The 124,895-nt window shown below is 39.8% G+C and overlaps 1 protein-coding gene across 1 annotated transcript; it reads left to right on the forward strand.

Annotated features, from left to right (window-relative positions):
* Window positions 1-3,655: 3,655 nt before the first annotated feature.
* Window positions 3,656-113,479, forward strand: Enah (ENAH actin regulator). Its single transcript, XM_027418801.2, is given in 16 exon segments — window positions 3,656-3,970; window positions 59,445-59,610; window positions 65,531-65,708; window positions 82,103-82,159; window positions 86,771-86,855; window positions 92,143-92,426; window positions 93,491-94,312; window positions 96,156-96,242; window positions 96,245-96,438; window positions 97,260-97,405; window positions 97,556-97,613; window positions 98,406-98,454; window positions 101,707-101,773; window positions 107,480-107,558; window positions 110,055-110,112; window positions 110,543-113,479. Coding segments are annotated over 16 exon segments (2,523 nt in total). The 5' UTR covers window positions 3,656-3,815; the 3' UTR covers window positions 110,581-113,479.
* The last annotated feature ends 11,416 nt before the right edge of the window (window positions 113,480-124,895 follow it).

Below are 124,895 nucleotides of genomic sequence, written 5' to 3' on the forward strand. Positions count from 1 at the left end.
CTCATTTACTCTTTCATTCAGCTTTCAAATATCCAGGTCCCTACATGATGGGTCAGGGTTGTTTGATGGGCAACCGTTATAGAGTTCAAATCATTCCCAAAGACTTGAATGATTCAGTCAAGCCGACTCCAATGTTTAAGTACGGTGTAGGGTTATGAGAAGACAATCTGCTTGACTTCTTTCCTTGGTGAACTCTTATGCACACCACAGGAAGTAAGTGTGATGTGGGAGGAGAGACAATGGGCCAAGAGCTGGAAATCCTGCCTTTGAGTGATGTTCTACCTATCGCAAAGGTACTTGGTGCCGACAACGGACAAGTTTCTTAACCTCTCTGGCTCAAATGGTCCTCTTACAAGTGAGTGAGCAGCTTAAGATTCCCCTCATCTCTAGAATTCTTTTATTCTATACAGTAACGCAATCCACGAAGTTTCCCCTGTGACCAGAATTAGTCTGTTTCTAGCTCGTTTCCTTTTTGCCCTCTTTCAATGTTAGACCAAATATGAACAAGAAGTATTATTTTGTCAGAGCTAACAAACTGCCCTTCCACAAAATGACCTTTGGGGGTCAGGTCAGCCAACAAAAGATCTAAATCCAAAGGCAATGGTCAGACCAACTATGAGCTGGCAGGCTGCCATTCCAAAGGATGGAAATGGGTGTAGGCAGCCAACATTCTTGGCTGGTGCATTTTTAATAAACACAGAAAACAAGAATAGCATTTTCCTCTCGGATCACTTAATTTGGTACCCATGCCACTGGGACATGGACAGGATAAAGATGAGGTACAATTTATTTAGAACAGGATGGATTTACTTTTACAAATGAGAAGCCGGTTATGACATCATTTGTGAGGAATTTTTATTGGTGTTTCTTGTCTCTGACAAGAAATAGTTTGAGTCATTGCAGCGGTATCTCCACCTCTTTGGCTGTGTTGACTTCCATCTGAAACATGCTCTGTTGCCTTTCCTGTACTGGTTTGAATGGTCTAAGGAAAGCTGGTGTGACTTATGGTTGTTATGTGTCCTACTTTTTTCCCCAAGATGATTCAATATACATTACTACTCTTTTTTAAAATCAAGAATAAAGGCTTCCACAGCACATGTTCTTTAACTTGTTGAATACTTGAGGTGCAAGTACTTTAAACAACAGTGATTTATACAAAGATGGCTCACCTTACATTCATTTTCTTTCTTTCCTTTTTTTTTTTTTTTCCCTGAGGCAGGGTTTCTCTGGGGCTTTGAAGCCTGTCCTGAAACTAGCTCTTGTAGACCTGGCTGGCCTTGAACTGACAAGAGTTCTGCCTGCCTCTGCCTCCGGAGTGCTGGGATTAAGGGCGTGAGCCACCAAACCTGGCTTGCGCCTCACATTTGAGATGTTTTCCAATCATGGAATCATGGTTATTGCACTAATAATGCATGGGATTGCTTCATATGTATATTTCTCTGTCTCTTCTCGTCATATGGCAACAAGGACATTTGACTGACAAGGCTGTTTTCTGTTCAGTCCTTGGAGATCCTTGAATAAAAAGCTCTGTGATGGCAAGCTGTAATTAGCTGTGTGGGTGGAAATTAGTGTTCTTCAAGCACACCATGTTTAGGGCAGAGGCACCGTGCTTTTTACTACCCGAGGCCACCCTGGTCCTGTGCCACAGCGCTAGGTCACTGCTTCTTGTAGGCTTCCTTCCAAAAAGCACGTTGTCTTTGTTGAGCTCTGAAACCAGGAGGCTTTTCATAGTTAAAAACAGGTTATACTGTCCTGCAGACAAGTCAGGCATTGACCAAGGGATGACTATAATATGTTCACTTCTCATTTGAAAGTGCACATATTCCCAGCATTCATAAGTATCTTCTGAATCGTAGCCCGTTTCATAAGGAACATCAAACTTTTGAATGGATTCCTGCAGCACTGGTAGGTCCTCCATTTTGGATGCAATAGGAAATCCCGTAGCAGGAAAAAACCTTTCTCTCCTAGTGCAGTCATCTTGAATACCTCACACACAAGCGGGCTATGTGTCCAGTTTAAATTTTTATTACATCATCGGATTTTTTTTTTATATTCCCCCACCCCCTTCTACAAATCCGGGCTTCCCAGACGCCCCCCTGCCCCTGCATCTGACTGTAACACAGTATTTTCCATCCACCTTTTCAAGGAGGTGAGCTCCAGACTAGGTGAAAGACAGAGCATTTAAAATTATCCTCGGTTCCCATCCCTCCCCGCCCCCGGCCGGGATTCCCTTTCGGCTGGTGACGACAGAAAGGGTTCCCGCGGCTGCACAGGCTTCTGCGTGCTTCGGGCTACCGCGTTTCCCGACACCGACACCACGCGTTAGCTCCGCGCGTTAGCTGCGCGCCTGTGTGTGTGTGTGTGTCTGTGTGTGTGTCTGTGTGTGTGTGTCGTCTGTGTATGAGCTTGTCTGTATGTGTGTGTGTCCGTGTGAGTGTATGTGTGTGAGCGTGTGTGTGTCTCTGTGTGTGTGCGTGTATGGGGTGTGTCTGTGTGTGTGTGTCTGTCTGTCCGTGTGTGAGTGTGTATGTGTGCGTGTATGGGGTGTCTGTCCGTGTGTGAGTGTGTGTGTCCGCGGCCACCCGCGTACCGTGCGCCTCGGCCGGGTCCCCGGGTCCCCACGCTCGGGGGGTCCTCGGTCGGGAGCTCGGGGACGCCGATGACCACGTCTTGCGTGTTCGGGACTCCCTTACACCCCGCCCCTCACCGGGAGGGGGAGTCGCGCCGCAGCGGGGGCGCGCAGGGGACGACGACGACGACGACGATCGCGGGATGCCTGCCCGCGCGCCCGAGTCCCCTCCGCGATCGCAGGCGCCTGGCTAGTCACGCCTCCCCGCGCCCCGCTCCGCTCCGCTCAGCTCCGCTCCGCTCGGCTCCTCAGCCTCCGGGCCGCGGGAGGAGAGCGAGGTCAAGGGCGGCGCGGGCGCCGGGGGCGCGGAGCGGGGTGGGCGGCCACAAAGCGCCTCAGTCGCCTCAGCCCTCCCGCAGCCCCTCGCGCGCGCGGCCCCTCGCCCGGGGGCGGCGGCGGGCGGGAGGAGGGAGGGGAGGGAGCGGGCGGCGCGGGAGCGGCGGGGGCGGCGGGAGGAGGGCGGCGCCTGCGTGCTCCTCCCCGCCCCGCCCCCGGCGCCCGCGGCGAGCCCGGCTCTCCTCCCGCGGCTGCAGCAGCTGCCGGTTGCTCGCTCACGGCCTCGGCGGCGCGGCGGCGGCGGCGGACAGCGCGCTCGGAGCGGCCTGTGGAGCGGACGGACGAGCGGACGACGGACGGGCGGGCGGGCGCGCGGCCCCGGCGGCTCCCGTCTGAGGCGAAGGACGAGGCTCGGCGGGGAGGAGGCGGCGGCCGCCGGGGACCCACTCGGCGGGCGCCTCGGCCCCCTCGCCCCCTCCTCAGCCCCGCGGTCGCTCGCGCTCGGCGGGCCGGCGCCTCGCCTCTGCGCGCGGAGATGGTGTAGCCCGGACGCCGAAGCCGGAGCCGCCTCTGCTCGCGCGTCCCCGCGGCGTCCGCCTCCCCGCCCGAGGAGAGACCCTTCTCCGCTCGGCGTCTCCCGCGCCGGGGAAGCCTCGGCGCCGCCGGCACCATGAGGTGAGGGGCGCGCGGGCCGCCAGCCATTGTGCCGCGGCGCCGCCACCGCTCTGCGCGGACCCGCCTGCCCCCGGCCCCCGGGCGGCCCGCGGCTCTCCCGGCTCTTCCCCGCTCCCTTTTGTCCCTTCGGGCTTCGCCTCCCCCCGCCCGGCCCGCCCCGCCCGGGCGCTCGCTCGCCCGCCCGGGCTCCGGGGCTCCGGGCTCTGGGGGAGGGGGTCCTGCGGTGTTGGCTCGGATGCTGCCCTCTCACCCAGGATTTCCCTTCCCCGATGCAACGAGCCTGCTCCCGCCGTCCCTCCCTCCCTCCCTCCCTCCCCCAGCCTCGGCTGGCGAAGCCCAGGAGATGGGGAGGGGCTCGGGAGTCGTAGCGTGCTTGTTGCCGAGAGACAGGTATTTTCCGTGTGGATGTAAAAATTCCCTGCACTTTCAGTACAAAGCTCTAGTGTTTAATTAAAAAAAAAGGGGGGGTGAGTGGGTGGGGGAGGAAAGTTTGAAGGGTCCGAGATCTCTGCGGGGAATAAAGTGCCTCCTCCGGTCGGGGTGAGCCGAGGAGCGGAGAAAGGTGAATTTCCCGGTGGTGGGGGAAGGGAGAGAATTTACTAGGTTTCCACTGGCGGGGGACAGTGAAAGGCTGGGATAAGTTGTTTGAGGTCTGTGAGCCCGGGCGGGGGAGGGTTTTGTTTGGAAAGCCCTTCTCTCCCGTTCTGTAGCAAGCAGCAGGCTGTGTTGCATTGCAGCAGTAGCAGCCGCTTTTCCCTTCCCTCTGTAATCAATACAACAATTATTATCTTTTTTCAGCCCCAAAGGAAAGACTTGGATGTACCGTCGTGAAATGCTTTTTGATTGATACGATGGAACATATGGTGTGATATTTTCCGTTTTTTTTTTTTTGTTTCTCCAGTTGTGTAGGAGAATAAACCATGATGTGGTGTGTCATCCATTGGAGGACCGGACACCCCCACCCCCCCAGCCTTTCCTAAGCTTGTTTTGTGTCCATTACCTCCTGGTTTTGGATTGGTGCAAGACTTAGTGAGAAACGGGACCTGGTAGACTGAAGGCTGATCCATTTTGCGTTATCATCCTTAAAGGCCTTCCTTTTAGGTTAAACAATTGTGGGTGAAGTAAATGACTCCATTTCTTTCTCCCGAGACAGTCTTTCAGTTCGTTTGGATTAGAATCTCCTTTGTGTTAAAGATTAATGGCCAACCGTTGCCAAGACCTTTATAATGTAAGGGCCATGAGATTTGAATGATAAAATTACAAATTACTTCTCTTTGGCATGAAAATGTAATGTCACTGGAATTTTTCCCCCTCATTTTAAGTAAGTTCCGTTTTAAACTTTAGTTTTTATGTACCCCTCCCCCCAAATCGGGGTTGAACACAGTTCCGTCTCACTTTTTCCGTGTGTTGAGTTCACTTAAGACTACTATGAATTTTTCCGATTCCAGTGGCAGATCTTTCTTTATGCTAATCTTAGATTTTTGATTAATGCTTACTGATCCTTTTCATCAGTGACTTCACACAAGCTATTTCAAATGTTTAAAAAGTGATTATGGCCTACAAACCAGAAACCAAGATTTATCTTTATAAAATGCAGGGTGAGAAACTAAAGTTATATTTTTTTGCGTTTTTCTCAAGCTATTAGTGGCCTTGAAAATTCAGGAACTGTTAACAAAATACATGACTGCTCTGTCATGTTATGTATTGTTGATGGCTAATTCAATGACTTAATGCTATAGAAGTCTTATAGAACAAGTTAGTAATTTTTTCAGACTTGATATAATTTTCTTAGCACTAAAACTACAAAGTAGGGTATTTTAACATTCGATCAAAGTTATCTGAAAGATTATGAACAAAATAAGGTGAAGTTTGAAGTATTTGGTAAAACTTAAATACCATACATTGTCTGCCTCAGGTAGATTATATCTGGACTTACAAGTTCTAGTTTCCAATAAAATGTAACATTTTTAAGCTTGTTTTCTTGCTGTACAGAGGTAGAGAAATCACACTGCTGTATTTCCAGTAGCATAAACAGGGAACATCCTCCCAGGTCTAAGGATTTTGAGCTGTCCACAGTAAGTCTTTGTAGGCTGATTTTGCATAATTTAAGAGCAGCAAAGAGGATCAGCTAGTTTTTCACTTTGAAAGGCTTTGGGTTGTTTGGTAGGTGGTGTGTACAGCTTGAGCCTGAGGAGTTACTTGGTTAGTTCTGAGGGTAGGATGACTTGGTGGAGTGTAAGGCTTGGGCATGAATAGCTATTTAGATAGCTCTGAGGGTAGGATGGCTTGTTGTAAGGTAAAGATTCCACTGCTGAAAGCAGCTATGGGAATATTTTGGTGCTTAAGAAAGGACTTTTGCACTGGGGATTGGTGGCTCATGCCTTTAATCCCAGCACTGTGGAGGCAGAGGCAGACAGATCTCTGTGAGTTCAAGGCCAGCCTGGTCTATAGATCGAGTTCCAGGACAGCCTCCAAAACTACATAGAGAAACCCTGTCTTGAACCCCCCTCCCCCCCAAAAAAGAAAGGACTTTTGCTTGTGTTTGTTTAATCTCAGATGCTGTAGGAACTAAATGTTAACCTTTTAGTGGATTCTTTAAAAGTTAGATGAAGGATAGTTTTTGTGTTCAAAGACCATCCAGAAATAGGAATATTGAGTAGGCATTTCTATTTAAGTTGGGCACAACTCTGAAGAAAATAAGTATCTTACCATATTGAGTATTTGTGGTAAGATCGCTCAGATATTTTAATTTTAGGAGCAGCATGTTATTGTCACATAGTGTAATCTTATACAGAAGGGAGCTAAATACTTTACATTCCTGAAAGTCGTAAGTCACACTCCACATTTAAATGCTGTATATAGATTTGTTAAATTTTGATTAGAGGTGGACAGTAAAAAAAAAAAATAGTTTAGTATTTACACAGGACAGTGGAAAGAGTTGAGGGGAAAAAAAGCCACAAACCCCCAGATACCAGCTGGCACTTGTAATAGCCTGAGTTTTTGGTTCTGTTCTTTGATTTGTGTAATGTTTCAAAAGTATAAGATTCTTTGTGATTGAGAAGTGCATGTTTGGGATTTATCTTGTAAACACTGGTTGAACACTCAAAATTTTACCTTTTACTCTTTTTTTTTTTTGCAGAAAGAAGAACTTGTTAGAGTTAAAATACTTATTAGTTCTTTATAGTCTGATCTCTAGGAAGAGTTTCAGAAAATTTTGGATTGACATTTTTGTGTCATATTGTATGGTCCGGGCTACTGGAACACTAGATACTCAGACCTTCTCATGTAAAAAACCGTGATGGGGTTGTGAGGATTTGACCAAAGCTACTTACTGAGTGACCTTGAGCCAAACATATACTTTAACTGACACACATACGCATTGTTACATATCACTCATACAAATCAGTGGTATATATCAGTATATATGTATATATAGTTGCATGTAGTTTATTTGTTGGCTTTTTGAGACAGGGTGTCAGGTATTCTCTGCTGGCCTCAGACTCAAATGTATGACTGAGGGATGATGACCTTAATTCTTTCTGATTTTCCCACCTCTACCACCAGAATGCTTCTGAAGACATTCACAGCTTTATGCTGTGCCGGGAATTGCTATGCAGAGCTTGCTACAAGCTAGACAAGCATTCTGCCCACTGAATACATCTGTACCCCCAGTATGTAGAGAGGTAGTTCTTTACTGATTTGTGAGGATCAGACAACAGAAAGAACAGATTTTTCTTTCTTACTTTGTGAGGCTCCTTTGTTTTGAGGTTAAAATCTTACTTCTTTTAGACTAGTTGCACAAAAGTTTGCTTCACCATTGACCTTATTTAAGGATGTCAAGTAGGTTACATTTTGCTAATGTGGTCCAGTAGGTATCAACTAAAATGCAGATAAGGGCATTGATACATTTCTGGGATTGGTGAGGAAGAATGCCATGTATTCCTTAGCAGTATTTGCTTGAGATATGGGTTCCGGAGGGTGACTACTGGACTGCTATTTATCAAACTGTTTCATGCTCAGTTGTATGGTTAGGTGAGGAAACTTTTTTCCAGCTTTCTTCATGTGTGTGTTTTGGTCTTTGAAACTTTTTATGGGTTGTGTTACCTTAATTCACAGTAATGGTAAATTTACTACACATTTGAGAGGAGTACAGTCAAGGAACAGAAAATTCAGGTTGTCTGTACTTTCTTGTTAAATGAGTCTGTTGAGGGTTGTAGTTTCAAGTTCTATGTCCATGGAAGAATGAAAATAGCAGTCTCCCCTGCCATGGGTCTCCATTTATGCCTGCAGCTGTTGACTCTTCCACAGATACTTATTTCAGAAGTAGGAGCCACCTCTTCAGGTTTTTTGAATGTCAATATAGGTATTAAGTGAATAAAGCTTGAATATGAGTGAAGATAAGTAGATAAAATTTACTTAACTTTATATAGTATTTAGGGTTTTGGGTATCTTAATTAATCCATTTGGAATAAGCAAAATAATTAGGCAGGCACCATTTGGCCCTTAAAGAGGAAATTCCATTGTTTTAATATTTTATCCTACATACAACTTTACATCAGTGATTATTGTATAACTTTCAAAATGCCAAGTCTTTATTGTGAGAGTAAGGAAGTGTTGAAAAAGGAGTGTCAGTTTTATGTGGTTGTGGGTTAGTAAATAGATACTTAAGCCCTCCTTTCTCCCCCTTCTATACCTTCTTTGAAATTAATGGGTAGAACTGGGGGGAGTAAAACTTAAAGATGATCTGAGTTGAGGACCATAGGAGATGTTTCTCCAAATACAAGTTTGAGAACTTTGCTTTATGGAAGAACACAAAGAGCCAAGGGTCTTCCCTGTGATAGATACCATCTGAGAAGTAGTCTGTAAATTGCCGTTTTTTTTTTTTTTTTTTTTTTCTTCTTCTTTGGTACTAAAGGATCTAATACTCTACTCCCAAGTCATACCACCAGCCCAAAGTTTCTGGATTTTCATATCAGTGTTACTAGTAAAATACTTGGCAAATACTGTCTATATCCGAATGTGTTTGACTTTGACTGGTATTCCTTTAGAATCTTCCATTCTAACAGTAATAGTCACAGTTTTGGAGTGCCTTGTAACATTCTAGAACTGTACTGGGTACAACTCCAGTAGGATGTGGTATAGTATTTGCAGATATAAGTACTAATATTACTTAAACAAAAACCGGCATCACGACTACAAGATGGATGTAGAATTTGTTTCTTACTCATTACCAAAGCTCAGAAGTAGCCAGAGCCTCAGATTCAGGTTTGTCTTCCCCCAGAGCCCTTTGGACCATATTTCTGCCAACAGATAGAAGAGTCGTCTGTTTTTTAGTGTCTGATCAGAGATTTAAGCAGATTGATTTAGCTTGTGTCCACAGCACTATTTGCCGGTCTCCTTTTCAGGGTTTGGTAGTTGATGATAATACATGACATTAGACTATTTTCTCAAAGCTGGACAGTGGAAGTTTAGGGCCAGTGGGGTGTGTTGGGGGCTCTTTTTTGTCCCTTGGTGGGGTGGGAGTGGGGTTAGGAGGTAGGCTAGAGATTTTTCTTTCTTAAAGAGCCATCAGTCTCACTGGCTTCAGCTCACTTAGTTGTACTTACCTCCTAAAGGCTCTACCTCCAAATGTAGTTACATGCTGGCTTAGGACATCATCGGTATAAACTGGGAAGACACCATTCAGTCTGTATAGCACAGCATACTTGCATGTTGGTGGGGGAAAAGGTGATGTGTGTGTAACGTTTGTACTAATCATAGATAATTAACTGGAAATAATTTTTTAAAGAAAAGTACGTATAGGGAGCTAATATAACTAAGTCATTTAGCTTTTTAGGAATGTGTTTGTATTGGGAAGTTTCCATATTAGAATTTGCATCCTTTTGATATGAAACTGTGTGTCTAAGTGTTAAGTAAGTGGTGTGGTGAGAAATGGCATGGTGCAGAGTAAAGAATACTGACTCTGGAGTAAGTGGTGTGGTGTGAGAAATGGCATGGTGCAGAGTAAAGAATACTGACTCTGGAGTAAGTGGTGTGGTGTGAGATGGCATGGTGCAGAGTAAAGAATACTGACTCTGGAGTCAATGGTGTGGTGTGAGATGGCATGTTGCAGAGTAAAGAATACTGACTCTGGAGTAAACGGTGTGGTGTGAGATGGCATGGTGTGGAGTAAAGAATACTGACTCTGGAGTCAGCTCTGGATTCACAGTCTAGTTTTGACATTTAATAACTGATTTTTAAGACGTTTGAACTTTTTATTTAGATTTGAATTTCTTCTGTAAAATTGAAATAATTTCTGCTTTTCAGAGTTGTTGGGAAGATTAAATAAGACTCTGGCATAACACTTGGCACACGAAAATGGGCTTGATAAGAAGACTAAATCCTTCCTCTAGGAAAATCTAACATCTTTTATGTTAAGAATTTGAAAAGGGCCCAGGATGGTGACGCACGCCTTTGATCCCAGTACTCAGGAGGCAGAGGCAGACTGATCTCTCTGAGTTCAAGGCCACCCTAATCTACAGAGTTCCAGGACAGCTAGGGCTACAAAGAGAAACCCTGTCTCAAAAACAAAAATGGAGTATTGATACATTTCACCATGTGGATGGAGACATGTTAAGAGAAGGAAGCTAGATCCGAAAGACCACATACTCCATGATTCTGTTAATGTATTAGTGGTTGCCCGGAGTGAGGGAGGAATGGGAAGTTTGCTGTATGTTATGAGTCTGGTTGTGCCAACCCCACCCCTGGATTTTTGAGACAGGGTTTCATGTTTGCTGTCCTGGAATTCAGAGATCTGCCTGCCTCTGCCTCTGCCTCTGCCTCCTAGGACTAAAGGTGTGCACCACCACCGACCACCTAGCCCAGTGCCTTCTTTTTGACACAGTGAGAATGTTAAATCAGTACAACCTTGTGTATATATTAAAAGGTGAATTTTGTAGTGTCTTGAGTTACAGGTCAATGTCTACCCCCAGGCCTTAGATTGTTTGTGTTTATTTTTTTACTAGAATAGACAGTACCAAAAAATAATCTCATCTGTTTCTTATTTTTACCCCTGACACTTTTATTCCTTTGAATTAATATTGGCGTCTTCATGTTTACTTAAGAGAGACTGGAGAAATAACACTGGGTTGTCTTTTCTGGGGAGCCAGCTATGCGAATGCTTAGATTGAAACCTTGACAGTGATACCTTTCAGAAGCCTGGGCAAGTTATAGAGTATATATTACTGCTAAATTAATAGTAGTTAGTTCCCTGGTTACAGATAAAAGTGACAGGCTGTCCAGATGGCTCAGCAGGTCTAAAGGTGCCTGCCACCCAGCCTGATGACCTTCGTCTGCTCCTGTGACCCTCATGGAAAGAACACTTCTGCAGGTTATGCTCTGACTTCATTTTGTGCCTGTGGCACACACCCCACCCCAAAAATAAATTAAAAAAAAATTTAAGTCCTAAAAAAAAACGAATCAATGACTAAAATCCACCCAAAAATGTGATAAAGCACATCTATAGGCTCTTTAGAGAAATGTTTAGTCTGAGTGGTGTTTTCCTTGAGTCTGTTTACAGTAATCTCAGATACCAATGAGAGTTTTGTCTTTGGGGAACAAGATAGCCGTGGTGACATTTTTAAACAAACTGAGTACTTTTCCAGTGGAAAAGGCCTGCTGGAATACCTGATCTTGGTAATAATGATGGCATGAATTCAAAATGACTGCCCTCTACTGTTCTTTAGAAGCTCTCTATTTTCTGTACTTTTTGGTATCTCTGTCATATTGTCAATTTGACAGGGGAGAGGCTTTAGAAAAAGAACTCCAGAACATAAATAAAATGAATAGTCTTAGGTCAACTCTCAAGGGAGTCCAAATTGCTCTATTTACGGTTCAGTGAAGGGCTGGCTCTTCCTGTTAAGGCTGTGTAGTTACTCTGTATTGGTTAGGTGTTAGTTTTGATCTCTAATCCTGAGAGGTCATCATTCCCCCCCCCCCATATTTTCACCTTATGTCAGGTTATTATAAGCAAAACTGTAACTATTTAACTTTTTTTGTTTTGTTTTTCAAGATAGGTTTTCCCTGTGTATCCCTGGTTTTCCTGGAACTCGTCTATAAACCAGGCTAGTCTCAAACTTGGAGATCTGCCTGCCTGTGTCTCCTGAATGAGGGGATCAAAGGTGTGCACCACCACACCCGGCTTCAGCTTTTTAAGATTTATGCATCTACGCATCTTAATATTAATTTAATATAGTTCTTTATAATCTAGTTACTTGTATTTTAGAAAGTGAACAAATTACTATCCAAATAAATAATGATTTAAAGTATAAAGATGTTAAACACTCAGATTCAAACTAAATAGAATTGTGTATTTATGTGTGATCTACTTGTGTCTGCACAGTTTGTATTCACATGTGGAGGTCAGAGGTCAGCTTCTGGTGTCTTCCGTTATTCTAATTTTTTTTGTTTGTTTGTTTTTTGTTTTTTGAGATGGGACCTCACACTGAACCAGGAATTCATCTATTTGACTAGGCTGACTGGCTAATGAGCTTCAGGAATACACTTGTTTCTTTTCCCAGCAATGCAGTTAGCTGACTGTTAAGTGGGTACTGGGAATCCAAATTCAGGTCTTTATACTTCAATAGCAGGCTTTTAAAAACCTGATCATTCATTCTTTTTAGGTTTTTTAGGACAGGGTTTCTCTTTGTAGCTTTGACTGTCCTGGAACTCACTCTGTAGACCATGCTGGTATCCGACTCAGAGAGACCTGTCTGCTTCTGCCTCCCAAGTGCTGGGATTAAAGATGTGTGTACCACCTCCTCCCTTGAATTACCAGGTTTTGAAACACATTATATAATTAGTAAGTTAGTTAGAGTTTCAGTTTCCTCATATCTGGCCAGTTCATCATAATTAGTCTTCTTAATCTTTGTCAGTCTGGTAGGCAAACGTGTTATCTTAGTGTGTGTGTATGTATATACACTAGTAGGATAGAATATCTCTTCATGTGCTTAGGTTAGGTATCTGTCTTTGAGTATCTGTTCATGTGCTATTTCCTGGACAGGATTAGTTTTTCCCACGATTCATATATTTTTAAGGATACCAGTCTTTTATAGTGCATGTCTAATGTACCTATTAACTATTATTTTTTAACAAGCCACCTCGAAATCTAGTATTAAGTGTATTTGTTTGCTGAGTAGTAAGTCTGGTCTTACTAAATCTGCTGTATTATTTTTCATTCACTTAGCTGGTCTTCTAGTTTCATCTCTGTTGCTGTATTAAATATTCTGCCCAAAAACAGTTTGTGGGAGGAGTGTGTTATTTCAGTTTATAGGTTACAGTTCCATCATTGAGGGAACTCAGGCAGGAGCTTGAAGCAAAAACCACAGAGAAATGCTGCTTCTTGTCTCACTTGCCTAGGGAATGACACCACCCTTGGTGGGCTGGGCTGTCTGCCATCAGTTAACAGTCCAGATAATCTTCCACAGGCCTCTCAGGTGATTAGGCTGTGTCAAATTGGCATCTCTGAGACAGGAAAACAATATCCTTAATTCCAGTGTGCATACATATCCAGCCTCTCCTTGCATCCTATTTGTTTTTATTTTCTAGGCCAAAGTAAGTCATGTTTTCAAGCCTAGAGTATAAATATGGATGGAGACTACATACAGATCATGAGGTATTACTAAAATCTGCTATGGGTGTCTTCTGAATTTGTCTCCTTTTACTTTTGCTTGGTTTCAGAAATTTTGAAGTTCCTTGTCAAATTTCATGTGTAGTTCATCTTTATAGTTTCTCTCTTTGTTTTTTTCATGCTTTCTGTAACCTAAAAGTAGATTCAGAGTTGCCTATAATTCTGTTGCTTTTATAGTTTCATTGGTATTTAATTTAAACATCAGGAATTAATTTTGGAGTAAGTAAAAGTTTCCTAACTATGAACTATGCAATCAGTCAATAGCGCTTATTGAATAACCCATCCTTCTGTAGACTTGAAATATTATATTCATTGTAGATTGAATTTCCATAAGTATTTGATTTTGTTTCTGGACTCACTGGCACCTAACTCCGTGCCATTTTGTTTTTGTTCTATAGTGGCAGTGACCCAGGCATGTGTCAAGTACTCTGCCATGGTCTACTTCTCACTATTGAGCCATTCCAACTTCACAGTACCTTTTTAAAAATTGTTTATTTTTGTCTTATGTACATCAGTGTTTTGCCTGCAGGTATGTTTGTATGAGGGTATCAGATTCCCTGGAACAAAGTTATAGACAGTTGGGAACTGCCATGTGGATGCTGGTAATTGAACCTGGGTCCTCTGGAAGAGCATCCAGTGCTCTTTACTGCTGAGCCAACACTCCAGCCCCCTTCACAATACCTTTTAATCAGCGAAAGGAAGATGTTCTTTAGTTTTCAAATTTTGATTTGCTTTTCTTTTTTCTGTTTTCAAATTGACTTTAGAATAATTTTGTCAAAACTAGTAAAAATGAAATAACTCCTTGATTCCCAAACCTGTTCTGATTTTAATTAGAATCACATGAAACTGATGGATTAATGTGGTTGGAGAGCATAGTGACCCTTTATAATTTCACCCCCCATTTAGATTTTCTGTCATCTTTAGAAAGTACAGCGACATACTTTCTTTTAAGGTTCACATAGCATATAAAGAGGTTTTTTTGTTTTGTTTTGTTTTGTTTTTTGTTTTTTGTTTTTGAGAGAGGCCCTTGCTGTAAAGTGCAAGGCTAGTATGGAACTTACAGCCAGGCTGGCCTCAAACGTCTTCCTACCGAAGCTTCCCCAGGCTGGGATTGCAGGAGTGTGTCTTCAGGCCAGATGACTTTTTATGTGTTTTTTGGAGACCGTCTAACAGCCTAGGCTGATGAAGCTCAAGTTGGCCTAGAAATTGGGATCTTTCTCTCTTAGCCTTCAGGCTTCTGGGACTATCAGCATGTGTCTTTGTTTAATTTTATATAATTTTTTGTATTTACATTTTAAAGCATAAATCTTGTGTTTAGAAAAAAATTTCCTTTGCTAATTAATTCCATTGTTAGCATTTATAGTCTCTCTCTTTTTTTTAAAGAGTTTAAAAAAAAATGTAGTATCAAAATGTTAATGGAGTACTAACGACCTGAAAACTTACTGTGTGAATTCAGTTGATATTGCTTGGGCAGCTGAAAGCTAGGGACTGTTAACCCCATTTTTGTGGGTGAGGAAATAGAGACAGAGACAGCTAAGTTTTTCTCAAGGTCACCTAAACAGTTCTCAGTGGAACTTATGTTTTTTTTTCTGCCGAGAGTCTTGGTTTTTACTAGTAAGCTCTTGGGTTTGTCTGTAATTGTTAACTTTCACTGATTGGCACTTTTATGTTTGGTGAATAATTTTTATCTTGCTATTTCATGTATAAGGGCTGTATAATTTCTTCAAATAATTGGTATAAGAACAAGGCCATGTAGAATGAATTAGCCTAGAACATTTCATAGATAACAGTACATTGCAGAGATGGGGAGAAATGGCTTCATTTGCACTTAATCTTGAAAAATGAAACAAAATTATGAAAACTTTGAAATTATGGTTGCAACTATGTTACATTGTTAGAATGCAAGAATAATGAAGCAAGTGTTGGTTGTTTTAATATTTTTCATAATTTTCTGACAAAATTGCAAAGTATCAACAAACCAAAATTTTCATGCTGTGGTGAACTTTTTTAATACGATAAACTCATTTTTGCTAAGATACTTAAGATACTTGCTTTACTAAGGATTTTATTTTGTATTTTGTTTTTTAGATCATAGTCAGATCTTTGTTAGTTGTTTCCAGTTGTGAAGCAAGTATGTCATGTAACCTTAAGTGCTTTTTAAACATTAAGAGATTGTTCTGTGACATGCTTGAGAGGCCAAGAAAGGAAGATGTTAAGTTCAAGGCCCTGGTTCTATAGTGGGTTCCAAGTTAGCCTTGTCTGTTCAAAAGAAAACTAAAGCCTAAACAAGCAAATAAAAAAGAGAAAGAAAAAAAATTATTTCATATAATTGGAAGTCTAGAGGTAGAGTGCCCTCACTTAGCACACAATGGCGTGCTCCCTGACTACTGAGGACCCAGGCCTCTTGTCATTTGTGGTGTCCACTTTATCTTTACCATGCTGTGTAGGTCATGGGATCTCCGTGCTGCAAATTCAGCTGGGTAAGTCTTGGAGAAAGTGGAACTATTCTTGGTTCCCATTCAAACCCCTTAAGGCAGTGATTCTCAACCTGTGGCTTAAGGGATTCCACATATCAGATAGTTACATTACGATTCACAATAGTAGTGAAATTATAGTTATGAAGTAGTGAAATAAATAATAATTTATGTTTGGGGGTCATCACAACATGAGGAACTGTATGAAAGAGTCACAACATTAGGAAGGCTGAGAACTTTAAGATATAATAAAGTTCACTGCTGAAATGACAGGAGAACATACAGCTGAAGCTGTCAGCTATGCTGGGATGTAGAATGAACTCTTAAGTCCCTCATCCTCTTCTCAGTCACTATACTTAGTTTCATTTTTGTCAGGAGCTTTGCATTAATAAGAAATAGTTTTCATTGACTTCATAAAGGATTGTGCTTTTGAAAGGTTTGCACTTTTCCTCTGTAGATGGTTTGCATTGTGTGGCTTGGAGTAGAAATAACTGTGATGGAGAGACTGACTGTGCAGGGGTGAGGTGGTGGAGCCTCTGCAGAGGCTGTGCCCCCTGGGAAGGTATATTTAAAGGTAGCAAGTTTGTTTTTATGAACGCTTAGTTCTTCTTTGAGGATCTCCTTTTCCTTTCTGGCAAACTCTGGGAGTCTACTAAACATCCTTTTAAGACCCTTTTATCTGTTTTGTCCCCTCTTACATTTTCATAGATGCGTTGTTCTGAATCATTTATTGAATTGGTCTATTATTCCTATCTTGTCTGTCATCTCTACAGTAGTCATATCTTTCTGATTCAGATTTTATTAGCTCAGCTTCATCCTTTGCAGACCTCCGTATCTTCTGTGTTTCTTAGAATTAAAAACTAACTTTTTGTTATCATGGCCTAAGTCCTACTTGATTGCTTCCACTCTGTGATTCCAGAGTTAGTAGAGTAGTCCAGTAAGGTAAATCCCAAAATGACGTACAAAGACAGCTTGGAAATTACTCATTCCCTTGTACTTGGCTTCTGTTTTCAAGAGCTGTAAAGAAAAATCCTTTATACTGAGGGTAGGGACTGTCTTACATATTTATGGTTGATTTCCTTCTAAGAAGTACCAGTCACACATGCTATTTAAACTTCCTATAGTATTTATATCTCTTAATTATAGTAAATTGTTAGTGTTACTGTGTTTTCATTTAAAAGTTTTGAGTTTTGGAGCTGGATTGAACCCAGTACCTTGCTTAGCATGTCCTTGGTATTTTTAATTGTCGAATCATAGTTATATTACATATTTAGAGTACAGTAGGATGTTTGATACATATTGTATATGATGTGGAATGATTAAATAAAACCAGTTAGCTTTCACCTTGCTTGATGTGATTTTGTGATGGTATATTTGAAGTTGACTGTTGTGAAATGTATGGTCTTATTGACTTAGGGTCAGCCTGCCGTGCAGTAGGTCTCATGCCACCGCTATTTTGTATTGCCTCAGTAAAGTGCATTTTGTTCTGCTTTAAGGGAATTGCCTTTAAATGCCATCTTTTAACATTGTATGTTCTAAAGATGGAATTTTTCCATCTTGGGGACAGGTATTCAAGTTTAATAGAATTGTGTCTGGGAAGGACAGCAAGATGGCTCAGTAGGTAAAGGTGGTTGCTGCAAATCTGATGATCTGGGTTCAATCCCCAGAGCATATGGGATAAAAGAGAAGAACTACAAGTTACCCTCTGACCTTTCTATATAAGAGTGTCTGGTGGGCACTCACACACAAACAAGCTTTAAAAAATTAAAGAACATTGTCTTTGAGACCTTGCCTATCCCAAATCTCAATTTCTTTCCTCCTTAAATTAGGATTAATAATTAATTGCCATATTTTTGAGACTTAACCATATTAAGTTTAGAAGATTTCTGTATTTAGAATTTGTGTGTGTGTGTGTGTGTGTGTGTGTGCGCGCGCGCGCGCGCGCGCGCGCGCGCGCATGGGGGGGGAGGGGGAAGGAAAGGGAGGGGTGGAGGGAGAATCTGAATTGTATAAAGCAGAACAGTAGACTGGGAACACAAGAGTTGGTGTTGCTCAGTAATAAAATACATGTTTCACATGTGCAAAACCTGGGTTCAACCCCAGCACCTGAGGGTGTTAGAAAAAGCAGTAAGTTGATTTTAAATCTTGAGTCTGAAATTTGTGGATAGGCCTAGTATGCTAGGAAGTCAGATAGGATTCCTGTGTTCTTTGGGTTTTCTAGCTTCTGGTCTTTGCTCGGATTCCTTGCTTGTAGATAAATACCTTTACTTTCTGCTTCTCTGGTCATGTAATTTTGCCTCTATTAACGTGATGCCCCCATTGTTTGAGGCAGGGCCTCACTATATATATGCATCCCAAGTACTTTAGCTTCTCAAGTACTAGTGTTACAAGTGTGTGATACCATTTTCCTTTTCTAAGAATTCCAGCCATATAGGATTAAGGGCCTAACCTTGTGTCCCTTCTGTAGTGACCCTGCTGATAAACAAGGTCTTATTCTGAGACACTTCCTAAGTCCTAGCCTGAGTTTCCCATTTGGATACATATCACAGCGTTTATCTCATTCATTGCTCACTTTGGTTAGACAAGTTGTTTCATGACAGATATAGAAGGAAATTTGTGTATATGTCTTTAAAAAATACACACAAAGAGTCAGGATAAAGCTACTAGCTCTAATAAATGCAGAGTTGGAGGGTCTGAGATCACACAAAGTTTTCTTTCTATATACCAGCAATAAAACATTGAAAAAGAGAAATTAAGAAAATTATTTTCATTTGCACAAGCATCAAAAGGAATGAAATGCCAAGGAGTAAATTTAATCAAGGAGTTAAAATTTGTATCCTAAAACTGAGAATTTTCTGGAAGAAACAAAAGATTTACATAAATAAAAATACTGGTACCACAAATGATAGATATGAATACTGCCATCCTGTCAAAATCCCAGTGACATTCTTTGTAATCCAAAATTGATAGTGGAATTTCAAGGGACCCAAAATAACCCTAAAAAGCCAAATTAGAAGATCTATATATCCAGTTCCAAAACTTACCTAAATGGGCTGGTGGGATGGCTCCACTGGTCAGTACATTTGCTTCCAACATTGATGACCTGAGTTCAATCCCCAGGACTCACATGGAAGAAGAGAAATTGACTGCCTTTTGTATATTTTAATTTTCACAATGTACCCTCTGCACACACACATAAAACTAGTATTTTTTAAAAATCTTACTAAAATATTATAGTGATCAAGATATTCCACTGGCATAAAGATAGACCTATAGACCAGTGAATAGAAGAGAATCCAAAAATAAACTCTCAGGTACACAGTTCAGTCTATTTCCATCAAGAGTGAAAAGCTTGCTGGGTCTGTTGACTTAGACCTGTAATTCTAACACTAGGGAGGATGAGACAGGAGGAGGTTTGTTGCTAGTTTGAGGCCAGCTTGAGCTACAGAATGAGACCATCTTACTTTAAACATTTCCCCCAAAACAAAGCAACCAAAGGAACAAACAGCACAAGAAAGGCAGGAAGAGTGATAAGATTATTTAGTGGGGAAAGATTATCTTCTTTTTAACAAGTGATACTGAGAAATTATTCCCAGGTCTTCTGAATGAGATTAAGTGTTTTTCCTATGGTTTTAGCACCTACACACACACACACACACACACACACACACACACACACACACACACACACACACACACGACACACACAGAGAGAGAGAGAGAGAGAGAGAGAGAGAGAGAGAGAGAGAGACAGAGACAGAGACAGACAGAGGGACAGAGAGACATCTAGGCTAATGAGACCTGAAACTAGAAGCAAACAAAAATTACTAAATGACAGAAATGTTTTAGTTTGTTAGGAGTTACCTGAAAGGGGGAAAAAATGCTTCGGAATTTTAGTATTAATGAAATTAAAAAATAAAGCTCTTCAAAAGATTGTGTTTTGGCCGGGTGTTGGTGGCGCACACCTTTAATCCCAGCACTCGGGAGGCAGAGTCAGGCAGATCTCTGTGAGTTCGAGACCAGCCTGGTCTACAAGCTCTAGTTCCAGGACAGCCTCCAAAAGCCACAGAGAAACCTTGTCTCAAAAAAAAAAAAGTGTTTCATTGTTTAGTGCAAATATTTAACATTTAAAAATGAAACTTATTTTGGAGTAGGACCTGGGTATGTATGCCCTGCTGCCTTCTAACAGGCTCTGTCACCAAGCTAGCCTTGAGTCTGTGCTGCTTCTGATTCAGCCTCCTAACTGTTGAGACTACAGTCATGCACTACCACTCTTCCCAAAATAACACCTTTTTTTGTTTGTGTTTGAATTCATGGGGGTGGGGGGGCTAGGGATGAATGTCAGTCATCTTCCATGATCTCTTTCCACCTTACATATTGAGACAGGCTCTCATTGGAACCTAGCACTCACCGATTGGTTTCCTGGCTAGCCAGCTTGCTCCACAAATCCTGTATCTTCCTCCCAAGCCTTTGGATTACAGGTGGGTAGTTACAATGCCATCCAGCATTTGCGTGTGTTTGCACTCAGGATCTCAATTAAGTTCCCAAACTTTCTTAGCAAGTACTTTTTCATATTGAGCCATCCCTTCAGCCCCTGAAAGATTAATTTTTTTTATTCTACAAACCTGTTACGAAATTTCCTTACTTATCTACAGACCTGATAGTTGAATATTGAGCACATGCCTGTTATGGGCTTCACTTTTGGGATAATATTTACCCACATTGGTATAACCCAAGTGGGCTAAACAATTGTATGTGACAATCTTTAACATTCCTTACCTAGGTGAAGTAAGCATTTGATAAGTAATTGCTGCTGATGTGCACTGAAAGGCAGGCAACCTCACAGATGTTCTTACTGTCCTACGGTGGGGAAACTGAGGCTTAGATGGTGAGGTGACTGGCTGAAGTCATACCCTTGGTAAATGGCAGCTGAGCTTCAAATCAGAGTCCTTTCTGTTAAACATATGGCCTCTTATTAAATTATACCTTTCAGTGCTGTTTACTTCTCAGATTTGATTTTGTATCCTTAAAGTTCTACTTGAATGCAAGGTGGAGCTTGTGAAGGAAGTGGTCGGGATGATGGCAGGTTGGACCAGACTGTGTAAAGTTTTAAGGGCTGGGTCGTAAAGAAAAAGAAATGTGCCATGTACTTCCTGTAAGTTATTCCTTCTAATTCCTTGCATCATTACGTAGTATATAGTCCTTGTGTTGAAGTACATGGTTAGTGGTAGAACCTTGCTTGAAACCCAGCTTTGTCTTATTTCCAAGCTTTCATATTTTTTTCTTGAAATCGCTTGAACTTTTCTGCTATATTAATAAATGACTTGAAACTTAGAGCTGGGTGGGGGGCTAATATACAGAATCATTTTGGAGACTCTTTGAAACTGTACTGAGCTTTGTCTATATTCTATATAACAGTCCTCATTTGTGATACACATCAGTATATGTAAATTTTTTGTGATGTGTAGATCCATTTAAAAGCTAGTAAATTCAGAGTGCTAAATTATTTTCTCAGTCAACACATTGTTATAAGTGGATTAACTGTTACATGAATTTAAAGGGTTTCTTGTCATTTAAAGTATTGGAAAACACTTTTAAACTTTTTTCCCCCTATGTTAAATCTGATACCAGAGCATTTAAAATTCCCAAAATATCCGGGTATTGGTGGCGTATGCCTTTAATCCCAGCACTTGGGAGGCAGAGGTAGTCGGATCTCTGTGAGTTCGAGGCCAGCTTGGTCTACAGAGCAAGTTCCAGGACAGGCTCCAAAGCTACAGAGAAACCCTTTCTTGAAAACCAACAAACAAACAAAAAACAATTCTCAAAATAGAGATACTACATAACAGTGAAGGTATTTAAAGATAAGGTAGGAATAACTGCAATTTTTAATTTTTGTTCCTTCGTAGAGTTTTATCTGAAAAAGTTTTGTGTAATGATACCAGTTTACCTATATGCACAGTCAGTGGAGATAGTTTAGATTCCAAGATTTAAAATGTTTCTAGTTCTTTCCAGTAACTTACAATCTTTAAAGCATCTGAAGGCGTCTGTGCACACACGAGCACTATTACCTGTTACACTAAAAACTAAATGGGCCTGGAGATGGCTTAGCAATTAGTGTGCTTATTGCTTTTGCAGAGGAGAGCTGGTAACCCAGTACTCCAAGGCAGTTGACAACCTTCTGTAGCTCCAGTTCCAGAGAATCTGACCCCCTCATTTAGCCTCAGTGGGCACTGTGCCACACTTGGAGCTTGGATATACATGCAAGCAAAAATACCCATGTACACACACACACAAAAAAAACAACAACCAAAAACAAAACAGTAAGACCAGAACTACCTTATAAATGTTTTCAAATGAAGTATGGCCCCAAAATGAGCTTTTGTAGTTTTCTGCTAAATAAGGGAAACAATGAGAGTGAAGGTATAATAATACTTGGAAGTTTAAGTAATTTAGAATTTGGATTTACCATTTTGCAGTTTTAGAAGTGTAAGTTATTTATATAATTAGATGTATGTTGTAGCATATGCAAATATACACATATATATGCATATATATATATATATATATATTTATTTTGGATACTTTGTTACCTTGGTGGAGTTAATTCTGGTTTGGCAAATCAAGAAAGGGAGTCTTGTGCTGTTTTCAGATTGCAGAATCTTGTTGCTATGCAACAGGCATTGTCGGTCAGCATTGGGTGTAGTAAATTGGTATTCTCTGTCCCTTTTCACCACACGCTCACTTTGTAAGTGGTGTGGGGCTATTTTGTAGGTTTTTATTTTAAAATGGACATTTAAAGATTTTTGTTGCTATTCATAATTGGTTCTATTTAAGGTTTGTGGCGTTTCTCTGCATGTAGAAGACACTAAAATGCTTGAGCTATGAGAGTTGATAGATCTGTTTCCAAGTTGTTTCAGGTTACAACAGTGTATTTTGGTTTTGTTGCTGAAAAGATAGCACCAACTTCCCGAGTGTATTTTTTGCTTGAGAATTCAAGTTAAATATTTTGAACATCAAAATTTTATGATAGTACAACATGTTTTGAAATTTACTTTTGGAAAGTAAGAAAAGTTGCTTAAAATGCTTTTAATTACAAATGACTTTTAAAACAGGAATCTTGAACTTTTATACAGTTTCATATGGAATATATTGATTTATTTTCCAGCAGGAGAAATAAAAATACTATGACAAGTGGGTGATGGATAACAGTGATAACAGGGTTTTCCCTATAGCTCTGGCTGTCCTAGAACTCACTCAGTAGACCAGGCTGGCCTCGAACTCACAGAGATCTGCCTGCCTCTGCCTCCCAGGTTCTGGGATTAAAGGCATGGGCCGCCGCCACCACCACTACCCATCCCATTATTAGTCTTTTAAAATAATGCACATATAACAATAATATAACGTTTGTACTCTATAGTACACACTTTTGTTCCAGATTATAAGACCGAGGCATAGAGTAATATAAAATTAGCAGTTGGTAGAGCCAGGCTTCCAGCACCAGCAGTCGGGCTCTTGAGTATGTTCAACTGCTGTGTAACGTTGCCCTCTTTTGGAATTACTTTATGCTATGTCTGGTAAGAGCAATGATATGTATTTTTAATTGCTTTCTGTAGCTTTTTCAAGTCAAGTTAATATTTACTGCACTTTGCTATTTACTTTGTAAATCACTGACATATTTAGTTGAATTTTTTTTTTTTACATAGTTTTACAATTTTAGGTGTTTTCTTTGAAAGGGTCTCATAATCTAGACCAACCTAAAACACTCTGTAGCCCAGACTGTCTTTGACCTCAGTCCTCCTGTCTCAACTTTACAGGTGTTACGAATTCTAATACAATGCTGTCCAGCTTATAGCCAGTTGTCAATTGGTCATCTACTTTGTCTGGTATTTTCTGAATTCTGGCTCTGAATTCTATTCTAGATAATAGAGCATTCGGCCTGGGTAAAAGGAGAAAAACATTACTAAGGCAGTGCTTAAAAGATGAAAACGGACTTTTGTAGATTGTGCTTTCCTCCTGCTTTGTTTTATGTGGACACTATATTTCTAGTTCCCTCCCCTTCCCGGTGAGACAAGGTTCCTTTGTGTAGCACAGTCTGCCCTTGAGCTTGCAGTTGTTATGCAGCAGCCTCTTGACTGCTGGGATTACAGGCTTGAGCCACCAGGCCCTGCTTCTGTCTCTATACCCTTTTCCCTCTTTGAGTCCCACCCTGCTTTTATCTGCTAGATTTTTCTACTTTAAAACTTGATTTTCTGGATTTATACATCTTCTTGTGTTGCTCAGCCAGATTTACTCCGTAATTTGCTCTTCATCTCTCTTTGCAGTTGCACCATATTTTAAAAACAACTTTTTGTTTGTTTTCAGTCACGGTTTCTCTGTGTAGCCCTAGCTGTCCTGGAACTCAGAGACCTGCTTAAAGACAGCTCTTACATTGTGATTTATGTCCAGGTGATTATGCTGCATGCATTTAGCTTTGTTTACTTGGTGTGTTTTCCATTTTTAATGTTTTTAAGAAACTCAGAATTTTATTACATGAATATTTCACTGTAATTTACCTATTTCCCACTAAGTGGCTATTTATATAGTTTAAAGTGATTTTGTAAAAGGGATAATGCTCTTTTGAACCCAAAGGTTTTTTTTCCTAATTGTAGACTATGTCCTTAAGATAGAATTCCAGAAATAGTAGTAGATCCCTGAAGAAATAGAAACAGTTTTAAAAGGTCTTGAATCATAGTGCCAAAATGCTTTCTAAAAGTGGTGTGCCAGTTTTTGTGCCAGCCGGCAAATACACAGCGTGTCCACAGCTTCACAACCGGCAGCTGCAGAGAATGTTTGGATGTTGACCTTTAACAGAAGAACGTCCCCCATCAGGTTCTGCTGAGCTTTTATCCTAAATTATGCTTAGGTTCTGACTATGGTTGTGGTCAGGTTCCTGAGAAGGAAGTCCTAGTTTACCATTCTCAGCTCTTTAAAGTGTTCATTCAGGTTTTATTATGATGCAGACCTTGCTTTGTTGAGACATCATCTCTTGAACGCACGAATTGACTTTCTGGTATTGAACCTCAAGCATTTTGGTAAGTTGAGTGATGGGGACAGATTGGTATGGTTTCACATGACATTTACCTTGAAAAGTGGGTAACTCTGGCTCTCCCTCCAACATCTGAAATTGATTCAGGTGCTCCCGTTAGGATGGATAGAACATTTACCCATGAATGGAAGGGTTCAAGGGAAAACATTCCTACCAAAATTTGGTCATATAGTGACCTAAGTTTTCACTGCCTTTAGCCCAGATCACTTTGACTTAAGTGATTTTTAACCTTTTTTGTTGTTGTTGTTCTCTCCTTACCTTATTTAGCTGGTGTCTTGGTCTTCCTCCCCCATACTCTCTCTCCTTAGTGATATTCGGCTCCTAGTCTTCACAGTTTTTGTGCTGCTGACTGAAGTTCAGAATTGCTTTTGTTTTGGTTGACACGGGGTCTCACTCCATTGCGTACACTGCCATGAAACTCATAATGTAGCCTCAGTATGTCTCACTGAAGCAGTCCGTTTCCGCCTCTCAAGTGTTGGGATTACAGGCATGAGCCACCACTAGCAATTCAGTTTTGCCATATCTTTATAGAGCATTATATGCATTCATTTGGCTACTGCTGTGTTTTTGTTCTTAGGAAGTTTTTTGAAAAAGAGAAGAAATAGTGGTGACATATCAGAATGTATCATCAGTAATTTCATTCCTTCCCAAAGTAACAATCCTTCAGCATGTGTGATCTCACTGCTGTGATGAAATACCTTAGACTTGGTAACTAACAGGAACTTGTCACAATTAAAGAGGCCGAGAAATCCAAGACCAAGGAACTAGCAGGTTCATGGTCTGGTAAGAATTTCTGGGTTCTAATGTTGTGAAAGACATTCATCTTGGTCCCTCTAGCTCTTTTAAGGAACATTTGTCCTGTTTATGAGGATGAAGGCTTCATGGTCTAATCACTTTGCAAAGGTCCAACCTTTTAACACTAGCGCTTTGGCAATTTGGTAACAGAATTTTTGGAGGATATGTTCAGCCTCATTGGAACTGGAATGTCAGTAAGATTTGTTGCCAGGTGGTGGTGGAGTAAGGCTTTAATCCTGTCACTTGGGAGGCAGAGGCAGGTGGATCTCTGAGTTTGAGGCCATCCTGGTCTTCAGAGTGAGTTCCAAGACAGACAGGAATACACAGAGAAACCCTATATGGAAAAATAAAATAGTAAAAAAAATTTGATACCAACCAAAAGATAATAGTTTATAGGATGTGTGTGTGTGTGTGAGAGAGAGAGAGAGAGAGAGACAGAGAGAGAGAGACAGAGAGACAGAGAGAGAGAGAGAGAGAGAGATCATGTTTGAGCAGTTCTAGAATGAAAACAGCAGTCAATGTTGGTTGAACAGGAGTTACTCTAGCTTGTAATATTGTCTGGGCTTATTTTGATGATCCTCCTGTCTCAGCCTTCCAGGTGCTGAAATCATACTCGTGTACCACCATGCTCAGTTTCCCTCCACAGTCCATTTGTGTAGTTGTAAATTGAGAGCCAACAATGTTTCCTGCAGTCTCCAGGGAGAAAAATCTTTGAAGGGACTGATGAAGCTTGCTCAAACCGTTGTCCCTTCTGTGGGATTAGGACACTGTGGAATGGGGAAAGGAGCTGCTGCTGAGTTTTATTTAGGTTGGAGAGGGAATGTTGGTAATTTAGCAAAGCTATCTATGAAGCTACAGGAACCAGGTGGTCCTGGTTGGTGTTTTTTGTTTTGTTCTGTAACTTGATACAAGCTAGTTACCTGGGAAGAACCTCATTTGAGAAAATGATAATAGATTGCCTGTAGGCAAGTCTGTAATTTCTTGATTAATGATGGTGTGGGTACCTCCCCACCCCCCAGGGCTAGGGAGGGGTAGGTCACTTCTGGGCAGGTGGTCCCAAGTTGTGTAAAAGTAGACCTGAGCAAGATAGTCTGCAGCACTCCTCCTTTGCGTCTTCTTCAGTCTCTTCCTCCAGGTTCCTGCTGGAAGTTTGCGCCTTGAATTTCCTCAGTGATAGAATGACCTGAGAGTTATAATTAAGTAAACTAAAAGAAACCCTTTTCTCTTCTGGCTGCTATGTTCATGGAGGTTTTTGTTTTTGTTTTCTGAGACAGGGCTTCTCTGTGTAGCCCTGCTGGCCCGGGGCTCAGAGATCTGTCTCCTCTGTTATCTCACCCTCCAGCATTGGAATTAAAGGCATGAGCCACCATCATGGTGTTTTATCACAAGAATAGAAACCATAACTAAGACGAAGGTGAAATTCTGTGATGGAGGAATTTAAGATTGCTATTTTAGTGATTTGTTAGATTGGCCAGGTGCTTTTGCGAAATGCTGATTGCAATATTCCTTTTCTTTGATAGAGTAAGACTGGGTATGTGTCGTGTGTGCAGTTATTTTTGTTGTTCTTTAGGGAACAGGATTGTGCCGTATACCCTAGGTTGGCCTGAAGTTAAACATAGACCAGGTTGGCCTCCACACGGTGATTCTTCTGCCCCAGCTAATGGGCATTCATCACCATGTCTGTATCCTAAGATAGATTTATTTGTTTATTTGTTTGTTATTTTTTGAGGCAGGGTTTCTTTGTGTAACCCTCGCTGTCCTGGAACTCACTCTGTAGACCAGACTGGCTTTGAACTCCCAGAGATCCACCTCTGGATCCCTGCCTCCAGAGTGCTGAAATTAAAGGCGTGTTCCATTGACACCCAGCAAGAAAAATTTTTTCTTTTCCTTTTTTAAAAAATTTTTATGTGCATTGGTGTTTTGCCTGCAGGTATGTCCATGTGAGAGTGTAAGAACTTGGAGTTACAGTTGTGAGCTGCATGTAGGTGCTGGGATTTGAACCCAGGTCCTCTGGAAGAGCAGTCAGTGCCCTTAACTGCTGAGTCATCTTTCCAGCACCCAAGGAAAAAAAATTACTTTTAAATGGAACATTTGTAAGAGAATATCTTTCAAGATCTCTGTTCCTTTGTTTACTTATTTGGAATTCTGTATAATGAATACAGTTTTAGGTATTTGAAGAAAACTAGAGTTTGAGATAAGAATTAATTTAAGAAAATTCATTTCCTGCTTTTTGTATTTATCATATGGTAAGTGATTATTTGTGCCTTGGTTTTTAAAATTAAATGTTTGTTCTTTAAGACAACTAAGGATATCATAACTCTTGGAATGAAAGACCATCACCTTTTTCTAGGTCTGGAGAGGTGGTTCAGAGGTTAAGAGCACAGGTTGGTTGCTCTTCCAGAGGACCTGGGTTCAATTTTGAGCACCCACATGGCACCTCACAACTCCAGTCCCAGGGGATCTAACACACATATGGTGTACAGATCACATGTAGGGAGAAAAGCCATTCACATAAAATAAAAGGCTAAAAAAATCAGTTTCTTGCTTGTGTTTTACTTGTGTTTCAAGAATGGATTTTGTGTAAGAAAGGGATAAAGGACTTGGCAGTGTTCCACATTTATGTCATTGAGTACAGTACTTCACCATCAATTGTCAGGTGAAGGGGGGCCCATTTAATACTCTCTTAGATTAGGTTAGGTAGGCATCTGCTTAGATTTCCTGCTAAATAGAGACCATGTCAGACTAGCCTGGGAAGAATCAACCCATTGACAGCTCAGAAGTGTCAGAATTTTGGACTATTTCTTGGAGACCTTGGTATTGGGTCTTCATCCCCTGTGAGGTTCACATGTTGAGGAAATAGGCCCTCTTTTCATTGTGTAGGGTAGGTCATCCACCCTGACCTCAGTGGAGAATACATTTTATTAAAGGTTTTCAAAGATTGGAAAGGGTCATCTCCACTATTAAGTTGCTTGTGATTTGTTTATTATTCAGACCTCCAGAAAATAAGATAAAGCTGTTGGTAATAAGTAACAGTTTCTCTGTGAAACAAACAAACAAATCGAATGGGAGTCTGCCAGGTGGCATGGAAAAATGATAGACTTGTGTTAGAGACCTGGTTCTGACTGAGTGGTTAAAGTGGTTAAAGTGGTTGTGGTCGTGGTGGTATTCAGAGACTGGATCCTGACTGACACAGTGTGGCGTTTTAGGCATCCTGGCTTTCAGAGTCACTTATTTAGTAGGAGATTAGCTCTCAACTTTCTGTGGATGCTGTTATAATGAAGGTTAAGTCTTAAGCCAGTACTGACAAGGCTATTGGAATTATTGTTCCCTTGAAGTATGTGTTAACACTATTAGGTTAAACTGTGCAAAATTACTGGTTTTGCCAATTGTAAATTTTAAATGGTTCAGTTCAGTACAATTAATTACCTCTTGGATTTCTTTTTTCTTTTAAACTTACACAGTCCTTTCCCTCTTTGTTATGTGTTGGAGTATTTTATCTGCATTTATGTCTGGGGTACCACATGGGTGTGTGGTGTCCACAGAGGCCAAAAGAGGGCATCGATTCCTTGGAACTGGAGCTTCTCACAGTTGTGAGCTGCCATGTGAGTGCTGGAATTGAACACAGATCCTCTAGAAGAGCGGTCAGTGCTCTTAATGACTGAGCCCTCCTCCAACATCTCCCCTCTCTCCCTCTTTTGAGACAAGGTCTTACTATGTGACCCTCGAGGCCTGAACTTACTGGTAGGTAGATCAGGCTAGCCACAAACTCTAGAGGTCAGCCTTCTTCTACCTTCCAAGTGGTGGGATTAGAGACATATGCCCAGCTCTGAACATTTTTGATGTCTGTAATTTCAAAAAAACACAAGGAATACAAAACGGACTCGACAGACAACTCTTTAACATTTTTAAACATTTATTGTGTGTGTGTGTGTGTGTGTGTGTGTGTGTGTGTGTGTGTGTGTGTGTGTGTGATGCAAGAATAGAGGCCATAGGGCAACTTGTTGGAGTTGTTTCTCTCATTCCACTTGTGGGATTCAGAGATTGAATTCATTTCACCCGGCTTGGCATCAACATCTCTTGACTCACTGAACCATTTATCTGGGATTGTCAAGGATTTCAAACAGGAATACTTGAGGTTGAATGTTCTCTTTTTCTTTTATATTGCACCTTTTTGTTCACTTAGCTGCTTTGGCAATAAGGATTCTTAGTCTTGAGATTCTGGTAGGTTTTATCTCTAATTGTCATCTTTCCTTGTACAACCACCACAAAGACTACAGAATAAGTGGAGGAAAGAGGTTAAGACAGAGCATTCTTTTACAAACTGGTCTTCAAACATTTATCAGACATGGAATAGGAATATCAAAATAACTTTGCACATGGTGGTGGCATACATTATGAAGATAGTTTCTGTGTGTGCATACTGAGTTGGATATACAGTGTCTTTATTACTAGCCCTAACAATTTGAGATACACTGTGGGAGATATGGCATAATGTGTGTTGGCTATCTCAGGAGCTTAGGGTGAGTTTGAGGACAGCATTCTGTCACTATGAGCCTGAACCAGTGGTCCTAATAGTCTCTTTTAAAAGTGACTCATGGGGGCTTGAGAGATGGCTCAGCAGTTAAGAAAGAGCACCAACTGCTCTTCCAGAGGGCCTGGGTTATATTCCCAGCACCCTAATGGTAGCTGTCTGTAACTCCAAGACCTGACACCCTCACACAGACATACATGCAGGCAAAACACCAGTGCATATGAAAGGAAAAAAAGTGACTCATGTTCTTCTTATACTTGCCAGGTAGTAAGTGTAGTCTAGCAGAATCCTTAGGGGATTTTAGTTTTTATAGGCATTTATTTAAATTTATTTAAATTTATTTATTTAAATTTATTTATTTATTTAAAAGGAAGTTAAGAGAAAATTTATGGCACAGAAGTAATACTTTTCATTGTTTTATGTTCTACAAGTTGAGTTTTTAGAGAAGCCACTGAGCGTTCCTTAGTATGTAGTACTTAAGAAATACTGTGGCATGAATGGAGAGTCTATACTAAAATCAGTGAAATACTTGTTAGTGAATGATGAAGTAGAAGAGACGGAGGAAAAGAGAGGTGATTATTCTCATTTCTGGGCTGTATTCTCTTGGAAAGAGAGATGAGGAGAGAGGAATCCCAAATTGGCAAGTGGGTGATTAAAAGAAATCCCTGTAGCTGATTTTCCCTCCCTCCCTCCCTCCCTCCCTCCCTCCCTTCCTTCCTCCCTCCCTCCTTCGTGAGATGGTCAGGTCATTCATACAAAGAGTTGCTGTTGGGAAATTATTTGATTTTAGGACCTAGGTCCATGGTTCACTTCTTTTTTTATCCCCAGTTGTTGGAAGAGTTGATTGCTAGTGAGGCTGATTGCTTTCCCCTCAGTTGTCATTCCCCCCAGGGGCGAGTTTGGATGAGAAGAGGCTGCTTTGGCAAGGGCAACAGCTGTTGAACAGTCTGTTTGGGGATTAGGTGCAAGTTGGTGTGTGGTTGAAACCTGCCTCCTGGCTGCTGAAATTATGCTTTTTGCCTTAAGGATAAAGGCTTTGCTGCTCACTCTGGTTACATTCACTTAGCTCTGGCTGGTAATGCTTCTAACTGATGCTTCTCTTTAAAGAGTTGTTGGCAGTTGTTGTGAGCAATTGGAAATGTTACCTGTGCTTTTTCTTAAGTTTTTCTTAGAATTGAACAATTAATGGTAACAATGTTTGAATTTAAAATTAATATTTTTTGGTAATGGTAGAAATATAAGCCTTCTGACTGTCTTGATGAAAGTGTCAAGTAAAACTTACCCAATATGTGTATAGGAATGCAAATTCTAACAACCTTTAGTAGCTTCTAGCCTTAGCTGGATGATTGCTCAGCATCCTCAGTTGGAGTTGCATACCTGAACCATATATGTGACCAGTCGTGGTGATACTATGTTGAGTTTAGAGAAGAGACTAAATCAGTTGCAGCGTATTATCAACTTGGCACTGGGTGGCTAAAAGCCTTTGGTTGTCTAAGAGAATACCATTTGAATGCTCTATATCAGGACTTGGAGTAGATGCTTTTAATGTGGGTGGGTGTATGCTGGATTCTGAGTATCAGATAATATATTCAGATCCTGAGCCAGGGTCATACAATAAGCCCAAACATTTTTAGACTTGGCCTTTGTGGTCTTTTGTGGTGTCTAGGTGCTACATTGTCAGCCCTAAAGAGTGAATCATGTATAAGAAGGTTTGGGCATACAGTTGCCTGTGTTGGTTTAGTTTGAGTGTCATTTTTAGTACAATCAACTCAGTTTTAAAGGTGATGCTACAGTAATCAGTGAACTTGTAAGGTGCTAGACTATAGCTGAACTCAGTTGTCTGGCATAAACTGGGAATCTCCAAACGTAAATTTATAGGTGGGCTCAGTTTTCCAATAACTAGAAATTTACTCACTGTAGATTTGGATTGCACATTTGGAAGCTAGCCCCTCCCAAGATATTTAGGTTAACTTTGAAGTTCTGGTTGATAGTTTTTGATTTTTAAGTTAACTAGCTTATCTTTTCAGAAACAGAATATTTTTTTCTCAACTTTTTCTTTTGGTGCTATAGCTTAAACTCAGGGTCTTGAGCATACTAAGCAAATGCTCCACCACTGAACTACATTATCAGTCCCTCTCTTCAATTTTTATATGCGGTGTAATACATAGCTATAAAAACAGATTAAATGTCCTGAACCTGAAAAGCTTGGGATCGGAGGGTTTCATGTTTTAGAAGTTTTTATAATTTGGAGTATGAAATTCTTCAAACTTGCAAACTTTTGCCAGGCGTTGGTGGTGCACGCCTTTAATCCCAGCACTCGGGAGGCAGAGGCAGGCGGATCTCTGTGAATTCGAGGCCAGCCTGGTCTCCAGAGCGAGTGCCAGAATAGGCTCTGAAGCTACACAGAGAAAACTTGTCTCAAAAAACAAAACAAAAACAAAAATTGCAAACTTTTGAATATCACACACACACACACACACACACACACACACACACACACACACACACACAATTAGGAGTAAATGGAGTTAGACTGCTTTTCTAATGTATTATGCTTGATTTATCTGTAAAAGTAAATTATTTACTTAAGAAAATCTCAACTTTAATATATTCCTATGAGTTTTGAAGTAATTTTTTGTGCAGTAATTGTAACTATTTAAAATTTTTATGCTTAGGGTTTTTGTATGTGCTTGGGGAGCCTATAGGATGGTGAGATGAGGTAGCATTAGTGTTGGGCTTAGTATTTTATGATGTTAAATATTTGAAACAAGTCATTTTAAATTTCGGAAAATAGTCATTGTGATATTGCAATATAATAGGAACTCAGTTTTTGGTTTCTGTTCTTACTGCCTGACATACAGTTCTTAAAACTCTTGGATTGTTGAAATGTTCAGTGTATTTTTGCAAAAGACACGGAGCTGTGGGAGTTACTTTATAGAGGAATCCATTTCTAAGCTGAAAACAGTTTCAATCCGACTTCACCCTTCTGTGAGGAGGGGTTGAAGGTTAAGTTGATTGGGGATGGCCAGTGATTTGATTGGTCATTTTGACATAGTGAAGCCTCCATTAAAAACCCAGACGGCCCAGATTAGAAGGGATTGCCTGGAGAGCTGTGAAAAAGAGCACAAGTGCCCAGAGGGTGAAATGCCTCACCTCTGTGAAACTTTCCCACTCAGGACCCTTCCAGACCTAACTCTATGGACTTCTTTATTTTTGTGTTCACTGTGCCCTTTAAAACACAAATGGGTGTAAGCATAAGTGTTTTCTGAGCTCTTTGAGTCACACCTAACAAATCAAAACCCAGGAGGGGATGGTTCTAATCTACAAGAGTTGTGATCCTCATCTGAGGGGCGCGTAGGGCACCTAGTTGGGGTCTTTTGGAGAATCTAATGTCAGAAGTGGAGCACTCTCCCAGGGTGCTGGGCATTGAACTTAGGGCCTCACACATGCTAAGTGGGTGCTCTTCTTTCCAGAAGGGTTGTCATGAGTGCTGTGGAAGAGTGGGCCAAGCTGTTTCTCCTGTCTAAGATAATGCTATGAGTTATGTGTTACTACTCTCCTTCACTGGGAAGGAAGGAGTGTCATCAGGTTTTGCTCCTGTGAGGACTGAGAACAAGTCCTGTGGCTTGCTCTTAGGGACTCTGTGTGCCAATCCACCTAGTTACATATTTAAAAACAGGATGAAAAAAAAAAAGCCAAGCATGTGCTTACAAACTGAATGCTTACTGACAACACGCTTATTGACAGACTGAAAAACAGAAGGATTTATTAGTTAACTTCACAAGTGTTACTACGGATAAGCACTATTGTGTGGCCTGGGAATGTGGAGGTAAACAATGGAGCTTTTTCTGTTCTTCCATATTTTTGGTTTGTCTGTAATTTACATCATTCGTTGTGTGAATTACTTTCTCGGAGGAACATTTGTATTGGTTGCAGTTTTGTGTACTATAAATGCTGTTAACATTCTAATGTTTGTTTATTTTTCTTGAACATTTGCGTGCAGACCAAGTACAGTGGTGAAGCCATTTGATATGTGTTCTGGGAACCAAGTGTAGGTTCTCTGTAAGACCATTTAACACTCTTCATTGCTGAGCCATCTCTCCAGCCCAGCAGGGTTATTTCTTACTGTTGTGTTCTGTTTTGTTTGCACTGCCTGGTCTGGTATGAGATAAGTAGCTTAGGTTAGCCTTCAGCCTACGGCAGTTCTCTTCCCCACCCTCCTCAGTGCTAGCTCATAGGTGCACATATAACAAAAGGCTGTTTTTTCCTAATTCACTTGAGTACGTAGAGTGGCTTAGTGGAAGCAGCGTGGACGTTGTACTCACATATGTAGTTTTAACATTTCACTAATTGCACTTTGCAGATCTTGACTTCCATTTGTGTAAACTGGAGTTGTAGTACATCATACTTTATAAAAAGTCAGCAATTGAACCAAATATTCCCTTCTTAGTGCGCCTTTTTCTAAAGTGTGTTATGTTTCCTTTTATTCTCAATTAATATCACTGTCCATGGAGGTATATCTCATTTTAAATTCTGATATCCCTTCCCACCAAGAGTGGTTGACCGTCTGGTGGTTGTATAAGATTTAACCTAAAAAAAGTGCTTACCCAGTCCCTTGTTGGAATTTTCTATCATCATAAGGAGTTCTGTTGAGCAGCTTAAATTCTGCATAGTCCACTTTAAGTGAAACCTACAATTGTAGCCTGCTGGGTCCCAGAATGTCTGCATTTCAAAGGCTCTTGATGCTTATGTACCAACAGCTCTGCAGAAAGCTTGTCTTCTTTGTTTCAGCGAGATGAGGTTGCTGTTTTCCTCCCACAGTAGAAAGGATATCTTGTTTTAACTTGCATTCTTTGCTCACCAGTGAGCTTCAGTGTTTGTCATAATCATTACCCCTCCCTAAAATCTTTTGTGAATTGTCCAGTTTTGTTTTCAGAGCTGGGATTGAAACCAAGGAATTGACTTTGTTAGTGTGCTTTGTTTGGAAATTGAAAATTCAGTTGTATTTTCTACCTGTTAAACTAATGGGAATGAGGGTATTTTTTGTGGATTGTTAAGGTTGAAACCATTGTTAAAGACCAAAGGCACTTGGCGAGATTCTTAGCCCCAGATGCTCACATTTAATTCTCCTGTAAGTTTAGTACTTTAACCCAGACAAGCATTGTAACCTATGCTTCAGTTTCTTCATCTGCAAGTAAGAGTAACAATTACTTCATTTGACTGACTGTTGCTGGAATTAAAGGAAACAGTGGTTGCAAAGTTACTATAGCTCAGTACTAAATACTCATTGAAGGTTAACTGTCTGTGCTAAGTCATTAATGGTGGGAGTAGAACTCTTGACTCTTTTGTACCCTGTTTCTTGCCATTCATGATCTTTTCATTGGAAACTTCATCGTGCTATAGAACTTAGTAGTTATTTCAAGACAAGGCACTTATTTCTAGCTAATTGTGATTAGTCTCCAAATGATTTCTTGAATACATCTATTTACTTGCTTTTGATTTTCTGATTGTGTTTAAAATAGTGCAGGCTTTTAATGCCTTGTATTTAAGAGGGGCCTCTCCTGTAAATCAGCTTTGGTCTTCAGTAGAGATTAGTAGCAGCAGCTGCGTTTGCTTTATACTTGTTTGTGGCATTCAGTCGTGTGTCTCCCCCCCCCCCCCCGTGTCTTTATTTTGGCTGATACTATAGCATGGGACAAACTACCAGGGGGCTCACACCTATAGAAAACTGTTTCTTTCCACTAGTAGCCATGACTTCCTACTATAGCTTCTCAACCAGGAGTGGGACCTTGTGAACCTTTTTCTCCCCATGCTTGGTGGAGTATTGAACTAGATTGATTTTATTGTTAGACCCCCGGAAAACTCAGGTATGGGGTCCCAGGCCACGACTGCGATCACCCCAATCACCAGGTGGATTCGAGAGCTTGCTGCAAACTGCACGAGGCTTTATTGTTTTTTAACGATCTAACCCCATGTTAGCTCGAGTCTTTCACCCACCCGCCATGGCAGATGGCTAGCAAAGACAACTCCTAGGGGCTGCCAAGAGATCTTGTAGGAAAGACAGCTCCTAGGGGCTACCGAGAGATCGTGTAGGACAGTGAAAGGGGAGTGTCTAGGGGTACGCACAGGCTCAGGATTGGTGTGGCTCCAGGCTTGGAGGGCTTGCCCTGTGTTGATTGGTCAACTGGTTGTTATGGCCCATAGGCCCTCCCAGGGTGGTTGCTATGCTCTGTGCGTCATTGCTGTGCACTTGTCCGTAAAGCACACCCAGGGTCGTAAAGCATAGCGCCACCAGCTAACTTCTGATTGGTTCCTTGTCAGGAGGCAGGCGTCTGACCTCTAAGTGACCAAGGCAAGGTTATGGCAAGCACGTGTTACTGTTGTGGCTGCCGAAATGGGGAGCTGGTCCCTTCATTATGCAGGTTTTGTATAGGTAAACCACAGCCGTTGAAAGCTATTGAGATATTTCTTAGCTAGGAACTAAAAGAATTACCTATTTTGCCATAGAATTTAAAAGAAAGATAGTTTGAGTTCGCTCTGTTTTAAAATTAGATTATAATATCTTTCCTGCTTCACTGACATAGTTTATAGCCTTTGTGATACAGTGCAACTGAGTGTCTGAATGAACAGGATCACCAGCTTTATGTCTGTTTTAAACTTTACTCTGGAATATGTTTCAAGTACTAGGTTATGGTATTCAAGCCCCCTCACCACACCCCTCTTGAGATATGCATTTAAGAGATTAACAAGTAACTTGATTCCTCTTATTTTCCTGTTGTGTAGATTTCTCTCAAGCCCTGTGAGGAATCTAGCTCTGTAGCTGACATAATCCCTATTGTGTGTAAAATGTTTAACCCTTTACAACCCTTACTTAAAATCTGATTAATGATGAGCAATGTATGTTCATAGCCATTTTGTAATCTTTCCTCTTGGGGCTTAAACAACCTAAATTGAGGCTATTTTAAAATCTTAGCTGTTTACTAATTGAAAATGTGTGTGTGTATGGGGGGGGGAGATTTAGCTGAATAAGAGGCTTTTTTCAGTTCTTTATTTTATAATATGTTCCACTGGTTTAGATCAACATTTATACAAGGTATATTTGTTGATGCAAGTCAGTCAGATGGCTCGTTAAGTGTCTACCATAGTTTCCTACCTTCTTAATTACTTTTTGTACTGTCTTCATTTTACAGCTTTATCTTTGCTTGATCATTATTGCTCAGAAAGTCATTGGCTTTTCCACTTAAAGAAAAAAAAAAAAAACCAAAAAACAAAAATCACCATAGCACATCCTTGTAATCTCTGCATCTGTGGAGGTTTAGGCAAGAGGGTTGCCGTAAGCTTGAGGTCTGCCTGGGCTTCATAGTGAGACCTGGTCTCAGAAAGCAAACAAAGGAAACAAAATCACAGCAAGAAAGAGTGTGGACTTAATGCCTTCAATAGTACTGTGGTGTTTTGATTAGAATGGCCCCTGTAGGTTTATATATTTGAATATGTAGTCACCAGAGAGTGGTACTATTTGAAAGGATTAGAAGGATTAGGAGTTGTGGTCTTGTTGGAGTAGATGTGGCCTTGTTGGAATAAGTGTGTCACTGGGGGGAGGGGGTGAGCTTTGAGATTTCAAAAACCCACTCCAGGCCCAGGTTCTCTGTGTCTGAGTATGGATCAGTGTCTGCCTGCATGCTATCGTGCTCCCCACCATGGTAATGGATGGACTAAACCTCTGAAACTGTAAGCAAAACTCCAGTTAAGTAATTGCTTTCATAAGAGTTGCTTGGTCATGTTATCTCTTCACAGCAACAGAACAGTGACTGAGAAAAAAAAAATTTTAAATAAAAATGTCAAGGAATTCTGGTTTTTAATATGCCACTAAGTTTGCTTTAAGTTTCTGAGTTTAGTAGACAAGGTTATTGTTACTTTATTCATAATGTGTAGTGCCCATTAGAGTACTCAGAAATAGTTTTATATTATATAGTTGAATAAGATGGATCCTTTGAAAACAGCTATGTGGAGAAATATATTGGAGAATGTTTTCACTTTGGTTTTTATTTTAAGCGGTTTTACTGTGTAGCCCAGGACTAACCTCAGATTCCTAATTCTCCTGCCTTAGCCTTTCTAGCTCTGGGATTACAAGGGCACAATACCATGCTTGGAACATTTAAAAAATTTACTGCATTTCTGCTGCCTCTTAATCTTTAGGATCCTGAGTGAACAGGGTTTTTATTTTGATTATTGAAACCAATAGCTCTATGTGTGTTAAATTTGCAAAATTTTATATAGAGTAGTTTTAGTTTTAAATATTTGAATGGTGATTGACATAATTTAAAAATTTTACATTTAGCAAATGATGCTTTATTCATTCATGGGGGTGCGGCATGCATGCCATGGTTCATATGTATAGAGGTCAGAAGACAACTTTTTAGAGTCTTTTTTGTTTTTTTACATTACTGGGTTCTTGAAATAGAAATCATACTACCGAGCTTTCATAGCAAGTGCTTTTACTTGCTAAACCACTGAGCCATCTCACTGGCCCACTAGTGTTTTTTTGTGTAGTTTTCAGTATTCCTGAGTGATGTTCCTTAAGTGTTAACTTTGAACGTAAACATGACTCGAGGTAGCCAGAACATAGTTTCTTGGTTTTTCTAGACCAGTTTCCACTGTGTAGGCCTGGCTGTGCTGAAACTCACTCTGTGGACCAGGCTGGCCTTGAACTCGGAGAGATCTGCCTGCCTCTGCCTCCTGAGTTTTGGGATTAAGGCGTGCGCCACCACATGTGGGCTCCAGAATATACCTTTAATGAACACTTCTCTGTACATTTGAGGCCATGGTAGAATAAACAAACCTAGCTATTTCTTTACATTTCACACTGAAGTCAATACTCATGATAAATTTAAAGGTGAACAGAACTGGGAGAAAGGGAAAAGCCAGGTATATTTGCAGATACACACGTACACATGCACACGCACACACACAGCTTTGATTTAAATTTCAAATGTTACTGTATGTTTTATAGGAACTGAAAATTACCATATCTCAACCCATTTCAGGGTTTAAGAAAATAGTTCACTCTTGTAAAGTTGTACCTTGAAATATAGCAAAGAACTATGTGTGTATTTTTTTTTTAATGTTAGAAGTTTTAAGAACTTGTATATACAATTCTAAATGTTGGATTAATTGCTTATTTCAACTTAGGAAAATAACACTTTAAGTGAGACTCTTATATTTTGGACGGCCAAGAAAATTTCTTTTTTAGATTTATTTTATGTGTGCCATTGTTTTGCGTGAATGTATACTGTACGCACCCTTTGTGTGTCTGAGGTCCAAAGAAGTCAGAAGAGGGCATTGGATCCTCTGTAACTATAGTAATGGATGCTTATGAGTCCTTTGCAAGAGCAGTAAGTGCTCCTAACTGCTGAGTCATCTCTCTAGCCCCACTAATGTATTTTTTAAAAAACTGTTTAGCTGTGTGACAGTTTGTGCATGTACATGTATGTACATGTGTGTATGGGGACTGGAGGTCAACCTCTGCTATCTTATGTTACGCCGACCCCCCCCTTTTTTTTTTTTTTAAGGCAGGATGTTTTTGTTTTTAATTGAACCCAGAACTTACCAGTTTGCTAGATTGGCTGTCCAGCAAGTGCATTCATTAGTCTTTGTTTCTACCCTGCAGGGCAGTGCCACAATTCTGCTGTTTCCAGCTTCTGTGAGTTCTGGGGATGGAATTCGGGTTTTCAGGCTTGTGCAGCAAGCACTCTTATCAATTGAGTCATCTTTCCACCCCTAACTCACCTCCCTTTAAACTATTGGTATTGGTGTCCTTTTCTCCACCAGGTTTTCATTTCTGTTTGTCTTACTCTAGGCTTGGCTGCCCTAGACACCTGCTAAGTAAGAAAAAAGTTTCCCCGTGGAGTTAGGTTTGGGGTTTTTGTTGTTCTGTTCTCTTTCTTTTAATCCACTCTAACTCTATACTATTGTAATTTTGGTATTTTTATCTGGATTATAAAATTATCTTCATAAATCTTTCTGAAGTTTTATGTTTTCTAAGAAGCAGCTTTTGTTTTTCATTAACCCTTTCACTTGTTCTTTGGTCTACATTTCTGTTCTTCATTATTTCTTTCCTTTTTGTTTCTTTGTCTTTCCTTTGTTTCATTTTTATTTTATTTTTTTAAATTTTTGCTTTAACCGTTCCTATTTTGTGATTCTTTGTTTTTATTGAGATGAGGGTACTCTATGTAGCTCTGGAGGTCCTGGAGTTCGCTACGTAGACTGTCCTTGAACTCACAGAGATCTCCCTGCCTGCCTCTGCTTCCCCAAGTGTTGGGTTAAAGGCATGCGCTGCTTCACCTGGCTATTTTGTGATTCATAAAGCTGTGTGATGTTTCTTAACACAGATTACTAAATGTTTCTTAATTTTTATTAGTTTTCCTTTTAAACTAAGAGTAGTATAATTCTAAGGGTTTCGTAACTACATTTTCTTGTTTACAAATTTTGGAATTAAAATTTGCTCTATCATATTTCCCATATCAAAATATAATCTGTAAGGGACCCTAAGGAATTTATGAGGTTTAACATGTGGTTTGATAACACAGATCTTTTGGGTGGGTATGCTAGAAATGTGTTCTAAACTTTTATCTGTGTGTGCATGTGTCTGTCTCCTCCTTTGCTTGTTTTTTTCTTCGAGACAGAACCTCACTATGTATACCTGGCTAGTTTGGAACTCAGAGAGATCCTCCTACTGAGTTCTGAGATTAAAAGTGTTGTTCATATTCTCTCTTTCTCTCTCCTTTTTTAATTTGGAGGAGGAGGTGAGACAGTTTTTCATTCTGCATCCCTAGCTGTCCTTGAAATTACCATGTAGCTTAGGCTAGCTTCAAACTCAGGGTAGTCCTCCTGCCTCAGTCTTCCAAGTGTTGGAATTTCAGGTATGAGCCTCCTTGCCTGGCTAGATCTCTATATTTTTGAGTCTTCAATATTATTGGTCAGGACATGATACTTTTGCTTGATCTATCAATTTTGAGCAGATTATATTAAAGGTGATTGTATTTTCTTTTGACAATTGTGTTAGTCATATATGTGTATATATATGGTTAGGGATAAATTATATATATTTATATATATATATATATGCTCTTTTTAGAGTGACTGTATTTGTGATGAGTAGATTATATTTTCATTTTTATCAGTGTGTGGTGTCTTTGTTATAGTCTTAATTTATTTTTGAAACATTGTACATCGTTAGGAATATTGTAAGATTGCAGAGAAATTGATATCAATTCTTCACAGTCATACATTCATCATTACTCACCCCCACTTTTTTTTCTGTGCTCAAGTTCTCTTGCACTCAGGCTGGTCTCGGACTCTGTGTAGCTGAGGATGACCTTGAACTTGTGATTTTGCTGCCTTCATCTCCTGTGCATTGAGATTATAGGTGTGTGCTACCATGCTCAGGTGATTGAACCCAGTGCTAGGCAAACGCTACCAGCTGAACTGTATATGTCTCCCTGCTTTAGAAAGCAAACATGCTGATTTTCTCTGTGTGCATTGCAACACGAAAAATTAGACCCATGTATAACACCTTTAAGTGTAAACAACATAGATCCTCTTCTACATACCCACATGATAGGTACCTTACTTTGGAAATTCTATAAATATTCATAATTTTTTGTTTTTGGTGCATAATTTGAGTATTGTTTGAATATAGGTAAACTGGGGGGGGGGCATGTTTTGCAGCCAGTCATACATTTACATACATACCTTGTAAGTTTCAGGGACCTTTTTTTTTTTTTAAAGAAATCAGGAGTTTAAAGACCAGAAAGGGCCAAACTCAACATGAGCCCGATTGCTGAGCAAGTGCCAGGTCCAGTTGATAGAAGAGTCAGTATGTGAGTTTGCCCAGCAGACTAATCTTAGCCTGCACTTGGGTGGGTGGGGTATCTGGACATTGGGCTTTTGTGAGGCATAAATTGTGTTTATCATAGCTGTCTATCTCAGGAGCATTGAGCTCTCAAGGACAGAGTGTTAAAGGATATGAGCTTTTTCAGCTTTAGTGGCTAATGAGGTCAGCCAAGCAAAGACAAATGAGCTTCAGGGGAGTCCTTTTCAACAACAGAAGTTGTGGGAGGGCATAAAATTCAGTCAAGATAGTCAGGGGCTCTTATTTCTAAACTTTATACAAAAAGTAACCTCTGCAGTAGTAAGAAAGAAGAAAGACTTTTTCAACTGGGGCAAAGCTCAGTAGTCAAGTGGGATGTTAGCATGCATGCAAGGACAGGGCCTTAGGTCCAGTCCCCATAACCAGGATAAAACCAAACAAAACCCTTACCGTTAAAGGGACACTTCTGAATAAAAATACAGCCTATAAACATTTTTACTTTTTATGAATTGGATTACTCATCATTTTGAGTGTTGCCTTCTGCTAAATGACTCTGTTAACATGAATTGAGTTGACTGTATTTTGTTCAGTCATATTTTTGAATGTTAGATGAAACTCATTTAATGTTTTAAACTATATTTTTAGGCATACTATAAAGATTACACAGCTGTTGCTTAGAGATGCATGTGAATTGCTTGGAGCATTTGGATTATGATTTGGATACTTTGCCAGCTGATAGTTGCTACAAATGAGAAGAAGCCAGCATGAGAATAAAATTCTTAAAGGGCATGAACATGATACTTCAACACATTCTGGGTAGTGCCTGCCTTGTTTTAGGCATTATACTGTAATGGCCAAGTGCAGTTAGGAGAATGGCTTTAGGTTGTTTGTTAGAACGTTGGGAGTGTGTTCCCCTCCTTTTGTTAGGAATCAGAATAAGTGTGACCAGCTACTCATGTCAAGATACATTTCATTAATTCAACTCAATTTCCACACTTCATTTGATAAAACTTTTATCACTCAGTTGAAATATTTAGTTTGATTCTTTGTGGCATGCCTAATTGTGCATAGATTGAGTTGCTCCCAAGCAGCAAGTGAGTCTCTGAGGCTACATGGTGAATTTTCTATCCCCTCCCCCGTGTCAGTTTCATATGCCTGTTACATACATGGATTGATGGATTGACTTTATTTACTTTTATGTGTTTTGCCTGCACATATGTATCTGTACCATATGTGTGCCTGCCTGGTGCCTGCAGGGGGCAGAAAAAGACATTGAATCCCCTGGAAATGGAGTTTTAGGCAGCTGTAAGCCACCATGTGGGTGCTGGGAACTGAACCCAGGTCTTCTGGGTTATTCTTAGCTCTTAACTGCTGAGTCATCTCTCCAGCCCCTAGATAGGTAGTTTTAAAGCCTCATTGACTATGCTTTTAGTAGAGCACTCTGTATTCTGTGCCTATGGCAAAGGTTCTGTATAAATAGAGTTTGCCACAGACATTTAATTATAAAATTGCTTATTTTTGTTCCAATTATTTTGTGCTGCTATAATAGAATACTTGATGTTGGGTAATTTACAAAGAACAGCTTTGTTTCTTGTAGTTCTGAAGGCTGAGAAGACAAGGATCAAGTGACCCACATTTATTTAGTGAAGGCCTTGCTGTGTCATCTTCTAGCAAAAGAGCAAAGGTGTTAGAGAGGGGATTTCCCCTATCCCCATTCTTTGTGTAGTTTTAGCTATCTTGGAACTACCTCTGTAGACCAGGCTGGCCTCAAACTCAAAAGAGATCTATCTGACTCTTGCCTCCCAAGTGCTATAATTAAAAGGAGTGGATTTCTTTATCATGGACCTACTACAGTTGCAACTTAATATACTCTTAAAATAATGGTGTAAATCTGTTCATGAGGGCAGTGCTTTTATGACTCTTCAAGGCTCTACCTCTAACAGTTCCGTTTGGGATTAAGTGGACTTCGGGGAGCACTGTAAAACTAGCAATTTCTTTGGAAGATAGTCCTAATTGTGAAAGACTTTAAAAGACTAAAATAGTGGTCATCTGTTTTTCTTGTTGGGCCTTATGATCCATTTGCTTGCTTGATATCCAGCAAGTGTCTGAATATGCTTTAGGTGTTAATTGTGTAGATGGAGGTGATGTACTTCTGCACTAAGTATTCTGTGTCTAGGATATGATTATAGTGAGACTAATGCTGTGATAGTCTTCCTGGCACTTATTTGAGGACAGGCTAGGAAGAACTGGAAGGCACAATGGAACAGTATAGTCAGGAAAACAGTGAAGTGAGATGCTATTAGGAGAAGTAAACACTGATTTAGAGATTAGCAAGCTGGGAGGAGAGGAGAGGAGAGGCTTGTTACCCAGTGTATAAGGTAGAATTTAGTATGGTTTTTTAAAGGTTGGTTGATTTAGTTTTATATTGTGTGTGCCTGGTACCTTGGGAAGCCAGAAGAGGGTTTTGAATTCCTTGAAACTGAAATTACAGATGGTTGTGAGCCACCATATGAATGCTAGGAACCAAGCTCAAGTCCTTTAAGCCACAGGTGCTCTTAACTGCTAAGCCATCTCCAGCTCCCATAGGTTGTTTTAATGGTATTTCATTCAAATCCCAGAAACAGCTTTTGTGCTCTGCTTGAAGATAGTCTCACTTTCACTACGAATAAAGAGTACTTACACATGTTTGTCACTTCACAACTAAAATTTTAAGAGCAGTTTGCTCTTAAACTTTGAACCTAGCAATATACCAAAGAATCAGTGTAACTGGCTTTTACAGGAAAAAGACTTTTGGGTAGGCAGTACATGTCTATAACTCTCAAGAGACTGGAGCAGGTGGATGGCTGTGAGTTTGAGACCAGCCTGGGGTACATAGTGAGTTTTGGGCTGGCTTGAGCTACAGTGTGAAACTGATGTGTATGTGTGTGTGTGTTTCTAGCTTTAATACTGTATACGCTTTTTTACTGTATACGCTCTGACTTCAGCTTCCCCTAAGATAGACCAAAAGGAGAGCTTTTGTAATTTATGACATAAATATACAGGGTAGTATATTTTTGAAGCACATCAGTTTGATCACTTCCACTAGATTCCAGCAGGCAGTCTCTTGAAAGCAACCCCTCTTAATAAACCCCTTCGTAGACATCACCAGAAAAGCCCAGTAGTAAGGCCTTTTTAAAAGTTAACTAGGAAAAATGTACTAATGAACATTTTATCCTATTGAATGTTTTATAGGAGCACAGGGCATGAAACTGTCAAACCTCAGGAATGTCGTACAGTTTATATTTGTCTGAAAATTTTAGACTATACCTAGTGATTGTCTTCAATTATACTGCACTGTCATTACTTCCAAATGCTGCCAGCATGTGTACAGAACATCATAGGCTGGTGATTGCTAAGTCATGCTTCATTTCTTTTTTCTGTTGTCAGGGACAGAACCATGAGTAATGGATTAGCATTCTATACTTTTCTACTACCCAGCAGTCCCCTTAGGACTAAAGCTTCCTCTAGTCATACTTGTAAGTTCTTTGTGATGCTTTTGTGTTTGCATACTAGGGTACTTGTATAATGGGGTAAATTACAGAATAATGAGATCTTAATGTGAATGAGTAACTTCTAAGAAGCTGTTTGTGATCAGCTTCCCAGGGCTTACTTGATGTATGTGGATAGAAAGAAGGTCTACTATGTGCTGTCTCATTTTTCTAATCTTCAAATAATCTTTTCTGGAATTTATGTTGTGTGGTAACCATCATAGCTAATCTAGTTCTTAGAACTAAAATATGTTGAACCTCATTTGAAAGGGCCAAGTTCCTCCTCCTAATGGAGAAACTGTATATGGAAAAAGGTGAGAAGCATGTTTTCCCAGCTGTAGTAGATAATTGCTTTTCAGGACAGAATTGCCCAATTTATAAAGTAGTTCTGAGCAGAAGCTGGCAGCTGGTAAATGTAAAGATACTTGCCAGACTATAAATATCTGGTCTGGAATCATCAGTGTCCAAGAAATACTCTTGGAAAATTAAGAGTTTCCTTGGAATAATAGGAAAACCAGGCTTTCTTCCAGTAGTTGTACTTAAAAATGGGAAATTTGAGTTTTGATTTAGTTGGACTAAGTATTCCATGCTACTAAATATTATGTATACTTGTACCTTATTCACATTAATGACTAACAGAAGGCAGTTTTGAAGACTTCATGGTCAATCTTTTTTCAAAAACAACAAACAAAAACCAGAATCTTGCGCTATATATATGTAGTTGGGCTATATATATGTATGTAGTATATGTATGTATATGTATGTAGTATATGTATGTATATGTATGTGTATGTATGTAGTTCGCTATATATGTGTAGTTGGGCTGGCCACAAACTCATGCTTCTTTCTCGCCAGGATGACATGCAATTCCCACTACACCTGGCTCCATAATCTCTATGAAGTTATAATCATTGAAACCAGAAGTTAGAATTGCATTCTAGTGTTATGGAGATGTGCTAAGCAACAGCCATTTATAGTTTGCTGGGAAATTTCAAGGCCATCATGAATTCCCAGATTTAGAAGTAATCACTGTAGCTTATAATAGCCTTCACATAAGATAGATTCTGAAGGGTGGGTAGAAATAAAGAAAGCCTGCTGGTCTTCGGGAGAGTAGGAGTTGAGTTTGGCGGATTCTGTCAGAGTTATGTAGGCTCATTCTCCACACGCCAGAGTGGAAGAGGACTGTGGTAATTGAAAGGCTGCCGTGGATCTTGAAGGTTATTTGGCAGCTGAGCAAATGTTAAGAGTGTACTCCAGTTGGCAGTGTGCATACTGTGGTTTTAAAACGCTTTATTAGTTAGTATCTCAATTTGCCAGAATGCTGCTTCTACTAATAATGGTCACTGTGCACAAGTGTGAGTGTCCAGCGCATGACAGGTACTTGAAGGGCTCTCTGTACATAGTTTCGTTCTCACAGTAGCTGCACGCGGTACTTGAGAAATCAGCAAACTGAAGCTTTTAAAGGCTTTTATAAATCATTTAATACAACCAGAAAATGAGAGTTGGCATTGAAATTCCCTTAGACCTACGTTCATATTCTTTGCCCACCAACAAAGTACATTTACTATTTTCTTTAATGTTTTGGATTGAGATGAGCAACTGAAGTGAATATCATGATCAGCCCTCTGCTGAAGGTTTTTGCTGTGAACATTCTATGTAAAAATCTACTGAAAACAAAATTAACCTTTAGATTTAAAAACCCAGAGTGGTACCCATGTCTGTGTGCTCATTACTTGGGAATCTGAAACAGCAGGATTGTGAGTCAGTACATAAGAAGCAAACACACAACTCAGCTTTAAATTTCAATGGCATGGAAAGCAATTGTTTTATTTCTAAATTTTCTTTTCTTAATTACAAAATCCATGCATTAATTGGAGAAAACGCTGGGATTGTAGATCCCAATTCTTCCTTCCCCAGACAGAGAATTAAAGCCATTCGTTATTCTGGCTTCTACAGATACCACTAAAAATGAGTTAGTATTGGTAATGTATACACAGATATTTCCATGTATCGTTTATATGTGTTTATATATATTTATGAATAGGGTCATTTTTTCTGGTTTTGGTTTTTTTTTAAGTTTTTTTAAGTTTTTTTTAAAGTTTTATTTAGCTGAGGCTGGCCTCAAATTCACTGTAGCTGAACATGATCTTAATCTCCTGGTGCTTCTACTTAAGTGCTAGGATTACAGACATGAGCCACTGTACTCCACTAACGTACATTACTTTATAACCTGATTTTATAATTTCTGTGGGCTCTGTTTTATTTCACCATATAATAAATCTATCTTTTTGTCAATCTGCTGTTATCTTACATTTGTGTCTGAATCTTGTCACTGTTGTGAACAATGCTTACAATATTGCATATTTAGGTTATAACTGAATCTCCAAACATTATAGCCATTATTCAAAAGTTATATAGCTAAACAGTAATATTGATTAGCACTTATTTGCATCAGATAAGTTCCAGTGTTGGTTAATAAGCCATATAGCAACTCCATGTAAGGAAATTTTCATTTCGTTTCATGCGTGTCTACACTTTGTGCATACAGTGCTCCTGGAGGCCAGAAGAAGGTATTAGGTCCCCTGGAACTGGAGTTTAGATGACTGCACTGCAGTGTGTGGGAAATCAAAAACATTAAAGAGCAAGTACTCTTAAGTACTGACCATTTCTCTTGTCCTGTAAGTCCACTAATGTTATTATGAATGCATAATAGCAAAAGCATTGCTTCTTTATGTAAATGGAGTTCTTAATTGGTCTAAACAGGCAATATCTGGAGTCAGATATAGAGGAAAATGCTGAGAGATCAGAGAAGGAGGAGGAGCAAGTCAAAGCCACCTTTATCTCATTAGCTATCTCATTAGCTTCTCAGAGGAAAAGAGAGCGAGTTCCTGTTTCTTCCTGCTTATGTGCTCTTTCTACCCAGCCATCTCACTTCCCTGTCTATCTGTACAGACCTCCAGAATTCTATAGTTAGCTAGTGGCAACTATAGAACTATCTGATCTTCAGACAGACTTTATTTCTACAAGCAAAATCTCACCACACCTTTATCTCATTTACTCTCAGTGACTTTATTGTCTCTACTTTAAAGGTAAAAGAAGCCTAGGAGGCAAATGATGCAGACTCTGTTCCTGTTGTATCTTTGCAGCCAAAGGTTGCTCATGCCAGCCTTGGTGTAAACTAAAATTCCAGAGATCTAGCGTCCTGAGAAGCAGCTGTCAGTCAGTGAGAGACAGAAGTTAGTGGGCAAGTACACCCAGTTTCCTCCTCTCCCCACCAGGATGCCTGACTCGGCTCCATACTTGCACAGCATTCTAAGCTAACTGATCATTTACTCATTGGCAGCACTTTTTTGTTGGCTTCCCCCATTTGCCTGAGTCTCCTGCTACTGAATCCCTTCCAAATAAATTTACCACCAGCACTCAAATCCATATGTCAGCATTTCTTCTCAGTCTTCCCAGTGCTGCAACCCTCATGTTGTGGGGACCTCCCCCCCCAACAATCATAAAATTACTTTTGTTGCTCCTTTGGGGAAGCAGAGGAAGGAGGGGCAGACAGATCTCTGTGAGTTCAAGACCAGCCTGATCTACAGAATGAGTTCCAGGACTATACAGAGAAGCCCTGTCTTGAAAAATCAAAAAAACCAAAACAAAACAAAAACAAAAACAAACAAAACTGCAAATGTGTATTTGAACAAGAACTGTGAGATATATTTAGACTGCATTCAGAAGTGTTCTGTGGTTATAATTTATTTTGAAATTTTAGCATATAGAATTGAGTTAGCCCTACTTCATAGAGCAGGAACTACTTTTTCATTTGTTAGTGTGTATCCCTTTATTTTTATTTAAAGCATTTTTTTTTCCTCCAGCATCCTTCCTCCTCCCCTGCTCCTCCTCCTTTCTATGTCCTGTCTGATATCTCCCTAAAGTTTCTCTGGGCAGTTGTACCCAGGAGTGGGCCGGAATGACTCATCAGTTACATGGAATGCCTACACAGGTCTACCTATTGAGTATAGTTCATTGCCTCACATCCTCGGCAACCTTTAATCTTCTTGATTTGTTTGCTTAAGTCATAGTTTTTAGGGCATCTTACAGTCTTTTATAATTGAAACTTTGTTCTTATTTTATTACTAAACAGTTACTCAAGTTCCTTGGAAAAGGTTCTATACTCTACACCTAAGCTTTGGTGCTTCTAAACATACACACCTTCAATCATAGAACTGAGTGTTAATGGTAAAAATCTCAAATCTTGTTGAATTGTGGGGGAGGGAGACTACAACCTTGTAGTCTGTGTATTAATGATTCTCTGGGTGAGTATGTATGTATGTATGTATGTATGTATGTATGTATGTATGTCTACCAGCAATTATAGTTGTCTTAGGGTTTTCATTGCTGTGAAAAGACACCCTGACCATAGCAACTCTTATAAATGAAAACATTTAATTGAGGTGGCTCACTTACAGTTTCAGAAATTCAGTCCGTTATCATGATGGGGAGCATGGTGGCATGCAGGCAGACGTGGTGCTGGAGAGGTAGATGGGAGTCCTACATCTAATGTTTCAAAATTAGTTGTGTACAAATACACAGTAAGTAGCTGTCTGTGTGGCTTTTGAGCACAGGAGAAAAATGTAGACTGGAAATAGTGTTTGACACAGTGATTAGTTGAAACCGTGACTATGGACTGCTTTTAAGCCTTAAAGGTGTCTTTGGGCTTTGGTAGGAAGCATTTAATCAGCACACTACCTTCCCCATCAATTAAAATTTAACCATTACTATTGTGTTTGTGTGTGAACAGGTGGGCCCACATGCACAACATGCTTGTGATGGTTAATGGACAACTTTCTGGAGTTGGATCTTTTCCTTTAATACAGGTTCTAGGCATCAGACTCTATTCTCCAGGCTCACATGACAAGTACCTTCACCCACTGAGCCTCAATTTCAGATTCTTACGTGAGTGAATTTAAGAAATAAAACATGTTAGTCCTTGGTCTTTCGTTTCATGAGAATGAAGATAATACAATTTGTTACTTTATATTAGAACTGTTGTAGTTTCATTTCTGCTTTGACAGATAATCCTGACCAAAAGCAACACAGAAGACAAAGGGTTTATTTGGCTTCTAATTCCCAGTTTCAGCCCATTATATAGGGGAAGTCAAGGCAGGAACTCAGGCAGCTCAGCAGTCAGCATAAACATCCAGGCTGCCTGCTCACTCCTAAGTTTTCTCAACTCACACAGTTTAGGCCCAGCCCATGCAATGGCACTGTCCATATTGAGGAAGGGCCTTCTCACATCAGTCAACAGTCAAGACCCCCCCACCCCTGACATACAGCCTCATCTAGGCACTTCCTAAAAATTGAGATTCTTCCCACATGATTGTAGGTTGTGTCAAGTTGACATTCAGAGCTGTCACTGTAACTATGAAGTCTTGAGTAGTAAATTTCTTTCTCTTCAGCATTTTATCATGAAAATTTTCAATGTGTAGCACAGTTGAAAGGATCATCCAGTGACATGATATACTGTAGTGGATACAAGCATGTTGTTGGTTGTTTTTTTCACTCTTTCCTTTTTTGCCTTTTTAGGGGGGCCAACATCCAGCATCCACATAAATCACACATGGAGGATTCTAAATTACAAATGCCTGGCCTTAGCTTGGCTTGTTTCTTGCCAGCTTTTCTTAACTTAAATTATCCTCTCTACCTTTTGCCTCTGGGGTTTTTCCTTTTACTACTTATGTAAATCTTACTCTCACTCTTTCTGCTAGCTGGCTGTATAGCTGGGTGACTAGCCTCTGATGTCCTTTTCTCCTTCTTCTATTTTGCTCCTCCCTGTTGCCAGCCCTGCCTGTCCTTTCTCCTGCCTTGCTATTGGCTGTTCAGCTCCGTATTAGACCTTCAAGTGTTTTAGACAGGCAAAATATCACAGCTTTAGAGTTAAAATCGGCACATCTTTACATCATTAAACAAATGTTCCAGAGCATAAACAAATGTAACACATCTTAAAATAATATTCTGCAACATTTCCTCTTTTTTTCCAAATAAAAAGAAAGGCTTTAACTTTAACATAGTAAAACTATATACAACAAAACCAGTTCTCAAATAAGAATTAATGTACAATATTCTGTCCATTTGTAGTTAGTGTATTCAGAGAAAATAGTGCATTATCTATACTATCTTAGTGAATCCAAAGTTTTACACCTAAATTGCTTTCTATCATAACTAAGGAAAACTGCAACTCAAAAGGCCCTCAGAAAGATACACTACTACCTGAGTAAACAGGAAGGACATTGCAAGCAACTTGGAAAACTCTAGAAATGACAAGACATCTGAGTGCCTCGACAGTCACCAACGTTCCCCTGCAACTCTGGGGCATCCATCTTCAGCCTGCAGGCCTGCAGTATCTGATACTCTTGTGTAGCAGGATTTTTGGCAAATGTCTATAGCAGTCTTTTTCCTATGTGTACTGCATGTCCATTCTGCACAGCACAATGGCTAATCTTGCCACAACGAAAGCAAACTCCAGTAAAGTTTCTTGATGCCCATCATCCTTTTATGAAGTAAATTGGTGCTGCCAGGAGCATACAAGTCTCATTGTCATGAAAAGCCCTATGTTAACAAAACACTTTAAGTGCCATATTCTGTAGGTCTTTGAAGTGTTTGAAAATCACCTATCTAAAATATACCTATTTAACCTTAAAAACATACCTAGAAGCCTCCCACAATCCAACTCTTGGGAGTGTGGGCGTTGTTTTCTCTAGACTGTGTTTTGTTGTCTGTGGATGAAGTATCTGTAGGGGTCCCTGAGGAAACGTGAGATAATGGTCAAGTCCTGGGAAGACCAGTGGTCACTTCTGTTGATAGATATCACCTGTCAAGTTTCAGGAGGTCCCCCTGATGAAATCAAATCCATATCAACCTGGAACGAATCCAGAGCCTCTTGTTTCCTGTGGAAGCATTTTTGATTTCCATTTATAAAATACATTTTGACTTTTTAAATTTAAGGCAGCCCTAAAGTAACGAGGTTGGTTCAGTTTTGCAGTCCCGTTCACAATCCCACATCTCCCAGCAGCTGCTGTTTCTTACCAGTATTCAAAAAAATTCAAAATCAACACAGTAGCATACAGGATCTAGACTCCCTGTGTATTTCCAACTTACACTGCTTCTTTCTCTTATATCACTTTTACTCTCTTTAAAGACTATTTTATTATTTTTAAACTTTCTTTCTATGACTGCCCATACCCCTTCCCCCTGTTTTTTTTTTTTTTTTCCTTAAGCCCCCCACGCATTGTGAAACACTTAACACTTTTCGAGGTTTTTTTTTTTTTTAATGTCTGGACTTTTTTTTTTTTTCATTTTGTCATATTTTTTATTTCTTTCAAGAAATCATTTCTAGTTAATGTCTGGACATTTTTTGCTGTGCATCTTTTAAGCTTTTTGTCTGCCTTGCAAACTTTAGACTGTTAAGCTATACCTGGATCCTCCACATGGCTATGTTGGCTGGCTCCGCCCCCTTCTCAGGTCAGGAAAGCCAATCCTAGAGCTCAAAGCCCTGTGAGAGGTTCATGACTAAGAGCTGCATTAAACCTTTCTAGCTATGGAATCCTGTACCTGCATTGCCACAAGCCACTTTTTACTTAGCTTGCTGTTTCTTAGCGCTGCTGGCTGAACAGCAGTGTCTCTTAAAGGAGACACTTTCCCTTTCTTTTTCCCAGTTTGCTTAGGCCCTCTGTGGAAATTTGGGCCCACATTGTTATGCCAAAATAATGTTATTTTATTTTTTTTTTAACTCTTTTGGCACTTTCCTCTTTTGGAGGCCCTTCTTCCTCTTCCCAGATTTCTCCTGCTATTTATTTTTTGTGCCTACCAGCCCCACCTATCCTTTCTCCTGCCTCACTGTTCAACAGTTAGCTCTTTATTAGACCAGGCAAAGAATCACAGCTTCACAGAGTTAAACCAATGTAGCATAAACAAAAGTCACACACCTTAAAATAATATTCTACAATACAAATGTTTTATTGCATTTGGGAAATGGTAACATACCAGTTTTAACAAATATTTAAAATTTTGCAAACAAAACAAACATCACACACCAAAACTCATCAGATGTTAGGTCTGTACATCTCCTTTCTATGTACTAAGTATGAGGGAAGAATAGTGTTTAAGGGATTTTTCATCCTGAAAGGTGGCCCAACAGAGTTACCAAAATATTTTCAAAAACGCACTACTTTGCTTTAGATGAGCTGGCACTTTTTCTTGACTGTGAATCAGTAGCTAACACCCAGTTGCATTTGCATTTTGTGTATGAACTTGGATACCATGGGATAAATAGCTCAGTAGTGATGTTGATATTTTACCTCTTAAAAATTAATAATACTGCTTTTGTGAAAGTGATGAATGATACATCTTATGTTTCTACATATTTGAAATGTCTACATCCCAGATGGTTTTCTTGCTTTGAAAAAAAAAAAATTGTTTGCTTCCTTTATTTGTATCTGCTGTTTGTCAGTGGTATTCACAATGTTCTTGCTATTTTCTTCAGTGAACCATGAGAGAAGAACCTGTTACTAGTCAGCAGACTTTCCCCCATCTTTAGCAAGTTTTTTTTAATGGAATAGCAAAGGAGAAATGCTATTTAATATTTCATTAATTTCTGTCATAAGACAAGCCTTCTTGTGTAATCAACTGATTCGTATATGGTTAATGGAAATAAACCTTGGTATCTTTAAAATATTATTTATCCTCAAGTTTACTTGTTTATTATTGTTGTAATTATTATTATTTGCCTTGATCAGAAATTTACTTTCTTAAAGTTCTAGAGACAGAAGTCCATGGTCAGGGTGAGGATAGGATTGGTGTCCTCTGAGGCTTCCGCTCATGTGCTTGTGCTAGCTGTCCTTCTACGGCCTCTTAATATGCCCTTTGTACGTGTGGTGCTTCTCGTCATTTAAAAATGCATTGGCAGGCAGAAGCTATCAGAGTCAGTTCTCCAGAAATGAAGAGCCAGGCAGAGTGGCATGTGGTTTTAATCGTATCACTGGGGGGCAGAAGCTGCCTGAGACTGCTGGGTGTCTGTGAGCAAGGACTGAGTTTGAGGTCAGTATGGTCTATATAATGAGGTCCAGACAACCAGTGACCCTGTCTTGGGAACACCCCTCCTCCCAAAACATCGAAGGATCCCATGTTCATGTTGAATTTTGAATCTGTTAGAAGAGGCTCTGGGGTTGGGATCCTAACAGTCATTTTTTTTGTCTGAAGGTGAGTCATCAAAAGGTTACGTGTCTGACTGCTGACCCCCAGCTAAGTTGTGGCTTTGACCCTGAAATTCCCATGATTGGCTAGCAGGTGATTTCTATTACAGAGAGCCGTGGTAAAGGCTTCCTTATTTGAAAAGCCAGAGGTTCGGCTCTCAGCTGTCCTACCACGTACCGTACCTGCAGTTAATTTTAAAGCTACAGTTCATGACAGTGACTTTTCACTCACTGCAAAGTCCCAAAGGTCACTCCACTTCCACAGTACAAACCAACCGTGGGTTTGGAAACCTGTGAACTTGAAGGGAAAAGTGACTTGAGGAAAGAGGAGCAAAGCCCAGTCAATGAGAAGAACTTTGGTTGGTGGTACTCCAGGAGGAAGGCCAGGGGCCACAAACGGAACTTTTAGCCCCTCTTCTGCATTTTTTTTCCCCAGGAGTCTAAGTCGTCAGTGTCTTGGGAGGGGAGGGGCTGTAAAAAAATCGACAAAAATTTCATCTCGTATCTAATTGACTTTTATGTATATGCTCACCAGTGAGCTTCTTGGCAGTGGGAGTTAAAAATGGGCTTTGGGTTTTGTAAGGTGGGAACAAATAACAGTAATAGGGGGACAGGGGCTCAGTGACATCAGTCAGCTTTCTTGTGAGTGTTACACCGGAGGGAACTTGGGATTTATAGATTACCCTGACTCTATCGTACTTCCTTTTCTGGGGGTGTGGGGGCAGAGAAACAACTGCTCTGTTTGAGGATCTGTCTACTTAAAGCTTCAATTTGATTGTGTGTCAGTTAGCATTAATGACTCCATTTTGGTATGACCTGGTCTTTTAGCACCTAGTGAAGGAGCTCACATCAAAACAATGCCCTTTTTTAAAAAAATAAAAATAAAGCAGGAATATTAGTACATGCTAGTTATTTCCATAGTTTTTATCCTTTGTGTTATACTTCAAACACTTCACATGTTCTTCTGTCTTCTAGTCTAATAATCTTGCTTCTGTTCTAACTTTCTACATCACCTTCCACAGTCTTTAGTTCATGGTAGCTAGAGTCATGTTTTTGAAAATGTTAAGTCATGTTCTACTTTAAGCCCTCCAGTATTTTACTGTCATTTTAACTTTTAAATTTTACCTAGACAGAGAATCTCACTAGGAAAACACAAAAGGAAGCAATTAATGATGGCTTTGGGGACCCTGGGGAGACTTAACAAAAGGGAAAGTAATTCAGGTTTTGATAAGTCAGATTTTGTTAGGTGTGATTATCTACTTAATAGTGTTTCAGGAGTACCTACTGTGTGTAGGGCACCGGGATATTTATACTTTAACAAATGATTAGTAGATGATGTCTTTGAAAGGAAATTACTGTTTGTAAAAGACTGCTTTATTGCATTATTACTAGATAGTATATACAAGAATATATATTTTTTCCTTAAATATAAACATTTATTTATTGATGCCTATTTTTGATGTGTATTCTCTACCATTATATATACCTACTTTTATTCAGAAATGAAGTAGCTGACCAAGCTATACACTATTATACATAACATGTTTCTTTACACTTTGTGTATCTGTGTGTGTGTGGGGGGGTGGTAAACCAGCAATCCTTAGCTTTTTAATGCTGTATTTCATTGGAAAATACCAAAATTAACATTAGGAACATGAAGTATAATCAACTCTATACTAATTACATTGCATCATAAGAATGTGGGTTTTGTTTATGGCTAATTTAGTACCTAATCTTCACAAAATTACAGTTTAGTAGTTTACTTATTTAATCTTTTTCATAATTGTTTCACTGATTCAGAAATGTGAAGATTATGACAAGTTTTTATTTTGAGGCATGTCATGGTGCATATAAAGATGTTCTGTTCTTGGATGTATACCAGGAATACTTTCTGTGACTGAGAACAGCCATAAATTAGCTAAGAGTTTTTCCCTATAACAAGACTGGCTTTGAGCTTTGGCTCTTCCTGCCATCAGCCTCCTGGGTGTTGGGATCACAGGTATATATATATACTGCTGTACCTCACAGAGCCATCTTATTTTAAAGTATATCTTTGATGATTTCATTGGACTAAAAACAGATAAAATACAAACATGAGCAATGTAATGTCTAGAAAACTAAAGTTACTTCATTTGGTCATTTTAAGTGTTGGTGTTTTGCCTATGTATATGTATATACACATATGTGCCTGGTACCTGCCAGATTTCCTGGGACTGGATTTACAGACAGTTGTGAGCCGTCACGTGGGTGCTGGAAATTGAATCAGGGTCCTCTGGAAGAGAAGCTGTTCTCTTAACTGCTGAGGCATTTCTCCATCTCTTTTATTCCTAGGGATTTTTTTTCAATCCTCATTTTAAAAACTTATTATGGTCTTCCCTACAGTTTATCTACCCAAGTTGCTAATAAACCAAAATATTAGCATCGTGTTCCTTATTGATTGATTCACCCAATCTGTTTTAGATTTGTAGTTCCATGAAATAAAGAACTTGATTACTATTGGCTTAATTTGTGTGTCCTATCTGTGGCCAGAGTTGGTAGATGAATGCTAGATGGTCTGTGAGCCTTTGTGTGTTGTCTCCTGTCTTCTGTCTCCATGAGATTGCCAGAGTTACATGTGTTCACTGTTGTATCTGATGAAGTCATCAGGCTTTAATGGCCTCCTGGAATGCCATTTTATTTATTTATTTATTTATTTATTTATTTATTTATTTATTTATGAGATATGGTCTTGTTTTACAACCTGGCTGGCCTTAACCTCAGAGATGTGTCTACCTATGCCTCTCAAGTGCCGGGATTAAAGGCTTGTGCCTGTCTGGCCAGTACTGATTTTTGAACACTGAAAGTTGTAGTTTTGCATTAATTCACAGGATTGTTTATCTTTTTCATTTCATTTCATAGTAAATTTGTTTCTGTACTTGTAAGCTATTGGAAGCTTTGCTAATTTCAATCATCTTTGCTATATTTAGATTGAAATTATCACTTAATATTTGCTTCTCTTGTGACTAATGAGTTTTTAACCTCTGTACTGAAAAATAGCTTTAAATAATACTCTTTAAAAAAAATAATCCAGGCTTTAGTCATTGACTTGTTTCTATCCCCAAAAAATTTCTAGGCAGCATAAAATTTGAGATAGCACCAAAGGACTTCCTACACAATGTTTATATCTTAGGTTTTGTAGAATTTCCCTAATAGAAAATTAAAACAATTATAACTAATTTCTCTGAAGCAAATCTCTAATTCATTGAAGTGATTTCTTTAGGTCTCCCATGATCTTGTCAACGAGGAGCACACAAACCATCTCCTGCAAAGCTCTGTTCATTGTCCCTCTTGGATGGATGGAGAGAAGATGAGGGTGCTATCTATATAATATACACAGTGTATTGTCTTGAGATCTCTTGAGGCAGAAATTGGTAGACTGAATAAGTACTTTTACTACAAATGGGATGGGGACCCCATGAACTACTTAGGAGCATCTGTTTTAACCACTCAAAAGTAGGCTTATTCCTCTAGAGCAGTGGTTCTTAGCCTTCCTGATGCTGTGGCCCTTTAACACAGATCCTCTTGTTGTGGTGACCCCCAGCCATAAAATTACTTTGTTGCTACTTCATAACTGTAATTTTGCTACTGTTGTGAATTGTAAATATCTGACGTGCAGGACATCTAATATGTGGCCCCCAGAGGAACCGTGGCCCCCAGGTTGAGAACCACTGCTCTAGAGTTGTTGGTCTAACTAGGTTAGTCGTCAGCAGGTTTTTTTGTGTTCTTTGACACATAATATTGAAAAAGAAGTGTGGCATAGAATAAGGTGACATTTAATCACATTTTCCCAAAAAAACATTAGAAAATTTGAAAGGGGAATGTATTGTTCAGTAAGAAATTGACCTCATCTTTATTGGTGTGTCTAAGTATCATCTAGTAACAAGTAATTCTGCTCTTTTCCTTAAAAAAGAATTTATCTGTGAAGAAGAGGATTTTAAATCCAGTAGGATCCTTAGAAACCATCTTTTAGTCTTTTTTATTTAGTGGTGTGTGTGCGCGCGCACTCACGCTCGTGCACATGTGCTCGGTAAGTGCCTGTGGTAACCAGAGGCATCGGTCTCCTGACTGTAATTACAGGTGGTTGTGAGCTGTCCAGTCTGGGTGCTGGGACTCAAAATTGGGTTGTCTGTGAGAGCATTAAGCTCTCTTAATCCCTGAGCTCTTTCTTCAGCCTCCTATTCATATACTTTCAAAGGAAAAAAAGATATTCAAGTACAGGATATTAACTTGACTAAAGGGAATGAAAGGAATTGATCATGTTGTTAGCCACTGATTATTAGTTTTATTTCCATGTTTGGAAGAACAGATACTCCTTTGACTGGATTTGTTAGAGACGTTTAAGTGATCCTAATGATAAAACTAATTTTGTCCACAAGCAGAAAATAAATCTCAGACAGGCCACCATCGTATAGTTAAACAAGTGGTGGCTAATGTATGTAGTTGTATTAATAGATTTATTCATTTAGAATAAAATATTTGTGGTGTTCTTTGTATTTTTGTAGATCCCAAACCCCACCCGTACTGTACTTTGCCACTGTTTGTTGTAAACTGACGCCATGTTGGCTTATCTTGCTCATGGCTCTGTGGCTTACCTTGCACTTCTTAAATATCTCATTTGAATTTTGTGTTTTACAGTGAACAGAGTATCTGTCAGGCAAGAGCTGCTGTGATGGTTTACGATGATGCCAATAAGAAGTGGGTGCCAGCTGGTGGCTCAACTGGGTTCAGCAGAGTGCATATATATCACCACACAGGCAACAACACCTTCAGAGTGGTGGGCAGGAAGATCCAAGACCATCAGGTGAGGGGCTGCTGACAGCCTTTACAGTGTGTGTTTGTGCACACGTGTGTGTGTGTGTGTGTGTGTGTGTGTGTGTGTGTGTGTGTGTGTGTGTGTGTGAGTGCACACGTGCACACGGGGAGGCCAGAGCACAGCTCCTGGGAGTCTGTTTCTCTTACCACTTTGTCCATCAAGCCTCACCGAGCAGGAGCTGTTTTATGTGTTTTTGTCTTCACTAGATTGTCTTATTTGGACATCCAAATGGCCAATTTTTATAATCTAAATTCAGAATAGTCGAAGATGAAATACTATGTAAAGAGCACATTGTATGCTTTTGGAACTCATTTGTTTATTTTATGAGGCTAGAGAAAGGATTTGAATGCATAAATAGTTTCAGAAAGTATTGTTAAATCCATAAGTGATTTTTTTTTTTTTTTTTTTTAAAGTGGAAGGCATGACTTGTGCTGGAATAATTGGGCTTTTCTTTCCAGGTAATATCGAAGGTCACAGCTGAGCTTTTGGTAATTCCCTATTCCAAATTTTCAAGAAAGTAACTGGGTTGTATGATTACTTAATGTCTTAATCAGATCCGGGTCAGGGCTGTTGGCAGAGGGAAAGGTAGATCAGGCCTTACTGGTGTTCACTGTATACTAGCAGCAGGAACTTTTTTTTTAATTAAATATTTTATTTATTTATTATGTATGCAACATTCTGCTTCCATGTATATCTGCACACCAGAAGAGGGCACCAGATCTCATAACGGATGGTTGTGAGCCACCATGTGGTTGCTGGGAATTGAACTCAGGACCTCTGGAAGAGCAGTTAATGCTCTTAACCTCTGAGCCATCTCTCCAGCCCCAGCAGCAGGAACTTTTACTCGTTATAGATTTACTAAGTACCTTTGGAAAAGTATTTTCCAAAGATGTAATCTAAACTAATGTTTTAACCATCTTGCTACAAAGTACAAAGAAAATACAGCTAAATTCTACCTGGTGCCCTGTGAGCTCTTGTTAAAAGAGAGATTAATAATTTTCTAATAAGACGTAATGTAAACATATACTGACTGCAATAGCCATTGATTTGAAGTTGGTTGGCAAAGTGTTAATAGCTTGGGATTTATATTTGTCATGCATGTGTGAAGCAAATGGGCATTGATACTTGTACTTTTGCACAAAATTGGGACTCAGAGAGGCTGTATCTCATAAAAAGAGGACAAAGAGAAGAGCCCTTTTTGTCTGAGGAGATTTAGGAGTTTCCCTAGGAAATAGAAACTGCATTGTGCCCTTATGTAAGTGATTGACTGACGCAGGTTGCAGTGAAAGTCTTAGGACACCTGATTGAAAATGCAGTGCTTCTCTGATGAGAAAAGCTTCAGGGTTGGGTTGGGTTAGTCTACAGAAATTATTCACCTCTTATCTTTGTGTCCCCTTCCTCCTCCCTAGCCTCTCCTTTCCTTCTGTGCTCCAATTTCCTCACAGCCTCTAGTCTCCTCAGTGTCTCTACCCAAAACTCCACTCCTCTCTGCCTGACTGTTGTTCAGTTATGCTCTTTCTCTTTTCATCCATCCTCCAGCAGAGTAGTGGTCCCTTCGGTTAGACCAGTGGTTCTAAACTTTCCTAAACCACAACCCTTTAATACGGTTACTCATGTTGTGTTGACCCCCCCACCATACAATTATTTTTATTGTTACTTCCTAATTGTAATATTGCTAGCTATGAGTTATATGTAAATATCTGATGTGCAGGATATCTGATATGTGATCCCTGTGAAAGGGTCATTTGACCCCCAATGGGGTCATGGTCTACAGGTTGAGAGCCACTGGGTTAAAGCCATGTCAGTACTACCTGTGATGCTGTGGAGAAAATGAAAACTAAAAGATAAAAACTGGCTGGGTGGTGGTGGCTCACACCCTTAATACCAGTAATTGGGAGGAAGAGACAGGCATATCTCTGTGAGTTTGAGGACAGCCAGGACTACACAAGAGAAGGGAAACCTCTTGAAAAACACAAACAACAACAACAAGAAGGACCTTTAAAAGTTGTTGGACATTTTTCTCCTGTGTATGGATGTTTTGCCTGCATATATGTCTGAATCACATGTGGAGGCCAGAAAATGGAGGGCTCCTTTAATACCAGCACTTAGAAGACAGAAACCAGGTAGCTCTCTGTGAGTTCCAGGCCAGCAAGGGCTGTATAGTGAGATCCTATCTTCAATACAAACAAACAAAAATAGGAATCATTTTTTTTTTCAATTATGTAACCTTTGAGGAAGGACAGAATTGTAACTGATCTTTAAAAATAAGAAATGTAGCCTAGTGTGGTAGTGCCTGCCTTGAATCCCTGCATTTGGAGGCAAGTGGATCTCTGTAAGTTCAAGACCAGCCTGGTCTACATAGCAAATTATAGGACAGCCAGGGCTTTATAGCAGAGGGATCCTGTGATCAAAAAACTGAAAACAAAAACAAAAAAGTATATTATAGTTTCACTTAGTGAATGACTGATCATGAAAGCATACTATATGCCCAAACTGTGTTATAATCTCATGCCATCAGAGTCCACATAAGTGGTTCTTCCATCTAACACGAACCTATTCATTTTTAACCTGGCCATAACACTCTTTTAAATTCCTTTTTTTTTAAGATGGCTTTTTTTTTAAATTTTATTTTATGTACATTAGTGTTATATCCCCTGGAAGTGCAATTACACACAGCTGTGAGCTGCCATGTGGGTGCTGGGTATTGAACCCAGGTCTTCTGGAAGAGCAGCCAGTGCTCTTAACCACTGAGCCATCTCTCCACCCCAAATATTTATATTCTTATGACCTGCTAGGGTATTGACGTCATCTGTAAAGTCAGCTTATGACTCATTTCCCTATCTTCTCAACAAAATGGTTTCTTTTATGTCCTTGCTGTAATTTATTACAACTTGAGCATTTTACAGTGCATCTTTACCTAACAAGCTTAATGTTCATACTCTTCAGAAGATAACATCAGACAAAAAATACTTGTTATCAAGTGTATCTTTTTAACTTTGCTGTATGTCTAACCAGTAGATAAAGGAAAGAAAAGAAAATGTACAAGGATTAAAAAGGGAGATATGAAAAAGTTAGTTGTAGGCAACATGATTATTTGGAGGGAAGAAACCTGAACATAAATGTTAGAATTAATACATCTTAGATTAGTAATAGGTTAGAATCAAGAAGTAAGTCTAATAAATGCTCTAGGTATGTTGCATCTAAAAGTAGTTTTTATCTGAGTTAGAAAATTCCTTTAACCGATACTGTTTATAATAGTGTCTTAGTCTTAGTGACTTTTCTGATGCTGTTATAAAATATGCTGACGATAGCAACTTAAGTCAGAAGGAACAGCAATCTGACTGGTCACATTGCACCACCAACTAGGAAGCAGAGAGGATAGGAAGTGAAGCCAGGCTGTAGATCTTCAAGGCTTGCCTCCAGTGACCCACCTCCTCTAGAAATGCTCAGCCTTCTGAAAGTTCTACAACTTTGTCAAACAGTGCCACCAGCTAGGGCCCGTGTTTAACCGTGAACCCTGGAGAACATTTTCAAACCAAATAACAATGTTTTATCAAATACTGGACAAATTTATGATAGGTGCTCAAGATACCAATACAGAGAACTATTGAGTGTTAAAGCCAACCTAAATAAGGAATATGTGATATTCATGAGATAACTCTGACATCAGTGATCAAATTGTTCTGTTAGCTTCAGTACAATCTTTTTTTGAGACAGGGTTTCTTTGTGTGGCACTGGCCGACCTGGAACTCAGTCTGTAAATCAGGCTGGTCTGGAATTCAGAGATCCACTTTCCTTTGCCTCTTTTGAGTGCTAGATTTTAAGGCATGTGCCACCCCTGCCCTTTTTTTTTCTTCATTGCAATCTTAAATTTGGAGATTGACAATGGGTGTGTAAATGGGAGTTTTATACAAAGAACCAAAAATAGCTAAAGTAGTAACGAGGAACAGAGTAGAAGAACAAAGTTGAGTGGCTGAGACCCGGCAGAAAGCTTCACTAGGTAAGACACTAGAGTTGGGCAAATACTCGATATATTTACCAGTGGGACAAAACACAGTTTGTGATAAAAGGTTGACCTTCATCTTTGTTCATAGAAGTGACTCGGGAACCCATCTCACACCATAGGCTTGAACCAATTCCAGTTGTACTAGAGATACAGATGTTAGTGGTAAGAGTAATAAAGCTTCTATAAGACAAAATGAGGTAGTATTTTTATTACTTAGATTGAAAAATATTTCTTTAAACAGAACACAAAAACATTAAGAGAAAAAAGGATTACTAATCTGAAATAAAAGGTGGATATCACTAATAGGCAAGTTATGGAATGGCACAAGGTATTTGTCACACAGATACCTTCCCTTTGGGATAATATGTAAAGAAAAAGATGAATCATAGAGGAGAGAAATGGACCAGAGTAATTCACAATAGAAATAATTTGGAGAAAATAAAACACAAAAAGGGAGCCTATGTATGTATAACTTAGTGGGTGAAGGCCCCTGCTATGTAGTCTAGCAACATAAGTTTTATCTCCAGAAGCTACATAAAGATGGGAAGAGAACCAGAGCCACAGAGTTGTCATTTGACCTCTACACATGTGCCATGACATGCATGCCTTCTCCCGAACCTCATTATGCACACATAATAAGTTAAATTGTTTCCAGAACTTGAAAAAGTACTAAAACTCACTAGTGAGCTGCATAGTGTAATTTACACTAGAACACAAAGACACACACCAGAATTGCTATAAAGCAAAGACTAACATTATCGGTAGTAATGCTGCATGGTATATGGAGTCACACAAATTTTCATATATGGCTCTGGAAGAGCACGTGGTAGGATAATGTGGAGTTTTCTCCTGAAATTAAATGCAAATATGACCTATGCTAATTGTACTCATGGGTGCGTTTTCAGTATAACTATGTGCTATGTATACCAGGCGATGCTTCGTAGAATTATCATGTCCATTTGTAGGAGCAATAAATTCTGTGCAATAAAAATGCTAGTGCAAGAATGGGCAGATTGATATAAAGGAATATTGCATAAAACAATGAAACTTAACAAACCATGGTTGTGCTTACAAGTGGATGACTCTCAGATATGAATGTGAGGAGAGGACACGTACATCTCTGAATCCACGTACATGGATTCTTCCTTTTTCTCTCTCTCTTTTCATGAGACAGGATTTCTCTGTGTAGCTTTGAAGCCTGTCCTGGAACTAGCTCTTGTAGACCAGATTGGTCTCCAACTCACAGAGATCCACCTGCCTCTGCCTCCCAAGTGCTGGGGATTAAGGGAGCGCGCCTCCGCCACCGCCACCGCCACCGCCACTGCCACCGCCACCGCCGCCGCCTGGCTAAACATGGATTCTGTAACTCTGTTTTTCTGGAATCCTCAGGATGGGCGGCAGCAGGGTGGGCGGGTGTCAAGAGGCCCCTTATAGTTAATATTCCAGTTTTGTATTTGTAGTTTTCCAACAAACATGTTAAAGTAATGAGGTGCATTGCTTTTCTTTTGTTGAATTTACTATTTTAACACAGGCCTTTTCTAACCCTAAGATACCTTAAGTTCCGTCAGACTCATTTCTTAGTTTTGACAAAAAGTCTGCTAGGAACAAGTTTAAGTAAATAGCCCACAGCCAGGGCTGGAGAGATGGCTCAGAGGTTAAGAGCACTGACTGCTCTTCCAGAGATCCTCAGTTCAATTCCCAGCAACCACATGGTGGCTCACAACCATCTGTTATGAGATCTGGTGTCCTCTTCTGGTGTGCAGATATACATGGAAGCAGAATGTTTTATACATAATAAATAAATAAAATCTTAAAAAAAAAATAGCCCACAGCCAGGGTTTGTGTTGGCTTATATTATTTTCCCAGTTGTCAGCTTGACTTTATTGAATTATTGCCTTTTAGGTCGTGATAAATTGTGCCATTCCTAAAGGGCTGAAGTACAATCAAGCTACACAGACTTTCCACCAATGGCGGGATGCTAGACAGGTGTATGGTCTCAACTTTGGCAGCAAAGAGGATGCCAATGTCTTCGCAAGTGCCATGATGCATGCCTTAGAAGTGTTAAATTCACAGGAAGCAGGTAAAGTGTCTGTGCTTTCCCTGTATTCTCCAACTGAAATGTTATGTATATGGTAAAGCAAGCCTTTTTTGTCAACTTCTAAGATATATATAGATAGATAGATAGATAGATAGATAGATAGATAGATAGATAGATATAGTAATTCCTAAGTTATTTTCTACAAAAATGTGAACTCTTCTTTATGTTAGAAGTATAATCTTAAAGCGTAATCCCATGGGTTTAGTCTAGTTATTTCTTAAAACTCATTTGAAATTATTTAGATTGTTCACCCTGTCCTAAAACATAATTTTTGATACTAGGACACAAGAGCCATCAGAGATACAAGGTTTCTCTGTGTTGCTCAAGCTAGCCTCAAATTCTTCACTTCAGGCAATCCTCCTGCCTTCTGATTACCAGGTAGCTGGTATTTCAGTCATGCCATTATGCCTGATGTTATTTGCTTTTTATGAAGAAATACATAGGTTTCTAAAATACATCTTTTAAGCCACTGCTGATCTTAAGGATTTAAAATTAGAATAAGATCTCCTAATGGATAAGAGCTTGACTATAACACAGTGGTCTCAACCTTCCTAATTCTTCGGCCTTTTCATACAATTCCTCATTTTGTAATGATACCCAAACATAAAATTACTTTCTTTGCTACTTGTAGGGAGACACCGTAACCACGCCTCCTAAGGGCTGGCTACAGGTATGACTGACCACGCCTGACAGGCGTGGTCAAGGTAAGGTCAGGATGACTTGTGATAGGTTTTTAAGGGGCTGCAAGGCACATGGGGGCCCCTTCTCTCTGGCCTGCCTGCCTTGCTGTCCCTGGCACGCTCTGGCTTGCGTTTGGCTGGTGTTTATCTAAATAAAGATATCTGACCCTTATGGACTACGGATTGTCTCTCGTTATACCTACTTCCTAAGTACTTTCATTTCCATTGTGAATCATAATATTAAGAACTGTGTTTTCCAATGTGAAAGGGTCATTTGACTCCCAAAGGGGTCTTGACCCACTCACTGGCTAGGAACCACTGCTATAAAGGTTGTTTGAGAATTTGAGGGATGCCCTCAGCTGGTGAAGTCATAGTTGGGATTCTGAAAATACATGTATCTTAGAAGAACAGAAATAATTAACTTTAAAAGGCTCAACTATTTGAAATCTTATGTCAGAGATAAACTAAATTTCTTTTGGCTTAATGCAATGCATTTAAAATCAGAAAATGTTAAATATGAAAAAATACAAATTACTTGTATGTTTGGTAGTTATTTTAATGATATGTTATTTGTAGAATTAATAAGGAGTATTATAGCCAGTTGAAATATTGATACTTTGCTAATGACACAGAATTCTAAAAATCCAGCATAAATGTTACTTATTACCTTACTCTGAAAATAACTGAAACATAAAAAGGAATAAGGCATCTAACTCCTTTGTTTTAAAAATGAGTTTTAGAGGAATAGGCATTTGGGGATCTTGCAGAAGGGTTTATGCCATTATACCTGTACCTGTTTTATATCAAGTTTTCTTTGGAGGAAATCAGTGTCTATAAGGAACATATTTTGTTCTCATATTGGATCTATTTTGAGAAACTAAACCACTGGAACTTATTCTGGTTTGTCTCAGAACAGAACCAAGACAGTGAAGTCTGGTCTCCTGTAGATTGTTTCTCCTCGTGGCTATACTGTTTTTGTCGGCACCAGTGCTTTATTAGCATATATTATAGAAATAGATTTACACTGTAGTAATTGATAAAGGAGCTAGAATCATGATTCATGTATTTTAAATAGGTCAGTTATATAATTTGAAGAGTGTGTGTATATAGCAGATCTGTCTTCCTGTGTTTAGAATCAACTACCATTTTCATTTGTTAGCCTTAAAAGGAGGTCCAGTTAAGAACTAATTGTCACTTATAGTTCAAATTATTATTATTATTATTATTATTATTATTATTATTTTGGTTTTTCAACACAGGGTTTCTCTGTGCAGCTTTGGAGCCTATCCTGGCACTCGATCTGGAGACCAGGCTGGCCTTGAACTCACAGAGATCTGCCTGCCTCTGCCTCCCAGTGCTGGGATTAAAGGCGTGCGCCACCAACGCTCGGCGTTCAAATTATTGTTAATGTTGGTTTTTGTTATCCCAGTATTTTGAAAATACTATTTTTATCAGTGAGTGGTATTAGTTTGTTTTCAAAATGCAAATGGCAAGTACTGGTTTTGTTCTGACTCTGATTATTGGACATTGAGTCTTAAAGTGGAGAAATTCAGATTAAAATCACTTACAAAGCAATAGACATTAAGAAATAGTTTTGAATTATACAAAAATTTGCCCATAGGAAAACCATTGGGTTCATTTGCTATAGAAATATCATTTTTGCTACGTACAATATGTAGGGTTATTGTTATGGATAAGTTTGATAATATATTGTCTCTTCTCTTTCACAATTTTAATTGTGGTTGTAGAAACTGGTTGGGATTATCTCTGTCATGGACCTAGTTACTATCAGTGAAGCTTTTGGCTCTATCTTGTTCATTCTCAGATAAAACAATACATTGGTATGTAGATAGCATGGTTTATTTATTTAGGAAATTACTTTTTATTATAAATACCAATCTGTGAATTTTGATGGTACTAATTGTCCCTGAAGTGGAACCATGGGAAGAAATAAATGTTAAGAATCTGGAGTGTTGGTGGCGCGCGCCTTTAATCCCAGCACTGGGGAGGCAGAGGCAGGCAGATCTCTGTGAGTTGGATACCAGCCTGGTCTACAAGAGCTAGTTCCAGGACAGCCTCCAAAGCCACAGAGAAACCCTGTCTCAACACCCCCCCCCAAAAAAAAAAAAAAAAAAAACAACTGGAGTGTCATCTTTAATCCCATCACTTGGGAGGCAGAGGCAGGCGGATCTCTGTGAGTTCAAGGTCAACCAGGGCTACAGAGCGCCCCTGTCTCAAAAGGTATATGGAGAGTTCTTCCTTGGAAAGGGATGTGATTTCTTGTGCAGATTGTCACAGCAAGATAGGTCCTTTATCTAGTGTTGTGCTGGTCCCCTCTCACCCACCTAAACAAGCATACTAAACAATACTGCATGGCAGCCTGATGTTAGCATCCTTTGCCAAAGCTCTTTACTTTGGGTTCACAACCAGAAAGAAAGAAAGAAAATCATATGTTGAGATCATCTGTTGAAATCATCTGCTATCCTTCTGCTAACCCAAGCTGTTGGAAAAGCTTGACTTCAGACTCTTCTGTAAACAGTAGCCCAACACAATTGACAAGAATCAAAAAATCAAACTTACCTGTGAAAGCAGAAGTTTTACACACCAGTGTGCCTATTCCTTAAATTTTTTTTGTCTTTTTAAATTTTATTGGTATATATTATTTGTACAAAACAATGAATTGGAAGAGGTTATGTATACATAATGTACTTTGATCATATTAATCTCTTTTCTTCCTCTCTCTCTCTCTCCCTTCCTCGTTCCCTTCCTCGTTCCCTCCCTCCCTCCTTCTCTCCCTCCTTCCTCCCTCCTCCCTCCCTCCTCCCTCCCTTCCTGGTGCTGGGAATTGAACTGAGCCCAGGGCCTTGTACATGCTAGGCAGTCACTTTACCAATGAGCTACATTCTCAGCCTGCTTTACTACTTTATCAAGCCATATTCCATATTTACTGTTACTGCTTATATATGGTTGGTGCTACACAAGAATCAGACATTGCTGTTACCTGTTAAGTTTTCTTTGTGATTCTCAGACTTTAAGGTCATAGGCGTCTTTGTTCAGACAGAATTTTTTTCTGAAGCTCAGTACAAATGAAGAGGGGGCGCGGGGGGGGGGGGGGGAAGGAGGGGGGCTTCTGATAACTGTGGGGCAGGGTTACACGGCTCTCCAGAGCACAATATAGCAGTACTGTATATCTGTCAGTCTGTCTCTCTCTCGGTTTTTTGAGGCAGGGTTTCTCTGTACAGCCTTGGCTGACCTGAAATGCCTCTGTAGACCCAGGCTAGCCTTGAACTCACAGAGATCCGACTGCCTTTGCCTCTTGGAGAACTGGGATTAAAAGTGTGTGCCACCACCACCTGGCCACAGAGCTCTCTTTTAGCCCAAACCAATGATTCTACATTTCTCCCTTCTTTTGCTGCCATCCTCCAAAGCCCTGTAAGTCCTCAATTTGTTTTTAATTAAGAAAAGAAATGCAGTGTTTTATGGACTAGTCATTCTAACCTTCACATGCTACACTTGTATATATGTTTAATAGTTTTGGTTTTTTTTGAAAAAGGTAGGTGGCAGGAATGTTTTCCTTTATTTTGTTTTTAATATGGTATGCAATTATCTAATATACTGGAAAGTACAGGAGGTGCTAAATACAGTGAGTTATATTTGGAATTAAAACATGTGATTCCTGTTTTTTTTTTTTTTTTTTTTTTTTAACATTTTCAAGGAGCTGATTAATGCTCTTGCCTTTACCAAATGCTACAGTATAACTTTTCACCAATGGAAATTGTCTCAGTTTAAATATATTGTGCAGACCAACTTTTTTTTTTTATTTCTGCATTTACTTATCAAGATATCTACAAGCTTCTGTAGATAATAGCAATGGATTATGTATGTTACAATGTCAATCTTGTTGATGGTTTGCTGAGGTAAATTTGCACAGCCTTGTTGCATTTTGTAAATGGTTTAAATCATTTGGAAATAGGAAATGTGTTTTTCAACCCATTTTTAAAAAAAAAAAAGTTATGCTAGTTATTCTGTTTTTGTTCAACCAGGATTAAACATAGCTTTAAGCTGGCAAAGCTACCAGTTTCCCAAAACCTCAAAATATTTTACCACTAACTAAAAGACTGAGTTTGTTTTGTTTTTTTAACTGTTGTGAATGAGAACATAGCCTGAGATAACCTTATTTTTCATCAGATTTATAATAAATTTTGGGGATTCTATTAATTTTTTTATCATAAACCTGGCCTAACATTACTTCCTATATAAGCATTGACTTTATTCTCAGTGTTATATAATACCTTTATGATATACTTGGGATCTGAGAATATTTCCAGAAGTTCTTGAGGTTTTAATTTTTCTTTTTTGAAGCAGAATCTCTTGTGTAATCCCGGCTGTCCTAGAACTTTCTATGCAAACCACGATGGCCCTGAACTCAAAGAGATCCTCCTGCCTCTTCCTTGCAAGTGCTGGAATAAAAGTCATGCTGCATTATTATACCAGGCCCTGAAATACTTTGTTCCTAGTGATAGTTTTACTTTCTAGTCTCCTGGGTTGCTGATATGAATAAGAACAACACTAAGCTTAGGATCTCAAAATTGTACTGTGCTGATAGCCACCGAGAAGAACATCAGTATGATAAAGCCCATCCCTTTCCTTCTTGGGTTTTACACCCAGCCTAGAGCTATCTAGACGAGTCAGGAACATTGGAATAGTCCAAGAATAAAGTTTGAAATACAGTCTTTGGATTGCCAAGCAAAATTCTAGGGTCAGAGCAAACTTTGCAAACAGAAGGTGTTTGGGCCTCCTCAGTGAGAGAATATTGTGAGTGGACTTGTCATGGGAGCCATGTGATAATTGGCAAACAGATCGTGTTGCGGTTGGAGCATGAGAGCTTATGTGGTCTGGGGCATAGAGAAAGCCTAACAGACAAGGCTAGAAAGGTTTGTAGGGGGCTGGTGGTGTCTTAAGGATCATTCTGTCACTTGCCCTAAGGCAGGTAGTCAGGCTGTGCTGTAGTACAGAAGTGGTGGAGTGGTGCCATGGATGAACATGTCTTGATAATATTGATAAGAAAGGTGGGAAGGAGCACGGAAGAGAGGCAACCAGCTTTTACTGAGTGCATACTTTTCCCACCATGTTACCATTTTAGCTTCTGCTATGTCTTCATTTAGTCATTACATTCCTGAGCTGGACTTGATTGCTTATTTACTGTGTTTCTGATCTTTTTTTAATATATAAAAGCCCTGTGTGTTTAGTGATACTACTGTTTCAGAAGTAGAATTTGGGTTTAAGGCCACTAGACTGGCCATAGGACCTACAACCGGTCAGTGGCCTTTGTTCCTAGATGTTATTTTCAAATTCAGCGTCCTCTCGCTGTGACATAGGAATGAGTAAATGATGTTTCCAGATGATATCCAGGCATGTAGCTTGGAGCACTGGTGAAGTTGGTGCCATGACCCTGAGGTGGACAGAATGGGAAGAGGCTTTATCGAGATGAGTATTAGTTCTGCCATGCTGTATTTAGAGAACTTTATTAGCACAGCTCTAATAAAATCTTATACGTTTGGACATGGAGAGGACTCCCATACTGATCTTGGATGTTGCTTTTGCTTTGTGTTGTTAGGTTTCCTGAAGTAATGGGCCTGAGGAGGTGACATCTCCTCTCTGGGATGGTTGGCATGTCACATCCTGCTGCAGTTGCAAATTCATGTCCCCACTTACACGTCTGCCATTTTTACAGTGGTGCAGGGGTAGTGTCTAGTGTCCTTCCCAGCTTCCAGGTAACACATGCACGTGGAGAGTTGGACCTTTGCCTCTAGAAAGGGATACACCAAGGAGACGGCTTCAGTTTATAGTGGCGGAGTTCCTTCCTTCCTTCCTTCCTTCCTTCCTTCCTTCCTTCCTTCTTTCTTCTTAATTTGGTTTTATGAGACAGGGTTTCTCTGTAGCTGTGGAGCCTATCCTGAAACTCACTCTGTAAACCAGGCTGGTCTCAAACTCAGAGATCCGCCTGCCTCTGCATCCGAGTGCTGGAATTAAAAGTGTGCAACACCACTGCCTGGTGATTTTCTTTCTTTCTTTTTACTGCATTTTTCTGCCTTTCAATTCAAAATCTCTAAGGCATTTTCTTTTAAAAAGACATCTGAAGCTGGGCGTTGGTGGTGCACACCTTTAATCCCAGCACTCGGGAGGCAGAGGCAGGCGGATCTCTGAGTTTGAGGCCAGCCTGGTCTCCAGATCGAGTGCCAGGATAGGCTCCACAGCTACAGAGAAACCCTGTCTCGAAAAAAGAAAAAAAAAAAAAAAAAAAAAAAAAGCGCCAGTTTAGAGTGAGAAAGAAATTAGAAAAAAATTTATTTGCTTTTTGTCTTGTGTTCCATGGTAAAGTTTTAAGACCGTCCATGTGACTTAGTGGGAAAGCCTGAAATTGGAATTGAGTTTCCAGTTTTGTCCCATCTCCAGTGGGCTGTAAAAAGGTTTCCGAATTTACTGAGAATGGTTAATCAGTGTGGCTTGGGAATTGGATGACATGGGGCCACTGGCATTCTTAATGCAGGCTAATGAAACAACAGCATTCCATGCGGAGTAGCTTACTTTGAGAATGCACTTTGTCAGATCCCCAGCTTCCTTCCTTTTACCCCTCACTGTGAAGAAAATTATTGTCTGTAGAAAAGTTTGAGTGCATCTGTATATGCAAAGAGGAATTAAAGAAAAGTATGTTCTCAGTGTCTCAGTATTCTGCTCTTAAAACATGTCTGTAATACAAGAGAGAACTTTGTATCTAAGGACAGATGACATTCTGACACTAACCTTGGGCCTGGACAAAAATACACCCCACACCTGTATACGCATGAAAATAGAAAAAGGAAATAAAATCAGAGAACCAATGTTAGAACTAGTTTTGTTACTTACTAACATTTTACATAATTTATGTGAATGTTTGTTTTTATTGGAGATGCAGAGTGATGTTCTCAGAGCAGTGGTCAACTTGAAAACTAAGTAAGTCGGAAATGACTGTCAGTCTGGAACACATCATTCATCTTAGTGATGTCAATAATGCCCGGAGCTATAAGCTGTTTTGAGGCTGAAAGTTATGGGCTCTTTGTACAGATACTCTAACCTGAAATAACAAGAAGTTCTAATTAACATTGGGAACGTTTTAAGAATGTCAGGGTCTTATGGTTGCACAGGATACTGATAGGTACACTATAGCCATAGTGCCTGAACTGACATGACTGACTGATTTTCAGTGACTTGTGAAAGAACAAAGGTTAATTATACATACAACTAGTTTGGACAGAGTCACACTAAATACTAAGTTAAAGAGATTTGTTAAAGTGGTAAGAGATAGCACAGCCATTAAGAGCATTTGGTTGCAAGCCTCCACGTGGCAGCCCCCAGCCATCTGTTAATTCCAGTTTCAGGTGACCTGATGCCCTCTTCTGGTCTCCAAATGCATTGCATGACATGGTATGCACACAAAACATGTGGCCATCATGCATAAAGGGAGGGGTATTTTATTTTTATTTTTATTTTTTTATTTTTATTTTTTTATTTTTATTTTTTTAGAGAGAGAGAGAATGTCTAACTTTTGAAAAAGAAAAGGAATCTACTGAATCACTTTTACTTTCTCTGCCCCACCTATTATAGCTCAAAGCCTAAATTTTCACTTCAGTGTGTGGTTAGACTTTTCAATCAGAAAATGATTGGGGTGACTAATTTCTCAGTTTTCCCCAGAGAGAATAATTTAGGTGTCTTCACCTGCACTGTGTGCATTAGGCCTAACTTATCTTAGAAGACTGTTTTCTGTGTGTTTCCCTTTCCTCATTTCAGCTTCTATTTTCCTGGTCTTCCCATTTACTCACAAGATGCCATTGGAGTTGTGGACTAGCATTGGGATAAGAAGGTTTCTGGTTTTCAAGAACTTCTTAAATGCCAGTGTTCTCATTTGTTCTCTTCAGCTTTATCTGTTACCATTCATATTGACTTACATTTGAAATAGTTTCATGTCTAGTTCTTCTTAGTTATTGAAAGAGAAATTGATTAGATAAGAAATAGTTAGCCCGCCTAACAGTGCAGACTGTCAGCACCAAGATTACTACATAGATTGCTCTGTGTTTGAGTCTCACTATGATTTTCTTCTTTGCTAAACCAGAGGTAGAATCAGGAATCTTGAATTTAAAACCCTCACTTAGGGATTCAGTAAATTCGGCTTAAGGACACTTGAAGGAGTTCCTGTCTAGATCTCTACAAAGTGTTCCATTAAAAAAATATTTTCTCTTTATTATACATTTGAAAACAACATACTGCAGCATATTGAATACAGTGAGAAGAAATAGTCCAGTTGCCTTCTGTGAAGCCAAATAGCAAAGGGCTTTATTTTAGTCCCTTTTCCTGTAATGAAATACCAAAGAGCATCTGCATTATAAGAAAAGTTTATTTGCCGACAGTTCAGCACATTTGGGGAGTATATACACAGGCTTCTTGCTGGACTCTGGTGAAGGTCTGTAACAGGTGAAATCATGGTGGTGGTCACACACATGTCATCAGGAGATCACTTTGCCAGACTAGAGACAGCAGAAACTGATCTCCTCTTAGAAAAGCCCTCCTGTGGCCAGGCATGCCTTTAATCCTTGTAAACTCAGGAGGCAGAGGCAGGTGGATCTCTGTGAATTCAACCCGGGCTATGCAGAGAAACCCTGTCTTGAAAAGACACACACACACACACACACACACACACACACACACACACACACACACACACACACACACACACACACACACACTCACACACTCAAAAAAGAAAGAAAAACAAAAAGAAAGAAAAGAGAAGCCCTCCTGTGACTGATCCAGCTCCCTTCTGAGGGCAGCACTACAATTGCTTCCCTCAAGGCAAAACCTCACTGATAAGAAACCTGCAACGAATCCATTGTGGGAGACAGACCACAGGGCTTCTAAAAATGTAAATCTGTGTTCGAGTCACATTTGTTATTTCACTGTGTTACTATTTTAGATGCACCTGGTATTTTAGCTTTTTGTCTTCTAAATAAATTCTTACACATTAAACTTGAAATGATTTAATATTAAAAATCATAGTGGAGCCAGGTGGTAGTGATGCACACCTTTAACCCCAGCACTTGGAAGGCAGAGGCAGGTGGATCTATGAGTTTGAGGCCAGCCTGGTCTACAGAGCGAGTTCCAGGACAGCCTCCAAAGCCACAGAGAAACCCTGAGACAAATCTTGAGAACTGCTGCTTCAGTATTCTCTGCTTCAGTTTAGATCGTCTAGCAAGGAATAACTAAAAGCTGTCTATTGGGTAGGAATTGGTTGTTCCTATTTTTCTTTATTTTAATAGGTAGATAGAGTTTCTCTGTACAGCCCTGGCTGTCCTGGCATTCACTGTGGAGACCAGGCTGGTCTCAAACTCAAGAGATCTGCCTGCCTCTGCCTGCCAAGTTCTAGGATTAAAGGCTTGAGTCACCACAGCCAGCTGACTTTTCCCCCTTCCCCTGGTTATATTATATGAATTCTTTTTATGTATGTAAATTGTAATAAATCATACTATTATAATACTTTCATATAATTATTATATAATTTTATGTCTCTCAACATCAGTACTTGGGAAAGCTATTTTAGTTTGGTTATAACTTGTCTGATTGTTTTAGAACTTCTTACACCCTGTAACAGTTTCATACCTATACACAATGTGTCCTGGGCATTTTCAGCCCCATTTCAATCCTCATTGTACTGCCCTGTTGCAGTCCCTCTCCAACCTTCATGTCTGGTTTTTTGTTTTTGTTTTTTAATCATTAATCCTGTTAGTGCTTCCTGCTGGAATGCTGTCTGATCTGGTTGCCTTGACCTTGTGCAGGCAACCATGGCTGCAGTAGCCTTGTCAGGTCTAGAAGACAGCATTTCGTAGCCCTCCTTCCCAACCTTGCTCTTAGATTCTTCTTGTCCCACTCTTCATGAAGTCTCCTGGGTCCATGTCTGATTTGTAGGGAGCACCACCTTAGTCTCATCTGAAGTTTGTTGTCCTGCAATCTGCCTCACATCCTGTTTCTCTGCATATCTGGCAAATTGTCTTCAGATTTGCCTTACACTAAGCTTTGATAACAGTGCCACTGCTGTGGCCTGCAGGGATCATCTGTTTATTTGGATACTTTTCCTCCACAGGCACAGTAATTTGCACACATTTGTTTCACCTGTATTTGCGATTTTTATTGGTTTTTGTTCATGAATTAGAGAAACATTTTACTGGATGTCATTCAGTCAGTCTGGTATCCATAGGACACAGAGGACAAACAGACTTGAACTGGATAGCCCATGTCTTCTACGCTGATACAAGAAATGACTGGGAACCACTTCTCCCTGGATATAGTTGCAGAACAGAATGGCAACCAAATCTCCCACCGATTTTACCTTTTAATTCTGAAAAAAATATATATATATAGGTGTCTCAGCACCAGCTTATCCATATCCACATACACATTTAGTATGTTGCCTCTGAGTCAACACTATGCATTCTTGTTTTCTTAGTCTTGACAAGATAGAAACATCTAACCAACGTTTTAAATAAAAGCTTCAATGGACAGAATTTTCATATTCATATTTAGATACCATGTTATATGATACTAGAATAGTAAAGGAACAATGAAATAATTGAAAGTTATTATTCTTATGTGGCTTTTTCTCGTATAGAGAAAATAATACTTGGTTAGAAAATTCTGCAAGGCAGTGTAAATACTGTACAAAGAGGTGCTTGGGAAGTAGGTTTGGGAAATAAATTTAGCCAATATAGCGTGCTACTTGTGTAAAGTTTCTAAAAATGGTTCTTCTGAGGTAGACTTGCTATTTCTGTAAGTGTAATTTCCAAGATCATTCACAAGAAAAAACAGATAAGTTGGGTTTTATGAAAATTTTGCAGGTTTTTGTTTTTGCGGACAAAGTCTGTCTCAGTGTTTCTATTACTGGGATAAAACCATAACTAAAGCAGCTTGGTGAGGAAAGCGTTATTTGGCTTACACTTCATATCTCATATCATTGAAGGAAGTCAGGACAGGAACTCAAACAGGGCAGGAATCTGGAGGCAGAAGCTGATGCAGAGGCCATGGAGGGGTGCTTCTTCCTGACTTGCTCAACCTGCTTTCTTATTGAACCCAGGACCAGGACCAGGACCAGGGATGGCCCCACCCACAATGGGCTGGGCCCTCCCCCATCAATCACTAATTAAGAAAATTCTCTACAGCTGGGCATTGGTGGTTCACACCTTTCAACCCAGTACTTGAGAGTCAGAGACAGCAAAGTAAGTTTGAGTCCACCCTAGTCTACAAAAGGAGGACAGCCAGGACAGTTACACAGAGAAAACTTGTCTCAAAACAACAACAAAATGCTCTACAGCTGGATATTGTCAAGGCATTTTTTTTTTTTTTTAATTGAGGTTCCCTCCTTTTGTAACTCTCTCACGTTGGCGTCAAGCCAGCCAGCAAAGCCCTGGCTGTTTTGGAATTCACTGAGATCCACCTGCTTTTGACTCCTGACTTCTGGGATTAAAGGTGTGTGCCACTACACCTGGCTGGAGTATTTTGTTGTTCCAGTGCCATTTATATCAGAAGAAATAAATTTTTACTAAGGGATTTGTTGTGGAAACATTGTCCTAATCTTTCATTCTCAAACCTTGGATTGGTACAGCACTAGTTTGAAAGTATTGACTAGATAAAGTGATGAACACCCACCAATGGTTGTCTTCCAGTCTTCTGCAGACTGTACTGGCACTTTGACAGTGTGTCACTAGGAAGAAGGTAGCATGAGCTTTTGCACGATGGCCAAAGTGTTGTAGATAACCCTGGTGCAGCTTCCTGTTAGACTGGTACGTGCTTCTCATGGTGTTTTCATGACCCACAGACTCATAAACACACCTACAACCCAGCTCTTACCAGTACCAGGAGATTTGTGGGTACATCTTTCTCTTCTGTACTTTTCTCAGTGTATTCTAAATGATTAATTTCTGAGCTATATAAAATAAATCAAGCAAGGGACTGGAGAGATGGCTCAGAGGTTAAGAGCACTGGCTGCTCTTCCAGAGGTCCTGGGTTCAATTCCCAGCAACCACATGGTGGCTCACAACCATCCCTTATGAGATCTGGTGCCCTCTTCTGGTGTGCAGATATACATGGAAGCAGAATGTTGTATACATAATAAATAAATAAATCTTAAATAAATAAATAAATAAATAAATAAAGCAAAGTCAGAGCTAGCCGTTGTACAAATGTAGCAGCCCTTGCTCCATGTAAGGCTTGGAAGTGATGCTGTGAAAGTGTTTTAAGAATGCGACATTAGCTTAGCAGGAGTGGTGACATCTTTAATCCCAGTATTTGGGAGGCAGAGGCAGATGGATCTCTGTGAGTTTGAGGCCAGCCTGGTCTACAGAGCCAGTACCAAGACACCCAGGGCTGCACAGAGAAATCCTGTCTTGAAAAACAAAACAAAACAAAAAAGCAACCTTAAAGTGCCCATTACTTTGAATAAATTTATTGTTTGTAATTCAATGTCTCTGAATATTGCCCTGCAATCTGGAATTTGGTTGTTTTTAATGTTTTTCTTAAAGATTTTTTTTATTTATTATGTATACAACATTCTGTTTCCATGTATATCTGCACACCAGAAGAGAGCACCAGGTTAAATTGTAGATGGTTGCCGGGAATTGAACTCAGGACCTCTGGAAGAGCAGTCGGTGCTCTTAACTTCTGAGCCATCTCTCCAGCCCCCGTTTTTAAAGTTTCATATTTTTTTAATTAAAATATAAATTACATCATTTCTCCTTCCCTCCCTCTACTCTCCCCCCATTCCCTCTCAAATTCATGACCTCTTTATTTTTTCCCTTTGCTTTGCTTTGGTCCCCTGCCCCTCCCCTTCTCCCTTCCCCACCGCCATCTACCCTCCTGCCCCCCCTCCCCTCTCCTCTTTAATATAGCCCTGGCTGCCCTGAAACTCACTCTGTAGACCAGGCTGACCTCGAACTCACAGCGATCCTCCTACCTCTGCCTTCTGTGTGCTGGGATTAAAGGCATAATACATAATACATAAATACAACCTGTTTAGTCTGTTTTAAGGACTTTTTATTTTTATTTGTTTATTTTTTTTAATGTAGGTAACTACTGTTGCAGTACCTGCCTCCATTCTATTCTTACCTTAGCCTTTGTTTTCACTTCCTCTGGATCATGAAGGGCTTTATTGAAATGATCAGAAATGTGAATACCGTTACTCTAACTGCTAACATTGAGCTCTGTCACTCAGTGATCAGCTTTCCAGGAAGGCAAACCAAATCCAAACCAGTCTTTAAGCAAACATTATCTCATTTAATCTTAGAAATACAAAATGCTGAGATAGACAGTGTTCCCCTTACTAATTACCTTGTGAAGGCTAATAGGTAATAATAGAAACCACTAATTTTTTTTAAAGCATAAATGCTCTAAAGGTCTGCTGTAGTAGTTTTATGTAATAATAAAACACATGCAATAGAATGATAAGGATCAAAGCTAAGAAGCCTGTCATTTTCCATTACAGATTACCTCACTTGAAGTCTTTTTGTTTCCTTGTTTTTTTTTGTTTTTTTTTTTTAAAAAGGTCAAATGGTAAAGAATAATAAGGGCAGGGTGCAAACCCTGAAGGGTGACTGTTTCACAAATTGCATTAAGGGACAGATAAGCATTGGCAAGAAGATCAGAGGCCAGAGTAGTTGATAAAGAGGGTTATATTACCTGTAGAAACATCACAAAGAGGTTAAATTCTACATTCTTGGTTAATTTTCATTGCTCTAGGTTTGTTTTTCTTTGCATTTCATCCCTTCCCTTAGCCCTAACTAAGCCTCTTGTCATATAGCTTACTTTAAAAAAGTGTCTTTTCATAGATGAATGCTAGCATTAAAACTGGTAATACTGAATTTACATGTATAGTCTTCTCAGATTTAGTAAAGAAAGAGTTAATGGCATCAACAGTAAGCAGGAAGCTGTTAGCCTTATTCATATGATGGAATGAATAATTTAGTATATTCGGGAAATGCAAGCTGCAGTAGAATTTAAGAAACCCTACCAGAAAGTAGATCAATGTTTTGCTTGTTAGCAGAAATAAAAGTCACCAGAAAGAAGATGCTTCAAGATGACAGGTGCAGGGACACTGCTTAGCAGTTCAGTTGTGAGAAAGATTAGGAGTTCTTGGTTGGAAATAGTCTGCAGTGACAGCAGTGCCTGCACTCTGACAATTGTCAGGTGACTTCCTGCCGAAATGATTGCTCATGGGATGGGGCCGCTTCTTTGCTGTCAGAAACAAGATATTTTCTCTGGTTTTTCATGTGAGTTTTTTAATTGTCCTTTAATGTTTTCCCATTTAATATGCATTAAAGGAACGAAAGGGTTAAAAACCTGATAACTAGGCATGTTTACTAATAGAGATTTGGTGGAAGTAGCATCTATAAACATGAGTGAGAAAGATTTTTATAAAGGAGTTTAAATTTAAAATGTAATTATCATAATTTTTCTAAAGCGTTTAGCATAATCTCATTAGCTTGTTGAGCTTGTCTTCATGTGCCTGTGGTTATGTTATTACTCTTAAATATTGTGCATGCATCTTTGAGAGATGGGTGGGTGGAAGTACTTGCAAAGCTGGCATTATCAATTTTATTGTATTGGTGTTTGAAGTACCTACTGCATCTAAGATTTCATTGGGCTATGTTGTCTTGCTAAAAATGATTAAAATTTTTTATTTAGATGATTACCATATTAAGATAAGCCCTTGAATATAAATTGGTTTGGTTCTGATTTTTGCTTAGCAGTAGTTGACTTATTTAAAGGATATATTGAAATACTGTCTCGTTCACTTTAATGTGCTCTTCCTTAAACCAGCATGTATTTAATCCATTAACTGTTTTCTTAGCTGGTACCCATAAGAAAAGAAAATCCTTTCCTTACTGAAAAGGTTTCCTGAGAAATACTTGATGTACATTTTGCATGTTATTAATAGTAGAAAAAATTTTCTCAACCAAGTTTTAGGTATTGCCTTGATTGGATAAAGCATTCCTCTTTTCAGAAGTTACCACTTTCGCTTTGAGTTTTTCTATTTCATTGATTAAATTTTAATGTAAATCATTTAGGTTAAATGGCCACACAGTATTTTTAGTAATTCATTTTGTCAAATATGTTTTCATATCTAGGGAAAAATAATAGTGAAGTGTGTCTCTGTAAACCTTGTCGGTTATTATTAAGTACAAAGTAGTCTCATATCAGTAAACATATATTACAACCTTTTAATGATAGCCTTTGACTTTTTCCAGCTGATATGTGAGCAATCATAATTAAATTAATCTTAAGTATTTTCCCCTGAATTTTTTTTTTGAATGCAGTTCTCTTAAGTGGGAGGGTAGACCTCATGAAATTAATTCTGCTGGCCATGTATCTTAACTTTCTATACTTAATTTTCACCAGTGTTTTAAAGGATACAGTCTTAAAATGCAGATTGCATTCTTTGATTGTATGACTCAGGAAATATTTAAGCTGTGAAATTATAAAGTTTTGAGAATGAGGATCTAGATAGGACGTATGTATAAATACATTTTGAACATTTCAAAGCACCTTTTAGTTAATGTGAAGTTCTTCAGATGGCCCCTTTGTCTTTCGAAGCTTCTAACACCGAGGTGTCTGTTCCAGCCCAGAGCAAGGTTACTGCTACCCAGGACAGCACTAATTTGCGATGTATTTTCTGTGGTAAGCAACATTATGTTTACATTACTTTTTCAAGCTGTGGTACATACGACTTGCACATTTCCATAACTTTTGTTTCCTAGGCCATAGTCTGGTTTGTGGTATCTGGGATATAAAGCAGGCTTCTGTTTTATGTTGTGATATTTGTTGTGGTTCATGTAGGTGGTTTTGAGTTAGCTTTTGAGTTGGCTTACTAGTGAGGATTTAGTTAGAAATAGAATCTTAAAAGAGAAAATTTTTAAATTATAATTTTCTTTGGGAGCCCACATTCAGTTCAGTTTAAGAGAAGGTATATGCATTTTTCGTATGATTTGAGTAATGTAAATGTGCCTTATTTGAAAAGAGCTTTATTTACCTTGAATGAATTCCAGGTGTGCATGTTGTAGAGGCAGATGTAAGCTTACTTTTTTAATAGGTCGGTTTCAGGTGGCAATCTCCTCTGTTGAGCAGGTTAGGTTTCTGTGGCTTAGAAGTGAATTTAGGCTTATAGATTGTTTTCTGTCATTCTCATAAACATACATGTGTGTACATACATGTATTATTTGCATGGTTAAATTAGGTATGTCACTTAGACACCCCAGGATGGACCTGACCAATCATTTATATATAAACATATATATACATATATATATGCATATATATAAATTTTGTAAAGAGAAATTGTTTATATAGATAAGTATGTAAATACATATCATTGTTTGAATTATTTATTTCTGTTTGATTCTGAATCTTCCTGTTTTAAAAATCCAAGTTTCAAAAAAAGTCTTAATTATTTGAACTTTTTTTTTATTGATTCACGTATGCCTTTTTGACTATCTATACCTTGACTAGCTAGATTATTTCGTGAGAGAAAACTGTAAGGTGATGTAGCTAGCATGTGTACTTTATCCATGAGTCCCAGAATTTTTAGTGTGGTTTCTCAGTATTGTTGATAGGGTTTCTTAATGTTGATATGCTTACTGGTTTAGGCAAGCATACTATAAATGAGGAAAAATAGAAAATTCTAATGTATTTCATGGGCACCTAAGTTACATTGTGATTGCTCCAGCTGATGGTTGCAGCAGTGAGCACCTGTTTTATGACTGGTTGTTATAAATCTCTCCTACCCTCTCTCAGGCTGCAGCTTAGCGCTGTAGGTTGCTCATACCGGTGACTTCATTTCTGGTGTTGTCTTTCCCTGGGATCCTCCTGGCTTCTGTGAACAATCACGGATACTTGTGTGATGAGGCCTCTCTCCAGCTCATTTTCAAAACACACTTGATACTGTAACTTTGTGCTTGAAGCTTGAGATCCATGTGTAGAGTGAGAGTTAACCTATTTTTAAAGGGAAAGAGGTGATTTGACCTAATTAATACAGGTGAATTCTTAAAACTTATAAAATAACAGGTTAAAACAGATTTCCTTTATAACGGTCCTCAATTTGTAAGCCATCTACAATCTAATTGCCAGGTTTGAGTTTAATTGTATTATATATAATAGCACCTACTTGTATTGCGGTCCATGTGGAGCTAGATTCACAAGAATTAAAATGGGGAGAGTAAGCAAAATGTGCTTTAAAACAAAACTCAATATTGGAGGCAAGACTGAACCGCCATTCCTGTTGGAGGGAGGGGTTCATATCAGATTTCCATCATTTAGAGGATACTTATCAGCAACATTGCCATGTTGTCTTCGTTAGGAAAAGTAATTCACAAACATGTCTTTGCAACTTCTAGCCTTGGGCAAATTAAGACCACCCGTTGTCTAGTTATAAAGTAAACCCTCAGGAAGTTGCCATCTTTCCATGCGGGAGGCCAGAACAGTGTCACTTATTTCTGCACCTTGGTGGTTTCTTTTTTTCCCCCTTCAAAAAGATAACTGATAACCTCCATGCCATGCATATTAAAATATTGTCATTTGCCCACTGAGGTGGTTATGAAAGTACCTATTTTACTTTTTATGAGAACACAGATATAGGAAATGTAACACACATATAGGAATATGGCCCCTTTGAAAAAGTAGTATACATTCCAGAAAATACAGACACTGATAGCCTTGCCTAACCCTAGTTTCTGCTCTCTGTTGCTTATGTGATACCTTTGATATAGCTTACCAATTTTATAACCCATTAAAATGCTTTGACAAGAAGGAAACTGTAATTGTGTACCTCTAGTTCATAATTTACTAGAATTTTTATCGAAGAACTATTGTATGTTTATAATTAAATTATGTATAATTGCACATATATTTCAATATGCTAGTTTTTACAGCTTGGCAATATTGATGAAGAAAAAATAAGCAGATTAAATATAGATGTCAAAAAATGCCAAAGGGAGGGATTTTGAGACTGCCTAGATAAACAAATGGCTCATTATCATAAAGCTACATAGCAAAGAATTATAAGAGTTATTTTTAGATCAAAATCCCCATTTAAAAAGAATTCCTTGAAGTTTTTCTCATCTTATGTGCCAGGAATAAACTAGTGAATTTCCCTATTCAGTTTGTTTTATGAGTCATATCATGATCGTTAGTTTTTTTTTGTTTTCTGGTGGGGGGGTTGGTTTTTTTTTGTTTGTTTGTTTGTTTTGATAGTTTAGTTTTGTTGGTAGTATGTAAGTATATATAGCCCTGGGTGACCCTGAACTCAATTCTCCTGTGGTTGCCTCCCAAATGCTGAGATTACAGGCATATACCACCATTCTGGGCCCAGAGTTAGTTTTTAAAATGAACAAAAATTGTTTGATAGTATCAAGAAGTTTAGATTGAAATTTTAACATCTCTGACTTGAATTTATACATTTCAGCTAAAACATGGATTTAATTCATTAATAGAATGATTGAGATACAGTGCCTTCTCTAGATGTGAGCATGACATGGAGCATACTGAGTTCCACTGCTCCGTTCTTTATACTGGCCAAAGTTTTAACACTCAAACAATATTATTAAAAGTAAGTAAGGCATAATTGTCTTTAAAGTTGACCTTGCACAAACTGATTTTATAGTTCTAAAATGTAAGTGTGTGTATGTAAATTATACTTCCCCAATTTTATAGGTTCTTAAATTTGTCTTCCCCATTCAGATGTCTTTATCTTCTGAAAGGATCTTTTCTCTATAAAACAGTAAGCATTAGAGAGTATAGCACAGTATGACAGCTTTTTTCAAAAAGCCATTGTGTTAATTTCCCAAACATTCTGTTTATCAGACGAGTTATATTTTCATTTATGTAAACATTTATGTCTGTATTTGACTTTGATTTTAAAACCAGTTTTTGTTTTTTCTTGTTAATCACATGGGGTTGATTTTTATGTTTTCTTTATTGGTTTTCAAAGTATCAGACTTGAATCTAATCGGATATATTGCTGCAATTGTCATCTAATTTGTCATTAAGAGGGCAAATTAAATGGTTAATGTAAAAACATGTAAAGAGATGAAAAATTTAGTAGGTAGGTTGAGATCATTTCCTGTTTGTCACACCTGGGAGATGCTGGTGCTGTGTTAGACACACCCTGGTGAGCCTTTGCTTCCAGCTGCAGGGTTGGCTACTCCACTAGGATAAGATAGCTCCTTTCATGATCGTCACTCACAGATCACTATGACATGTTCTAGTACACACAGTGTTTATTTACTTCCTTCCTTATAGTAGTTTCTACAGAACTATGAGAATTTCTGCTAGGGGTTTTTGGTGGCACACTAGAAGTCAGAAATGTACTTCTCAGAGAATGAAGAAAGCTGTCATTACTCTCTTGCTTTTACTGTTGTGGATTAAGGTGGTTCTAACTCAACCTTAGGTATTATACTAGGTGCAACATTAACATCTCTCACTTAATTTTCATATCCAGTGACAATAAGATTTCCCATAATTTAGTGACAGTCTAAGATGCTAGAGATGGGTCTACATTACATGCAGATGTGGGAATAGACGGTCAGTGGTTTCTCGTGGCAGTTCATGGTGGTGTGAACAGAAGGTCTTTCCCTCCCCTGTCTTACTTCAAATGAAAAGTCGTTAAGATTACCTATAACATTAAAAATTGAGATAAATAGGTTAATACAGTATACGGGAGTTTAGGAAATGTTTGTTTCACCGATATTGGAAATGCTGTTCCACGAAACAGAAATGGCAGCTCAAGTTGGGCAAGTGTGATAAATGCATTAGCATACGTCAGTCTAGTAACGAGGTTCTCATGCTCTCTCTCTCTCCTGTTTTTTCATTTCCAGTGTTCTATTTAGGTGAGTTTTTTAATTCTGATTTTTCATTTAAGTTCTTCTTCTCCACCTCATGAACAATTACCCCCAACAGACTGTCTCATTGTCTTAAGAGAATGTCAAGCTCAGGTGCCTATTCAGATGCTCATTGAACACTTGTTTTATTCAAGCTCTTCATATATAAATGTTTATTTTTTTCCTTTATTGTTGGTGTTTCCATTTGTTTCAAGTAAGCCTTCTGAAGACGATGACAGTATTATGTTGCAGTCTTTCATTTGCTGTGTGTTATGTAAAGCTTACATTTTATTTTGCTAGACAAAAGAAGATGCATTTTTTAATATGTGACGGTTTTATGTTGTTCTCATGGTTTAATTTCTTCCATCTAGCTAGGTAGAATTGTAACATTCATCTGTAATGTTTCCCTCCCTTATAGGGCCAACATTGCCTAGACAAAATTCACAGCTACCTGCTCAAGTTCAAAATGGCCCGTCCCAAGAAGAGTTGGAAATCCAGAGAAGGTAAATCTGTACATTTACACTTCCTTCTTTTGCAGCAGACCCAAGGGACACTGACAATACATCATAGCCTTCAGTTCTTTGATATTGTGATTTCTATTTTATTCCTGGTGTGAAAAGCATACTTGTGGTGCATCTAAAAATACATCATAGACTTAGGGCATAAAAGTGTCTTTTCCTGTCCATCAGCCTTGTCCTTTTTCAGTGTGTGTCCGGAATGCACTGTACACCGGTGCGTGTAGTGCACCGTTTCATGTGTGCTAAGGATTGCACTAGAGGTAGACTTGAAATCATAACACAGTTTCATCCCTTCTTTGCCTTTTAACTAAAATCAAGCGTATAATACAACCCCATTCTGAATTATCCAGAATAGACCCCACACACACACACACACAAAATCACTTTAACATTTCAATATGAAGTATGAAATCATTAAGACAGTTTATATGGGATTGGAGAGATTGCTCAATGGTTAAGAGTAATGGTGGTTCTTTTAGCATCTATATGTCATCTGAGAGCTATCTATAACTTCAGTTCTGCCAGGGGTCCAGTGCCCTCTTCTGGCCCCTGCAGGCATTGCATATACACACTGCACAGACATACATGCAGACAAAACACCCACTAATACACATAAAATAAAAACAAATAGTTCTTTTTTAAAAAGACAGTTTATACCTGACAGTGGTGGCACAGGCCTTCAATCCCAGCAATTGGGAGGCAAAGGCAGGTGGATCTCTTGTGTTCAAGGCTAGCTAGGGCTACACAAGAAAAACTGTCTTAAAAAAAAAAAAGTAGAAAAAAAATAGATAGCTTATATCCTAATTTTTTATCAAAATTCAGTGTATATTTTGTACTTAAAACATTTCTGTTCAAAATAACCCTATTCTTAGTACTTAATAACCATATGTGGAAATCATTAGAGTAAATCTTTTAATGAAAATTTAAATAATTTATGTCTCCAAGATCTTTGGAGGGGGATTTTGTTTTTGTTTTTTGAGACAGGGTTCCTCTGTGTAGCCCAGGCTGTCCTGGAACTCGCTCTGTAGACCAGACTGGCCCCAAACTCACAAAAATCCACTTGCCCCTGCCCTCTGAGTGCTGGGATTAAAGGTGTGTGCCACCACTACCACAGGGCAGATCATTTCCTTTTTGTGCTTGTCCATTGTTCATATTAGTCAGTACTGAGAGGAAGCCCAATTTGAAGTATCTTCCCACCCCAGGGACAGTGGCATATAATCTCAATACTTAGATGGTAGGGATGGGGGATTCTGAATCAAGGCTAAATTTTTATATCATTTATATATTTGTGTTTAAACATAAATACACATTCATATGAGCATACTGACTTCATTGTGGGCATCTATTTGCATTTGAGACCGTGTCTCAAAAATAGTTTTATTTTCTATATAGCTTCATGGGAAGCTACTGAATGTTGTAGTCTGTTAAAATAAGGGAAGAAATCAAGAATTGTGTAACATTGTTAGAATCTAATTAAAGAGGGATTGAACTTGAAAGGATAATTCATAGTCTCCGAACAGCATCCCTCCCATGGCTCTCCATGGGTTTGTCTGAAGGGAAGGAGAACTGACTAAATAAAAAATTCTGAGCATTTGACATGTTTAACCATATAAAGGGGGTTGTTTACAGTTCTGATTGAGAACTTGAAGCGATACAGGATATGTAGAGTCGGTGTGAGGATATAGAGGGGGAAATAAGCTTAGGAAAATATTAGTGTTTACTACCTGAATAAGAAATTTCCCTGGAAAATAAGTATGGTGGGTGAGCAAGGAATGCAATACCACGATATTATTGCTCTGACTTTAGAGGGAGAGTGAGGAGTGAGCTGCGGGAGTGTAGCTTAGGGATAGAGTTCATGGAAGCCCTGGGTTCAGTTCCCACTGCCAACACCCAGATGATAGGAATTCAGTAATTTTTCTAGTAGGAAAACAGTGACATCTAAATTTGAAAAGTCAGGAAGAAATCTTTCTTATATTTTTGGTTGTAAACCTAGCCTTTAATGGCTGAGCCATCTCTCCAGCTCAAGAAGAAATATTTCTAAAGAAATTGCTGTGTTTAGAAACATGAAATAAATGCAAAAATATTGAAAACTTAATTGCTTCTGTCGAAGGAAACCAGAAGTGGTGAGATTGGTAAAATGCATTGTAATGGCATTGTAATGCTGCTCGACTTTTCAGCGAGGCACTGCTTTTACAAGCTGATTTCTTTAGATCAGTATGAAGTTAGTTGGTAAAATCAATGTTTATTTAAACATTAAACCTTGTTGATCTAATACCTTTATTATACTGCTCTTGTGTCTGTCATTCATTTAATCAGTTTCTGGTTTCCACTCATGTTACTAATACTTGGCTCCCTCCGCTGTGATGAGAAAATATATTCTAAGAAACATGAGTCAGTCTTATGCTCATCTCAACATAGAGGATAATTTAGTTACTATCTATAAATAGCCTGCAAATCATCACTACTCTCTGAAAGTTATAAAAGGGGACAATAATCCCCATGCAGAACTGAGGAACTGGAGTAATGAAAGTGTACAGCACTCCCATTATCCTTCAGAGGCAGGATGGACCAAGAGCTGGTCGGATTTTGTTGTAAGTATTGACTCTTGTCCCAGGAGCTTTGTGGCATTAAAACTTAACTGACTTTTTAGAAGTTTCTTCTTTTTCCCTCCTTTAACTAATAGAGATTGTACAATAGCTTGTATACCCTATTGTGTCTACACCAGGTATAGTAGGGTATACCTTTAATCCCAGCACTTGGGAGACAGAAGCTGGTGGGTTAGTGTGAGTTCAAAACTGGGCTACATAGTGAGAGCCTGTCTCAAATTGAAGTCTGTATTTACCCAGCCGCCACCATTCAAGGTAAACATGAATAAAATGTGTCTTTGCGTTTTATTTGTATTTAACATGCTTCTCAAGGCTGTGTCTTAAGTAGACATGAACTAAATTTGTGTTTGTATGTATGTATATTGATTTCATTGTGGGCCAGTTCTTTTAGCATCTGTTTGCATTTGGGGTCTTCTGTTTTAGAGAAAAATACTTAAGTGCTAGAAGAAAACCATATCTTTTATATTTTTATTCAATATGTTTAAAATACTTTAGTGGCCATAATAGTACTTGTTTATATTTATTTCTGGAAATGGTATGTAATTGTTTTCTCTAAAACATTCAAATTATTGAAAATGTGTATCTAACTCATAGAAAACAAGCCCATTGGAATTTTCCCACGACTTGGAATGCAGACAATTGTGCTGTGGTAAAATCAAGGCAGAGACAACAATGTATGTGACCTCTAGGAAGAAGGGCTTCATGAATTTCCAGCGTCAGCCTAGTAGTGATGATCCCGAAGAAAGCAGGGGTTATAATGTTGGAGATTTGGGCAAGTCTCACTTTATAGGTTAAAACATTATAATTAGATTCGTAAGCCATTCAATTGATGTAGAATTATTCATGCCACCAAGGATTTGTAAGTCAGGAAATTTGTGCTAGACACTGTTTATTCAATTACATATACATAGTCATCTTTTAAATGAGCAGGCCAACAGTATACATTACTTTCTTCAAACATCAGCCTCTTGAAGGTGTATCATCTGCATATTTGAGTTGTTATTGTGCCTTGTTCCTTAGTAGACACTCTTAACTCTGTAGACTGGGATCCTCTAGAGATTGTTGAGGCAGGTAGAGCAATCCTCTGAAGTCGATATTATAAATGTCTTTATTCAGTAATACTTCCAGATCCCTCACATACATACCTTTCTTTCCTATGATGACTACCAAAATTTACTTACTCTGTGTGTTAAAACCATTGTGTTGCTTAGAGAAATAGGTATTAGCAGCACCCACCCGCCAGCAGTTACAATGGGGATGAATTGCAGTCAGAATACCATGTAGCTCAACTGTGGACAGTGTTTATATATTGTTAGTATAACCCTGAATGTTGATTTAGCCAAGTTATTTTCTTATGGTGTGTGTGGGGGGGGGGTGTGGTGAGGGTGGTTGTAGGCTTTTGCCATTAGAAAATGTGTATCTAAAGTTAAGACACAAGAATCAGCTAAAAGTGGAAATGAGTGGTTAAGTGTTAAGACAGTAAGCTAATGTTTGCTTTGTTGTAGCTTTGTGTGTGTGTGTAATATTATTTTGAGATTAATGAAAAGAGACTGAAGCACAAAATGTAAACATCCTAAAACCTAAATTGTTTTCAAATTAGCAGTGGTCACTTTTCTTTTTAAAAAATTTATTTTTCATGTGTGGGTGTTTTGCTTGAAGGCCAGAAGAGGGTGTTGGATCCCCTGGAACTGGAGTTACAGATGATTGTGAACCACTGTGTAGGTTCTGGGAATCAAACTCAGGTCTTCTGGAAGAGCAACCAGTACTCAATCACTGAGCCATATCCCTAGCCCCTAATTAAAATTTTAATGCAAACCTTAGTTGAGTTTCTTCATTATAAGCACATTATTGAAAAAAATGTGTTTTTTGTCTAGTTTTTTTTTTAAGATTTGTTTATTATGTTTATTAGTGTTCTGCCTTCATGCCAGGATTAATAATATCCTGTACTGGAGACTGCTTAAACGTTAGAGCTAAGCAATGCTGTTGATATGCTCATGTCAGAATAAGGGTTTAGGGTAACTTTCCAGTGTGGATTGTGTCAGAGAAAAAGCAGATTTATGTGTGTGTTATTATAAAAAGGTCAGCCAGACGGTGGTGGCGCACACCTTAATCCCAGGGCTTGGGAGGCAGAGACAGGTGAATCTCAGTGAGTTTGAGGCCAGCCTGGTCTACAGAGAGTTCCAGGACAGCCAGGAGTACACAGAAACCTTGTGTAGAAAAATAAAACAAGCAAATAAACAAAAAACAGGGGGTCTAGATGTGTATTCCAAAATCAACTATAGTTATCTATAGGCCTGAAATTTCACTGATCTATAATTTATTTCTTATTTAACGGGGTTTATTTCAATCCCTCAAATGTTTATTCAGCTATAGCTATGATCATTGTGTTTTGTGAACTGTAGCTTGTGCACTTAATGTCACATTTTTAAGAAAAGAGAATTGCTTCGTTATCTGATTAATATAATTAATCAATCAATATATTGACTTGGCCTTTGGAGTGGAGGTTTGTTTGCTACTCTCTGCTCTCAAACATTGTGTTGATTGAGAGCTGTGGCTCTGGAGAGGGTGGTTCATTTGTATAAAACATGAGGCTTCTGTAAGGAAGCCTGCCTTTGTGCAAGTAGTACCCACAGTTCTACTTTCATTTATTCAATTTCTAATTTCAGGCAGCTGCAAGAACAGCAGCGACAGAAGGAGCTGGAGAGGGAAAGAATGGAGAGAGAAAGAATGGAGAGGGAGAGGTTGGAGAGAGAACGACTAGAGAGAGAGAGGCTAGAGAGAGAGCGCCTGGAACAAGAGCAGCTGGAGCGCGAGCGCCTGGAGCGGGAGCACATGGAGCGGCTGGAGCGCGAGCGCGAGCGCGAGCGGGAGCGGCTGGAGCGGGAGCGCCTGGAGCAGCTGGAGCGGGAGCAAGCCGAGTGGGAGCGCGAGCGCAGACTGTCCAATGCTGGTAAGGCGTCTGCACACTTGGCGGCCTGCATCTGAGCTGGGCGAGGCTCTGTGCAATCGTGAATTGTGATGTTTCTCGTGTGCAAGGCTTGGGGATAAGTAGTACCCTGTGCAGTTAGGATAAATACTCAGCAATTATTGCTTCACTGTTTCTTTTATTGCTTAGAAACTAAAAGAAAGCTCTTGGGAATTTTTATTCTGTCATTTTAATTCTTCTTGCCACCCTAAAATTCAGCTATGAAGTGTGAATGTGTTTTTATGCAAAGATTTTTTTTTATAATGACCTAGGAGGATATTTCCCTTGTGCAGGTGCTTAAAACTATCACATACTATATGTATTGTACTACATGCAGCAAGAAGTTAGCTCGGTTATAGTTATGTTTCTCAGGAAAAATTAAAGTAGATGAAAATAGTCTCTCTTAAAAATAACTGGTTATTTAACCATTTTCTGGTATTGTGAAAAATAACAATCTGATGGAATTTATCACGTGTCATAAAAGAGGTTTGTGATATGGTAAATTTTAAGGTGTTTCGTACTTGTCAAAGAATTTTTAATCTTTCTGAGCTACATCAGAAGCAGTGTGGGTACAGTATTGGCTAGTTGGTTAAGTTAATTCATTGCTTTTAATTGCCTGCTTGTCTGGAGTTACAGCTGAGAAGATGGAAATGTCCACACATAAGCAGAGTTGGGTGTTCTTTCCCTTTGTAGTAAACATTTTGCCAGGTTTGAAACAGCTCGCTTATTCTGCTGTTTGTAATAATTTCGATGATGTTTTAGTGGACTAAGTACGAAAAGTTAAGTCTATTACTATCCTTTTCTTATAAAGGACAGAGTATTAATCTTCATATTTAAAAGAACTTATTTCATCCTCTTTCGGGTTTCAAAATGTTTACAAGTTAAATTTTCTCCAGTGGAGACAATTATTTGCCTAATTTTCTGGTACTAACTATAGTCTACGTTTATACATTTTGTCTGGTTGCTGGTTTTGTGGCTTCACTAGCTCCCTTTTTCTCTCTCCTTTTTATCCTGTCTTTGCCTGCCGCTGCTTTCCACCTTATGTGCAGCTCCATCTTCAGACAGCTCCCTGTATAGTGCTCCACCTCCTGAGTATTCCAGTTGCCAGCCTCCTCCAGCACCTCCTCCATCATATGCTAACGTCATCTCAGCTCCAGTGTCAGACGCCACACCTGATTACGCTCTAGCGACTGCTTTGCCACCTACTTCCACACCCCCCACACCACCACTGCGACACTCAGCGACACGTTTTGCAACATCTCTAGGTTCAGCCTTCCACCCTGTTCTTCCCCATTACGCTACAGTTCCTCGTCCTCTGAACAAAAACTCTCGACCTTCTTCTCCTGTGAACACACCCTCTTCTCAGCCTCCAGCTGCGAAGTCCTGTGCCTGGTCTACTTCCAATTTCTCGCCCCTCCCTCCATCTCCTCCGATAATGATTAGTAGCCCCCCTGGCAAAGCTACTGGCCCAAGGCCAGTCCTCCCGGTTTGTGTCTCCTCTCCTGTGCCCCAAATGCCTCCGTCACCAACAGCACCCAATGGGCTGCTGGACTCTGTAACATACCCAGTGTCTCCACCGCCTACCTCAGGGCCAGCAGCGCCACCTCCACCACCGCCGCCACCACCACCACCACCGCCGCCGCCGCTGCCTCCCCTGGCCTCACTCTCACACTGTGGATCACAGGCTTCTCCTCCTCCAGGCACCCCTCTTGCCTCAACTCCCTCATCCAAGCCCAGTGTTCTCCCTTCTCCCTCTGCAGCTGCCCCTGCCTCTGTGGAGACCCCTCTAAATCCTGAGCTGGGAGACTCCTCTGCTTCCGAGCCAGGCTTGCAGGCAGCCTCTCAGCCGGCCGAGACGCCAACCCCGCAGGGTAAGGCTTCACTCCCACTGCAGACTCCTAGTCACTTCAGAGCAGTGTATAGCAACAGTGACTGCCTAGAAGAATGGATCAGAGGTTTTGATAACTGAGCATCTCTGTGCCACAGTGTACTACCTGGGTTGTTTAGTTTATCTTAAAAAATGAAGAATTTTTTTTATCCTGAGGCCTTTATTGTATACAGCAATTTAGTATGGGAGATATCCATATTAAACTTAGGTTTTTAGATCCATTGCAGTAAGAATTGTAGGAGGTACTTTCTAATATTTAGGGACCCCTATAGTAGTACATTTATTTTAAGCTTCACTAGGAAAACTTGACCAGTTCATGTTCCATGCAGTAAATAGGAGATCTAAATACTGTCTTGAAGACTTGGAGAGCTAGCTGTTCAATGAGTAAATCATCCCAGAGTTTGCCCAGGGCACTTCTGTCAGGCATGTCCCTTTTATTCTTAGCATCCAGTATTGAGCTCTCATTCGGCATTAGACTTGTAGGGTGGGTAGCATCTGGGCTGTTGGCAGGCTTGGTGTGTGCCCCCAGAGGATTCCACGGTCCAATTGCAAGTAGTGGTATAAATGCAAACAGGGTCCTCGAGGTTTCCCTCAAACACAAGCTGTTCCGCATGGCGGCAGAAGAGGCCATGTAAGAAACAGCAGGTATGGAGAATGTGCATAAAGATGGCCTGGTTCTGTGGGAAGACACAAGGTGGCCCTGCTTTCTGCTGTCGGTTTATAAGTAGACAACGTAGTGGGGATGCTGAAGACAAATCCATGCTTATAGGAACAACGTTATAATCTAGATTTAAACATAACCTTATAGGAACAACACTATAATCTAGATTTAAACATAACCTTGTTAAAAATAACTTTTTGATGATATCAGATTTTTCTAAAAGGTGAATCAGATTAGAATATGTGTAATTTAAGCTCTGTGATTGACATCTGATCAAAAGGCACAGGCAGCCTGACAAGGCTAACTGCCTCCTGCTTGGCTCAGAATTCAGTCTGCAGGGTGGGCAGCTTAGCTTCAACCCTTCGTTTCCCTATATGTCTGTTCAAGCCTCAGAAGTGGTAGCTACTACCCAGTGTGCAAACTCAACACTGTATTTACAAAAACAAAAATTAGCCCTTTTAAGCATTAAGTAAATGCTCATTAATTTTGTATTTTGATATTAAGTAAATTCTTGACTTTTTTTTTTTTTGCAAGATTTGAATACTTCTTATTCCCTGCCTTGAGGGCTAAAACATCTCTCTATATTTAAATTCTTAATTATTTCTCAGTTATTTTGAGGTTTTGTCTCATAGTTAATTCCTTTTATTTCTTCTGTGATTCTCATTTAGGCTATATGTTGAATTTACATGTAGAATCACTTTAAGATACTAAAACCCGAGATCCCCTTCTCTACAGTTTTCATCTTGTCTATCTGAAAACAAATCCCTTTTTGTCATCATAGTGAAGTATGTCATCTCAGCATCTAAGGGTTTACATGGGTTATCTTGGGGATGTTATCTCAGGCAGTACTAACTGTGCGTGTGTGAACATTGCATACTTTTCTAAAATAATACAAGCATTTGTTTTCAAATCCCTTGGTGGGGGTGGGGGGGTCTCAGTGGTTCTGTTATTAAAGGTCAAATATTAAATAGTTTGTATATACACTTTGCCTTTTGAAGTCTAGTGTCTTTTGTTAAAAACTAGTCTAGACTTTAAGCATTATGATAAATTAATTTCTTATGTGCAGTGTCTGAGTCAATTTAGAGTGTCATTCTATATAATCTGCCCTGAAACTACAATGGTTTAGCTCTGTTGTTGACGGCTGTCTTAACTTCCTTCCTCTCAGGCCTTGTCTTGGGACCACCTGCACCTCCCCCACCCCCACCCCCACCCCTCCCACCAGGCCTTCTTACCCACACCTCAGCACTTCCTCCTCCCCTGGACCCCCTCCACCACCTCCACTGCCATCCACTGGGCCTCCTCCACCGCCTCCCCCACCCCCTCCTCCTCCTGCCCCACCCCTCCCTGCGTCTGGATTTTTCTCTGGACCCGCCGTGTCCGAAGACAGTCGCCCTTTAACTGGACTGGCAGCTGCAATTGCGGGAGCAAAGCTTAGGAAAGTGTCTCGGGTAAATCGCCAAACTCCATGACTTTTAAATGTGTGTCCTATTGTTTCTAAGTGTCTAAAACAGTGAAATTACTGTGTTACAGTGGTGTGAACCCTGTTACTGACTCTATTGATTAAAAACCAACATAATTTAAAATTTCCGAAAAGATGTAAGGGTAGTGTAGAGTTTCTGTGACCCCTTTATCGTATCGTCTCTAGATTTGAGAGTTAATACCGGACCACTATTTGCCTCTTGTTTTCTTTGTGTGTGTCTCCTTTACCACACACTGTTTCCAATATAAATGATTTGAGAGTAAGTAAAAAACACCATGTTCTTATTTTTTTTTATCTCAGTGTAGATTTGGAGGGGGGTAGCTAATTATTTTTTATGGCTTATTTTTTTTCTAGTTCAAGATCATTTGTTAAATTTTATTGCAATTCTCTTGTTTTAATCTGTGATGGATCTTCAGTCTTTATTACATTTTAAAAAAACATAGTTATTTTTTAAAATTATCTTTGAGTTTGGTTTATTACATTTCTACCTCAGTATTGAATTCAGATTATGTATTTGGGATGAGGGGGAAAAATAACATCAGGATTGTGTCTTTCTCAGTGTGTCATATGGAAAGTCAATGCTGTTTTTTCCCCCAATGTTGGTGATTTTCTCTTTGATAGAATTCCCATTGAAATGTGAAGTCGATGTTATTCACTCTGTTGGTTCTTCAAATTTAAAAAAAAAAAATACTCTTTTTGAAATCAATAATGATGTGTTCCTTTGATTTGAATATGTTAGCAGGCATTATTATCTACATAGGAAATTATTATGTGTGTGTTCTCATTAAGGTGGAGGATGGCTCTTTCCCAAGTGGAGGGAGTACTGTGGGTGTGAACTTGGCCTCGTCGAAAACAGATGCTGGTCGTGGGAATGGACCCCTTCCTCTAGGGGGCAGTGGCTTAATGGAAGAAATGAGTGCTCTGCTGGCCAGGAGGTGAGAGATTTTACTAAGGTGGTTATGTTCAGAGTCAAGAACACTTTGATAATTTTGTCCTCTTCGCTCTTAGAACAAGAGTAGACAGACAGGCAGGGAGACAAAGATAGGTATGTGATATAAAACTTTTAAATTAATTTGCCTTTCCAGGAGAAGAATTGCTGAAAAAGGTTCAACAGTAGAAGCAGAACAAAAAGAAGACAGAAGTGTAAGTGAATATAAAATCTCTGTACCTTAAGATGTAAAACTCGAGCCCAGTTTATTTTAAAAAAAAAAAAGAGGCATGTACAGATTATTTAATCTGAACTCAATTCATTTGTGCTTGTTTGCTTATTTCATTTCTACCTATAAAATATTAGAAATGGCTTGAGTGTTATGTATGAAATTATAGTCTCATTCTTAGCGAATTGAGTTGAATATGGGGATTTGTAGGGAAAGTACTGAAGAATTAACCTATAAAGTTAATTCTGTTCTTCATCCACCTTTAAATGAGTGAATGGAGTCTTACAAGTTTTCTAATGTTAGGCTTCTCAATTTGTTTGTGATAATGTAAGATTAAAGAATTATATTAAATCAACAGTTTGTACATCACCCTTAGGAGCCCTTTGTATATTAGCTGTGCCCCTTAGGAGTGTGCCCTTCATGTCCTACCCCACATTTCAGCCAGGTGAACTAACTTCTCCTGCCTGTTGTGTCGCCTTCAACGCAGCCATAACCGTTTTCCCTGTGACATCTGGCCTCCTTTCCATAGCGTGCCTCAAATCATCTCACCTCAGGTTGCTGGCGTTGGCTAGTTCAGGCTCTCAGGACTTAGCAAGGAAGAGCTTTGTGAAGACAGTAGGGAGAAGACTGGAAGTCAGAGAAAGAAGCAGTGTGAGGCAGACTGTGAGGAAAACGAGATAGATGACAGAAAAAAAAGGAGAGGGGAGCTTGTAGCCTTAGCTGCAGAGAGTAGCACCTACGGTGGTGTGATGTTAACTGACTGTTTCTGTGCATTTAGGAAGATGCAGAGCCTGTAACTTCTAAGGCCTCGTCAACAAGTACACCTGGTAAGTTCAGGAGAAAACTCCCTAAATGCTGATACTGTCCAGTTAACAAGGCTCTTTCCTGTGTTTGGACCAAGTGACTGCTTGCTCACCACAAACATTAAAGTGCTTTATGTACATTTGAAGGCAGTGATCTTTTTTCTCACAAATCAATGAAATGCACATGCTGCTAGGTAGCATTATAATATATCTCAAAACATTCTCAAGTGCGGAAACAAACTCTCCTTTCTCTGCAGCCATTGACTACTTTTAGCTTTTTGTGTAGTGGTTGGGCCACATGGAATTTTCCCAGTCGGTGTTGGTGTGTCAGCCGGTGTTGTCACTGTGCTGGTCTTGTTCAGGCAGCCATATTGCTGAGAAGTCCTGCGATGTTGTAGCACTGCCGGTCTTGGCTCCATTCCTCGACAGCCATGAGGTTCAGCCTGGGTGGGGGTGTGTGGACCTGGAAACCCCTAGCAACCCAGCGGCAATAAAGACCAAACACAGGCACCTTGTCATCTTTACAGAGCTCTCAGTTCCATGTTGTAAAATTAGAGTCTCTTCTTTATCTACCATCTTTTTGGCTGTTTCTTAACCATGCTTCCATGGCCATGAGGAGACCACTTCTGTCCTTCTCTTCTCTCTGCTTGATGGCCCCCTAACTCCACCAACGCCCGGCTCTGTTGCACACCTTTAAACCCAGCACTCAGGAGGCAGAGGCAGGCAAATCTCTGAGTTTGAGGCCAGCCTGGTCTACAAATCGAGCTCCAAGACAGCTGGGGAAGACAGAGAAACCCTGTCTTCAAAAACCAAAATAAAACAAAACAAAAATATCATATAAAACACTTAATGAGCCAAAAATGAGTGACAGATTAAAAAATCTCTTAAGCACAAAAACTCATAAGGTGCTAAATACGACTGTCAGGGAGGGAATAACATATTGAATCACCTGGGCTATCTTTGGAGAGAATGATGTTAACATTGCATTGTAGAGTGTTTAGCTCAGCTAAAACTAAAATGTTAGTATGTTATGAACAGAGATATGGTGTTAAAGTTGAGTAAGAAGAAACTGAGGAATGACAAGTTGACTTCTTACTTGTCTAGAACTTGGCTTTAAGGATTCTTGGGAGAATGTGTTTGAAACATGTTAAAATTAAAAAAAAAAAAAAAAAAAAAAAAAGCTGTTAGGAAGCACACGCCTTTAATCCCAGCACTCGGGAGGCAGAGGCAGGTACATCTCAGTGAATTTGAGGCCAGCCTGGTCTATGGAGCAAGTGCCAGGATAGGCTCCAAAGCTACACAGAGAAACCCTGTCTCGAAAAATGGAGGGGGCGGGGACTATTAGGAAAAGATAGGTAGTAAGTAGATTTAGGCTTTATCTTGCAAGTATTTGCATTTGACATGTAAGTCAGCTAAAACTCTTTGGGAGCACTTTAAACTGGCGTTTGTCAGTCTTGTCAATGTGGAGTGGGGGAAGACTGAGTTAGGGAAACCAATCTGCTGGAGCCAGTGGAGATCCAGTGTGTCTTCACAAACTGCCAGCAGGGACCCAGACCTCTGCCTTGTCCTGAAGCCCACCTGTGCTGCTTAGAAAAGAGATCCCTACCCCTTCTGCTTCCTCAGAGCCGAACAACCCATCCTCACAACCAGAGGTCCCTTTGAAGATTAACAGGGTAGCTGGTGGTGGTGGCTGCAGCACACACCTCTAATCCCAGCACTTGGGAGGCAGAGGCAGGCAGGTCTCTGAATTCGAGGCCAGCCCTGTTGACAGGATAGCCCGGACTGTCCCTGTCTCAAAAAAAAAAAACAAAAACAAGAGATTAACAGGGTAAGGTTAACTAAGCATGATAATTTTTACCTGCACTAGGAGCATTTGGCAGACTGAGGCAGGAGAATTGCCACAAGTTTGAGACCAGCCTGGACTATCTATATAATCCCAGGTTACCTTGAACTGTAGTGTGAGACTGGAACTCAAAGAACAAAAAACAAACCAGATGAACAGAAAGAGATTAATAGGGCTTCTCCCTAATTGAGAAAGTACCACACTCATCGCTTAAGGTAGTGTTTGTACTGCATCTACCAACTTTTTAATTGCTTTCATCCTTACACCTGCATCTTCTTTGATACTCATGTCCCAGTGGTTCTCACCCTCCCTTCCTGGTGTGTCTTCCATCCTCTGTGACTTGGGTTAGTGTGTAGAATGTAGTTCATATTCCGTCCATCCTGGCTCCATTCTGTTTTTTGATGTTCCCTTACTAACTCTGGAAGCTGCCGTTCATGTGCTCACCAACAATGCCTTAGCTACTCCCAGAGATGAGGAAGAATTAAATGATGAAGTAAAGGAAGGTCATGGCAACTTAGGATCTTCCCTAGATAGCTCTGAGGAAGCAGTTCAGAGCCCCAAGCTGGGCTCCAGGGGAGTTTGGATTTAGTTTTGCATACAGTTTGAAGAGACTATAAAAGCTTCCTCCTGAGTGGAGACGTGCAGAAGCCACTTAAGGGGTGGCCACATAGAACATGAAACAGTTTCTTATATAAAATACAGTGTAAGCGTGACTCAGAGACAGAGTTGATTTGAGCGTGACTCAGATGCTCTCCCTCTGACAGCTTCACTTTTGATTTTATTAAGTCATCTAGTCAGACCACTGACACAGCATCAGATAGTCGACCACATTGGAAAATCACAGTTCTAAGCCTGTGTCTATACACTGTCTCCTGTTTCCCTAGAACTGACTGATTCTGAAATTTATTTGGAGCTGTTTTTTCCCCCCGAGAGCTATTTGAATTTATGTGAAATGTTGAATAGAAACACACCACAGATTGTACTTTTTATTTACTACTGGACAAAAGTTTAGTACATTGGAATTTATTGGATTCTAGTGTAAACTATGCTAATTGGTTAAGGCATCCTTTTATCATGCTTATTATCACTATCATTTGGATTGTTTAGATTTTATATAATGTAAGGGGTTTTAAGAAAGCATACTCACTTTTTTTCTTTTTCTTTTGATTTGAGTTTTTTAGACAAGGTGTCACTATGTAGTCTTGGCTACATGGAACTCACTGTGAAGACCAGGCTAGCCTCATTCAGCTCTTCCTGCCTCTACCTTCTGAAATCGTACATGTTAGAGTCCCTACTGTTCAAAATTTAAATGTTGTATAAGTATTACTTCTGTGTACATAGAATGATAGTTCTTTCATGTCTTGTTTTGCAATGATTCTGGAAGGCTTTGAGGTGTGTGTGTGTTTAATAACACTTGTTTCTTATTTTTGAAGAACCAACCAGAAAACCCTGGGAAAGAACAAACACGATGAATGGCAGTAAGTCACCTGTCATCTCCAGGTATTGATTTTTTTTCTACATTTTATATTACATGTATCTAAAAAGAAGTTAATACCTTTTTATCATAGAAAAATTTTAGTTGTGCAAAGGAAAACATAAAAGCACCTATGATCTATATACTGTAAAACCACTGAATTCATATTTTTGCTACTCCTGACTATCTGATAAATTCTGCTGGCATATTTCTTAATCAGATGTATAGATACTTTAGGATAGTTTCATCCTTTTTAACTTGTTTGTTTTTTAAAAAATTCAAATTAAAAGAAGAAACATGGAGCAAATTTTAAAATGCAACTATCACCCAGTCACATGTCTTTTTTCTTTGCATCCATGTTTTCTTCTCTCTTAATAGTGTAAAGAAACTTGTAAGTAAATGGTGTTTTCACCTAAATACTTTGATAGTCTCCCAAAGAGCTAGGACATCTCCAACACAACCAAAATAGAATCACTGCCCCACATCAATTAAACATTGAACAATAAGGAAAATCTGATATAGCACTGACCAATAATGACCCAACTAGTCTCTACATAGTTTTCAAAATAAAATTTTAGAAGAGAACTATGTTTTATATTGAAATTCAGCTAAAGATTATAAAGAATGTAAAAGAGCAAAAATGAAGTACAAATTTGCTGTATGTCCATCAAAACCGGGCTGGAGAGGTGGCTTAGCGGTTGCTCTAGTGGACCCAGGTTCAAGTCCTACCCCACATAGTAGCTAACAACTGCCTGTAACTTCACTTCCTGGGGGTCCAGTGCTGTTTTCTGGCTTGTGAAGGCACGGCATGTACATGTAGACAAATGTGTTGGCAAAACACTCATTTGAATGTAATTCAAAAAATAAATAATTTGGGTGTGGTGTGCATATTTTTTAATCCCAATGTTCACCAGGCAGAGGCAAGCAGATCTCTGAGATCGAGGCCAACCTAGAGTACATATTAAGTTCTGGGCCAGGTAAAACTACACAGTTAGACCCTGTCTCAAAAAAATCAATAAGTAATAAAACATCCCAAAATTTTTATCATAGTTAAGTTAGAAATGATAGACTTGCTGACCAGTCAAGAGACCCTGCTTCCAAAAAACAGTGGAGAAAAACCACCTGTCATCCTCTCTTTGCTTGTGCACAAGCACGCAGTTTTCAGAATGCTTACCTAATATGCACAAAGGCCTGAGCTCAATCCCCAGCACTGCTTGAACTGAAACATGGTAGCAATGTCTGTAATCCCAGCACTGAGGGGCAGGGCTGTGGGTGAGACAGAAAGGTGGTCAGGGTCATCCTCATCTACTTACTAAATCTGGGGCCAGCTTGGCCTACCTGAAATGCTGTCTCCAAAAACAAAGAAAGGAAAGATAGTGTCCATAGACAGTACTGACTGAGTTCTGTGAGTTAACCACAGGCAGGAGTGTTGTGGTAAAAATCTCCTGGTTGTATTCATGATGGGAGAACATGTTCTTTATGTGTCTGTGTATAATTAGTTTTGTCTGCATGGGCTACAGATATTTTTTAGTCTATTGCTTTGATATTCACTGAATAGAGATGTCTTTGCTTGGGTTTTGATCCTTGGTCAGTAGGTAGCTACAGCGTACAAAAGCAGCCATTGTGTCATGTAAATTGATATCAAAATACCCTTTTAAATTTGGTAAAAATAAATATTTTAAGGATAATTAACAACTTTTATTTTTGTTTTGCTTGCTATAACTAAAAGCCTATAAATCAGTAGCATCATGGGAATTATCTTTTGAAGTTCTACTGTATACCCTTTAAATGGTTTTTCCCCTTCATAGACGGGATTCTCCAAGGAAAAATCAGATTGTTTTTGACAACAGGTCCTATGATTCATTACACAGGTATCATCCTGCTGTGACTTTGTGATTTCAGACTTTTCAGTAACATGTCCAGGGTAGGGCTGAGCTTTTTCTACCTGGATTGGTAATCACCACAAGGGAGACTTTGGGAGGATTGAGGTTTCTTTTTTGTAACTGTAGTTTGAATTGCTTGATAGTTGGATTCAGATAAACACAAATGATAAGCATCAGAAGTACTAGAATGAAAAGTCGTATCATTTTACAGTGTTGGTCGATTTAGCATTTTCCTTTAAAGCGGTTTTCTTCATGATTCTGTGGTGAGGCTTTTAAAGAATGGAACTGCAGTCCTGTGCTGCTTTTGCTAGGACAGACGACAGTATTGTAGCTATAGATGAAGCTGCTCCCTCCATGTGCTGAGTGAGTGTCTAACGATTTGGTACCTAGCATCCTGAGCACATTGTTTCTAGATGAGCCCTAAGATTTTTTTTTTAATGAAAAAAGCAAAAAAAGGCCAAAAAACCCAAACCTCAGAATATTAAACATACAGGTCACTAATCATGTCCTGTGCACAGTCTTCAGCACTGCCATCCCTCCACCACCAGTATCAATCGTCTGTTTCTCTTGATTGAAAAAAAGGCAGCCCGGCGTTGGTGGCGCACGCCTTTAATCCCAGCACTCAGGAGGCAGAGGCAGGTGGATCTCTGTGAGTTTGAGACCAGCCTGGTCTACAAGAGCTAGTTCCAGGACAACCTTCAAAGCCACAGATTGTTTCGAAAAAACAAAAAAAAGAAAAGGAAAAAAAAGCAACAATTTTAAAAAGTCTGTAAATGCTTCTTAGCAGTTTATAGAATTTATTTGATAGAATAGGAAGTTAAATATTGCAGTATAGTAATTTTATAGGCAGATGTCTAGGTAACATTTTCCTAAAATTAAGGGAAAAATGTATATTTAAACATCTAATAATCCCTCAGATGGTTTGTTATCAGTTCATAATAAAAATCCATAATTTAAAAGCAACAGATATAAAGAGGGGCAAGATATTATATGCCTGTCGTCTTGGCACTCAGGATGCTGAGGCAGAGCGATGAATTAAGGGTATCCTGGATTATATAGTGAGACTTGCCTCAGATAAATGAAGGAATACATAAACACTGAAGTATATGCATTTTATTAGAAATATATTAATAACCAGGCATGTTAATGCATGCCTTTAATCCCAGCACTTGGGAGGCAGTGGCAGGTGAGTCTCTGAATTCGAGGCCTGGTCTACAAAGCAACTTGGAGGACAATTGGGGCTTATTACACAGAGAAACCCTGTCTTGAAAATAAACAAAGGAAAAGAAAAACTTCAGTATGTGCCAGGCACAATGGCACACACCTTTAATCCTGGAACCCTGGAGACAGAGACAGGAGGGTCTGTGGAGGCCAGCCTGAGCAACATAGAGCAGTGTTTCTCAACCTGTGGTTTACTACCCCTCTGGGGGTCAAACAATCCTTCCACAGGGGTCAAATATCAGATATCTTGCATATCATATATTTACATTACGGTTCAGAACAGTAGCAAAACTACAGTTAATTAAAAAGCAGTGAAATTAATTTTACGGTGAGGATCACTGCAACATGAGGAACTGTATTAAAGGGTCACAGCATCAGGAAGGTTGAGAACCAGTGATGAAGAGAGTTTCAGTTTCAGGATGTCCAGGGCTATATAGAGAGACCCTGTCTCAAGAAAAAAAGAAAAGAAATATATCATTGTTACATACATCCATTTTTTTTTAAATGTACATCATGTGTTCAGTAGTGAATGAATTAAATAATGGATAGAGAGGATATCTGTGTCAGTAAGTAGTTCTGTAACTGGCTCTGGTCATTCTTATTTGCTAAAATTACTTTTATGCTGCTGGCAATTAAAATATTTGGCAGATTTATTTTGTCAACCAGCTACTTTTCCATGAATGTTCATATTACAGTCCAGCCTTTTTATTTGTTTCTTTGAAGTAGGCTAATTGTTCAGAAGAAAAGGTTTATTAGGAAAATCTGCTAGAACATAGAGAAAAACAGTGCCTAAAACCAAAATCCTCTAAGTCACCTGCTACTTCCATACTTAGCACCAGATTATTGTTCCTTTTTTAAAAAAAAGTGGTGATTACTCCTTTCCTTCAGTATGAAAAGTTCCCCCCCTTGAGTTAATTCTTGTGGTGGTGGTGGTGGTGGTGGTGGTGGTGGTGGTGGTGGTGGTGGTGGTGGTGGTGGTGGTGGTGGTGGTGGTGGTGGTGGATTGCATGTTAGCATGAATTAAATTTTTTTAAGTTGCATGTTTGCACAGTTGTTTATTAGTTAACATTTTAAATTATTTAACAAATGCAGATATGTTTATAAAGTATAGCATATTTCTCAGCTAAGTAGATTATACCTGTTTGTTGGAATTTCAGAAATAGCCATTATATATCTTAGGAAAAAGTAACCTAATTGACCTTAAATGGAAGCAATAAAGGCAGATTAATTAATAATTTATTTAATTCTGGAAAGCAGAGATAAATAACCAGGGTATATAAAATGCAGTGTGCCAACCCTCAAGAATATTTACTATACCTGACTTTGCCCAGAATACTGGATATTTTGCTGTGGGTCTTAGATCTTAATACTTTAGAATTCACTAGGGTCTTCAACAAAGAAAGGTGTATCTTCATGAGAGGAGAAGCAGTTCTGTATATAAATCCTCAGTACTTATTAAACAAAGTTTCTGGAAGTTGCTGCTTAAGCAGATACCCAATAAGTTAAAATTGGGCTTCTTGTTTTTGTTTTGTAATGAGATTTTTAAGCAATAATATGTTTTGATATTGAAGCAAATTATTTTATCTCTAGGAACAATGCCTTTGGGTTTGGTGTTAACATCTTAAGAATTATGAAATACAACTTTATAGCAAGTTGCATGTGTTGGGTCTTCATTCAGAAAATTTGCTAACGCTGGTACACTGCAAAATTGAAAATTGTTTTTACTAATGGTTTGTAGAATGGTTACTGTTCTAAACCAGAAAATGAAGACGTGAACAACTGAAGCTCCAGGTGCCCTCTGAGGAGTTTCTCTTATTTGCAGGATTGGAGAGGGAGCCATGACTGATTTATTTTGTGTTGGAACTTAATATTTGAAATATGCCTAATCCATAACACTTATTTTACTGTGTAAAAATTTTAATGAATGCTAAACTTTGGAAGTGTAGTTGTAATTGACAGGTTCTGTCTTAGAATTTCCAAGGTTTTATTTTGCTATTTTCTTTCTTCCTTTTCAAAACAAAGTAGATTTATGGGCTTTGTTGGAAGCTAGTACCAACTGGATGTGGGAGTGTGCTTCTAATAGTCATTTTTCAGCATTTTTGTTTAAATGCTTTAAAAGGAAGCAAATAGACAACGAAATTAGGTTTACTAAATTATTTTTTCCTACAAACCGAGTCTCAGAACTTATAAACTGGCCTATGTTAAAATAAAATATTGATGATAATCAGAGCTTTCCCTTTATTCATTTACTTGACATTTAATACATAATATCAAATTTCAGAAACACCAAACATGACTGCATTATGCAGGCCTTGGAAATTTTAGCTGATCACTTTGCCATGTCAATGGTCAGCATGCCATGTGTTACCTCGTCTCCTGTTCCTTTCTAGGAGCTTTTCCATATTGTCACCATTTTCTACTTTTTTAAATAGATGATTAAATTGAGAAAAGCAAAAACATTTTCTGCTTCCTGTTCTAATCAGTCCTACAGTTTTGACAATTAACTTTTTAGTAAAATGTGTTTAGGAAATGAATTTAAATTTGGCATCGGGGTGGCAAATTCACAGTTACTTACAACCTTATTAGATGTTGTAAATATAATTTGTCCTGGAAATTTCTTTTGTGCAGACCCAAATCTACACCTTCATCACAGCCCAGTGCCAATGGAGTCCAGACAGAAGGACTTGACTATGACAGACTGAAGCAGGTGGGTACTCGGTGTAGCTTCCTTAGTCTTTCTTGTTTAAAGGGGGCAGGGGCCTTGCACACACATATTCTACATGGATCCTGGGGTGCTATAAGAGATCACACAGTTACAGATATTTTAGACAAATTAAAGTGGCTGCATTTGTCCCTGTGAGCATCTCAATTCCTTTCTGGTTCAGTGAGCTCCCTTTAAGTTGCAGTAGCAGTGAAGGGGACATGGCGTGGTAATGTAATATAAAGCTTCGATGTAAGGACAAGGCTTGCAATTACAGTAACAGTAGGCTTCCACCTTTCTCTTACCATATTGGTAAAAATAGACCAAACAAATCTGTTGATTTGGCAAGACTGTGTGGGAAATGGACATTCTTTGCCTAGTTAGGATTTCTAAGGATATATTGTTCTAAAAACAAATATCCAACTTTTGACTCCACCAGTTTTATTTGAAGAGGTTTATGAAAATTGATTAGTGCAAAAGTAAAGGAATTTTAACAAGATGGTAGTCATCAGCCTCATTTGTACACGAAAAGTTTGGGGGGGGTGTTATTTTTGGTTTTTCAAGATGGGTTTCTCTGCATTTTTTGAGGCTGTCCTGGAACTAGCTCTTGTAGACCAGGCTGGTCTCAAACTCACAGAGATCCACCTGGCTCTGCCTCCCAAGTGCTGGGATTAAAGGCATGCGCCACCACCACCCAGCCGAAAAGCTTTTTCTTTAATGAACTTTAAGAGGCAATTTAAAATTTTCCCGAAGTATACTATATAACACATAATTTAAGAGGAACTGATTCCTTCCAAAAATAGCTGTTGTTTTTCTCCTATGAAAATTGTGGCTCTTTTTCATTGTTCTTTTAATTTTTGTCTATAATTCTTGATGGAAGCACAGAGCATAGTTTAAATACAAACATACATCTATATACATGTACATACATACACACATAAAATGGCAGCCACATGAAAAGTGAACGGGTGATGCTGGAGACATGGCTCACTAGTTAGGAACATGAGTCCCAGCTCTGCCTCTGGATACCCACCCACATGTTCTCTTACAATCGTACAGCTTCAGAGGATCTGAATGCCCTATTTTGGCCTGTTTGGCATCAGGCACATGTGGTACACCTATACATACATGCAGGCAAAATACTCAGACATGAAAAGTAAAAGAAATAAATCTGTTTAAAATAAACAGAAATAATTTCAATATTTTATTTAACCTAAGTATATTAAAAAATGAATTCAGTATATACACAATGTTTTGACATTTTAATGAATTTGTTTTGTTAAATTTTTCATTTAATGGATTATTTCTTCTCTCAGAGCCCAGAAAAGGGGAGGGGGTTGTGAGCAGCCATTTGAGTTGGAACCAAACCTGGATCCTCTGCAAGAGCGAGTCCCCACATTATTTTCTTAATATTTGGTCTGAAATCTGGAACATGGTTTACACTTACAGTCCATCTTTTTTCAGACTGCCTTCATTGTAAGAGCTCAGCAGCTGTGTGTGGCTGGTGCCTGCTCTCTTGGGTACTTGAAGTAGGACTTGGCAGCTGTGAGGAGTCCTAAGAAATTGCCATACTTTTGTTTGTTTGTTAGTTTGTTTGTTTGTTTTTTCGAGACAGGGTTTTTTTGTGTAGCTTTGGAGCCTATCCTGGCACTCGCTCTGGAGACCAGGCTGGCCTTGAACTTACAGAGATCTGCCTGCCTCTACCTCTGCCTCCCGAGTGCTGGGATTAAAGGCGTGCACCACCAACACCCAGCTTTTTTTTTTTTTAGATTTATTTATTTATTATGTACAGTGTTCTGTCTACACATATCCCTGCAGACCAGAAGAGGGCACCAGACCTCATTACAGATGGTTGTGAGCCACCAAGTGGTTGCTGGGAATTGAACTCAGGACCTCTGGAAGAGCAGCCATACTTATTGTTGTGACAAATCTGTCAAGAGCAGATTGTCCAGTGACATCTTCTGTGAAACTAACCTGCACATCACCTCTTAGATGGCTGCTAGAGGGTCAGTCCCCAAAGTTGTCTCAATTCTATGTCTCTGAATAACAGAACGGTCTGTCCATTTCATGTCTTGTTAGGCCAGAAGAAGCAAATTTGGGTTAGGTAGAAATAGTTAAACAATTTACTAAGGCTTGCCTTCTAAGAAATAGAATTGAAAGTGTGGAAGCAGGCCATGTGGTGGAGGGACCCTGGGGGGATGGTGTTCCCTGTTGAGTAAGCACAAGGGTTTGGGTTTGACCCCTGGACACATGCGAACAAGCCAAGCATGTTGATGAGTTCCAGGCCACTAAGGCATTGTTTCACAAAGGGGGACAAGGACACTGGGACAGATGGTTATCAACCTGTGCTTGTAGAATAATACCCAATACTGTTCTCTGGTCATGCACATAGATACAAAAGAGCTGTATTTCATGATGGTCTTAAAAGTTTTATCAGAACAAGAATCTTCTTAGCTGTCCTTTTATCTGTTTGTTTCCTGGTGCTTTCTCTTGATACTTCAGGACATTTTAGAAGAAATGAGAAAAGAACTAGCGAAGCTGAAGGAGGAGCTTATTGATGGTAAGTACCTGGCATGCTGGCCCCTCTCACACTCTTCAGAGTGGCTCAGCTGTGCTTAGTTTGTTGGGAAGGCGCTGTCCTCTTAGGATGTAAATTATTTGTAAAAATGAAGATAAACAAGGTTTCTAAGTGTCAAGTGTAGTATTTGGTGGAAACCAATCAGGCATATTTTTCTCTAAGACTCCTCTCCTCATCCATTCCACTGTACACTCCTTGTTTTGGAGCCCACAGGAAGAACTAGAGTCTTTGTCTTGTATACACAAGGGAGAGGGTAGGTAAATATAATCACACATGATTAGAATCTCTGTGGTATTAAAGATCTATAAATGAAGACAGAGTTTGAATACAAACCTTTAGATTTCTCAGGAACACATCATTCATCTATCTTCCCCATGTATTGACATTGGAAACCATTTCTTCCCTGTTACAGCAATCAGGCAGGAGTTGAGCAAGCCGAACACTGCATAGAGAAGCAAACTGAGGAGAGACAAGACTTGAATCTGGAGAAAAACAAAAATTCCTACAAACAACTCTTAACAACCCCCTACGATTTTTAAGCTGTAAGAAGAAAATGGACACACAGTCAGGAGGGAAAAAGCACCAACCTCAGAAAGCCTTCAGACACAGCGACTCTGGCAATCAGCCACTCCCTCCCTCCCGGTGGTGTGCTGCTCTTGACCTGACCTTTACCCCAGGATGAAGAACTATGTCTGAGTTCCCTAGCAGTACTAAACCCGCCAGGCAAGAAATATTTTCATGTCTAGATGAAACTGCACGTTTTCCACAACCCATTGCTAAAATAAAGAAGAAAAAGGCTTAGGAGGTTTTTTCAGAGGGCGCTAATGATGAAGAATTTAGCAAGTTCGGCTGTTGCATTGTAAACGTTTCTCTCAGGTTTGTCTTCCTGTCATTTGATATTCCGTGAATAGCTAAGATCATAAAATATGGAACAGATGGAATTGTTTGTGCTTTCAAAGGGTGGTATTTATAAGAAAGGTCCTAAAATGTTTAGTCCCATTTGAGGAATTTTAGAATGATAGGAAGTCTTTCGGGTTAGCCTTCATGCAATTTTGTAGTTTAAAACAAAATCCGTCCGGAATTTAAAGATTTAGATGCCTTCCTAAATTGTTACAATGCTTTACCAAATCTATGACTTCTACATAACAAACAGTTGTCAAATGTAAACCATTCTATTATAGATTTACCGTAGGTTTTCAACCTTTTTTAGACTTATGCATGCGGACATTTTTATAATGTAATTACAATCACCACAAAGTTAGCTTTTTTAATTACAGACAGTAATGCATGTCACACTAATGTGTAGTGGCCTTCTCAAGGCCTAGTCCCAGGGAAACCATTTTGTAGAATACAGGGAAGAGGGAGGAAGGGGAGGAATAATTTTTTTATTTAAAGTTAATTCTGCACTATCTTTTTTCCCCTCAATTATCTGCATGAGTTATAATGAGAAATATTTTGTGACTTTAATCGGTAAACATGTTAACAAAACCAAGTACTTAACCTCTTACACCATGTCTTCAGCTGTTTGTATTTTAACCAGCAATCTCAATGGTCTGAAGCATGACTCTGAGCTTCCCATGAATCACACATCTCACTGTGGAACTCTGAAAGTTTGGTCACAGAATTTTGTTGTTACTATCACTCGGTCCCTGCAGTGCTGCAGGTGTGTGGGTACATGCTCCTGACTGTGAAGCTGCTCTTGACCTTTGTTGTACTAAAATACGAGAAATATCAATGGTGGCAGCAATTAGGGTCACAGAAATCGCCAGATAAAGGGACACCAATGGAGAGTTCTGCAGTTTTCTTTTAATAAAACTGAAGTAAGATTTAGGTGGTAGGAAGAGTCTGATACTGTTAGACCCTGAGTGGGTGTTTTGTGTGTGTGTGTGTGCATGAGAGTGTGCGTGTGCAAGCGTGTATGCATGATGGTTGTGTCCCACCCCTTTATGTTATAATTGGCAAGATTAAAATAAAGAAGAAATCCTAATGTTAGCTTTTTGGAAAATCTAGGAAAACAGAAATTCTCCAGTCTCTCCATCATGATTTACGCTTGAGTTATTAATGTGCCATACTTGCTTTGGAATCTTTGGTTATCAAAACTTTTACTTAAAAAAAAAAAAAAAGAAATCACTTTCATTTGCTTTCTGGATTTCATACATCTTAGATGTAAAACAAAGCTTGATGCCAGCATTGTTTTCTAAACACTGTAATTTGCAGTCATTACACTACAGAGAAGTCGAATGAGGATTTTTTTCCTTGTTAACAGTTTGTTTCTGTAGAAACTTCATTTTTAGATTAAACTGTGAGGGATGAGCTATCATAGTTCAAATATACAGCTCTTTTTCTACGCATTATTCATTGTCATGCAGTAGTAGTAAAGGCGTTACAGATATGGCTGGCTTCTGAGATGTTCTCTAAGGGAAATAGGCTTTTCATTTACTGTTAAACTTTTCATTATGCAGCTCCTTCGATAATGTAGATGTGTGCATCCCTTACAGATCTGATCAAAAATCACTTTTGATTTTGTTGCTGAAGTTAAATATCGTTAGTAGGTAGAGTACTGGGTATAAGTGGTCCAAAGTGAGGCAGAAGAATACTAAAGTCAAATGCTAAGTCCTAAAAGAAACTGGTTTATGCACTAAACGTTTTGTGCCTTGGTCTAATACTTAACACAATGTCTGTGTAAAATGATAAAAAAAAAAAAGAACCAGTGTTGATTCATGCTATATCGCTATATCCTCCATAATATTGCATTATCCACATGGCTAAACGTGTTCCTTCCTAGAAGCTTATTGAACTATTCTATGCGTTCATTGTCACACACGACAGTCTTGCCATTATTAGAGATTTCGGTGATTAAAATGGGAAACAGAAGCTTAGGTTGTTTTCCCACAACCGTCCCTTGGAACCATATGATGATGATGGGTTTTTGCTTTTGTGTGTTGAATGTCTTCAGCTGAGTGCAGTTTAGGGATGCTTTCTAGCTACAGGAAAGCACTGCTCTCCTCAACACTGTGATCTGCCCTGCGACAACCCTGTACAACACACTCTGTGAATGGCTAGCAAGTCAATAGCAAACAAACTGAATGTATAACCCTTAGTGCTGGTGCTGAAGTCTCTAAAGAATAGTTGTCATGACCTCAGAGTTCATTTAAAAATTTACAAGCATAACGTGTCCATCAGAACTAAAGATGAAACACTGATGAATGTAGAATCCTCATGCTGCAGGTGTGTTTCCTATTTAGGTTTTTCAGTTCTCTGCTGTTTTTACCATAACTGTTTGATTTAAATTTCCTACACACTAACTTCATTTGTGCGATTGAAATAAAATCTCAGTATATACATCTTTCTTGTTTGTGACACTTAGATGATCTTCTGAAATAGTGTGTCAATTCCAAACCAAGTCATACTGGGTGTCAAATGAGCACCTAATGCAGCCCAGGGCTTCACTGTTACAGTTTACACGTCACGTCACTGTTCCTTAAGATTGCATCAAAGTCAGGAATAGTAAATAACATAAAGGGAATATGTAACAATCTATCTGCCTCTTATTTTGAAGTAAGTGCTGTGTGTTCCTTTTATCTCATTTTCTTACCACACCTTGACAGTGTTTTTTATAGTCAAGATGGTGAAAAATGTTTCACTCCATTTTTTGTTCTATAACATGATCATATATTTCACCTCTTACACAGTTCATGTTTGTTTTTATGATTTGCAGATTAAAAGATATTGCCAAGTAATTAACTTTAAATGTATAGTCTGTACCATGTGGTGTTTTCTACATCACGCTCATCTCTTTAAATTGGCTGAATGTATATAAGCCTCAGCATTTTTATCATCTATTATAAAGTATCTTTCCTGAGTTCCAGTTTGAAACTGTAATTTCTTCATTAGAAGTACAATAATCTTGTATATTTTTTCTTCCTTTACCAGACCCCAGCCTTTATCCTAAGCTGCCCTCCATCTTTGTGGACTACATGTTCCTGGCATTAGTTTGCATTTGCTGCTATTACGTAGCCCAGTGTTGTGAAAACACCAGCTGATTTTTCTTTTGTGTCCTAACTCATATTCCTGCTTTATCTACACATTAGTCACTCAAGAATGAATTAAGCAGCAGATGCTAAGCTTTTCAATTTGCCTGGCTAAAATTACTGTCTCATAAGTTATGTTCATCTTTTCAGGGTTGCTATGAAGAACTCATGCTGTTAGGCACAGGGCCTATGAAGGTGCGCTGTAGGACCCATATTTTCTTCATGTGGCCATGAAAATTGTTTAAGCCATTTACCATGCTCTCTATTCCTGTGAACATACCTGTAATCCAGCATTCTGGAGACAGAAACAGGAGGAGTGTGAGTTTGAGGTCAGGCTGGGCTGCATAGAGAGACTTTGTCTAAAACAAATTCATAAAGTCCTGTGGGTTGTAGCATGAAAATGATGTCATGTAAGGCAGAGTGCAAAGGGAGTGCCTGTGCCTTCATCAAGCTGTAAGAAAACCCACTTTCCTAAAGACATTGTGGTTTTCACTTCCAAACTCTGACTTGTTCCTGGTAGTGCCAGTTTTGTTTCTAATAGAATTGGTACTTGATCATCTCCCCAGAGCTCTGAGAAATAGAAAAGGATCCTAAGAGTTTACTGAAATTGATACCTCTGACATTTTTGGTGAGAGCCATTTACTGTTTTATAAGTTCAGTCCTGTATTTTAAGGAGTCTGACTGCACAATTACTCTGGTCAGTACTTTAGATGAAGATCATGGAGAACATGTACTTACAGGAATTGTTTTTTGTTGAACATACATCCTTTTGACCAAGAAGCAAAAATTAGTGATCTCTCAAGAAAAGCCATTTATTTATGCCGAATATTCTTGGAGGTAGGGGGCTTTCTCTGTGATACAGGCTTTCTCTATTCCCAACACCAAAAGGCTGTGGATTAAATCTCATTCCCTCGTGTTTACCTTGATGGTGTTTTGAAGTACCAAGGTTCTTTTTAACATGTCTTTGTGTGAGTGACCGTGCACATGTATGTGCATGTAGAGACCGGCGTTGAACCTCGCCACCCATTTCCTTTGAGACAGGGTCTCTCATAGGCCTACAGCTCACAAATTCAGTTGCCTGGCTGGCTGTGAGTCCTGGGCATCCTCCTGTCTCTGCCTCCTAGTGCTGGGCTTACTAATTTGTACCACCGTACCCAGCGTTTGTACATGGGTTCTAGGATCTGGCTCTGGCCCTTGTGCTAGCTTGGGAAGCACTTTTCCAATTTAGCTTAGTTTCTAATCCCACCCTCTTGTTTTCTTTCTATTTTAATGTTGGAAAAGGGAAACATTCAAAATTTTAAAATCTAAAGGTTGTTTAGTTGATTAGAAAAGATGGTATAGTAAGTTTATAGAGAAACAGACACATAGATAACCTGTTGGTAGAATACTAATGAATAGTCAACTCACACAAGGAAAATTGGACTTTTTGATAAAAATGAATTTGAAAACTTGAAATATGAACTGTGTTAATTTGTAAAGCCACAGTCACTGAAGGGTAAGAAGAATTTGCTACAGTCGTTGATCGTATCTGTTGAAATCTAAAGATGTGGGTGCAGGTGAGGAGCAGGGGGTTGGGAAGAAGCTTTTCCCTTCGTAAGAGACGCTGTCTGTTGTGTCAGCTCACTAAAATGTCAGAGCTATGCACTCCAGACTCCCTGTAGGTCTCCCATGCTTGCTTATTAACGTATAGACTAGATAATAGCCGAAGTCTCAGTTAAGTGTTTGGACCAGAGGTCTATCCCGGTACCCTGGTTTGCAGCTCACCAGGTACTGCAATAGCACACAGCCTTTAGAAGCTTCTGGTGCAGGACCCTAGGATTCCTGAATAATGGAAGACCTTGGTCAGGAGCCCAAGTGAGAACTGAGAGGTAGCAGAACAGATGACTGACTTACAGTAGGAAACTCAAGTGTACCACTGAGCTCATCACTAAATTCAGCCTTTTCTAAACATAAATTCAGCTGCAAGATAATAGGGCTTTCTGTTTTAATAACAAATAGAAATGCTCATGTGTTCATTAAAGAACTATTGGTAAGTGACAATCTCTGTTTACTGTTCAGTGAATCTGGTTTAACTGTTTTCCTTTTGACTCCAGGAAGTAGATAATAGACTCCTTAAAAAAAAACGTTGCCAGTTGAATTCAGGGTGGTTCTTCCAAGTAGGTTTAGAATATATACACAGGCAGGCCAGTCAGCGCAAAGGAAATGGTACTCCAACGAAAAGACATGTGCTTATTATATTGTAGCACTGAAAAAAAAATGAAAATGTAGTCTCTTGTAATCCTGAAGTAAATGTGACACAGAAACCTTTTTTTAAATTTGGTACCTAAAAGCATCTGAAATTCAGTGTTCTTTAGTCAGCTTATCTACACGGTTTTTTCGATGCTTCGTATGGTGTTCTGTGAAAGGCTTCAAAGAATTTCTGTTTTGATGATTTTCAGCTTGTTCTCAGTGAGATGTACCAGCAGAAGATTGTCACTCCACTGCCAGGGTGAACTTTGATGCAGACATGTTTTGGCATTTGGTATTCTAACTTGTGGAGTTTCCCCCAAATATTTTCACCCTCAAGTCTGAGGCCTGTCTGCCCTAGGGGATTGTCTTACACCGTTATAATCATAGCCCTACCTGATGCCAAAGTCACCCAGCCTCCATTGTGTATCTGGAGAAATCCGAACTGAGCTGGCTTAGCCCTTTAACCGGCATTGCACAGTGCCTGGGAGAACTATCTCAGAAATGGGGAAGGCATTGATATTTTAAAGAAAACCATGTTAAAAAATCTAGATATAGTTTCTAGTTTCCCCTGGGTGGGGATGGGGCAATTTCAGAAGTTTGTTTACTTATCCTAGACACCTTTCACTTGCTGACGATGTTCGGGCACATGTGGTCCCTGTGAGACAGGCACTACTCTCAGGTGTGTGCTGTATTTCCATGCTCTGCTTTGCTGTGACTATGAACGCTGAGGCAGGTGTTGAGTTGGGACCCCATGTGCCATATTGCTTGTCTGTCAGGTTCCTTCTACCTCTGAGATTTAATTGAGTTTCTTCATTTACCTATCCTCTGTAGTTGTGGTTGGTTTGTTATTTGACCCAAGAAACTGGATTTTTTTTTTCCTATGCCTGTGGATGTTTTGCCTGCATGTATATCTGTGCACCACATATGGTGCCTTTGGAGGTCAAAAGAGGGCATCCGATCTCCTGGAATCTCCTGGAGTTACAGACAGTTGTGAGCTACCCTTTTGATGCTGGGGCTTCAAAAAGGTTAACTTCTGAGCCATCTCTTCAACCCTCTGCTCTCATCTTAAAGAGCAGCCTTCGAATGTTTAAAAATACTAGATTATCTTCAGTGAAAAACACACATCCAATTTATGAATAAGGAAGTGTCGATAGATGGCTATATTGAGGTCAGAAGTGTTCTGTTAGGCATTGGTGATTGTTGGTCCATTCTGCATCATTTGTGTGCTTTCATAAGCTGAAACACTGGGGACAGCTTGGTGGCTTCAGTAGAGGAATATGCCATCAGAAAGACCAGTGTTCTTTACTGATGTCATGGGGTGGCTGTCAGTGGCAGAAAGCTCTTGTGTGCTCTTCTCATGCTTTGTGACCTGTTTCTGAGCTAGCTGGCTACTTAGCTGGGAGGCTGGCAGCCTAGCCCTCCTTTTTTCCTGGAGGGAACGTACCTCAGCAGTGCTTGTGAATGTTTGTGTCCTGTGAGCCAGCTGTGTCAGCTTGAAACAAAAGAATGACACTACACTTCCCTCTCCGCTCTTTTTATTATGTAAAGTACATTCCTTCCTAGCTTCTTGTTTTGGGGCTTTACAGAAATTACAGGCCAGGTGCCCCCTTGACACTGTTTAAGGGTTCTGATCTCTTGCTTGCTTTTTAAGAGAGGTGACTGAAGTGTGGCATCTTGTCTTCCTGTGGCGCTTCTGCTCTGATTCTTGGTTTATGTGTTGGCATTCATTCCTCAGTGGCAAGACTTGCGTTTCCTGATGTATGTATTTGGTGGGAAGGGTCGAGTTACTGTCATACGTGAGAGCAAGTTAGGGTAGAGTTTTCTTAGTTCTGTCTTGAGACATCTGTGGTCGGTAGGAAGCATCTCTGTAGTACATGTTTATAATATGGGAGAGCTTTTGAGGAAGCCTTTCTGCGGTCTGTAATCTAAACACCCGCTGAATCTCTAGTGTCCCCCATTGGCAGATAAAAGGCTGCTGCATCTGTGCGTTATCCAGAACAGAAAGAACTTCAGAAAGTTGCCTGGGGGTTCCAGCTGGCTCTCGGGGCCTGACCCACGAGAGAAGGTTTAGGTCCTCTGCCTGATGCAAGCCAGCTGCTTCCTTTGTGCTTTCTGGTTTTTGTTTTGGGCTTTTGTTTGTTTGTTTGTTTTTTTTTTTTTTTTTTTTTTTTTTTTTGAGGCAGGGTTTCTCTGTGGCTTTGGAGGCTGTCCTGGAACTAGCTCTTGTAGACCGGGCTGGTCTCGAACTCAGAGATCCGCCTGCCTCTGCCTCCCAAGTGCTGGGATTAAAGGCTTGCACCACCACCACCGCCCAGCCCTTTGTGCTTTCTGGTAAGCCTCTGGGAGTCAGTGAGTGGGCCCAAGTGTAGCGTGAAAGCCACTTCTGGTGTTGTTTTTCTTTCTTTCCCACCCCCCTTCCCTTGGGGAGTTAGGGAGTCTTTTTGGCTAAAGAACCAGATTTAGATGCTTACATGCCTTTTCCTTCTCAGACCTCAAGTTAATAAACCAAAAACATAACTAGAACAGCACAGTGGACGAAAATGTAAGGGGCAGTCTTAGAGATGAGGTGGACAATCAGAGCCTGTGACTTTTCTTATAGAACACACTGAGCTTCTGGTCTTATGTCTTCTTGCTTTGCTGCAAATGTTAGAAATAGGCACTTGTCCTTAAAAGATGGCCAGAGCCGTTCCCCTTGATAAACGATGATAAGCATTTGCAGCCTGTGAATGGGGACTTTTCTAATCTAAAGTCATGTGTGGAGGCAGCATGACTGCAGAAGTTAAGTGGACACCTTGATGGAAGAGTTTTAATTCTAAATCATTTGCTAGCTGGAACCTTGTGTGTCTTACCTCAGTGAATCATGTGGATTATAGGCCTTGCTGAAATTCAGGAGAAATGAAACTGGCCATCACTTACTGTAAATTCTATAGCTTACTGTAAGACTTGGCTTGATTGACTGAAAATGTTCGAAAGTCTGTATGAAACATGATTTCATCATCAGGAAACACCATCATCCAAGCTTGGCACGTGCTTTAAGAAGGGGAAGTAGAAGAGAGGGTAAGAACACAAGATGGTTGGCTTGGTGGGACTAGGCAGCACCTGAGTTTGGCACCAAAGTTACCAGTGATTTAATGTGGAGGACCACTTTTGATCCACCCTAGGAAGACTTGCCAGAAAGTAGCAGTTCCTGCTACACATTACAGTGCCTTCCAATAATGTTCTGTGTGAATTGCATGCAATTTCATGTAACCCTGAAGTGTAACATGTATGTGCATGACCTGTCCAGAATGTGCAAAGCTAGGACTCAGCAGAAAGGGCCGAGCCCCATTGCTGACGGGTCAACAGGCTGCCGGAGTTGGACTTGTGACTTTTGGCTTTCAGCCTTGGACCCCAGGGTTTGCACTAATGGCTTTGTCATCCAATCAGATCTGTCTCCCCTTCGGCTTCCTCTCCTACTTTGCAGCTTTGCTGATTTTAACTGCTTCATTCTTCTGCTTCTTGGTATCTTTCTTTTGAAATAAAAAGACACAATACCTAATTAAAAAGAGATTTGTATTCATTTTGCCAGTTGCTCTTTGTTTTTACCTATTATGTCACATACAAAAGAGTTTTGTGTCCCATTTCCATGATTGTGATTCAGAAATTGTTCTACACTTAGTTCTTAATCTGATAATGGCTCGCCCACCCTTCTGCACTCCTAACAGTGTTGATGGAAACCTGGTGATATATTCATTTAGTGCAAATTATGGGGCCTAAATGTAAATAAATGGCTTCAGTGGGAAAAAAGGTCCAAGCACCTTTCTATGAAAATAACTGTATTTCTTTCCTTATTTACCAACCTGATTTCTTTGCTGGGAGAAAATTCTTAATTCAGCTCAAAAGGAGGAAAGTTTGTCTTGACTGCGGTCTCAGTCAGCAGTCACGTGACCCTTTGCTTTGGTCTTGTGCATCATGGCAGAGGGGGGCTGCTATCACCTTGGAGGGACACACACTGCACAACCTAACTTTCACTAGGCCCCAAGTCCCCAAACAAAGCCTTTGTAGGGGCACTCCAGGTCCAAACTGACGAGGAGCACTCCTGAAGGAGCACCCCTGCACACAGCGTGGGGACTAAGAGTTCGCTTTGTCCCTATCAGCAGTAGTGGCCCTCAGCTTTTGCACTTTTTCTTTCTGGACTAAATCCCCATCATCACACAAGAAGAAGCGAATATCCAGTAAGTAATACACTTGCTGTCCCATGGCTGCTACAGAGGAAGGCAGTATGCTTAAAGTGGGCATGTGAACCAAGCTATGGAGCTTTTTCTTTTACTGTGGAGAGTTGGAGTCTTTAGAAATCAGCCTGTCATGGTTTCTGTGATTGCAGTGTGCTAAGGAGTACCTGTCTGGGGATGACTGCTGCAGACAACCCAGTCTGGCAGGACAGGATCACAGTTGTTGAGATGGCTTCACTTATTCTCAGCCCCCTTGGGGAGTGTGTGTGTAACTCAGACCATGATTGTGGTGATATCTTTCTTACACAAATAAAGCCTGACTAGGGGTCAGAGAATGGAGCTTGTCACTAGGTAACCATAGAGGTCTGGAGGTCTGTACAGACAGACAGGAAGTGATGTAGCTGGGCAGAAACAGGATATAAGCAGGAGAAACAGGAAATCGCTCTCTGCTGCGACGCTTAGGAAGTAAGGTGGCGGTAGCTGTGGCTTGCTCCCTTCTCTCTGATCTCTCAACATTTCCCTATATATCTGACTCTGGCCTTTTATTATCTAGACCAGTTAAGAACTCCTTTTACATATGATCCTCCTTCCTCAGCCTCCCAAGTGCTGATAGGTACCTGCCATACCCAGCTTGAAGATCTCTCATCCTGAGAACTGGAGAGATGGCTCCGCAGCGAAAGGGTACCCAGGGTGAGTTCCCAGTGCCTACATGGTGGCTTACAAATATCTGTAACTCCAGTTCCGGGGATCCGACCCCCTCTTCTTAGCTCCACCAGCATCAGGCACATACATGGTGCATGTACATACACGCAAGCAAAATGCTTATGAAATTAAGAAACCAAAGGAAAAATGGACATCACTCCAGGTGTGGCATTGATAAGGTAATTGGATGGACGTTGCTATAAGTCACACAATACACACAGTTGAGTTTTAAAGCCAGGAAGCTCCGTTTGTGACATGAGACAATATTAGCTTTTCATAGCTCTGCCCCTGAGTCTAGAACCTTTGGGATCTAACCTAAGAGATTTCACCCTGCTGGGACTCTGGGAAAGATATGTCCCCACTGACAGGAGTTTTCAGCCAGAACTTCCACAAGTGGGTGAGACTTCTCACCATTGTGTTTTGGCCCTCTTTCAGTTGGAATAAAACAGAAAACTGGCTGCACACAGCTCACTAAATGTATGCGTAACCAGCACACAGGTAAAGAAAGATCCTTGCTGGGACTATGGGAGCCCCCTCATGTTCTTTCCATAGCTTACAGCCACCATAACCTCTCTTGGCTCCTCCACACTTAGCTGTCTCTTGTGCTTGACATAGATGGAATTGTGCCTTTTGGTGCTTGGCATCTCTCAATATTGTACGTGAGACTCATCCATAACGCATAGTTGTGGGTGGTCCCTTCTCAGTGTGATATAGTAGTTCCCAGCTTGGGGCTATTATGAGCAGTGCCACTATGAATATTCCAGCATGTGTGGCGAACAGATGGGTGCCTTTCTTCTGGGTTTGTAACTAGGAATAGCCATGGTGGGCCACAACAGATGGCCATGTCAGCTCAGCAGGCACCTCCTCACTTGTAGACACTATGGCGGTAGCCACCTAGGAGCACATCAGAGGGGTCTCTGAGCCTCCTATTGTTGGTCTGATGTCAGCTCAGCAAACATCAAGTGAGAACCAAACCTGAGCACACCACTAACCGAATTCTTGGTTTTCCTGAAACAGAAGCAAGAAACTCCTTTACCAAGAATTTCATTCATTACTACAGGTAATGAAAGGAATTACCTTTCAAGATACAACTCCCCTACCCCCAGTGAGGTGTTTATTGCATTTTAAGTCATCACTTAGCACCTGCAGGATTACAGAACAGTTTCTCCTTTCCGGTGGGTGGATGCCATGAGGTTGCCACTCTAGAAAAGAGGTGAGGTGTTTACCCAATAGTCACTTTTTTTTCTCTGAAAGATATTCTAGACCAGTGGTTCTCAACCTTCCTAATGTTTCGACCCTTTAATACAGTTCCTCATGTGATGACCCCAACCATAAAATTATTTTCATTGTTACTTTGTAACTGTAGTTTGCTACTGTTATGAAAAGTAATGTAAATAATCTGTTTTCCCATGGTCTTGGGTGACCCCTGTGAAAGGATTGTTTGATCCCAGGGGGCTGTGAGCTGCTGGTCTAGATTTGAGGAGGTGATTCTATAGTCCAAGGGGTTTTTTTAGCACAAAGTGGAACATTAGTCTGTGGTGTAGAGTTGACATTTTTTAAACAGAATTATATATATATTATCTGAGAACTGTTCAAAATCCTAATCTCTGGTGGGGTTTTTTGTTTGTTTTCATTGAATCTCACACACTGGGCTTGATCACTGGCATCTGGCATGGATTTGAGCAACAGAAGGACCTGCAAGTGAGGTCTTCTCCCATGAAGCCTTTTCTCCTAATGAGTCACTAATGGCACAGCCCCTCTACTCTTCCATGCAGGCTGGTGATGAACACAAAGACCCAAATAGTCTCGTGACTGCTAGCAGGAGGCTAGGAGGGTGGAAAGTGCGGTGGAGTCGCTTCTAGAATATTGGAGCCAGACCACAGACTCTGAACTCAGTGAGAAAGATGAGTGTGCCAGAGCCCACAGATCTCTCCAAGAAAGAGCCCAACAACCATGGAAACCATCAGCTCTAGCTCCGGTGTTTAAAGAAGGCTTGGAAGAGCCAGCCCTTAACCACAGCACCTTGGTTAAGGAAGGTCTAAGAATGGAAAGGTTGTGGAGTGATGAATTCAGCCTGGAGCAGGTCCTTTATATTAGTAAATAATCGAGAAGGTCTTTTTACCGAAGGCCTCTTCCCGTGTTGAACCTGGTTACATGCGAGAACCTTAACACTCGGGGAAGAAAACGATGTTCAAGGGTCACCGGCCAGGTCCTGGTCATTTTTCACTCACACACACTTTTTTTTTTTTTTTTTTTTTTGCTTTTTGCCTGAAATTGTAAGGTGTGGGGTGGGGAAGCAAAGCCTTGATTGCTTTTTTTAAAAGTATCCAGTAGCTGGAGAAATGGCTCAGTGATTAAGAGCGTTTGTTCTTGTGGAGGATCAGAGGTCTGGTCCTAGCGTACAGGTGGTGGCTCACAGCCATCTGTAACTAGTCCTGGGGGCTAGGCAGGCAAACACTCCAATGCTGTGATAGCCATTCTTGTTGGTCAACTTGATGTCAACCTGACTCCATCTCAAGTGGAACCCAAATGTCTGCACACCAGTAGGGATGTTTTTTTCTTAATTAAATCATTGGAAGCAGGAAGACCCACTTCTAACCCAGATCTTGGAGGTGGGAGGTCCACCTTTAATCCACACCTCCTGCTGGCAGTATGCTATGTAAAAGACATGGAAGAGGCTTGTGCAACCTCACTAGCAAGCTCATTCATTCCTTCACTGGCATTAGAGTCTATTTTGGAATCCTGGTTAGTACTGACAACCAGCTTAGACATCCAGCCTCAGGCTCATGGACTGAACAACTACTGGATTCTTGGGCCTTCTTTTTATAGGCAGCCATTGTTTGATTAGCTGGACCATAGTCTGTAAGATACTTTATATGTTAACACTAGAAAACCCTAACAAATACAAACATTGAAATGAAAGGCCTCATCATAACTATAACCCATATAAGGCCCGTCCTGCAGTGGTTCACTTCCTCCAGTGAGGCCCCACCTCCTGAAGGTTCTCAAAACACCAGCAGCAGCTGAGGCCAGGTGTTGAACACACGAGCCTCTGGGCACAGTTTATGCTCACACTATAAAGCTTACCAAAATAAATGATAACACAAGATCATGACACGATCCATCCGGAAGCAGATGGAGTGACAGACAGGTCCATCTGGAATCTGGGTTAGCCAAGTTCCAGGAATGGGCATGTGCTGCTAGACCTTAAAAAATGAGGGCGCTTCTGCAAGGAGCAACAGTTTACCTGAGGGTGAGAGAGTGAAGGCTGTTGTGAAATTAGAGCTGAGAGCCGGGACTGGGGACTACCCTCTTTGGTCTCTTGTGAAAGCCTTTTCCCTTGTGACTTGAGGCCAAAGTTCAAGCCCCTCCTCTCTCCTCCTCGAGACCTGCCATCACTGCCTCCCACACAAAACTCCCTACACCCAAGGTGTCTCAAGTTCAACGTGGCCTGGCGGCCATCCTTCTCCACCATAACCCTCAGGCTCCTTTTCTTGGTGTCTCTCCTGGGTTTGCCTCACTTGCCCTGAGACAAACGAGCCATGGCTCTGCCTCCAAAGGGTCCTCATGAGCCTCCTCCCCTCCTCCCCCA

This window comes from Cricetulus griseus, chromosome 5 (assembly GCF_003668045.3).
Source record: "Cricetulus griseus strain 17A/GY chromosome 5, alternate assembly CriGri-PICRH-1.0, whole genome shotgun sequence".
NCBI lineage: Eukaryota > Metazoa > Chordata > Mammalia > Rodentia > Cricetidae > Cricetulus > Cricetulus griseus.